Source organism: Gossypium raimondii, chromosome 1 (genome assembly GCF_025698545.1).
Source record: "Gossypium raimondii isolate GPD5lz chromosome 1, ASM2569854v1, whole genome shotgun sequence".
In the NCBI taxonomy this organism is placed as follows: domain Eukaryota; kingdom Viridiplantae; phylum Streptophyta; class Magnoliopsida; order Malvales; family Malvaceae; genus Gossypium; species Gossypium raimondii.
Genome location: NC_068565.1, coordinates 48,954,363 through 49,098,541, shown reverse-complemented (window position 1 = coordinate 49,098,541; position 144,179 = coordinate 48,954,363). Strand labels below are relative to the sequence as shown.

Sequence of the window (144,179 nt, the reverse complement as noted above, 5' to 3'; positions counted from 1 at the left end):
ATTGGCTCATTTGATAGACTAATGAATAAGGGACTAAATTGCAAAATTTGAAAAATTAGGGTAATTGTGTAATTTCAAAAATTAAGGGGTATTAATTGTGAAGTGAACTGAAACTGAAATATGTGCTAATGAATGGATAATTTTATATTTTAGATCAAGAGCCAGTAGACAATCGTGAAAAAGAGAAATTAACAGAATAGTCCCTGAACTACTACAAATTTTACAATTTAATCCAGGTAAGTTCGTATGGTTAAAGTGCAATGATTATATTGAGTTGATGAATGATGTTATGCATTTAATATATTGTTGAAAAGTGGAGTGCTGTTAAGTTTATTGTGTATTTAGCATATTGTTGAAAAAAATGAAATATTGTTAAATTATGAATTGAAATGAATATTCGGGTAAAGTGGAACGCGGGATTGAGTACCATTGTTATGTGGCGAATAGCAAATGATGAATTGACGACAATTTACCCAAGTAAACCGGGGTTCAACATTTGTTGTGAACTTTCGTGTTTACTTTCCGTTTATCTCATGCGAGCTTCTGTTAACTCATATGAGTTTCTGTTTAACCCTAATGGGTTTTCGTTCAGCTCTTTTGAGCTTCAGTTTAACCTTTATGGGTTTTCGTTCAGCTCCGATGAGCTTCCGTTCAACCCTTACAGGTTTTTTTTAGCACTTATGTACTTCTGTGCAGCCTTCGGGCTTCCGAATACGAGGTACTCATATCTCTAAGTCGTTCTCCGATTCGGTAAGGGTTGGTAAGTGAAATTGTAACACCCCTTACCTATATTCGACACTGAAATAGGGTACGAGGCATTACTAGAACACATACACTTGTAAACGTATTGAACCGAGTTATAAAATTTCATCTAAATTAAAACTTTCAAATTATTAACATGCTTTTATAATTGTTCACAATATATCCTCAAAATATTATATTCATAATAAATAGGGCCTACAAGACCCGATACATACGCATGCAATTCAATGCTTGATTTCTTTTTATTCAATTCACAATTTCTCATGCTTACAATTCAAATCCTATCACTAGCAATTTCCATTTAATTCACGTACAATTCAATATTAGTAAGTTCAATAATAATACTTATTTACCATTTAACTCAACATTTATCGATTATACCATTCATTAACACATTTATGAAATTCTCAATTTTGCAATGAAAATATCACTTTATAACAACATCAATTAAACTCATCATCCCCTTTTTCGTCATTTTTCACTTCAAATATGAACTTACTATTTCATTATCTTTCCACACCCGTTTCCTATGCATATCACACAAGACATAAACATATCATTCAACCATAGTCGCAAGCTAATGCATTTAAACATAATTCTTTTTGGAACTAACCACGTGATAAACCATTTCACTAGAGATTACATAATTTAAACCTTACCACCCCTGTCATGATCAGAAGCATATTTCCATTTAGGCACTTACCATCTCAATGCATAACTTATAAGTTTAACGTGGCATAATCCAACCTCAACTTGGCCAAAGCCTAAGCATGTACACCAAATATGTTAACCAAATAAACATATAGCATAAGCATTATAAGCATAGATGAGCATAACATTTGTTCATGTATCAAACTTACCAACATGTGTTAATTCATAAACCATTCATGACATTACTTCAAGCAATATCATATTCCAAATATACTATACACACATACTACGAAACTTTATTTTCCCACATGAGCTTAAACCATGACCAATCATGCGCAAATATAAGCATCATTTCTATTTCATCGTTTAGCAATCATATATTTTCCAATTTTCCTCCTCCTCCTCCCCAATCCACATCCTTAATGTGTATAACACACTTAAATAACATTATCCATATTTTCACTATTTTCTTGTATGTAAATTCAAACTGTCTATCTGAGTCAGAGTCACTAATTTATTTATATCTCGAGCTACCAAGCTCCAAATTAAGATCCGTTAATTTTCCCCAAAACTAGACTCACTTATCTTCTTAACATAAAATTTTCAGAATTTTTGGCTTAGCCAATAAGTAAAGTTTATTCTTTCAAGTTTCCTCTGTTTCACTGCTCGACAGTTCTGACCCTTCTTCACGAAAAATTAATTATTTCATAGTACAGAATTCGGATAATGTTATCATTTGCTTCTTTTGAAAATAGACTCATTCAGGATTCTAAACAAAGTTTATCTCATACTTATTTTTTTACAATTTTTAATGATTTTCCAAAATCAGAACAGGGGATTTCAAAATCATTCTAGCCCTGTCTCACTAAAATTCAAATATCTCATAATATAAAACTCTTTTTCTTGCTCTGTCTATTTTATGTGAAAATAGACTCATTCAGATTTAATTTAATATATTATTCAGACTCTAATTCAATTTCCCCTATTTTTGGTGATTTTTCAAAGTCACACAACTGTTGCTATCTAAACTGTTTTGTTGCTAAATGTACTCTTTCATAATTTCACTTTTTCTCACTTTTCTTTTTCACTGATCAAAGTCAATTTCTCGTCTTGCTTCATTTATAATAACACATTTAACTTGTTTAACACTCACATTATTCAATTTAGTCCAAAAATCACACTTTGGAAAAATTACATTTTACCCCTAAAGTTTCACAAAATTATGATTTTGCCCCTAGGCTCATAAAATAATTTTTATTCAATTTCCTTGCATTTTAGGCCTAGCTGAACCATTTTCATAACCATAACAGTCCACAATTCTCACTTATTAACACACTTTGTGACATATTTTATAACTTTTACAAATTAATCCTTTTAGGCATTTAATCGAAAATCACCTAGTAAAAATTGATTATCACACTCCAAACATTCATATTCTTCCATAAAACATCAAAATATATGCATATCATCCATGGGTAAATTTTTAAACACAAACCCTAGCTCAAAATAATGATAAAAATAGGTAAACCGAGTTACGAGGATTTCAAAAATGTAAAGAACATTAAAAACGGGGCAAAGACGGACTTACTATGAAGCTTGAAAGCTTGAACCAAACCCTAGCCATGGCTTCCATGACATATTCGGCCAGCCCCCATGAGAAGATGATGATTTTTTTGCCTATTTTGTCTTTTTAATTCATTTTAATTACCAAATTACCAAAATGCCCCTAACTTAAAAATTTCATATTTCACTTATCTCATGCCCATTTTGTCCACAATTTAACCAATGGTATAATTACCATTTAAGGGCCTCCAATTTAAAATTTCATGACAATTGGACCCTTATAACATGTAGAACTCAATTTTTTCACTTTTTACAATTTAGTCCTTTTTTACTAAATTGAATGCCCAAACGTCTAAATTTTCGAACAAAATTTTCACAAAATCATTCCGTGAAATTTTAGACCATAAGAATATAATAAATAAATAAATAAATAAATAAATTTTTCCTCGTCGAATTTGTAGTCCTGAAACCACTGTTCCGACTAGGCCCAAAATCGGGCTATTACAGAAATTGTGAAATTAATATTGGAAGAATTATTGTTATTGTTGGTTTTGATCTGAACTAAGTGTATTCTTCGATTGAAGTTGTGATTGACAGGGAAAGTACATTGAATGAATTTATTTTAGTTGATGTGTTATAGTAGGTTTGGTAAGATTTCTATTTAAAGTCATCGAACGTGCATAGCTTCCTTAAGCTTACTTACGTTGTTTAATGTTCTTGTATATTAACGTGAGGATGGTAGCTTTTGCAATGAATACTTAGGTTTATATGGCATGTATAGGGGATTGTTTGGAAATGAAGTACTTAGAAATATGGTTATGAATGATATATGCTTGTATATATGTAAATAGTAGTAGATGTTGATAAATCAATAAGATGGATTAAATAGGTAAGTTTAAGTAATTGAGTATTTGTCATATTATGTCTTGATTAAAACATGATTTTGGCTTGTGTTGATTACTTGTTTGGGATGTATTGATGTATTGAAGTGTTGTGTATAGGTTGATATCAAAATGGGTGAGAAAAGTGGCCTTAAAATGGCATATTTTCGTTCACACAGGCGTGTGTCTTTGCCGTGTGTGACACATGGCCTAACACATGGGTGTGTGGTCCGACCGTGTGCCCTGCATCTTAAAATTTTTAAATAGAATGCCCAAGTTTTTGCACACGGCCTAGCACACGGGCGTGTGGCTTGCCCGTGTGACCCAAGTGAGAGAATTACACGGGCTGGGACACAGTCGTGTACCTCACATAGAATGCCCACATGGCCAAAGGCACGGGCATGTCTCTTGGCTGTGTGAGCCACACAGCTAGGCCACATGGGCGTGTGTCTCCTACACCCAAGGAAATGTTTGAAATTTTGGGAAAAATTCTCTGGGATTTTGGTTTAGTCCAAGCTTGTTTCTAATGCATATTTTGGGCCTCGAGGGCTCATATAAGGGACAATATGATTGAACTGTGTTCGTTTCTGATGTGTATTAAATGTTATGAAAAGTTCATAATTGATCTGAAAAGTCCAGTAATGCTCCGTATCCTTGTTCCGACAACGGATAAGGGTTAGGGGTGTTACACTCTACCTAATTTGATCCATAGGTCGAGGTACCAAATGTCACAACCAACTCGAATAACTTAACAAAACTTCTTGACTGACTAGTTTAAATATTTTGGCTCTATCAAATTACAACATTTAGCTTCAATTATAATCCTCATCATTCGAACTTTACAATTCTTAAAAATTTACTACATTAGCAAAACTGATAGTATTTACAATTCTGACTTAAGCCTATAACACTGATACATTTAATCTAATCTCTGAGGCATCACCTTTAGAAATGCCCCTCTATACGCATTGTATAACTACAACACCTTTCACTCAAAGATGGCAGTGTCTGGCTTAGTCCTATCCCTTAACAAATATGATAATTTGATCCTTCATCCAAAGCAGTACAATAGTAAGTTTAGATGAACTTAGTGAGATCTATGATGCAGTGTAACAACATTCATTCAAATTCTTCAAGAGATAAAATTTTAAAGTAGAGATTTCAAAATCCCTATTTATCCTTGGCCATCCACAAAATTCACCAGCGTGGTCGATGCCTAGCCCTCTTTCCGTAGATTATTGCTGGCGGACTTATTCTCTATCTTAAACGTAAACACATTATTTACGATAATGGTTCTCTATGGTATTGGCCTAATTCTGCCTCATTCTAGTTCCCTTAACTCTCATCGTTATCCCTACACTTGGATATAGAGTTCGTGGCCTTCCACTGGTTGTCCTTCATTTATGCTATCTTAAAATTTGGATCCTTACCCTAATCCGTTCATATAATATGAGAATAAACTTAGTATTTTTCCACTTTAACACTTCCTCCTATCCAAACTCACAATACTAAACATGTTGACAAGCTAATTGAATGAATGTCTTATCAACCTGGTGGGTTCGTTCTTTACAATCTAGCCCGAAGTTGCTAGTTCACTTTGTTCCTAATCTTTTGAAAAATTTGTGTTAAATAGATAGTTTCTATCAATCCTTACCCTTCATTAATTTCTGTTAGAATGTCCGCCCAAAGTAGTCCTTAGCAGACTGTTTCTTCAGAATGCCTCATGTGGTCTATCCGGCGTTACCTAATCCTAATCAAACATTCTTCTTATTTGTAAATTCTTGATAGACTCTACCATTCTGACCATTCGAGTGATTATTTTCTCCAAGTGAACCTCGATAGAATTAGCTATCTTTGGTTGCCCTTTTCCACCCACGAATCCTTAAACTTAGGTTCCACTTAAGCATCTCATTATCACCTCAGTTTTGGTTTATTAGTCAAAATCTACAGACTCATCCTAGCGGCTATTTCATAACTCAGTGTAGTTTTTCCCTCCTAGTTCCTCATCAACATTAAGGATCGCATATTCATGTTTCTTTTTCGTAACAATTTGGTGGATTCTTAAACATGCCGCTTACATGTGATCCCGAATGCGTTGTATTCATCCAATCATACTACTCTCCATGTTGTTCTTCTTTTCTTTATCCGTCAGCTTCCTGGTTCACTATCTTAGCAGACATTTATCTATTATCATAGTTGAGCTATGGTATTACCCATGTAACCCCATGTTTAATGTCCTGACGGACTCCACATGTTGCCATAGCCGAGCTATGGTCTTACACATGTAACCCCATGATTAATATCTTGGCGGACTCCACATGTTGTCATAGTCGAGCTATGGTCTTACACATGTAACCCCATATTTAATGTCTTGGCGGACTCTATTGGTTGCTATAGTCGAGATATGGTCTTACACCTTAAACCTCTTTTAAAGTGTCACCCCGAAGGACCTTACCACCTTTGCAGTGTTGCTCCATAAAGTTGATAGACATTCATCATGGTGTCGCTCTAGCAAGCCAGTTGATAACATTCCACGATGCAACCAAACTCTCTTGAATCCCCTTAACAATCTACCCATTCATCCATTCTGCCACTTATTCCTAACTTCATCTACCCCATCAAGGTAAAATTCCTCTATACTCCATAAACAATACTAACAAGTACTTTCATACATTTCATTTCACTAATATTATCTTAAACAATATGCCATTCATCTTTTTGTCGAGTCACAACCAAATATCTCTAACAATCTGTCTTCAATAGTGTCAAAAATAGTAGTTTCGAGACCACAAATCTGACGAGTGAGTCCATAAATATTATTATTTAATATTTACGAGTCAAATTTAGTATTATATAGAATTTTGATGTAATAATTTTGCTAATTGAATGAATAGTAAAGTATAAGTGGTTTGTCCCTAAAGTCAAATGCTTTTAGACAATGAGGTTTTGAGATCTCATTTCTATAATCGAACCGTAAATATTTTTACTAAATATTTACAGAGTTACTATATAGGTATATTGAAGTTCGGTCTAAAAATTTTAACGTTTAGATAGTTAATTAAAGAAAAATGACTAAATCGTAAAAATGGTACGCTATTAGTTTTAAAAGGTAATTAGACCTTAAGTGGTTATAGTGGACGGTTAAATTGTTAATATTGTGTATTTTATATGTTAAAAATATGTTTAATTATTAATAATTAAAAGTTAAATGATAAAAAAAGAAAAGAAAACATTAGCATATTCATAATCTTTCTTCTTAGGTCGATTTCTCCATTAGAAAAAAACGAAGCTTCAACCATGGTTAAATTCTTTGCATGGTAAGTATTTTTAATCTATTTTAGTAATTTTTATGTTTTGAGATTTTTGTAGCTTAATCTAGCTAACCGAGGGACTATAAAACTGTTAAATGTTTTGATTTATTCCAATTATGAATTTGTGATTTTTTTTTGAAGTTTGATGATAGATTTACAAACTTGGTTGTTAAATATGACTATTTTGAAAAGTGATTTTGGTTAGTTTTAAGTTTAATGAATAAATTGATAAATTATTAAACTTGGCATGAAATTCTTGTGAAATTTTAATAAATATGGGCTGTAACTGCATAAGGGAAAATTTGGCTAGCATGAACTTGGTTTAATTGTGATAGATTTGAAAGTTTCGTGTTTAGTGACTAAATTGAATAAAAGGTAAAATTTTAGGGTAAACGTGTAAAATGTTGATTAAGGGTCAAATATGTGAATCTAAGTGTTTTAAGGTATTTGAATTGGTTAATTGAATGAAATTATTATATTTAGATCAAGAAACGAATAAGTCGATCGATAATCGCGAGAAAGGAAAAGTCATTGAATAGTCGTCATCGAGGTTGATAGCTACTATATTTTTGTAAGTTCATATCTTGTTATTATGTTTAATGATAGCTTAATTCAATTAAGTGTGATTACATAAACATGAATAGTTATGTGATTAATTGAAGTAGTTTTGAAATGAAAAAATAATGGATTGTAATGTAATGTATGGCTTGGTATATGGTTACGTTGAAATAAGTTGCATACAGAATGAATATGTGAGCATAGATTAATGTTTTAAATTGTAAAGGTTATGAAATACAGATTAAAGCTCGTGTGAACTTAGTGAAAAGCTAAGATACAAATGACATGTCATTAGGGCGTTCCAAGTACTAGTTGTCAACGATTAAAGTTCCAGGTACTATGTACCGGTGTTTTAGTTCCAAGCACTATGTGCTAATGATTACAGTTCCATGTACTATGTATCGGTGATGGATACCATACCAATGGCTTGATATCCTGCATGTGTTGTGGATTTTTTAAAGCTTGTGTAAGCAGCATCGTGTATTAGTTAATGTCCCGTTTGTGAGCTTGTGCTAGCATTACCCTCATGCGTATCCAAAGTTAATTTACTATAGTTCTCTGGGAAAAATAGTTGACTATTGAAATGGAAATGAAACAAGATGACATGATGAATTATATTATGTTGATTATAACTTGGCATGTAATTCTTAACATGTTATGTTTTGATGATATGAATTTTTTAGGCCTAAACATTTCATATGGTAGGAATTATGAAACAAGACAAAGGAATGTTAATTCTATGTTATGTATGATTTGTAACTTAAATTGGAAGGTATGTGATGTTTTGTTTTACGAACTTACTAAGCTTTACATAAGCATACTTTATTTGATTCTCTTCTTTGTAGATTGTCAGACTCTTGTTGTTGATTGTAACATCGTTGGAGATTACACTATCCGTCAACTCTTTCGATAGTTATTCGTTTATTTTGGCCCGATTATAAGTGACATGTAAATAGGGTTTTGGTTATGTATGATGTAAGTACTATGGTTATATTTTGTGCCATTTGAAGTATATAATATGTTTATTGATGTAAATCTTAACTAGTATTTTGGTTGGTTGTGGTGTGTGATGGCAAATGCATGTTTTGGTATACATATTTAGGTGACTAGGTGAACTTTGGTTGATAATATGTTAGCAATGTGAGTAATGGTGTAACGTATTTAATTTTTTATTGAGTTCATCGAATGGATGGTATGTATTGCTAATGGTTGATGTTGGAATGATTATATTTTAATGTTTGAATTGTGGTGCTAATGAGGGCATATTGGTTAGGCACTTAGGTTGAATGCTATTTGGTATATTTTGACATGTTTTGATGTATTTTATATAGGTTTAAGGGATGAAAATGGTATGGTTTATGGCCTAAGTGTTTTGGATTGAAATTGTTTGTTTTTTGAGGCACTTTAGGTGCACACGGCCCGTGACACGATATGCCACACAGCCATGTGCCATACACGGTTGCATGATACGGCCGTGTGACCCTGAATTATATGGGCACAATTTGTTACACGATTTGGCCACATGACCATGTCCTTGAGCCATACGGGCTGGGCTTTGTCACACGGTCTGGCCACACGGCCTATGACCCTTGTTTTCACTTTTTACCTGAATTTTTGTAAAAAATTTAGTTTAGTCTAGAATTGTTTCCAGTTTGTTTTAAATGATTCATATGCTCGATTTAGGTTCAGATATGATCAATTAACATGAAAATGATTGTAATTTAATTATGAAATGATTTATTTGGTTATTTATGTTTGGTTAGTGAATAGTGTTAATGTTTTACAGTTGTAATACCTTATAGCTCAGGTCAGGCTACTGGATCAAGTATAGAGTGTTACAATATCATTCAACAACTAAACTAGCAAGAGTATAACTCACAAAAATATGCATACAATGATTATTTAGTTTCCATATCCATACACGACCATGGTTCTAGTCATGACTCAGATTAGACATGAATGTGGTTCAAGCAAACAGTACAACATCATCAATCACCCAGAAGTGGAGTATAGAAACTCACCTTGCTTCATTTATCCTCGACAACTTAGCTTGTCCAAACGCCAGAGTCTCCTTTGTCCTAGTAGCTAAGCATAACAACCGCATACATCAGTTAAATTGAAGTCACACAAACCTTAACCCAAAATGCATACCTATATACAAACCTCTCAAGAATTCTTACTTCTCTTTCCTTTAACCCGCAAGTACAAGAGGCTTAAGAATTACAAGTTTATCGAATTTTTTGCTTTCTTGACTTCGAAACCCATATTTACCACCTCATACAGAGCTTTCTTGAGGGTTTTCTTCTTCTTCGGATCAACCGAAAAGGACGTTGCAGAGGAGAAGGAGATTACCAGCTAAATTTAAGAGAATTATTTCCTCACTAGTCACATATATATACAACCAAGGTTTGCACGGTCTCTTAGTCCATTTTAGCCAATCACTGCTAATTATTCTGTCTACCACTGGGGAGATAGTCAGTTGCAATCTTACTAAACTAGAATTGAGATCCAAATAATTCAACCATTAAAATTTCTAGTTTTCTCCCAGTGGAGCCCAACCCTTCTCCAATCCATTCAATTTAAGCTTAACTTCCTTAAATTTTGGGCCAATAAAGATAACCCACTAACATCTTGATTTCATCGTTCAACCCATCTTCGAAACGAATTCACATCTCTTCTTCAATCGACACAATCTCACAAGCATATTTACTAAGTTGAAAAAACTATAGCTCATATTCAACAACGAATCTATTTCCTTGTTTCAGTTCAAGGAATTCCTTCTTCTTCTGGTTTAAGTATCGTTTATTAACATATTTCTTTCGAAATTCAGTTAAAAAAAGTCCCAACTAACTGTGTCTTTTGGTACTATAGCCGTTAAAGTTGTCTACCAAAACGTAGAACTTTCTTTTAGGGTGACACTTTCAGGAATACTTTATCGCCAACCCGAAATCCGATGCCTTTTCTTTTTAAGTTAGCATACGATTTCTGATGATCTGTCTCAACTTTTAGACAATCACGAATAATACAAACTTTATCTTTTGTTTCCCTAATCAAATCTATTCCAACTAACTTTGTTTCGCTCAATTTTGACCAGTACAGTGGAGTTTTGTATTTATGTCCGTATAAAGCTTCAAACGGTGCCATTTTAACACTGGACTAATAGCTATTATTATAGGCAAACTCAGCCAACGATAGATATTTCTCTAATTATAACCTCACTTGTAACCCCATTAGAGGCCACAAATTCTATGTTACACAACCTTCTAGCCCACAAAAGATTTACCCACATCTAAATCTTCATTGATTTGTCTCCTCCAAATTCTTTTTTCTTTTACTGTCACCTAAGCTTTTACTGATTTTGGAATAGCATAAAATTTATTGTGATAAGCTTAAGGAACTATTCCTCGCTATACTTTGGTAGTGGGCTACTCAAACACATATCTTTTAATTCTTTCTAGCTACTACTATGAGTTTATCGTCAATTTTATTAGACTCGAAGCTTGTGGGTTACTCATAAATTTTAAACAACCCAAGTCTAAAATCACCTAATCTTTCAGAAACAAGTGCATCCTAAGCTTTAGGATTCATCAAGCCCACTTTATTGCCTTGAACAAAACGGTCTTCCTTATTTGAATCTAACACATTGGAAATAGTACCTTAATGATTATTCGTCTTTAATTTCTTGAGGTTTACACTGAGTTTCCAATTCCATCCATAACTCGAACAATATCCCTATTATTGCTAAAAACGGCGACTGGGTGTTATTTTGGAGAAGCCCTTCACAAATTTAAGTATCCATGTGGAATGATGTTTCTATCATTCTTTTTATTTTTTAAACATATAATAACATTTTCCTTCAAAAGTTGACCACTAAAGTACATCTAAATCTCAATTACCATGTTTGTAAATTGTAATTTAACAAATGTAGGGTTTAACTCAAATGGTTCACTAACTTTCTTAAGAAAGTGGATTTTTGCAATGCTCAACTTTTCTTTTGGTACAACAATGTCACAACCTAACGTAGGAAAAAGTGGTGAAATTTGAATTTTAAACTTGTTAAATGTTTTCCCTTAAAAATTATTATGATTTTATGAACTAAAATCGAACTAAATGCTTTCAATTAATACCAAAATGAAAGCAAGTTAAATTCTATAAATGTTGAACTAAAACCAAATAACATGATGATTCAAAATCATTTTCATTTTTTAAAATTTTCACCGTAGTTGCTTGAACTAATAAAACTTAATCTTGAATTCTAAAACTCATACTATTTGAATGAAAACACCATGCATTCCTCTTAAGCGTACTATAATTTCTTACCACCAACCACTAAAATTCAAATTATTGGAAAGAAAAACATTGCCTTGTAAACTAGTTCATATAAAGAAATTGTGACAAATCTTACCATAATCTATAAAATCTAGACAAATGGATTTTTTAACCTATAATTTACTAAATTAAGTTAAAAAATCTTCAAGCCAGCTATGAAATACTCTGTATTCCAGCTCAGCCATTCACTGCCTTGTCTTATATCCCTCAATATATAAACGACTCATTGGCTAATTCATTAAAGCAATATAAACTCTCTTCTTCAACCCCTATCCAATATATAAAGAGTGTAAAGGGAAGAAGGATAGGTCACCAAACAGAAACCTTGGCAGTCAAAGAGACTTAAATATGCATGGATTTCCAATGAACATTCATGTAGTCACTGTACCTTGTCGTGCGATGGCCACACCACTGACTTATTATTTTCTAGGCTATATACGATAACACCATCTTTGAAATTTCATTGAATGCCCAACTCACTAATTTTCTTCAATAACCATAACCTCATTTTTTTAGACTGGTTTTTCTAAAGCCTCCATTGCTAATCCATGCAAGTTTCACATTATTCGTTCATGGTGTCATACAAGTATTTGTGTACTCATTGCACCATTGCGTGTGATGAACACACAACCAACTCAATGTGAACTTGCTAATTGTTCGTAGCCTAGATTACAAGTCAGAGGTGCAGTCGACATGTTGTGGAGTGATGACTATTCATTCCAATGTCAAAAATGGTGTTATCATTTATAGCATGGAGGATAATAAGCCGATGATGTAGCCATCACACAATAAGGTGCAACGACTACTTTTAGATTTCCAAAACGTACCAACAAATAAAGAAGATATTGGTCTAAGAAACCTACCTCATTGAGATGCCAATCGTGGGACAATGAAGTTAAGATAAGCCAGGTCATGAATCAAATGAATTAAGGTAAGGCTTTTGATTAACTTAATGTCAATGAATAGCATGAGCTAAGTTTTTTTGGTGGAAAAGAACATAAAAGAGACATGAAAATGTACTGAATTTTTTAAACAAGTTCTTTTTTGTAGAAATAATAGGTACCCCATCATAGAGAGAGATATGCCACAATTTGTTGTAGCAAATGGAGTTTTTTTTTTACACTTAATAAACTTGTAAAGGATTTAATTGTAAAATAAAGTGCAAGTTTTGAATAGTAGGGACTAAATTGAAAGAATCTCAAAATTAGGGATTTATGATAAAAATTAGATAGTTAAGTTTAAGTTTAGTTGAAATTTGAGTAGAAATGAGGTATGAATTGAGATGGAAAAATAAATGAATTTAGTTAGGGACTAAATTAAAATTGAGATGAAAATAAAATAGAAATTCAAGTATTAGATGAAAAATTAATATTGTATTAATGATTATGAAAATTATCTTAATTTTTCGTAAGTAATATCGCACCCGAGGCATCCACGAAGAAAGGAAAAGAAAAAGTGGACGAGGCGTAGACACGGGAATCACGGTTTGTATTACTATAATTCAAATCTATTTATTATTAATTTTTATATTTTAATTAAAATGCATGGTAGGTAAAATTAGGTAAGCAATTGAAATGATAATAGTGATTTGGATTGAATCAAATTGAATTGAATGAAGAAAATACGTGAGTATTTGAAATGTATATTGATTGAAAAATAATTAGTGATTTGAATTTGATTGGAAAATGAAATAAAAATATGAATTGAATAAAAGTGGATTAAATTATGATTATGTGTGAATATATTAATTTTGTATTGATTGAAAAGTGGTTTGAATTGAATCGAAGTATGACTATATGTGAATATCTGAAATATGTATTGATATTGAATTGTATATTGATTAGAAAGTGGGAAGTGAATTTGAATTGAATTGTGATTGAATCGAAAGTGAATGTGAAATAAAAAATTAATTGAATACCCTATTAACTAGTCGAGCTGAGTCAGATATAGTTGACATGCCATAGGATTGGAAGTGTTCAGGGATACTTCGACCTTGAGTCGATGAGACACTGGGTGTCATACTGTTACTTCGAATAGATTCAATGAGCTACTAGGTACCAACTTACTTCGGCTTGACCGATGAGACACTGGGTGTCAACTATTGCTTCGAACTATCCGATGAGGCACTGGGTGCCATTCTGGTGTGTTTGGTTGGATCCGTGTATCCGCCAAGGTCCGAGTCTTGTTAATGAGGGTAAATAATTGAAATGAGAAAATTTGAATAAGTGTGATTGATTGGGCTATGGAAAGTAATGAGAAAGTAAAATTGTGAATTGATATGTGAATTTGAAATCGAGATATGAGATTTGAAGATATGAACCCAAAGTTCATGATTTGATTAAGAGTAAATTTTTGTTATATGATATTAATGAGTACAAATTGCAATAGAGTTGATATTGAATATAGTGATAAATTGAATGAATTGTATATGAATTGGAATAAACTATTGGAATGAGATGTGAAAAATCCAATGGAATTGAGATAGTGAAATAAGGTTTGAATACAATTAAATACAATATTAGAAATATTGCTTATTGTTATTAATTATCAAGTTGATTTAAATTATGAGAAAATTAATGAATAATTGTAGACATAAATTAAATGTATATAATTTATCGATTAATGTTATAAATTTGAATTATGGTAATACCACTAAGTATATCCATACTCAGCGTATGGTTGTTTCCGTGCGTAGGTTAGTAGAAAACCAGTGTCCGGTCCAGCATCCAGAGCAATCCCGACCTCAGAGAAATTTTAGTGATGTACCTTTCTTTTGATAATGTGGCATGTATCTAGGTGATGTATTGATTAAAGTATGCTATGTATGTTATTTATTTGTGAATTAGTTATAAGTTATCCGATATGTCCGGTAATGCTCCGTAACCCGGTTCCAGCGATGGATACGGGTTGGGGGTGTTACATTATTATTCTTAAATCTTCGTACTATGGTTTTAATTTATTGCTATTTAGACTTGTTAGTGTAGAAATTATTATCGAGTTTAATTCAACCTCCCTTGGGTACGATTCTTGGAATCCTTCCGTATTTCATTGTAATTTTTATATTACAACCTAACCCTTATTCTTACAGACACCACTGATTTTCTATCTTTTCTTTGCAGTATTTTTAGTCCCGATATTTGTGCGTCAGGGCGATAGTCAAAAAACCTCATATTCCTCCCTAGTTGATGATAATAGTACGACTACAAGCCTTGGAGAAAATAAAAGGACTCCAACTTTTTTATGTGGGATCATTGGTACATAAGCGTGATGGATAATAATGAAATAAAATCGAGTAGTGTTGTAGTTAATTTAGGGAATCCAAGACATTTTATGGCATCTCAAGTGTTCCAACTGACTTGGGGTTCCCCCAATATAGGGTTTTCAAAGGTTTTACATCTAACATGAGATTGCGTTATTTCAATTTTAGACCCTTTGGTGGTGCAAATAAATTAATCCTATCTTATGAGAGTATTGGATACCACGATTTTTTCCTTTGAGGGATTCATATAGTTTCGAGTTACACCCTTTGATGCAAGTCTTAAGGCCCAATTTTAGGCCTATGGATGTGATGGGCTTACATTACCTCAAGATCCAATAATAAGGTCAAAGTCTAAGAAAGTCAAACCAAGATTTGATCACATACAATATGTGAGGATGTATCTTTTCGAGGAGAGGGGGATGATACATGTATGGAATAGGTGAAATTCATTAGAATCAATTCAACCAAGCTGCCAATTTTCAAGTTGAAAATATTAGTTCACTTGCAATGAATTTTTGGATGGGGTCCAGACATTTATGAGCTTAGATTTCTACATAGATTTTGAATGTTTCTCCATTAGCTTCAAAACTCTCTTTGAATCACTCAATTTCGAGTTCGATAGCTGAATTTATGATTGTTTTAGTGAAGACTGTGCAAGCAGAATTTATGGATGGTATTATTACGAAAATTACAAGTTTCAAACTTATTATTCGAGTTTAAATCATATTGGGTTCGAATTTCAGGCTTAATTTTTATTATATACGAGCCAAATATTTTTTTAATAAATTTTATTTTATTTTTATTTGAACTTTGGATAATTTTTAAGTATTTTAAGTTATTTAGAGTTTTATGTCATAAATAAATTTTAGTTTAAAACTACTTGTTGTTTAGATTAACTAAAGTTTCAGTATACTTAAAAGATTTATTTAGTTGTACTTAGCTAGCCTATATAAAGGCTTCATCATTTTACACAATTGAATCAATTCATTCATTATTCTCTTTGAGATAATAAAATTCTCTTTAAGTTTTCTTTTTAAGAATTTCTCTTGAGTTTTCTTTTAGAAGAGTTTGAACAATCTTTTCAAATTGTGGAGATCAGCTTCAAGCTTCTTCTTACCAAGTTTTCTTTCTTGGAGGGGTAATTAGAGTCGTTTGAAAGGGGTAGTGGATTCTTCTAGTTTCCAAGGCCCCTTAGGACTTCAATACACCACTTTCCATCTTTTACCTAGAACTTTTTCAGGAAAAAAATATTTTCTAGTCAGTAAACATTTTTTAAATAATCTGAAATTTTACACACTAATTCTTGGCTCTATTTTAGAATATTAAAATATTTACCACAAAAAAGTGATAAAAAAAGTGGAAAAATAGTAAAAAATAATAAATAATTAAATAATTAAAAATTATGTGGGTTGAATTTTGTGTCGAAACTTACCAGATAAAATCTATATTATTTTAGGAGGCTTCATTTTAAATTTTGTGATTTTTTGAAATTAGGAAAACCTCAAATGAAGTTTGTCAAGTTACTTCGCAATTTTTCAAGTTTTCGGGTTTCAACAATTTTCATTGACTCTTAGCCTTAAGTTTTCATTTGTTTTAGTTTTTCATTGTTCTTTTAAACATTGTAACACTTTACTGTTTCTTGTGTTAGTATGTTGAAGCACGTTACACATTCCTTCCTCTGTGCAACACAATTCTTTGGTGTCTTGCTGATTCTGGACTCCCAGTGCCACTAGGTTTGCTTTGCTAGTTTGATTCCAATACATTCTGATTTGTTGATGTAAACACTTTTAAAATACTCAAAATATTTATTCTTAACTCATTTTGAATTTAATTCTATTTCTGAGTGCATAAAGGTGAGGTTTGTTTAATTTTTCTTTTTGAGTGGTGTGTTCTTTTCAAGCTTTCACAATGACTCGTGATATTTGTAGTAGCAAAAGGAGTGAAAATTCGAGTGTGCATACATCAAAGCACGTTGCCTAGCCTTAGCTCGATTGGCACCCTGATCCGGTGCTCTCTATCCTTGACTACTATTACAGTTTTGAAAAAAAACCCTCTAAGGAATCTGATTAACCTTCCGGTTCTATACCTTGATCTTCCCCCAATTCTGTGTCGAAGCTTGTATTTGATCAACCCAGTGAGAACAATCTTTAATATGTGTTCTATCGAGCCACAACCTAAACAAGCTCCCAGCTTTTTCCAACATTGTAACAGCCCGATTTTAAGCCTAGTCGGAACAGTGGTTTCGAGACCACAAATCTGATGAGGAAAAATTTATTTCTTATTATATTTTTATGGTCTACAATTTCACAGAAAGATTTCTTGAAAATTTAGTTCGAAAATTTTGACGTTTGAGCGCTCAATTTAATCAAAAGGGCTAAATTGTAAAAAGTGCAAAAGTTGAGTTCTAGAAGCTAGAGGTGTCAAATTGCTATGAAATTTTAAATTGGATGTCCTTAAATAGTAATTAGACCATTGGTTATGTTATGGACAAAAATGGACAAGAAATAGGTGAAATAGGATATTTTTAAGTTAAGGGTATTTTGGTAATTTGGTAATTAAAACAAATTAAAAAGACAAAATAATGCCAAAATCATCTTCTCCATGAGTGCTGGCTGAATATCATGTGGACTCTATGGCTAGGGTTTTTTCATTCTTTCAAACTTCATGGTAAGTCCGTTCTAGCTCCGTTTCTCTTGTTCTTTATATTTTTAGAATCCCGGTAACTTGCTTAATCTATTTCTATCATTAATTCGAGCTAGAAATTATATTTGAAAAATTACTCATCGATGAAAAGTGTGAATTTTGATGTTTCATGATAGAATATGAAGCTTAGAATTATGTTAAACGATTTTAGCTAAACGATTTTCAGCGAAAACGAGTGAAACGGTATAATTGTTAAAAATTATTATTGTTCATAAGTGCACTTTAGAGCAAGGATTTGATGTTGCTATAGAAGAAAAAATTGTTCAGCATGTCATAAAACATAAGAAAAAAGGAATAAAATTTAATTTCCGAGCCTAGGGGTAAAATCATAATTTTGTGAAACTTTAGGGACAAAAATGTAATTTTTCCAAAATGTGATTTTTGGACTGTATTGAATAATGTGAGTGTAAAATAAGTTAAATATGTTATTATAAGTCAAGAAAGACAAGGAATTGACTTTGATTAGTGAAAAAGAAAAAATGAGAAAAACTGAGAAATTTCTCGATTGAATAGTCGGAATAAAAAGGGATACAAATAAAGTGACAGAAATGATCACATGTGTGACATGGATTGTGTGTAGGTCACTATGTGAAAGTGAAAGTGATAGTCACGTGTGTAGTACTATGTGTAGGCTACTACGTGTACCTGAATGAAAGGTCGCATGTGTAGTACTATGTGCAGGCTACTATGCGTACTGGATAGCTTCGATCACGTGTGTAGTACTATGTGCAGGCTACTACGTGAACCGAAAAGTTTGATCACGTGTGTAGTACAATGTGAATGCTACTACATATATCGAATGATAATAGTTAAATGAGTGGTACTATGTGCAAACCACCGAATGTTCGCTATTATACCGACATGTTTAAAGGGATATGAGAAATTGCAAACCAATAAGAATATGTGATTGAAATGCGATGAGTTGGAAAAGAGTCACTGGAGTGATGAAGTTTTGTACCGTGCTTACAAAATAAATTGTTATAGTGTTATGTGAATGAGTGAATTTGAAACAGAATAGATTTGGACAAAGGATGATGACGTTAGTTTGAAAAATCACAAAAATTATAGGAATTGAGTTAGTGGTTGAGTGAGATATGGAATTAAATCTTAATGAGTCTATTTTTACATAGAAGAAACAGAGAAAAAAAAGATTTATACATTTTGAGATATTTGAATTTTAGTGGGGCAGGGTCAGATTGATTTTGGAATCCCCTGTTCTGAATTTGGAAAATAATTAAAAATTTTACAAAAATAATTATGAGTTATAATTTATATGCTTAGAATTATTAATGAGTCTATTTTCAATGGGAACAAACGAAAATATCATCCAAAATCTGTACAATGAGATAATTCATTTTTAGTGAAGAGAGGTCAGAGATGTTGAGCAGTGAAACAGGGGAATATTTAAAGAATAAATTGTACTAATTGGCCAAGTCAAAAATTTTGAGAATTTTATGGTAAGGATACATTTGAGTATAGTTTTGGGGAAAATTAACGGAGCTTAATTTGGAGCTCTGTAGCTTCAAATAAAAATGATTTAGTGACTCTGACTCAAATAGACAGCTTTGAATTTAAACATAAGTGAATAGTGAAATTATGTATAATGCTAATTAAGCATGTTTTATACATAAAGGATGTGGAATGGAGAGGAGGAGGAGGATAATAAAATGTATGAATGAATTGTGTATAAATGGTCATATGCCCGATTATAATCGGTAAATGTTAAATTGAATGGTAAATATATATTGATATTGAAGGACTATTGCGGTATTGAAAAGCAATTGATCAAATGTTTAAGAAATTTAGTCATGATATTTATATGTGTGAAAATAATGATATATGGATGATTATGTCATTGAGGTTGCATTGATTAATTCGGTTTATGTGATAGAAATGTCAAGAACATTTGTCTTTGATATGTGATGATCATGTAATGCCATAAAATTTGTTTATTTGTATGGTTTAAAATGTATCTATATCTCGTTATATAACTTATTTTGTAATCTATTTGACAAATGATAAAATTAATTCGATTTACTATGTGAGGTGAATTATGATTTGTGAAGCATATCTATATTCAAAGAATAATAGATAAAATATATTTATGTCATGGGTGAACGGTTAAACACTTGGGTTAGTATAAAGTGTATATTTAATAATGTTTGTTGGAAAAGAAATAACGTGTTTTGGTTTATATCGAATAGAGAAATTTTTACTATGTTTGTGGCTAATTTTGTTAGCTTTGTAGGAGATGAATGGATAATGTATATATATGTGACAATTAGCTTACTAGATAGTGAGTAATTGATATATTACCTTAGTTAAAAAGGAAAATTTGACGATATGAGAATATGTAATGATACGGATAAATTTAGGTACTCAGGACGAATTCAACAAGTGAAAATTTATAAATTCATACGATGAGGAAGTGAAAGATTGTGAGTATATTTAGCCAAGAAAACCCTAATTAACGACTAGAGAATAACAACTTGAAAGTTTTAATTTAGATGAAATTTCACAACTTGGTTTACTACGGTTAAAAGTGTATATGTTCTGGTAATACCTCGTACCCTATTCCGGCATCGAATACGGGTAAGGGGTGTTACAAAAATTCACCCAAATGACGCTAATCACAGTATCTACAAACCAGAACCCTAGTTGATCCAACAATTCCTCCAGTAATACCTACTACAATATTCTACCGAGGTCTGGCTCCTTTGGTTCGCTTCAAAGGATTTGGACCGATGGAACCAAACTCTCCCCTATACCGTACTTTATTCCTTTCATTTCTCTTGCGCTCCAAGCTTTAACTCTCTTTCCCTAACTTATTCTTCTCAACCATAATCTTGAAAACCTTTTCCAAGACTCCTAACATTACTCGAGACACCGCATCATCCCCAGTCTCTTGCTCACTTGACTCAACTTGGGTAGCTCGATGCTGAGCCCCAAGGTTCGTTATACTATGATTGTTCATTATTTAGTTTATGATCTTAAGTTTCATCTATAGTTTCAAAAAATTATTCACTAGTAAATTTCAGTTTCTTATCTTACAATTTCAGAAAAATATAATCACTAATTATTTAAGTTATATGTCTATAGCAATACACTCCTAGTGTTTAGGGTTATATGTCTATGGCAACCAGTATCAAAGTCTTGGACTTGTTTTTCTTTAAAGAAAATCATTTTCAAAACTTTTTGTGGCTTGTTTTTTCCAAAATACCCTATGCAGATCCTTTTAAAACTTCAAGTTGATTTTAAGAACCTGAATTTGATACCACTAAGTGTAACCTCTTTTAACTCAACCTAGACTTTATGGCCAGATTATGAAGATTGCATTAGCCACCGAAATAACTAAGCTAACTTACGATACTTTTGACTACCTTAAATCAGCTCATTTTAGAGAAAAAAATTATGGTTGTACTGTGAGTTAGTTTAAAAACCATTCATTTATTAGGTCATCTGTACTTAAGATTCATTTTAGTGTTGAAAATGATGTTTTAGAAATATTGTTTGTTTGTTGCTCTACTTTGTAAAAACTCGATGTTAACTAATGCAACAAAAAAACCATTATTCATGTCCTTTTAGGAATCTAGTTGCCTTAACGATTTTTTTTTTCAAAAATGATTTCTTTACAATGAAGCTAAAATTGGAGAACAATGTCAAATTTTATTTAAGCCAAATATCACGCATTTCCCTATTATTATGCTTAAGTAATCCATGCATGCAAAACTCCCCAAATAAAAAATAATCAAGACACAAACCAAAGACATTAAAAATTACAAACCAAAACCAATAGAGACTTATTAATAATACTTATTTTAAAAAATAGTCTGTTGTCTGAGGCGGCGCTCTGTATGCCGAGGTCGGTCCTAGTTTCAAGGTTTACCTGAAAAGTTAAACATTGTCGGGGAGTGAGCTTATGAAGGTCAATGTGAGTCAAACAAGTTATTTACACAGGTACTGGTTCAATTACAGTAAATTATAGAATCATCAATACAGTAACCATTTCAAACTTAGCAGTTCATTAATAAGTGCCATCAATAAAAGTTCATAGCAATTAACAAATCGATGTATGAGCATGGTATGATGCAAATGATGAAATGCAAATGTTCCTACCCTAACATTCGTTACATACCACAAGTTCCCCAGAACCCATTTACCAAATACCAAATAGTGTAAGCTGAAGCTCGATGTGGATAAACCATCAGTACATTAGTGCAAATAAAGTGCAATATATATGCAGACAAGCTACCAGTACTGTGGACAAGCCACCAGTATCGGTAATGCAGATAAATGGCCAATAGTGAGGACAAGCTACCAATAATGCGATAAAATCGTCAATCTCCTCGGTACTTCCGATGTTGTGCACTGACAATAATAATGCGAACCTTAACTACTACCGATACTCCACGAAACTCCTTCGTAAACCACAATAACCCACCCCATGCATATTGCAAAATGGCATACAATTAGTGAGCAAACCATGCTATCATTTTCAATCTCAGTACAATGGCATGCTTAACATGCGTATCAATAGTCAGTGTCGGTATATGCCTTGCATACTTTTCATTTATAGAAACAGTAGCATGCATACATCCTTTCCATGCAGTCCTTTTTCACATAAGGTATATAATTATAAATACATACAAGCTCAATATCATACATGGCATTTGACATGCACATCAATTAGTGTCTCAAAATTCAGCATGCTATACATGCATACAATTCACATATTTTCAATAGAACTTAGCAAACAAAGATTTGATATACCAAATATAGTATTAACAAATTACAGCACAAAGGCATAAATCACATTGAGCTCATACAGATCACAATCGGTCCCAACAGGGCCTTTAACAATCAGCTTTCAATTAGTGTACGTACCTAGCTCGACACCTCTTTTATTAGCAATTAGGCCATTCAGCCATTCAATAACCAGCAAGAAAATTTTTCATTTAAACATATTTTATACGAATTTTAGACTAATTAAACAAAGGAAAAGACCCACACCTTAATTCACAAGTCCCTAGCACTAATCCGCAAAGTCTGCACTACCACACTAAAACCTTAAACATGTCTAAAACCAAATTATAGCATTTAATGAGTTAAAATAATATTAAAAATAGCCTTGAAATAGCCCCTAAGGGCTTGGCCAAATCAGTGTTACACCAACAAATTTTCAGATCCAAATCGTCACGGTAACTTACATTGATTTGATGCGAAACAAGGGCACGAATGAAATCCGACTTTACTGCTGATTCGACACGTTCAAATAAGTACCTAAGATTGAAAGAATACTTAAATATTAGTAACTGAAAATCACGTTATGGCCTCAGAGCATTCGACCATGGCAACAACTATAAGTGAAATCAAAACAACGCAAGATCTCGCATAGAACTGCGCTTACACCCGATAACTAGATCTGAGATGTCAGATGAATAGGATCATATACAGACTTAATTAAGAATTTTAAGGGTTGTTTTAAATAAAGGAAAAATGAGTAGAACACTATTGCAATGGGAGGAAAAAGAAGAGAAAAATTGTAGCCTATAAGTGGTACACTGATGGGTCGCACACCACCACAAGCGGCAGTAAGAATGTGGTTGATTTGGGGCGGCACAAAAATAGGTTTTGGATCCAAAGGGGATGAATTTTAGAGGCTGGAAACAGTAATAAAATGGTTCTAAAAACAGCAACAAAAATTGACAAGCAACAGAACAAGAATCGAGAAGCAAAAGGAAACAACCAGTACACCACGAGTGGAGAAAATGGGGAGAAAATGGAGGTTTAATGGCAGCAAGGAGAGGCTGATTCAAGTGGCTCAAAGGAGGGTTTTAGGGAAGAAAAGAGGCTATTTGGTGATTAAAAATGCCAGCAATAAGGATGGAGGAATTGTAACCAGGTAATAGAGCAATAAGGCAGTACAACAGTGGTGAAAATCACTCAGCTAGGGACGACACAAGGAAGAAGAAAGGAGAAAAATAGAGAGAAAATCAGAGAGAGAGAGAGGAGAGGAACAGCTAGGGTAAGGAAAGAATTGAGAAAAGAAGAGAAGAATAAAATAAATAACTTATATAGAGAAAGAATAGCAAAATTTCTTTATTTGCTCAAGAAATGATTCAAACTCAAGTCTATAAGCCAATTACACAATCTCATTATTCATTCTTATCCATTAAGCCAATATCTCATCCTTTAAATAATTTTACAACATTTATTTTTACAACAAGGCATGACACTTTTAAGGGTTTGAAGAAAACTATGCAAAATAATAAAAAGGATGCTACGGAGGGGATTTGAACATGAGTTTTAAGAACAATTTCACTATCACTTAACCATCAGATTAAAAACTTATTTTTGTAATAAACTTACGAAGACAACCTTAAAAGTCAGGGACGTGACAACTCTCGATTCACGAACCCACTTCTAAAAACTTGAATTTTGGGATGTGACAATTACCATGTTTGCAAATTGTAATTTAATGACCATAGGGCTTAACTCAAATGGCTCACTAACTTTCATAAGGAAATAGATTTTCGCATTGCTCGAATTTTCTTTTGGTACAACAATATCATAACCTAGCATAGGAAAAAGTGGTGAGATTTGATTTTTAGACTTGTTAAATGTTGTCCTTTAAACATTATTATGATTTTATCAACCAAAAATTGAACTATATGCTTTCAATTAATACCAAAATGAAATCAAGTTAAATTCTATAAAAAGTGAACTAAAACCAAATAACATGTTTATTCGAAATCATTTTGATTTTTTAAAATTTTTAACCCTAGTTGCTTGAACTAATCAAATTAAATCTTGAATTCTAAAACTCATACTATTTGAATGATAACATCATGCATTCCTCTTAAGCCCACCGTACTTTCTTACCACCAACCACAAAATTCAAATTATTAGAAAAAAAATATAACCTTGTAAACTAGTCCATATAAAGAAATGTTATAATAACAACCATTGAATAATGGTGACAAATCCTACCATAATCTAGAAAATCTGGACAAATGGATTTTTTAACCTATAATTGTTGAATTAATTTAAAAAGTATTCAAGCTAGCCATGAAATACTTTGTATTCCAGCTCAGCCATTAAATCCCTTATCTTATCTCCCTCAATATATAAACAATTCTTTAGCAAATTCATCAAAGCAACCTAAACTCTCTTCTTCAACCCTTATGGAATATATAGAGATCTTAAAGGGAAGAAGGATAGGTCGGCAAACAAAAACCATGGAAGTCAAATAGACTTAAAAATGCCTGGGTTTCCAGTGAAAATTCATGTAGTCCTTGTACCTTGTTGGGAGATGGCCACACCATTGGCTTATTATTTTCCAAGCTATATACGATAACACCATCTTTGAAACTACATTGAATGCTCAACTCATTGATTTTCTTCAATAAATAAAACCTCCCTTTTTTAGGCTGATTCTTCTAAAACTTCCATTGATAATCCATGCAAGTTTAACCTTCTTCATTCATGGTGTCACACAAGTATTAGAGTAGTCGTTGCACCATTGTGTGTGATAACCACATCACCAACTCATTGTGAAGCTGCTATAGATGATAAAATCGACCTTGATTCTACGAATATTGGTAAGCTCACTAACTTTCTTCCATAGTCCAAACCTCCTTTTCTTGAGACTAGCTCTTCCACCACGGTCATTTACAATGGAAGCAAGCTTCACCGTCTTTCTTAGATTGGTAACGAAGTGCTAGAAGATCTAGTCTTAAAAAAGGAAGCTAAGCATCTTGAAGAAAGCCAATGAGTTGACCACTCTTTGTAGTGTCAAAGTTGGTTTCATAATCCATGCCCAGATTACAAGTCAGAGGTGAAACCGTCACATGCTATGGAGTAATAAAAGGTGCAATCAAAGGTGCAGTCGTCAGTTGGTTTCAAATTACAATTTTTTGTGGCAACTTAAATCCTTTGTAACATTTCGTGACCTTGTTTTCTAGCCATTATGTATTATTTTAGTGTATTTTCCAGTTTAGTATAGTTTTCGTTGAAAGTAATAAAATAAGAATTTTTGGAGCGTTTTATGTCCTTGTAGGCCAATTCAGGCCTCAGGGAAGACTAACGTGTTGATTAAGTGTGTAGGACATTAATTCAGGGCAAGGAGATAGTGGAACACCTCTGATGTTGCAACACCAAGCTTGGATGCCGCAACACCCACTCCAGACCCTCCAATGAAGTAGTCTGCCATCAATGTCATGACACCAGCCATGTGATGTCACGACACATAGCCTAGACGAGGAAATGAGTATATTGCCCTCAATGTCATGACACTGACCTGAAGATGTCGCAACACCGCTGCGACGAGGCCAATTAATTCACTAAAGGTGTTTTGTCCGCACAAATATAATCGAACATGTTTAGTCAATGTATTAAGCCTAACTCGGTTATTTAAACAGGAACTCTATAAATGGAAATGCTCTAGACATTAAAAGGGACTATTTCCCTTCATTTTAGTTTACTTTTTAGATTACGCTTTACATTCTTAGTAAACTTTCAACATTAATTTAAATTTCAGTTTGCTTATTCGATTGTTCGTGTTTTTCATACGGATAGTAGATTGCTAGGGAAAGGATTCCAACAAAGTCTATAAGCCAATTACATTATATCCTTATACATTCTTAACCATTAAGCCAATAGCTCATCCTTTAAATAATTTTACACCATTTATTTTCACTATTTACGGTTTGAAGCAAGCTTTGCAAAATAATAAAAATGATACGACAGAGGGGATTTGAACTTGAGTTTCAAACATAATTTCACTACCACATAACCATCAGATAAGAAACTTATTTTTTTTAATAGATGTATGAAGATAAATTTAATAGTTAGGGGTGTGACAACTCTCGGTTCACCAACCCAACTCTACTAACCCAGTTTTTGGGATGTGACAGTTACCATGTTTGCAAATTGTAATTTAACAAATATAGGCCTTAACTCAAATGGCTCACTAACTTTCTTAAGAAAGTGGATTTTTGCAATGCTCGACCTTTCTTTTGGTACAACAATTTCATAACCTAGCATAGGAAAAAGTTGAGAGATTTAAGTTTTAGACTTGTTAATTGTTGTCTTTTAAACATTATTATGATTTTATGCATCAAAAATCAAACTAAATACTTTCAATTAATACCAAAACGAAAGCAAGTTAAAGTCCATAAAAATTGAACTAAAATCAAATAACATGTTTATTCAAAATCATTATGATTTTTTTAAAAATTTTTAACCCTAGTTGCTTGAACTAATCAAATTAAATCTAGAGTTCTAAAACTCATACTATTAGAATGAAAACATAATGCATTCCTCTTGAGCGCACTGTAATTTCTTACCACCGACCACAAAATTCAAATTATTCGAAACAAAATAAAGCCTTGTAAACTAGTCTATATAAAGAAATGTTATCATAACAAGCATTGAATAATAGTGACAAATCCTACCATAATCTACAGAATCTGGTCAAATGGACTTTTTAACCTATAATTGCTTAATTAATTTAAAAAATCTTCAAGCTTGCCATGAAATACTTAGTCTTCCAGCTCAGCCATTAAATCCTTTGCCTTATCTCCTTCAATATATAAATGATTCATTGGCAAATTCATTAAATCAACTTAAACTCTCTTCTTCAACCCCTATCAAATATAGAGAGAATGTAAAGGAAAGAAGGATAGGTTGCCAAACAAAAACCATGGAAGTCAAAGAGACTTAAAAATGCCTGGATTTCCAGTGAAAATTCAAGTAGTCATTGTACCTCGTCGGGCGATGGCCACACCATTGGCTCATAATTTTTCAGGCTATATACGATAACACCATATTTAAAACTACATTGAATGCTCAACTCACTGATTTTCTTCAATAACTCAAACCTCCCTTTTTTAGACCGATTCTTCTAAAACTTCCATTAATAATCCATGCAAGTTTAACCTTCTTCATTCATGGTGTCACAGAAGTATTACAGTAGTTGTTGCACCATTACGTGTGATGAGCACATCGCCAACACATTATGGAGTTTCTATAGATGATGAAATCAACCTTTATTCTACGAAGATTGGTAAGCTCACTTACTTCCTTCCATAGTCCAAACCTCCTTTTCTTGAGACTAGCTCTTCCACCACGGCTATTTGCAATGGAAGCAAGCTTCACCATCTTTCTTGGATTGGTAATGAAATGCTAGAAAATCTAGTCTCAAAAAATAAAATTAGGCATCTTGAAGAAAGCCAATGAGTTGATCACTCTCTCTCTCGTCAAAGTTGGTTTCATAATCCATGCCTATCTTTTAAGTCAGAGGTGCAATTGTCACATGCTATGGAGTAATAAAATGTGCAATCAAATGTGCAGTCGTCAGCTGGTTCAAATTACAATTTTTTGTGGCAAATTAAATCCTTTTCAACATTTTTTGACCTTGTTTTCTAGCCATTATGTATTGTTTTAATGTATTTTCCATTTTAGTATGGTTTTCTTTAAAAGTAATAAAATAAGAATTTTTGGAGTGTTTTATGACCTTGTAGGAAAATTCAAGCCTAAGGGAAGACTAAGGTGTTGATTAAGTGTGTAGGACATCAATTCAGGCCAAGGAATCAGTGGAACACCTCTGATGTCGCAACACCAAGCTTGGATGCCGCAACACCCACTCCAGACCCTCTAATGAAGCAGTCTACAATCAATGTCATCACACCAGCCAAGTGATGTCGCGACACCAGCCATGTGGTGTCATGACACCAAACCTGGACGAGGAAATGAATATATTGCCCTCAATGTTGTGACACTGACCTGAAGATGTCGAAACACCACTGCGATGAGGCCAATTAATTTACTAAAGGTGTTTTTGTCTGCTCAAATTTAATCGAACATGATTAGTCAATTATATTAAGCCTAAATCAATCATTTAAAAATGAACTATATAAATGGAAATGCTTTGGACATTAAAAGGGACTATTTCCCTTCATTTCAGTTAACTTTTTAGATTATGTTTTTCATTCTTAGTAAACTTTCAACTTTAATTTCAATTTCAATTTGCTTATTCGATTGTTCGTGTTTTTTGTACGGATCATTGATTACTAGGGAATGGATTCCACCTAAGTCTATAAACCAATTAAACTATATCCTTATACATTCTTAACCATTAAGCCAATAGCTCATCCTTTAAATAATTTTACACCATTTATTTTTACAACAAGGCGTAGCACTTTTTAGGGTTTGAAGCAAACTTTGTAAAATAATAAAAATGATACGAAGGAGGGGATTTGAACTTGAGTTTCAAACATAATTTCACTATCACTTAACCATCAGATCCGAAACTTAAGTTTTTAATAGACGTACGAAGATAAATTTAATAGTTAGGGGCGTGAAAACTCTCGGTTCACCAACCCAATTCTACTAACCCGATTTTTGGGATGTGACAATTACCAGGTTTGCAAATTGTAATTTAATGAATATAGGCCTTAACTCAAATGGCTCACTAACTTTCTTAAGAAAGTGGATTTTTGCAATGCTGGACCTTTCTTTTGGTACAACAATATCATAACCTAGCATAGGAAAAAGTTGTGAGATTTGAGTTTTAAACTTGTTAATTGTTGTCTTTTAAACATTATTATGATTTTATGCATCAAAAATCAAACTAAATACTTTCAATTAATACCAAAACGAAAGCAAGTTAAAGTCCATAAAAATTGAACTAAAAACAAATAACATGTTTATAAAAATCATTTTGATTTTTTTTAAAAATTTTTAACCCTAGTTTCTTGAACTAATCAAATTAAATCTAGAGTTCTAAAACTCATACTATTAGAATGAAAACATAACGAATTCCTCTTGAGTGCACTGTAATTTCTTACCACCAACCATAAAATTCAAATTATTCGAAACAAAATAAAGCCTTGTAAACTAGTTCATATAAAGAAATGTTATCATAACAAGCATTGAGTAATAGTGACAAATCCTACCATAATCTACAGAATCTGGTCAAATGGATTTTTTAACCTATAATTGCTTAATTAATTTAAAAAATCTTCAAGCTAGCCATGAAATACTTAGTCTTCTAGCTCAGCCATTAAATCCTTTGTCTTATCTCCTTCAATATATAAATGATTCATTGGCAAATTCATTAAATCAACCTAAACTCTCTTCTTCAACCCCTATCAAATATAGAAAGAATGTAAAGGGAAGAAGGATAGGTCACCAAACAAAAACCATGGAAGTCAAAGAGATTTAAAAATGCCTACATTTCCAGTGAAAATTCAAGTAGTCATTGTACCTCGTTGGGAGATGGCCACACCATTGGCTCATAACTTTTCAGGCTATATACGATAACACCATCTTTGAAACTGCATTTAATTCTCAACTCATTGATTTTTTTTCAATAACTCAAACCTCTTTTTTTTATACTGATTCTTCTAATACTTCCATTGATAATCCATGCAAATTTAACCTTCTTCATTCATGGTGTCACACAAGTATTAGAGTAGTCAGCTAAATTCGACTAAATCATGGCATGTACCTCTAGACTCAATTTTGAGCTCAATTTAGTCTGAGAATCAGCTAAACCTGTAAAGCTCTGATACCATAAATGTAGCACCCTTAACCTGTATCCGTCACCAAAATAGGTTTCAGAACATTTCCAAGTAATCGTAATCTAATCATTATTTTCAAACATTTCAAAAATAATAAAATGATCCATCATTAACATGTATAGAATCCCTTATTAAGCCTTTGAGAGTTTGAAAACACTTTAGAAATGATTTGAGACTGACTTGAGAACATTTGAATTTTTTTGGAAAAAGTTAGAAAATTTTTAACTGCAGGGTTCACACGGCAGTGTGATCAAGCCGTGTGACTCACACGGCCAAGTCATACGCCCGTGTGTCTGGCTGTGTGAGCATTCGAAGTAGGGAAACACAGCCGTGTTCCAATCCGTGTCTGTGCCCATGTAACTCCCTGACTTGGGTCACACGGCAAGGCCACACACCCGTGTGTCAGGCCGTGTACCCTTCGAAATGGCCTCGCACGCCCGCGTGCTAGCTGTGTGTTTCACACGGCCAAGTAACACGCTGGTGTGTCTGGCCGTGTAGACCTAAAATGTGCCTTTACCAACAAATTTACCAATTCCTAAATTCTTAGGCATTAAACAACTTAAAAACCATTCGTTTAACCTGTCCAAAACACAATCAAACACATTCAAAACATACTAAAACAATCATCCTAGGTGCCTAACCAATGTACCCTCATTGGTACCATATTTATATCATCAAAAAATATCACCAGTGCATCATTCAAATAAAGATTATAAACATGCCAAAATCAATCAATTTCGCCTAACTCATATCTACTTAAAACATTAACATGAATTCACATGCACATACCAAGCTTTGGTTCAATTCACCATACCATACTATGGCTTCAAACACAAACACATGTTTATATATATATCAAACCAACATTACACTTATAACCTCATGTACAATCCATCCATAAAATAACTATCATTTAGACGTCGTAAGTACATGCCGACACAAAAGATAAAAATCACCACATTTGAGTTCGGGGTTGTTATTGGATGCTGAATCGGTGATCAAAAAGTGAAATACCTAATCTGCGCACATAAAAACAAAACCGTACGCTGAGTGAAACTCAGTGGTATTTCTATAATATGAATATTTAAAGACAAGAGATTACAATTGTATAATTGAAATATAACACATATTAGTATTTAAAAATCACAACTACCATATACCAACTCTTTGAATTCATACATAATAGCATATCATTTCACACAATATTCAACTTACACATGTTATCATATTTCATTTGTTTCACAAATAAACCAATTATCATGCTTGCTATATAATTTTTTTTTTTTACATTTTGATTCACATTTCATTTAAACAATGGCATTATCCATTCTATACATGAGTGCATAACTCATGTATCTTATTTTCATTTTCCAAATCACTATCGCATTTTCAATTCACATGCAATATCATCCAATATCAATCATAGTACCGTTTTATTTAATTACCCCTATTAACATGACTCGGACTTGAACGGATACACGGATCCAACCAACACAATAGTTTGGCACCCAGTGCCTCATCGGATAAATCCGAAGTAGTAACTGCGCCCAGCACTATATAAATTTGACACCCAGTGTCTCATCGGTTAAACCGAAGTAAATTGGCACCCAGTGCCTCATCGACTCAAAGTCGAAGAAATCCCTGAACTCTTCCTATCCTATGGCATGCCATCTATATCAGACTCAGCCTGATACAGTTAATAGGGCTTAATTTCACATTTTAGATATAACCAATTTCCAATACTAATTTTTTCATATAATCACATATATACACATGAATTAAATTCAATCTATAATAATCAATATCCAACTTTCACATTAACACATATATTCAGTTCAAATCAATAACCAATACATTCAATATATATGTATTTACCAATTCAATCCATTTTAATAAATTATCAAAATGTCAATTACTCACCTCAACACTTACCACATGCATTAAATTGAATTATAACAATTAACAACTAAGTTCGGATTATAGAAATACAAACAAGGAATTCCGAGCTATTCGACGTCGATTTTATCTTTCCCCTTTTTAGTCGAGGATTCTGGTATGACGTTAGCTACAGAATTAAAACAATTAAAATTCATCAATACAGTAAAATTTCAATTTCATATTGAATATTGAATATTTTAATTTTTACTCAATATTTGTTTAAATTCCAGTTTAGTCCCTAAACCGAGACTAATTTTATTCTTCACATTTAATTCTATATTTTCATACAAATTCCACTTTAAAGTAAATTTAACTCCCTATTTTCACGTAAACCCCTAAATTTCAATTTTTTTACAATTTAGTCCTTATTACTCAAATTTTACAATTTGTTCTACAATATAGTTATTTTCTATTTCTAACTTAAAAATCTATCAATTTAATCCCTAATACTAAAATTATTCAACATTAACAACACTTAAAAACTTAATAATTGCTAAAATTTCAACATAGGTCGGGTAACCCTAGCTACCGAAATTCCAAAAACATAAAAATTACAAGAAAAGGGACTAAATTGACTAACCAATTGAACTTTGAACCTTAGAAGTCCCTAAGGTCGTGCATGACTTTATTTTCTTCTTTCTTTTTCTTTCTTAGTTTGTATGTTCTTTTTTTACCTATTTTATTATTATATAATATATATTTACTTAATACTTAAGATAACATATTATAATATATTTTAACTTTAATATTATAATATATAAAATAAATTTACACCTAATTTACCTAATGTCGTCCCACTAAAGAAACAATGGTTAAATTGCTTCTTTAGCCCCTTTAATTATTTTTAATCTATAATTCAACTTTCACCCTATATGCAATTTAGTCCTTATACCTAATTACTTCTGATTCAAGTAAATTCACTTAATCCAAATCTAATTAACTACACAACTAGCTTCGTAAATATTTTTCTGATTTACGTGAACAGAGGTCCAGGAATACATTTTCCGACACCCCCGACCATCGAGCCGTTACATCGCCAGTTGGTTTCAAATTTCAATTTGTTATGGCAAATTAAATCCTTTTTAACATTTTGTGACCTTCTTTTCTAGCCATTATGTATTGTGATGCTGTCGTTGAAAGCACCAAAAATATCCTATACCTAATAAATAATGAAAAAGAATAGTAAAAGGGAAGTAGGGTCAAATCATCAGGGTCTGGACTTGCAAAATATCTTGTTCCGTGAAATCCTAGGCAGAATCTTGCCCAAGAAAACTTGTGTGCCTGAAAAAAATAAAATAAAAAAACAACATAATTAAATGTTTGGATTTGAAAACGAAAAATAAAATAAAAACAAATTTAAGAATATTGAATCAAAAATTAGAAAAATTAAAAATAGAATTGAGAGAAAGGAAATTCTTATGGGAGATTCCAGCCTCCAGTTGTCTCGTTCCGCCTTGGGTTCAATCCTCGGCTTTTAGATGATCCTTCCCAAACCGAATAAGCCAGTTATAGTGGAAGAGGACGCCTACGACCACCAGCTCCAATGACTTAGACTTACGATGTGGTGGAACCTGACTCTAGCCAACAATCGCTTCTGTGGGATTGTCTTATGCTAGATCAACGCTTCTCAATGGTGAATCCCACGCCATTTTGTCTCTTAGGCTCGCCAACCTCTGACGCAGTAAGCTAACGAACCGACTTGCAACCTTCCCAAAACATACAAAGCACCCGCCTTTGCATACGTTGAAAAGCTTACTTCTTTAGGGACATGGACGGAAGCGTCAACCCCGTAGTGCGGAGAAACGATGAATACTCAGCGAGGAGTCTAAGTACGGATTTTAAGCCTCATGAACCCTTTTGGGGATTTTTGACAACCTTCGGCTAGATGGGTTTAGTGGGTCATGGTTGTGGTAGAAAAGAAAATAAATAAATAAAAAGAAATATTTTATTAAAAAGAAATATGAGAAGAACAAAAGCCTAAACTTTTGGGGAGAGAGTGTTTTCAGAAAAATATCTGGGATCCCCTTTTGAGTCACTTCACCCCTTATTTATAGTGCTAGGGGAGATAGTCTAATCCAACTTAAATTCCTAAAAGATAAATACATTTAATTGAAGATAAATAAAGATAAAATAAAATCCTAAAAATAATCATTAATAATTATCTCAATATTAATTATCCTAATATAATTAAAATAGAGTTTAATAGAATAAAATCTCTTCTTTTTGCATTTCAACCCTTGTGTCCTCCATGCTTGCACTTTTGGCACCAACTTTTCCTTGTGTCGCATATTGGCCCATTTTATCTCTAAATTCACGCTTTTGGCCCTTAATTTTTCTTTTGCCTCAATTTTAGTCCCTATGAGATAAAAGATCATAAATAGCTCAAATTAGCAGGATCATACTCAGAATAAATACATAATTAATACATAAAAATATGTTATTCTATAGTGTTATCATATTGTTTTAGTTTATTTTCCATTTTAGTACAATTTTCGTTGAAATTAATAAAATAGGATTTTTTTGAGTGTTTTATGACCTTGTAGGCCAATTCGGGTCGAAGGGAAGACTAACGTGTTGATTGAGCGTGTAGGACATCAATTCATCCCAAGGAGTCGGTGGAACACCTCCGATGGTGCAACACCAAGCTTGGATGCCACAACACCCACTCCAGACCCTCCAATGAAGCAGTCTGACATCAATGTGATGACACCAGCCATGTGATGTTACGACACCAGCCATATGATGTCAGGACACCCAACCTGGACGAGGAAATTAGTATATTGACCTTAATGACGTGAAACTGACCTAAAGATGTCGCAACACTGCTGCGACGAGGCCAATTAACTCACTAAAGGTGTTTTTGTCTGCCAAAATTTAATCGAACATGTTTAGTCAATTGTATTAAGCCTAACTCAGTTAATTAAACAGGAACTCTATAAATAGAAATGTTCTGGACATTAAAAAGGACTATTTCCCTTCGTTTTAGTTTACTTTTTAGATTACATCTTTCATTCTTAGTAAACTTTCAACTTTACTTTCAGTTTCAGTTTCCTTATTCGATTGTTCTTGTTTTTTGTACGAATCGAGGATTGCAAGGGAAAGGATTCGAACTAAGTCTATAGGCCAATTACAATATATCCTTATTCATTATTAACCATTAAGCCAATAGCTCATCCTTTAAATAATTTTACAACATTTATTTTTACAACAAGGCATAACACTATTTACGGTTTGAAGTAAACTTTGCAAAATAATAAAAATGATGCGACGGAGGGGATTTGAACTTGGGTTTCAACAAAAATTTCACTATCACTTCACAATCAAATCATAAACTTATTTTTTAAATAGACATGCGAAGATAACCTTAAAAGTCGGGGGCGTGACAACTCTCGGTTCACCAACCCAATTCTACAAACCCAATTTTTGGGATGTGAAAATTACCATGTTTGCAAATTGTAATTTAACAAATATACACCATAACTCAAATAGCTCACTAACTTTCTTAAGAAAGTGGATTTTTGCAATGCTCGACCTTTCTTTTGGAAAAGTGGATTTTTGCAATGCTCGACCTTTCTTTTGGTACAACAATGTCATAACCTAGCATAAGAAAACATGGTGAGATTTGAATTTTAGACTTGTTAAATTTTGTCCTTTAAACATTATTATAATTTTATGCACCAAAAATCGAACTAAATCATTTCAATTAATACCAAAACAAGAGCAAGTTATATTCAATAAAATTGAACTAAAACCAAATAACATGTTTGTTCAAAATCATTTTGATTTTCTTTTTAATTTTTAACCCTAGTTGCTTAACCTTATCAAATTAAATCTTAAATTCTAAAACTCATACTATTTGAATGAAAACATAATGCATTCCTCTTGAGCCCATGGTAATTTCTTAGCACCAACCACAAAATTCAAATTATTAAAAATAAAATATAGCCTTGTAAACTTGACCATATAAAGAAATATTATCATAACAAGCATTGAATAATAATGACAAATCCTACCATAATCTACAGAATCTGGTCAAATGGATTTTTTAACCTATAATTGCGGAATTAATTTAAAAAATCTTCAAGCTAGCCATGACATACTTAGTATTCTAGCTCAGCCATTAAATCCCTTGTCTTTTCTACCACAATATATAAACGATCCATTGGCAAATTTATTAAAGCAACCTAAATTCTCTTCTTCAACCTCCATGAAATATAGAGAGGGTGTCAAAAAGACTTAAACAGGCATGGATTTCCAGTGAAAATTCATGTAGTCGTTGTACCTCGTTGGGAGATGACCACACCATTGGCTCATTATTTTCCAGCCTATATACGATAACACCATCTTTGAAACTACATTGAATGCTCAACTCACTAAGTTTATTCAATAACTCAAACCTCTCTTTTTTAAATCGATTCTTCTAAAACCTCCATTGATAATCCATGCAAGTTTCACCTTCTTCATTCATGGTGTCACACAAGTATTAGAGTAGTCGTTGCACCATTGCGTATGATAAGCATATCGCCAACACATTGTAAAGCTTCTATAGATGATAAAATCGACCTTGATTCTACGAAGATTGGTAAGGTCACTAACTTTCTTCCATAGTCCGAATCTCCTTTTCTTGAGACTAGCTCTTCCACTAAGGTCATTTGCAATGGAAGCAAGCTTCACCTTCTTTCTTGGATTTGTAATGAAGTGCTAGAAGATCTAGTCTCAAAAAAGGAAGTTAGGCATCTTGAAGAAAGCCAATGAGTTTACCACTCTTTGCAGTGTCAAAGTTGGTTTCATAATCCTTGCCCAGATTACCAGTCAGAAGTGCAATCATCACATGCTATGGAGTAATAAAAGGTGCAATCAAAGGTGCAGTCGTCCATTGGTTTCAAATTATAATTTTTTGTCGCAAATTAAATCATTTTTAACATTTTGTGACCTTATTTACTAACCATTATGTATTGTTTTAGTGTATTTTCCATTTTAGTATGGTTTTCGTTGAAAGTAATATAATAAGAATTTTTGGAGTCTTTTATGACCTTGTAGGCCAATTCGGGCCTAAGGAAAGACTAACGTGTTGATTAAGTGCGTAGGACATCAATTCAGGCCAATAATCAGTGGAACACCTCTGATGCCGTAACACCAAGCTTGGATGCCGCAACACCCACTCCAAACCCTCTAATGAAGTAGTCTACCATCAATGTCATGACACCAGCCATGTGACGTCGCAACACCAGCCATGTGGTGTCACGACACCAAAATTGGATGAGGAAATGAGTATATCGCCCTCAATGTCGTGACACCGACCTGAAGATGTCGCAACACCACTGCGACGAGGCCAATTAATTCACTTAGGGTGTTTTTGTCCACACAAATTTATCGAACATGTTTAGTAAATTGTATTAAGCCTAACTCGATTATTTAAACTGGAACTTTATTAATGGAAATTCTCTAGACATTAAAAGGGACTGTTTCCCTTTGTTTTAGATTACTTTTTCGAATACGTTTTTCATTCTTAGTAAACTTTCAACTTTAATTTTAGTTCCAATTTTCTTATTCGATTGTTCATGTTTTTTGTACAAATCGTGGATTGTTAGAGAAAGGATTCGAACTAAGTCTATAAGCCAATTACATTATATCCTTATTCATTCTTAACCATTAAGCAAATAGCTCATCCTTTAAATAATTTTACAACATTTATTTTTACAACAAGGAGTTACACATTTTAGGGTTTGAAGCAAACTTTGCAAAATAATAAAAGTGATACGACGGAGGGGATTTGAACTTTGATTTCAAGGACAATTTCAGTATCACTTAACCATCAGATCATAAACTTACTTTTTAATAAACGTACGAAGATAACCTTAAAAGTCGGGGGCATGACAACTCTCAGTTCACCAACCAAATTCTACTAAAACTCAATTTTTGGGATGTGACAATTACCATGTTTGCAAATTGTAACTTAACGAATATTCGCCTTAACTCAAATGGCTCACTAACTTTCTTAAGAAAGTGGATTTTTTTCAATGCTCGACGTTTCTTTTGGTACAACAATGTCATAACCTAGCATAGGAAAAAGTGGTCAGATTTGAGTTTTAGACTTGTTAAATGTTGTCCTTTAAAAATTATTAGGATTTTATACGCAAAAAATCGAACTAAATGCTTTCAATTAATACCAAAACTAATGCAAGTTAAATTCAATAAAAATTGAACTAAAACCAAATAACATGTTTATTCAAAATCATTTTGATTTTCTTTTTAATTTTTAACCCTAGTTGCTAGAACTAATCAAATTAAATCTTGAATTCTAAAACTCATACAATTTGAATGAAAACAAAATGCATTCCTCTTGATCCCACTTTAATTTCTTACCACCACCACAAAATTCAAATTATTCAAACAAAATATAGCCTTGTAAACTTTTCCATATAAAGAAATGTTATCATAACAAGCATTGAATAACAAAGACAAATCCTATCATAATCTACAGAATCGGAAAATGGATTTTTAACCTATAATTGCTAAATTAATTTAAAAATCTTCAAGCTAGCCATGAAATACTTAGTATTCCAAATTCACTATTAAATCCCTTGCCTTTTCGACCACAATATTTAAACAATCCATTGACAAATTCATTAAAGCAACCTAAACTCTCTTCTATGAAATATAGAGAGGGTGTAAAGGGAAGAAGGATAGGTCGCCAAACAAAAACCATGGAAGTCAAGAAGACTTAAACAGGCATGGATTTCCAGTGAAAATTCATGTAGTCGTTGTACCTCGTTGGGAGATGACCATACCATTGTCTCATTTTTACCCAGCCTATATACGATAACACCATCTTTGATGCTACATTGAATGCTCAACTCACTAAGTTTATTCAATAACTCAAACCTCTCTTTTTTAAATCGATTCTTCTAAAACCTCCATTGATAATCCATGCAAGTTTCACCTTCTTCATTCATGGTGTCACACAAGTATTAGAGTAGTCGTTGCACCATTGCGTGTGATGAGCATATCGCCAACACATTGTGAAGCTTCTATAGATGATAAAATCGACCTTGATTCTACGAAGATTGGTAAGGTCACTAACTTTCTTCCATAGTCCGAATCTCCTTTTCTTGAGACTAGCTCTTCCACTAAGGTCATTTACAATGGAAGCAAGCTTCACCTTCTTTCTTGGATTTGTAATGAAGTGCTAGAAGATCTAGTCTCAAAAAAGGAAGTTAGGCATCTTGAAGAAAGCCAATGAGTTTACCACCCTTTGCAGTGTCAAAGTTGGTTTCATAATCCATGGCCAGATTACAAGTCAGAGGTGCAATCGTGACAAGCTATGGAGTAATAAAAGGTGCAATCAAAGGTGCATCGTCAGTTGGTTTCAAATTACAATTTGTTGTGGAAAATTAAATCATTTTTAACATTTCGTGACCATATTTTCTAACCATTATGTATTGTTTTGGTGTATTTTCCATTTTAGTGTGGTTTTCGTTGAAAGTAATATAATAAGAATTTTTGGAGCCTTTTATGACCTTGTAGGCCAATTCGGGCCTAAGGCAAGACTAACGTGTTGATTAAGTGCGTAGGACATCAATCCAAGCCAAGAATCAGTGGAACACCTCCGATGTCGCAACACAACGCTTGGATGCCGCAACACCCACTCCAAACCCTCTAATGAAGTAGTCTACCATCAATGTCATGACACCAGCCATTTGACGTCGCGACACCAGCCATGTGATGTCACGCCACCAAAATTGGACGAGGAAATGACTATATCGCCCTCAATGTCGTGACACCGACCTGAAGATGTCGCAACACCACTGCGATGAGGCCAATTAATTCACTTATGGTGTTTTTGTCCACACAAATTTAATCGAACATGTTTAGTAAATTGTATTAAGCCTAACTCGATTATTTAAACTGGAACTTTATTAATGGAAATTCTCTAGACATTAAAAGGGACTGTTTCCCTTTGTTTTACATTACTTTTTAGAATATGTTTTTCATTCTTAGTAAACTTTCAACTTTAATTTTAGTTCCAATTTTCTTATTCGATTGTTCATGTTTTTTGTACAAATCGTGGATTGCTAGAGAAAGGATTCGAACTAAGTCTATAAGCCAATTACAATATATCCTTATTCATTCTTAACCATTAAGCAAATAGCTCATCCTTTAAATAATTTTACAACATTTATTTTTACAACAAGGAGTGACACATTTTAGGGTTTGAAGCAAACTTTGCCAAATAATAAAAGTGATACGACGGAGGGGATTTGAACTTTGATTTCAAGGACAATTTCAGTATCACTTAACCATCAGATCATAAACTTACTTTTTAATAAACGTACGAAGATAACCTTAAAAGTCGGGGGCATGACAACTCTCAGTTCACCAACCAAATTCTACTAACTCAATTTTTAGGATGTGACAATTACCATGTTTGCAAATTGTAACTTAACGAATATTCGCCTTAACTCAAATGGCTCACTAACTTTATTAAGAAAATGGATTTTTTTCAATGCTCGACGTTTCTTTTGGTACAACAATGTCATAACCTAACATAGGAAAAAGTGGTCAGATTTGAGTTTTAGACTTGTTAAATGTTGTCCTTTAAAAATTATTAGGATTTTATACGCAAAAAATCGAACTAAATGCTTTCAATTAATACCAAAACTAATGCAAGTTAAATTCAATAAAAATTGAACTAAAACCAAATAACATGTTTATTCAAAATCATTTTGATTTTCTTTTTAATTTTTAACCCTAGTTGCTTGAACTAATCAAATTAAATCTTGAATTCTAAAACTCATACAATTTGAATGAAAACAAAATGCATTCCTCTTGATCCCACTTTAATTTCTTACCACCAGCCACAAAATTCAAATTATTCGAAACAAAATATAGCCTTGTAAACTTTTCCATATAAAGAAATGTTATCATAACAAGCATTGAATAACAGTGACAAATCCTATCATAATCTACAGAATCTGGAAAATGGATTTTTTAACCTATAATTGCTAAATTAATTTAAAAAATTTTCAAGCTAGCCATGAAATACTTACTATTCCAGCTTAGCTATTAAATCCATTGCCTTTTCTACCACAATATTTAAACAATCCATTGACAAATTCATTAAAGCAACCTAAACTCTCTTCTATGAAATATAGAGAGGGTGTAAAGGGAAGAAGGATAGGTCGCCAAACAAAAACCATGGAAGTCAAGAAGACTTAAACCAGCATGGAATTTCAGTGAAAATTCATGTAGTCATTGTACCTCGTTGGGAGATGGCCACATCATTGGCTCATTATTTTCCAGCCTATATACGATAACACCATCTTTGAAACTACATTGAATGCTCAACTCACTAAGTTTATTCAATAACTCAAACCTCTCTTTTTTAAATCGATTCTTCTAAAACCTCCATTGATAATCCATGCAAGTTTCACCTTCTTCATTCATGGTGTCACACAAGTATTAGAGTAGTCGTTGCACCATTGCGTGTGATGAGCATATCGCCAACACATTGTGAAGCTTCTATAGATGATAAAGTCGACCTTGATTCTACGAAGATTGGTAAGGTCACTAACTTTCTTCCATAGTCCGAATCTCCTTTTCTTGAGACTAGCTCTTCCACTAGGGTCATTTGCAATGGAAGCAAGCTTCACCTTCTTTCTTGGATTTGTAATGAAGTGCTAGAAGATCTAGTCTCAAAAAAGGAAGTTAGGCATCTTGAAGAAAGCCAATGAGTTTACCACCCTTTGCAGTGTCAAAATTGGTTTCATAATCCATGCCCGGATTACAAGTCAGAGGTGCAATCGTGACATGCTATGGAGTAATAAAAGGTGAAATCAAAGGTGCATCGTCAGTTGGTTTCAAATTACAATTTGTTGTGGAAAATTAAATCCTTTTTAACATTTCGTGACCTTATTTTCTAGCCATTATGTATTGTTTTGGTGTATTTTCCATTTTAGTATTGTTTTCGTTGAAAGTAATATAATAAGAATTTTTGGAGTCTTTTATGACCTTGTAGGCCAATTCGGGCCTAAGGAAAGACTAACGTGTTGATTAAGTGCGTAGGACATCAATTCGTGCCAATAATCGTGGAACACCTCGATGTCAAGAACACCAAGCATGGATGCCGCAACACCCACTCCAAACCCTCTAATGAAGTAGTCTACCATCAATGTCATGACACCAGCCATGTGATGTCGCGACACCAGCCATGTGATGTAGCGACACCAGCCATGTGGTGTCACGACACCAAAATTGGACGAGGAAATAACTATATCGCCCTCAATGTCGTGACACCGACCTGAAGATGTCGCAACACCACTTCGACAAGGCCAATTAATTCACTTAGGGTGTTTTTGTCCACACAAATTTAATCGAACATGTTTAGTAAATTGTATTAAGCCTAACTCGATTATTTAAACTGGAACTTTATTAATGGAAATTCTCTAGACATTAAAAGGGACTGTTTCCCTTTGTTTTAGATTACTTTTTAGAATATGTTTTTCATTCTTAGTAAACTTTCAACTTTAATTTTAGTTCCAATTTTCTTATTCGATTGTTCATGTTTTTTGTACTAATCGTGGATTGCTAGAGAAAGGATTCGAACTAGGTCTATAAGCCAATTACAATATATCCTTATTCATTCTTAACCATTAAGCAAATAGCTCATCCTTTAAATAATTTTACAACATTTATTTTTACAACAAGGAGTGACACATTTTAGGGTTTGAAGCAAACTTTGTAAAATAATAAAAGTGATACGACGGAGGGGATTTGAACTTTGATTTCAAGGACAATTTCAGTATCACTTAACCATCAGATCATAAGCTTACTTTTTAATAAACGTACGAAGATAACCTTAAAAGTCGGGGGCATGACAACTCTCAGTTCACCAACCAAATTCTACTAACTCAATTTTTGGGATGTGACAATTACCATGTTTGCAAATTGTAACTTAACGAATATTCGCCTTAACTCAAATGGCTCACTAACTTTCTTAAGAAAGTGGATTTTTTTCAATGCTCGTCGTTTCTTTTGGTACAACAATGTCATAACCTAGCATAGGAAAAAGTGGTCAGATTTGAGTTTTAGACTTGTTAAATGTTGTCCTTTAAAAATTATTAGGATTTTATACAAAAAATCGAACTAAATGCTTTCAATTAATACCAAAACTAATGCAAGTTAAATTCAATAAAATTGAACTAAAACCAAATAACATGTTTATTCAAAATCATTTTGATTTTCTTTTTCATTTTTAACCCTAGTTGCTTGAACTAATCAAATTAAATCTTGAATTCTAAAACTCATACAATTTGAATGAAAACAAAATGCATTCCTCTTGATCCCACTTTAATTTCTTACCACCAGCCACAAAATTCAAATTATTCGAAACAAAAAATAGCCTTGAAACTTTTCCATATAAAGAAATGTTATCATAACAAGCATTGAATAACAGTGACAAATCCTATCATAATCTACAGAATCTGGAAAATGGATTTTTTAACCTATAATTGCTAAATTAATTTAAAAAATTTTCAAGCTAGCCATGAAATACTTAGTATTCCAGCTCAGCTATTAAATCCATTGCCTTTTCGACCACAATATTTAAACAATTCATTGACAAATTCATTAAAGCAACCTAAACTCTCTTCTATGAAATATAGAGAGGGTGTAAAGGGAAGAAGGATAGGTCGCCAAACAAAAACAATGGAAGTCAAGAAGACTTAAACAAGCATGGATTTTCAGTGAAAATTCATGTAGTCATTGTACCTCGTTGGGAGATGGCCACACCATTGGCTCATTATTTTCCAGCCTATATACGATAACACCATCTTTGAAACTACATTGAATGCTCAACTCACTAAGTTTATTCAATAACTCAAACCTCTCTTTTTTAAATCGATTCTTCTAAAACCTCCATTGATAATCCATGCAAGTTTCACCTTCTTCATTCATGGTGTCACACAAGTATTAGAGTAGTCGTTGCACCATTGCGTGTGATGAGCATATCGCCAACACATTGTGAAGCTTCTATAGATGATAAAATCGACCTTGATTTAACGAAGATTGGTAAGGTCACTAACTTTCTTCCATAGTCCGAATCTCCTTTTCTTGAGACTAGCTCTTCCACTAAGGTCATTTGCAATGGAAGAAAGCTTCACCTTCTTTCTTGGATTTGTAATGAATTGCTAGAAGATCTAGTCTCAAAAAAGGAAGTTAGGCATCTTGAAGAAAGCCAATGAGTTTACCACCCTTTGCAGTGTCAAAGTTGGTTTCATAATCCATGCCCGGATTACAAGTCAGAGGTGCAATCGTGACATGCTATGGAGTAATAAAAGGTGAAATCAAAGGTGCATCGTCAGTTGGTTTCAAATTACAATTTGTTGTGGAAAATTAAATCCTTTTTAACATTCCGTGACCTTATTTTCTAGCCATTATGTATTGTTTTGGTGTATTTTCCATTTTAGTATTGTTTTCGTTGAAAGTAATATAATAAGAATTTTTGGAGTCTTTTATGACCTTGTAGGCCAATTCGGGCCTAAGGAAAGACTAACGTGTTGATTAAGTGCGTAGGACATCAATTCAGGCCAATAATCAGTGGAACACCTCTGATGCCGCAACACCAAGCATGGATGCCGCAACACCCACTCCAAACCCTCTAATGAAGTAGTCTACCATCAATGTCATGACACCAGCCATGTGATGTCGCGACACCAGCCATATGATGTCGCGACACCAGCCATGTGGTGTCACGACACCAAAATTGGACGAGAAAATGACTATATCGCCCTCAATGTCGTGACACCGACCTGAAGATGTCGCAACACCACTGCGACGAGGCCAATTAATTCACTTAGGGTGTTTTTGTCCACACAAATTTAATCGAACATGTTTAGTAAATTGTATTAAGCCTAACTCGATTATTTAAACTGGAACTTTATTAATGGATATTCTCTAGACATTAAAAGGGACTGTTTCCCTTTATTTTAGATTACTTTTTCGAATACGTTTTTCATTCTTAGTAAACTTTCAACTTTAATTTTAGTTCCAATTTTCTTATTCGATTGTTCATGTTTTTTGTACAAATCGTGGATTGTTAGAGAAAGGATTCGAACTAAGTCTATAAGCCAATTACATTATATCCTTATTCATTCTTAACCATTAAGCAAATAGCTCATCCTTTAAATAATTTTACAACATTTATTTTTACAACAAGGAGTGACACATTTTAGGGTTTGAAGCAAACTTTGCAAAATAATAAAAGTGATACGACGGAGGGGATTTGAACTTTGATTTCAAGGACAATTTCAGTATCACTTAACCATCAGATCATAAACTTACTTTTTAATAAACGTACGAAGATAACCTTAAAAGTCGGGGGCATGACAACTCTCACTTCACCAACCAAATTCTACTAACTCAATTTTTGGGATGTGACAATTACCATGTTTGCAAATTGTAACTTAACGAATATTCGCCTTAACTCAAATGGCTCACTAACTTTCTTAAGAAAGTGGATTTTTTTCAATGCTCGACATTTCTTTTGGTACAACAATGTCATAACCTAGCATAGGAAAAAGTGGTCAGATTTGAGTTTTAGACTTGTTAAATGTTGTCCTTTAAAAATTATTAGGATTTTATACGCAAAAAATCGAACTAAATGCTTTCAATTAATACCAAAACTAATGCAAGTTAAATTCAATAAAAATTGAACTAAAACCAAATAACATGTTTATTCAAAATCATTTTGATTTTCTTTTTAATTTTTAACCCTAGTTGCTAGAACTAATCAAATTAAATCTTGAATTCTAAAACTCATACAATTTGAATGAAAACAAAATGCATTCCTCTTGATCCCACTTTAATTTCTTACCACCAGCCACAAAATTCAAATTATTCGAAACAAAATATAGCCTTGTAAACTTTTCCATATAAAGAAATGTTATCATAACAAGCATTGAATAACAGTGACAAATCCTATCATAATCTACAGAATCTGGAAAATGGATTTTTTAACCTATAATTGCTAAATTAATTTAAAAAATCTTCAAGCTAGCCATGAAATACTTAGTATTCCAGCTCAGCTATTAAATCCCTTGCCTTTTCGACCACAATATTTAAACAATCCATTGACAAATTCATTAAAGCAACCTAAACTCTCTTCTATGAAATATAGAGAGGGTGTAAAGGGAAGAAGGATAGGTCGCCAAACAAAAACCATGGAAGTCAAGAAGACTTAAACAGGCATGGATTTCCAGTGAAAATTCATGTAGTCGTTGTACCTCGTTGGGAGATGACCACACCATTGTCTCATTTTTTTCCAGCCTATATACGATAACACCATCTTTGATGCTACATTGAATGCTCAACTCACTAAGTTTATTCAATAACTCAAACCTCTCTTTTTTAAATCGATTCTTCTAAAACCTCCATTGATAATCCATGCAAGTTTCACCTTCTTCATTCATGGTGTCACACAAGTATTAGAGTAGTCGTTGCACCATTGCGTGTGATGAGCATATCGCCAACACATTGTGAAGCTTCTATAGATGATAAAATCGACCTTGATTCTACGAAGATTGGTAAGGTCACTAACTTTCTTCCATAGTCCGAATCTCCTTTTCTTGAGACTAGCTCTTCCACTAAGGTCATTTACAATGGAAGCAAGCTTCACCTTCTTTCTTGGATTTGTAATGAAGTGCTAGAAGATCTAGTCTCAAAAAAGGAAGTTAGGCATCTTGAAGAAAGCCAATGAGTTTACCACCCTTTGCAGTGTCAAAGTTGGTTTCATAATCCATGCCCGGATTACAAGTCCGAGGTGCAATCGTGACATGCTATGGAGTAATAAAAGGTGCAATCAAAGGTGCATCGTCAGTTGGTTTCAAATTACAATTTGCTGCGGAAAATTAAATCCTTTTTAACATTTCGTGACCTTATTTTCTAGCCATTATGTATTGTTTTTGTGTATTTTCCATTTTAGTATGGTTTTCGTTGAAAGTAATATAATAAGAATTTTTTGAGTCTTTTATGACCTTGTTGGTGAATTCGCTCCTAAGGGAAGACTAAGGTGTTGATTAAGTGTGTAGGACATCAATTCAGGCCAAGAAGTCAGTGGAACGCTTTTGATGTCGCAACACCAAGCTTGAATGCTGCAACACCCACTCCAGATCCTCCAATGAAGCAGTCTTTCATCAATGTTACAACACCAGCCATGTGACGTCGCGACACCCAACCTGGACAAGGAAAGGAGTATACTGCCCTCAATGTTTTAACGCCGACCTAAAGATGTCGCTACACTACTACGACGAGGCCGATCTATACACTAAGGGAAATACGTTTATTAATTGTACGATGGATAACGATCAAAACTCACAAAGAACAGAAATTTAAGTTGAAATCAAAGAGATGAATAGTGCTAGCTAAGAAATGAGCTAGAAAATTTTCATTCATCCAACCTACGTTTACATAACTTTGGAGTGCACATTTTTAGTCAAAAGAACCAAGAGATCTTTAACCACTTAACTGTAATCAACTAGCTTAATAACTTGTACAACTAGCTAACTGAAAGTGACTGACAATTGGTTGCATTGGCTAAGCTTTAGGTTCAGTTTGCAACCATTGTAACTCTAATATTCCCTTTACTCTTTCCTCTTGAAACATCTAGTGACCTTGTGTTGTGAGAAGACACCAAGTTTTTATCAAAAATGAACAAACAAGTAGTTGCATAATGCTTGGTTAATGCATTGCAACTTGGTTAATAGCTAAAACATAGTTAACTTGAACCGATCCTACTACCACCTTTTCTCGAGCAAAACATAAAGCAAGTTCTACATGTTTCAGCCTTGCATGCAGCATTGGCTTGGTAGCATGAATAACGATAATAATATTGTCACACCAAAGTGTCAAAACACAAGTCAATTCAACACTTCAGCATTCCAAGGATCAAGATATAACACCCTATTTTTTCAAGCTCAATGTAATGGAGTTGTTTACTAAAAGAAGATAACTAGTTATTGATCTTCCGCCATTAATGTTGCTACTAGTTTGAGTCAAAATATCCAACTATTTTAATCTCCTTGTATGGTTGATGTAACGTGCCCTTCAAATATCTTAGTATTTGCTTAACAGCCTTCCAATGTTTATCTAAAGGTTGATGAATGTATTGTCTAACTCTATAGATGCTAAAATGAATGTATGCTCAAGTCACACAAATGTGTTGTAATGCACAAACCATGCTATGATATCCATTGACATTGTATGTGGTTAACCATCAGCACTCACCAAAAGTAGAAGATATAAGTGTGAAAAAAAGGCTGACATAGAACATTTTCATTTTCTATAAGATTTTAAAGATGTGTCTCTTTTATTCAAAATATGAAAATCACCAAATCACTTAATATCGATCCCAAGAAAATATTGAAGATGCCTCATGTCATTTAATAAAAATTAAATTTTGGGTTTTTTTATCATTGAATCAATCTCATTAGAATTATCCCTTGTGACTAAGATGTCATCAGGTATACCATTAATAAACACTAAACCCAAGTGCTTACACCAAATACATCTTGTGCTTGTTGAACCAGGCCCTTGGGTTTGAAAAAATTTAACCCTTCAACCCGCGCCTAGACGTTACGGTCAAATTTAGGAAGCCACATTAATTCCATCAAAAAAACTTTTTCTACTTAAAATAATTTTTTTTTAAATTGTTCTTTTGAAAACTTAGAATTATTTCAAAATAATTTATTATCATCTAAAAGCATTTAGCAATACATGATTATTTTGGGAAAACTATCTTAATAAATTGGATTATCACTCTTAATCATTTTAAGAAGGAAATTGCAATATCAATTTTAAAACGTTACTTACAACAATCTAAATGTAAATAATTTGTAATCGAATTAAAAGTACTTAAAAACTTTATGTTTGAATTTATTTAAAATCAAGTAAAACCATTTAAGTTCTAAAACAATAACTAAAACATTTAAAAGTTCATCGATTATGCATGCATAGCGTTATTAAATAAAAACATTCCAATATCCAAAAATAAACCCAAAGAGTTTATAAAGTATTTTATTAAAATAAAATCTAAAAGGCTCCTCCAAATGTTGCATCCAATTCCTACGCATGGGTGTTATTTGAAAAGTTTATGAAAAGTAAATAGGTGAGTTAATAAGCTCAATGTGAGTTTTATATCAAGATAAATACCAAATATCACTTAAAACATATCAAAATTATTTTCAAACACATATTAATCAAATATGCAAACTTTTATACATGTGATAATGTCAATGCAAATTTTTCATAAAAACAATTATGCATAATTTTTTAAAACACCCTACCCATCACCACTACACACCAAAAAGAGTTCCTCAGAACTCATCCATCCATAACACACTAGCACATATGTGGACAAAACTACCAAATTTGCAGACAAGCTGCCAATACACATAGTTGAAGACAAGCCACTGAAATCGCAGACGATCTACCAATACATATAGATGTGGATAAACCACTAATTAAATCATCTCGGGTTGCCCGACAACAATGACCCGCCACCCTGGGTTGCCCAGCAACGATGGCTTATCAATATACAGTTAAACTATCACATCTTCCTCCTTATAATCGTCTCAACCCCATGTAATGCATCATGGCATACAAATCTCATTGCAAATCAATAGGCATGATAATCATGCTTTCATGTACATATAAATTTCAATAGTCTTGGTGATTCATGCTGTCCAAAATGAACATCTAGCCATGATATTACACAACATGAGGTTAGAAAAAAAATATCAATTCATAACAATACATATTATATCATAACAATAAGACTCAAGTAAGATTGACTTACCTTATATCCACATAGTCACTCACATGTTATAACAAAAATTATGTTTTTATTTGTAAATAAAATTAGTAAGTCATAATCAAATCATTAAATATTCAACTTGTATAAAATGCACACCTTTAGTAATCCAAATTGTATATCCTAATAGAACTCGTTCACTTCCGATCCAAAAGAATAGGGACTTGATTTGCACCTAACAAAATCATATATGTGGTTAGAATTCTCTTGTCTCCAATAAAAGAATTTTCCAAAAGAAAACATCCACTTACTCATCAACTTATAATACTTACTCCTTAATTCCTAGATGGTCAAAAAGGAACGCTTCTAATGTTGATGATCAGAGTTGGTGTAGGGATCTAGATTGGAGAAAAAGAATGAATAAATTGAATAAAATATTCATAAAAAGAAAATAAGATAGATGGAATTAAAAATAAAAATATGATAAGAATAAAAGATACTTTATTTATCCAAATATTGTCAAAGATGAAAAAATTTGAAGAACACCCCAAGATGAACTTAGAATTCGGCAATAGAAAGAAAATAGGGTGTCTAAGTAATAATCAAAAGAGAAAGGAATAAAAGAGAAGAAAAACTAACAAGGAAACCAGTTTTGGATAGTGGTACAAAAGTGGTGGTACGGTTGTAATGTGGTGGTGGTGTAGTGGTGCTAATGTGGTTGAATGGTGGTGATATAGTCGTTGTATGGTTTGTAGTAGTAAAATGGAGCAAATATAAAAGAAAATCAATGAGGAGCAACCAATAAGGGACAGTACGAAGTGGTGGAAAGGAAAGGGCAAAGATAGGAAAGACGAAACAAAATCAAAACAAATGAAAAATGTGGGGAGAGAGAGATGGATGGTCACAAGGTCAAACTCATCAAACAAGGCATTCAAGAGGGGGACAAAGATGTTAGAGAGAATTAACAACAATTACTTTAGGGTTACCCCTTCCAAATTTTAAAACACGGAGTTACTAAGCAAATTAAAAATAGGAGTTACATGCATAAAGGTTGGACAATTTTGCATGGGAAAAGATGACCAACTTTGTGTATTAAATTTTGAAAAAAAACAATTGATAGCGTTAAGACTTGAATTTAAGCCACTTAGGAGCTACTTAAAGTGCTTAACCACTAAACTACTTCAATTATTTTGTTAAATGCTAACAACATTTATTTTTAAACAAGACGTAACACAAACTAGGATTTTGAAGTAAAATTGCTCAAAATAAAAAATGATATGAGGGAAAGGACTTGCACTCAAATCTTCAAGGACAACTCCACCACTACTTGACCACTAGACTAGATACTGATAATTATCTAATGCACAAAGATAAAATTTAAAAATCGGGGCGTGACCACTCTTGGTTCACTAACCCTAATTTCTACTAACTCGATTTTTGAGATGTGACAAAAAATTTTAAACCCTAGAGGCTAGTGCATGTATACCTCTTTCACTAAGTCACCATTCAAAATAATGTCATTAGCGCATCAAGTAGCCTTATGACCTATTCGTTGAAGATTGCAAGAGTGAGCAACATTCTTACAATGGTGGGATTAAGCAAAAGACTAAAAAAATTTAGAGCCATCAAAGTTCTACTTTATCTTAAACAATCACTTGCAACTGGCAGAGGTCCGCTTTGATGGAAGAGGTACAATACTCCAAGTTTTAGCAGCAACTAGTGCATTAAGCTCATTGTAAATTGCTTGTCTCCATTATTCAGACTTCATAACTTAATAGATAATGGTGGGTTCTTCCTAAGACCAATAAATAGAGGAAAACTCATCAAAAAGGACTTTGGGTTTAAGATACTTACTTTAGCATGTGTAATCATGTGGTAAGAAGGCTTAGGTTGGCTTGAAGGGATGGCTAATGTAATAGGTATTGGGTTGGGTAATGTGGGTGGTGGCAGATTACTTAATGGTGAAGATTAGGTGTTTGAGGGTAATGGATTTATGGAAGAATATGTGGGGTAGAGTTGTAATTGGCAAAAACGTATGTTGTTGGGGAACGTTGGTGTAATGTTATAGGAGATATGATAGGAATAGGAGAAGAAAGTACTAGCAAATTAGCAAGTAAAGGTGTTGATTATGAGATATGAGAGGAAAAAGGAAGCTTTCCTTTTCAAACTTCACATGTCTAGAAATTAATACTCTTCCACTAGCATCTAGGCTTTTGCTTCTATGATGCAATATATTGTATCCAAGGAAGGTTCATGGTGTTGATCGAAACTTCATCCTATGTTTATTAAACTTTCAAATAAGAGGAAAAGATAAGCGTACTTTAAGAAAGGAATAATCTGGTTGTTTAACAAACAACTTCTCATAAAGAGATAACCTACCAAGGACCTTTGTAAGTAGTCAATTGATGACAATGAAGAGAGGAGAAAGGCATCAATCCAAAAATTCAATAGCATCGAGACTTGTACAAACAATGCAGGCCACATTCAACTATATGACGATCTTTGTGCTCTACCAAACTGTTCTGCTCAGATCCGTGATGGCAAGCGACGACTGATCATCATGACTACATTTTAAACCTCTTTTTACTTAGTTTTAGATTGTTTCGTAAGTGACATTCCATTCATTTAGAGTAATTTAACATGTATTTTGCTTTCTTTTTATTTTTGTTAGTTCTTTTTTATTATATTTTACATGTTTTAGCTAGTTTGAATTGAATAAGTGTTTTATGACTTTACGTGCGGTTGGAATATTTTTGAATATTTATAGTGTTCCAATAACTATAAATGAAATGGTGTAATCAAAAGTTATATCACTTTATTTTTTACAAAGAATTATAATTATTCAAATAATATTTTTTGAATAGTTATGTTTAATCAAGAGATATTAAATGAAAAATTATGTCTCTTTTACATATGTGATTAATCGGAAAAGACACTTATTGAAATATGTCTTTCTGAAGAGACATGAAAATTCTTATAAATAGTATTTAGATTTCATTTGGAAAACATACCAAAAATTCTCAAAATTTTTTTCTATCATTCCTCCATGTTCTTCTATTATTAGATTGTTCTATAAAGAATTAATGCAGAAATTCTTTATAAAAATTGATTTTCTTGTTATACATTACTCTGTGCTTATGTAGTATTTTTGTCAATGCAAAACGCAAATAGTCAACACTCGAGTTTCATTTGCTTGAAACTCATTTGCACACCGAGTATAGATGGGAGCGAATAGAACCTTAAAGATAGTGGCTTGATATACGCCTAGGAGCTTTGTCTTATTTCTTCGTTTGCTGTTTGAGTTATTATTCGTGTTCCGTTTGTGTATTTGAGATTTTCTTTACCGAATTTTTGTAATAACACATACAAAACCATTGAAAACATTCAAACATGGAATTTTATCATTTCAATAATTTATCAAATATAATAAAATGATTACATTATGAGCCCAAAAACCTAACATAAATTGTAATTATGTTACTTTCTCTCACCTCTTACCTCTTTTAAGTTGATTGATAGATAGTCAAGATTTTCAAGGGAAACTTCAATGTTTGGTGAGATTTTTCCCTTTTTATCTTTTGTCTTTGAATTTTATGCCTTATGTTTTAATCATGATAGAAACAAGAAATCTTTATTATAATCTTACATGCGGTGATTAGATCATTTTTTTATATTGAGATTAGATGGATTTCTTAAAGTTCATATGTAGGCATTGTATTTTGAAGTTTAAATTCGTTGAATGTGATCTTTATTTGTTCATGTACTAGGTTAATGTATTAGTGAATAAGACTAAGAACAAGCCATGATGAGATTAGAGGAGGAGCAATGTGTGATTTAATCGCTCGAAATTTTTTGTTTTGCTTTTACTTCAGTCATTGTTTATTAGTTTTTTGAGTTTAGTCGTGTTTAATTTCCACCTTGGTTTATTTCATATAGGTCCACTTAATTTGGAGAAGACATATTTTCGAAGTTTCAAGAGGAGCATGGACTATTAGAATTTGTATGACGCAGTAATAAAATAAGGAGATCTGTGGAAGGCCCCGCAGTACCGACTATACTACATAAGTTGAGCCCATATAGAATTGCACTTATATTATTTGACTTTGATTAGAATAGAGCTTTTCAACCTTTAAATAGATGTAGTCGAAACTTCTCTTGTATCATTTGGTTTCCAACATTAGTAAATTTCTTCTCCTCTAACCGTAGTTTTTTCTCAAAAAGTTTTCCACGTAAAATCTATTTGGTCTTATTTTTCTTTTCATATTGTTTTGCAATCGTTCTACCGTTATTATCAACGTTTATTATAACAAAGACAATATTGAATTTAAGTTGGAGATGTAATATAGGATTTGTTGATGCATATTTTATTAGTTTTTTTTTTTTAAGTTTAATCATGTTTAATTGAATGTAGGTCCAACTCGTTAGAAGAGGCTACGTTTTCGACGTTTCAAGAAGACTTCGGGGAAATTTAGTTTAATTTTCTGAGCATTTAAATGAGAGGGCTTTCTTTTCTTTTCGACTCTTGATTGGAACATTGGGTACATTGAGTGTGTGGGTTATGCATATTTTTGCTTGATTCCCATGTTATTCTTTATTTTTAGGTAATTTTTATGTGCTTATTCGTGTGTTTTTCATGAACATTTAGCCTAGTTAATAGTTTTAACGCTTTTACATGATTTTAAAAGGTTTTACTATATCAGCTTGAATGATTGACAATCATCAAAGGAGGATTATATATTGACTTATGTTTTATGTTAGAATTTATCTTATATGATTTGTCTTATGTAATTAATAATAATACAAGCAAGAAATAGGAACTTGATTTTAGAATCTTCTAGCCTATTACCTTGGAGGAGAAATAAAATAAGTATTTAATGTTTAAAGATTTATCATCTCGAAATTAAGTATCGAAATATGATAATTAGGACCGCATTAAACAGATTTCATGGAATATATGTGAGAGCATGAATAAAACGTAATTTCATTATCTGTACTTAGAAAAATCAAAAAAAAAAAAAAGAAATGCACTCGAAAAATAAGTGTGAAAATTCAATTATGAGAATAACTAAGTGCTCAAGGTTACGAGTCTAAATATAAATTTTCATCTTATCAAAGCTCTAAACCTTACATTATATGTCGAAAGACTCATAAATTGTATTAGAATGCATATTGAAACCAGATTAATAGAGAGGTGGAATCAATAGGGGGACACGAGATCATGATTCACCTCTCTTAAATTTTAGTTATTCATTAAGATTGTATTTTAAATTGTTAATTATTTATAAATATTTTTCATAAAAATATTCATTTATTTAAATCTTAATTATCATCAAAGAGTTATAATAGAGTATTAAAATTATAAATATGAAGTTAAGATCTTTACCATTGTATTTAAAATTGGATTGGTAAGTCGAACCGTTTGGAGTTCGGATTGGGAACCAACCGGGGCACCAATATGAAATAAACAGGTTGTGTTAGCTAACTTGCGACAGTCAGATCAATTAAATCAATTCTCTTTTTTTTTAAATATAATTTTTAATAGTTTATTTAATTGAACCAAGTATATTAGTCAGACTAATAAAATTAAGAATCAATGATCAAATCAATTCGACCACCAATTTAATTTCGAAACCTTGAATTTTATTAATTCATTTTGTTAACTGATATTTATTTTAATCATATTTACCGTGTTGTATGTAAATGAATTGGGGGAAAAAGTACTTTTCCATCTTGAGTTCCTAAACACGATTTATTTTTATTTTTTTTTAAATAAGAATTCAGTTGTATAAACTGGCATTTAGCAGATTGTCTTCAAATCTGCATATACTGGTGTTAACTCGCTCCAATGTTGAAACAGGCGATGCGAGCCCGCACGATAACCGAAGGTTGGTGCGGCAGTATCGCTCTACTAATCCTCCCTTTTACCTCTCACCAATAAATACTCGAATCTAGAAGACATCACTCAACAGCCGCGCGACCCCAAAGAAAAAAAATGAGTCGTACAGCAACGACCGACCTGCTTCTCTTTTTTGGGCGACGAAAACCTACCACGAAAAGCAGCAATCCACGCTTCTTACAACCGGGCACTCGCGCCATTGAAACAAGTATTCCCCAGACAAGGGCAGCCGTCATCCAGGGAATTGACATTTTTTTGGAGTATCGCTCTACTAATCCTCCCTTCTACCTCTCACCAATAAATACTCGAATCTAGAAGACATCACTCAACAGCCGCGCGACCCCAAAGAAAAAAAATGAGTCGTACAGCAACGACCGACCTGCTTCTCTTTTTTGGGCGACGAAAACCTACCACGAAAAGCAGCAATCCATGCTTCTTACAACGGGGCACTCGCGCCATTGAAACAAGTATTCCCCAGACAAGGGCAGACGTCATCCAGGGAATTGACATTTTTTTGGAGTATAATAATAATGGGATGTAATGTGAAAATGAAAATATATCAGTGAATCACGCCACTGGTGACCGCGCGACAGACCATGGGGGAGAGTCGATTGAGAACCTCACTTTTAGGATCGTTTATGATTAAGCACTCTCTATATGTATATCGCTATGGTTTGGAAATAAACAAAAGCCATCTCTCATTCGCGCTACTACAAACCAACCTGTTTGTGGCCATTTTGCTTCTATAAAAATAGGGGCTTAAAGAAGAAGCTTGCAGCAAGGTCATTAGTTGAGAGCTTGTAGCTGTTACTTCTCTGAAATTCTCTCTTACTTTCCTTCATTTCTCAAATTCTCTCTTAACTTCCCTATTACTTTGCAGTGTAGTCTAGGGTAGCTCTTTAGCAATGGTTATATTAGGGCTACCAATGATTATATTAGAGAAGAGACTCAGCAAGACAGATATCAACAGGCGATTGGCAGTTCCAATGGAATACTTCAATATGGAACATTTCCCAAAGCCAGGGGCAAGTTTGGAGGGCAACCCTCGGGAGGATTTTGTTGTCAAAGATGAGAAAGGATGTGTTTGGAATCTTAGCTGCTCTATACGTAAACAGCCAAACCATCCAAAGCCTGTTCTCATCAATGAATGGATTCATTTTGTTCAGAGTAAGAAGCTTCGCGAGGGTGACAAGGTGATCATCTATGGAGAGCAAGATGAAACAGGTTTGATGCAGCTTAGGATTAAAGCAGAGAAATGTACCGGTTCTTATGAAGATCCTTGCTTTCCTTTTATGAACCAAAACCCTGACAGAAATAAGGGTTTATCCAGCCACAGCAGTTCCAGTGAATCAACAGCTACCTTCCAGCCTTCTGAGACTGAGGATCATTCGGCAGAGGTCTTAAGCCATGAACTAGGCCAAACCACTGCAACTACAACCCCTGGCATCGACAAGGAGCACATACCAACCACCAACAGCACTTCCCAAGATATTGCAAGATACAAGATGAAGAGGCCTAGACTGAGTTCGAGTTTAGAATTGACTCTGAAACCAACTACAACTGAGTATTATTTGGCAGATGTCCTGAACCATGAACTAGGTCGAACCACTGCAACTACAACCCCCGGCATCGACAAGGAGCACACACCAACCACCAACAGTACTTCCCTAGATATAGCAAGATACAAGATGAAGAGGCCTAGACTGAGTTTGAGTTTAGAATTGACTCTGAAACCAACTACAACTGAGTATCATTTGGCAGATGTCCAGAACCATGAACTAGGTCAAACCACGGCAACTACAACCCCCGGCATCGACAAGGAGCACATACCAACCACCAACAGCACTTCCCAAGATATAGCAAGATACAAGATGAAGAGGCCTAGACTGAGTTCGAGTTTAGAATTGACTCTGAAACCAACTACAACTGAGTATCATTTGGCAGATGTCCTGAACCATGAACTAGGTCGAATCACTGCAACTACAACCCCCAGCATCACCAAGGAGCACATACCAACCAACCACAGCACTTCCCAAGATATAGCAAGACACAAGACAAAAGGGCCTAGACTGAGTCCGAGTGTAGAATTGACTCTGAAACCAGCTACAACTGAGGGTATGACAGCAGGAACTAGCTCCAGCATTGACAAGAACCTAGCACCAACCTTCCACAGCCATTCTCAAGATATAGGGAGCTACAACACTGAAACGCCCAATCTGAGCTTGAATTTGGGATTGACTCTGAAACCAACTTATATGCAAGATACAACCCACAAATAGACTTCCAAGGGTGATCCGTATAGAGCTTCAAGACAAGGTTGGGCATTGCCACACTAAAGAGGAGGAGAACAAAGCTTTAACCAGGAGAGATGAATGAGTACTCATGCTAAGTTCCCTTTTGTTCTCTTCTCCTACGATGTAAATTATAACTACTATTCTACTAAGCTGTAAAATACTTCTAGAATGTAAATTACTACTTGTGCTTGCATTCTCCTAGAATGCAAAATACTACTTGTGCTAAAGTTATTAGTAAGGCTTACCACTTACCTTGTATTGAGATAAAGTTTAGAGAGCTTCTAATGAAGCAGTTCCCTTTTTTCTTTTTCTTTTCCTTTTTCTTTTTTTTTTTTTTGGGAAAAAAGGGGGTAAACTTACTAGGTTTAAGTGATGATGAACATTGGCAACAACTAGATATCAAAATGAGACACAAAGTGGAGTGGTTTTGAGGTTTTCACTCAGTCATTTAGAAGAAGGATGAGATTGACAAAAAATGTTACCCACATGATTTTCAAGATGAAAGAAAGACTAGCAGCACTTTATGGCTATGAATGAATAAGTATACTTGAGATACAAATATTACAACAGTTGTGTGGTTCTATAAGAAACTGTAACTTTAGAAAATAATATATTTTAAACAAAAGAAAAGGAGATGGAGTGCCCATTACTGACAAAATGAATGATAAAAAATAAGCTGACGTGAAGACAGAGACCAAGGCCTACAAATGCTCATTTAAAAAGATGAAACCTATTGAAGATGTCCGAATTAAACAAGGGAGCAAACAGATACAGATAAAACTAAAAATGCAAGGATAGCTTTGTGAAAATAGCAGAGCATCATAAAGACTTTAAGTGCAAAATCAGTTGATAACAAAGAGAATATTAAAATCCAACCAAATGAGAAAATCTTTCAAGAAGTTAGATACCATTAACAACATCAGAAGTTAAAGCTAGATGACATGTAGAACGAAGCATCCATATGAATCAGATTCATAATTACAAACAAAAAAGAAAGCAATTGTACATAATTTATCCACGTAACCCTCCATGAACTATAAGACCAGTAGTTTCACCCCAAAGGAATAGAAACAAAGATAGAAGTAGAATTGTAGACATAACATCAATTGAACAGCAGAAAAAAAAAGTACAACATAACAATAACTGAGGGAAAATGTAACCAATAATCAAAAGCCCCATTAAAAGAACTTGTTATACTGGCTAGTGAGAGAATCCCTGAGATTAGAATAAAGGCCAAACAGTGAGTACTGCCGAAGGTTCTCAACTTCATACCATGAATTCAGGGCAGAAAGGTGCTTATCTGTCCCAGAAAATGCTAGCTGTATCCCAATACTGCAATCAACAGACCCTCCATGGTTTTTGCAGTTGTTTGTATTAATTGCACAATCTTGTTTGTTTAGGCACACAAAATTTGATCTTCCCGAACATTGAGCACAACCATCCCTTTTCCAAAACAAGTTTTGCAGCCTGCCTTTCTTAAACTCAAGCACCTGCATAAACAAAACCATCATCAGTTTCTATAGACTTTTACTGAGGTAAAAAACTAATACCATTAAAAGAAATCCATTCTTCTTATCCCTTACCAGAGTGAAGCTTGTTACAGTGTAGGTGCCGTTTGCAACAAACGCAGGCAGAGACCTTGCAGCATATTTTCGACCAGCAAACGCAACCATATACCCACCAACTACGTCCTGAAAATATCAAAGCTGGCAGACATTATATATCATATTCATGTGACAGAATTACAAGTCTGTGACTTGACAAGGTAAAGGAAGTGCTCCAAATAGATTATTTGGCTTGTTAAGAACAAATTTGACAATTTGGGCACTGTTTGGCTGACACTTTTACTACTTGCTATTCTGGTAGCAAATATGGTTTCTTTTCAATAGCAAAATGTGCAATCAGAACGGTATTGCTTTCATTGTTTTCTCAATTCTAGTCAACTAAGATTTAACTATTATCTCATTTTGCTTTTTTGCAACAAAGCAAACACAAAATTGGACCATAAAGATCGAAGTAAACTTAAAAATTACATTAATTCTAATCCAAGGATCCTCAGATCCAATCATTCCAGAAATTCTAGTAATTGAATATTTCAAATAAATTATTAAACAATGACAGAATAAGAGTAGATAGCTGACCGGAGTAAAAGAGGAGGTGTTAATGGTGAGGAGAGAGATCTCATCAACTTTAGGTCTAAACAGAGCGAGGCGAGAGTTGGCGTTTGACAGAGAGAGCCGGCGATCGCAAGGCGACAACTGAAGTGAGCTGTTGAAGAAGAATGATTGTCTCGATGCGAACGCGATTCCAAAAGTGAACCCATCCGAAATCTGTACTTTCGTGTCCGAACACGGTAAGTACGCGTGGTTCGTGTCGTCGCTTGACTCCACCAACAGTGATGGCGTCGCCGCCGTCATCAGAAAAAGAAGAAAATAAACCGCCGATTTCGCCATAATTTTTAGTAATTTGGTTTTTGGTGGATCTGATGAGTCGTTGAAGTAAAAGCTTTATTTTTTTCCAGAGAAACAACTTGAATGTTAGTTTGGACGTGGCCCGTTTGTTCAGATTAGTTTTGGGCCAAGTATATCAAGCTTATGAGTATTATTGTATTTGGTCAAAATATGCTGTTAGTCCCTCTACTTTGACAAAATTTTAAATTTAATATTTTTACTTAAAATATTAAAAATTAAGTCCTCTTACTTTTCTAATTTAAATATATCAGTCCTACCATTAACATTTTACTATTTTCCATTAAGGTCTGTTACCTTGTCATGTTGATTAGACTATCCTTATAAATGTTGCATATACTTGATGGAAAATAAACATGTTAAGATATAACAAATTTTGATAAAAATTCTAACTAAAATTTGTGAATTGAAAAGTAGTAGGATTGAATTTTTAATGCATCTCAATTTTTTTAAATAAAAGACTAAATTTTTAACCTTTTATTTACTATATCTATATTAATAATATAATAATGCATGAAAAAATAGTAATAGTAGGTAAAAATATAGATTTTTCAAAAGCGGTGAAGTTGTAGGTGGTTAAAAAGAACGTGAGTCATAGTTTCTCTAAATGGAGTTGTTTTTATTTTAAAATTATACACAACAAAAAATATTTTTATAATTTTTTTATTTTAAGATATGTATTGTCAAGTCTTATTGATTAATTTAATATTCAATTAATTCGAATATCATACTTAATCAAGAGTTTTAAGTTAAAAACTTTACTATAATAAAATTTTTAAATGAATTAATATCACCCATTAATGATAAAGATAAGGGTAACTACAAAAATAACTTCCTATATTTGTTTAAGTTTACCTTACCTTATTTTGTAACAATTTAACCATCTTCTAAGAATGGGATGGACATCGAAGATGGCAACCATTAAGTGGCCAAGACACCCGGTGAATATAGCTGCTAGTTTTGCACGAAAACAAGCTCATAATCTCCTAAAACGACGGGTTCTTGATAACAACTGTATAATTTCAAATCTTTTAGAATCAAAGACTTTGACCAAACATACAAACACCGATGGCATGCACCCCATCATTGTCAATACTTTTTTGTGTAAGGGTTACATGATTTACCATTTAAGTCAACCAAACGTTGCTCAAATGTTGACTAAAAGGAACAAGTCAAAATCTTATTGTAATGCCTCAAAACTCGGCCTAAAAGTTTAAACTGAACTTCGGAGGTTACATTGATCACCGAAGTGATCGTAGGAAAAATTTTAGTTTAACCATCTAGAAAACAAACAGTATTTAAGTTATGTAAAACTCTCCATTGTAAAATCCCGATATTACAAAAATTTTTGTCCAAAAAACGCTTACATGCGTAAAACCCAAAACTCATACCACAATATTCAAAATAAAATTAACAGTTCAAACCATTTATTTATAAATGCAGAATTTATAAAAATACTTTTAAAGTTGATTCTAAACATGGCTGTCCAAGACCTCCAACATGCCGAGTCCAGCAACAACATACGAAAATACTTGAAAAAGGGAAACTGAGTGGGGTGAGCTACACGAGCTCAGTGTGAGTTTGAAACAAGAGAAAAATGAAAATTAAGTGCTACAATTAAAAAAATCACAATGGCAATCTGATATCCAAATAATCATCACAACCAAAACAGAACCATCAGTACTGAACACATTGATCTATATACTGTTAATCTCGCAATCAGACAGATAGACAAAATGCGGAACAAATGCATCAACATGAAACCCACCCATTCAGCCAACCACCTCTTCGTCCCCCATTCACACCACAAATGAGCTATAAGAAACTCAACCAGCCCTGCACACCACATAAGACCTCGAAAGGCTCATCCAACCCTACACACCATGCATGTGGAACAAAGCCGCGTAAATAACAGTATGCAGCTGAGCTGCTAGAAGTATCGTAATGTGCGGTAAACCGCTATACAAACATATTGCAGTTGAAACTACCAAATCAAATCAGACTTCCTTCTCTTCATATCCCAAACCCGAAATTATAATGCAAATGCAAGAATGCACACCAAACACTAACAATTACACAGACGCAGAAGCTCGCAATCAGTCAATCAATTATAGAATCGATGTACACAGTTTCCAAATAGTCACACACACACCCACATCACTTAACCACTGAAGCAGATACTCATTTATTAGACAATATCACATTAACGAATCACTTAACTAATACAACGATTACATATAACAGATATGTCCGAGCCAAAACAGAGTCTCAACCACCCTTGCTAAGGCCTAACCGTGGGTCGGAATACACAGGATCACAAACAAGTCAAAAACAAACACAGTACAAAATTGGCGACATAAGGCCACACGACTATGTGCCCCAGCCGTGTGGAAGTGCCCAGGCCGTGTGGGGGTCTACACGCCTATGTGAAGGCCACACACGCTCGTGTGAGCAGCCCGTGTAACTTACTGTCCAAAAGTGCTAAAAATTAAGAGCAGAGGAGACACGGCAGTGTGAAGATCTCACACGCCTGTGTGGGGACACATGCCCATGTGGTCAGGCCGTGTGGTACCAAAAATCATCAAAAACCCTAAATTTCCAAATTCACACGGCCGTGTGACCCGCCCGTGTGGGACACACCCCCGTGTGGTCATGAAACCACACTGAAACAGCCTAAATAACACGTAATTCACCACCAAATCGACCTCTCAATTACCTAAACTCAAAAGTATACCAAAAATTGCAGATTTTCCTATGATTCACCATCAACTCAAAACAAAACAACACCTATAACAAACAATTGCGAAACATGCCGAAATTGTCGAATATCGCAAAGCCCAAGCAGCAATTCGTTAAAGGAACAAAAAGGTTTCGACCACACACCTGAATTCACAATTCCAAGTACCAATGAATATCAAAATGCTCCTTAACACAATTTCTCCCCACTCGATTCCTTCAATTACCCGAACACCAAAAAAAACGAAGTCCAACGGAACCCAACAATTTCAAACAAAATTAAAAAGAGAAACAAATAGAAGTGATGGCTAGGAGAAATCAATGGCAGAGGAATGCAAAAATATCTATTTGTGAAATCTCAAAAGAATAGCCAAGAAGAAAAGAAAAAAAATTGATATGAAGAAAACTGAGAGGAAAGAAAAAAACGTGAAAACAAATTTTTTTTGGGGGATTTTTCCCTTTTACTTCCAAAAAATAAAATAAAATAAAATAATAAATAAATACTTAAAACTTAAAAACAACAAAAACAAAACAAATTCCCTTGAACACGCACGAGAATTTGAACCTAAGACCCTAAGCCAAACTAACACACAACCAATCACCAGACCAACAAGCTTATTCTAACATTAAAACACAGAAACTAACCCAATTGCTCGATCAAACCACTGACCCTACCTACAAATCTCAAATCTTCTGGCCCCAAAAACCGGGGTGTTACACTTACTTTCGTCATGCCGCATGGAAACTTAACAAAAAAGAATCCTTTTCCTAAACAATTTGGAATAAGTAAAAAAGAATCCTTTTGCTAAACAATTTGGAATAAGTATTCAACTTGGTCTCAAAGGAATCAGAAAAATGAACTTTTAGAAGCAAGTTTCTTGAAAAGTACATCTTTACCTTTGTGCAGGATACAGAGAAAAAGAATATCTTGACACCAATTCATATGAGAAACGTTAATGTTATATTTCCATTTTCCAGCAAACTTGAGACAAACACAAGTCTTTTTCGCCAAACTGATCGAAACAAGTGAAAAAAAAAGCTCAAATGGGTTCCTCTTTGTTAAACCCAGTTCACATAACAAAAATACAAATGAAAAAGAACCAAGTTAATCACTTCCCTAGAATTTACAGTAACTTCCTATGCAGTGACTTCAGTTAACTGAACTTCATCCAAGTGTGGCGCAGAAGATGTCTTGGGTAGTGGTTGTAACAACTCGGAATAGTGGAATTCGATCTGTAGTCGGCGATGTAGCGGTGTTGACGCCATTAAACCCTTCTTGATATCTGCTTGCAACTCCCTAATAGGTATAGCAGCCAAAAAGCTCTTTATGTATTCCTTGCAGGATTCCTTGCCTCGGCAAACAACCTCCTCATTGCCCTCAGTCTTGATCGGCTCCTCAGGTTTGGTAACTACAGCTCCTGCAATGGAACCATCCTGAACCTGTACATTTTTTGGTTCAGCAGCTGCCGTTGGTACCAGCTGATTGCCATTTGATTTATCATCTGACGGTTGAGAAACATTCGGTTGTAGCTTGTGGATTATTGTATCACAGTCAAATTTCAAGATGTAAGCCTGATTGCATCCCTCGTAAAGTCTCTCTCCTAATGTGTCGATGATATAATAAGCTTCTGGTTCAACCTTCAGGATAAAAAAATGGTCATTCCAACTAACAATGAAAACCTGAGGTTCAGGACTGTTCAGACATTCTGCACGACTAATCTCGTCCCAGATGTTATCGAATGACATTGCACCATGCAAAAAGTCAAATTGTCCCTCATCCATCCCCTCAGGATGGAAAAACCCGATAAAGGACTTCCTTGGCACTGCAGAAAGAGGACGTATTTTAGCTTGCAGAACTGTCTCGAGATCGAAGTGTTTGTCAGGGAACCGTTCCCTATAGATTTCGTTTTCACAGAGGTACCTCCATTCCAATGAGCCTTCTCTTATCAAACTATCAAATTGAGACTTAATGGGCATCAAATCACAGTTTTTCTGAAACCAATCAGCGATAACAGCAACAAGGGCTGTACATGCACTTTCACCAGCAGCTCGCTCACTCCTTTGATCAATAGAAGCAAAGAAGACATGGGATTGAAGCTTCAAGAGTCCATCACGGCTTACCACTTCTTTCTGTTCCCAACTGCCAACCGCAAAATTGTCCTCCCCAAATTCAGAAACTGATGTACGGTTTACAGATGAATCTTCATCAGTTTTGTGCCACTGCCAAGACCAATGACAGCTACATTCAGAACTTAAAATACTTGACGAAATTCAGGATTAATAATTTAAATGATGATCAGACAGTTTAAATGCGAATTGAACTAAAATATCAATGAATTATTCTTACCCCAAGCGATTCATCAGAACTAAGCTGACGGCGGTCAAAATCAATGTCATCTCCACCTTCTTCTCCATAGGCTTTCTTTAACAGTGGTTCCCCTTTCACTTTAGGAGACCTGAAAGTCAGCTTCCTTTTTCTCCAAGGCAAAATGCTGCGCTTCGAAGTCAGCAGAAGAGATGGCTCTGACATCGATGCAGCAGAATCCTCAAAGTTTGAGCAGCCGGCATCTGATTTCCGATTGCTGTAGTACACCCAATCCTCACTGATCCCCACGCTGGAGTAAAATGATCCCCCGGCATAATTCGCATGTGCCAGAGTACCATAACTAAATGACTTCCTAATAGTGGAGTCATCCTTTACCTCGTCCGATTCTCCTTCCTCAAAATCATCTAGTGAATCGGTGTCCAGTGGATACTCACCATCATCACTCCGAGCAGAACACCTTCCTTCACTACCTTCATCCTCTCGACAAGCTTTTTTCGCTCTCCTAGTAGAAACGTACTCGGTAAAGATTTTCACTTTTCTAAGACCAGCTTTAATCGCAGAAAGCTCATCCTTTTCCATTGTGACACTTTCTCCAGACTGAAGAGGTGATGCAATAGGCACTACAGCTCTCTGTTCCGGCTCACTGGTTTCTTGAGTAGTTCTTAGTTCCAACAGGCTAAGTGATATCTACAGGATGAATAACAACTTAATAATTATAACATGAAAAAAAAAACATATAGCTCCGGATGAAGGACAAAAAAAAGAAACTTTCGCAAGAGGCACATACGCAGAGTTGGGGACTTGGCTCAGCGGCACCAGTGGAGAGTGTGAGCGGTATTTTTATCTCAAACTCTTTATGTTCAGCCACAGATGCATATTCAGCAAGATTCAACGATGCCGTCCCAACAACAGTAGCCTTGTTCTTTGGTCCCTGGTTCAGCCCCTGTATCGAGAAAGATAACCTCTTGAAACGGACAACAGTACGATGATAAAAGAAAAACATAACCTTCCATAATTTAGACCAATCAAAAAGATCAGACAGAAGAATTAGTAAGTCAAACAAGAAAAACAATGATGGTAACAGCTGTTTCTGATGTTTCCTATGGAATAAAATTAGCAATATTTCAGAACATGTCCAACTGTCCTATAGTCAACAGTCATAAGGAAACAAAACAATTAGATGAATAGCAAAACTGGTTCGAAACTAAATTCTATTCTATGGATTTGTATAAAAACAAGGATCAGATCAAAAAATTCTTCATTTCAATTTCAGACCAATTGAACAACCAAAATAACATACCAAACAAAATCAAAGAGTAATAAATTGAATACCCAGAAGGCCAAAAACACTTTAACTCTTCAAAGAAACATGTTCTTGTGAGACTTACATTCAAGACAGAGAAAGCGATCTCCCAAGGATGAAAGACATTGTCTTTATAAGCCGATAAGCTACAAGGGGTTTGAAACTCTTCATCCCATATAATGACGCCGTTCTGACCAACGCCGCCGTCGACTTCTTTAGTGAAATTCCTCTTAACCGTTCGCCTTAAAGAACCAAGGGAAGCCTTTGGACCTTTCCATCGAATCTCCACCGTTAATTTCTCCGGCTTCTCCTCACCTTCCCTTTTCAGATCCCACCCTTCTAACCTCCTTACCATTAACTTCACCTCGTACTTTTTCGAAACCAGAGGCGGCCATGGTCGCCACCTCATCATCTTCACCACCATTTCCCAAACCCAAAATCCAACAACAACAAAGAAACAACCTTAAATTCGTGGAATTGTAAATTTTCTCGAAAACCCAGAAATTATATATGTTATCTTTCTGGGTTTTTGAAATGTAGACCCGAAACTACCCAAAAAAAAACAATCTTGAGGTTCTTGAATCAAAATAGAGAAGGAAAAGAAAGAAAGGTAGTTAAAAGAGAGATTAAAAAATGGCGAGTTTAATAGTTAAAAGGGAAAATGGTTTGATTTTGAAAGGAAAAGGGATTACTCTCTTGGGGACAGACTACAGAGACAGAAGGGAAAGGGTCCCTATTTATAATAATAAAAATGAAGGGAGAGAGTGGACATTGATGAAGGAAGAAGGTTGAATGAACTTAGGCTCGGGGTCGGGGGTTAATAGGGTAACTAGGGTTAAAACTTAAAAGTGGGGGAGGCCAACAAAGACAAAAGGGTTAAACTTTAAGTAAGCAGAGAGAGAGAGAGTATGATATCGGCGGGGGCCGGATGTAACCGCGTAATAACGATATCGTTTTTGTTTTTTTGTTTTTTTTTTTCTACAAAAAGAAAAAATTAGAAATGCATACTATTGGTAACATTCACCGTCAACCTTTGAGTCCACTCACAAACGCACACTTTGATCCCTCTTATTTATTAAGGTCAATCGGTCCGATAAAGCTAATTTATTAAGGTACATCTACTTAAATTTTGGTTAAATTGTAATTACTTCATTAAATTGTATTTTCACCTAGATAATTATTATAAATTTTAAAGGATTAAAATGTATAGAATTTAAATACTTTAGGATTCTTTTATTCTAGATGTGAATTAATCTCAACCATTGATATAATTCGATCTATAAAGTTGAATCTAGGAGAGTTTAACTATAAATAGAACTTTGAAATCATGGCATTTTAGTTCTTTGGTTTTGAGTTGTTGCTTTCGTTATATTTTTTGGTGCCTTAGAGAATTTTCATAAGAATTTTCATATTTCAAGAGTTAGATTAGTTGTGTGATTTGCCAAACTAAAGTTCAAACATCGTAACATTAGCCCTTATAGCCCCATCAATATTCAACAAAAAACAACCTAGCGGAGGAGGCTTCCAAGCGATTCAATGGGGACCCTGATGGATACGTGAAACCAGGGATAGTCACGCTCGTTCAATATCCCAAATGAAATTTCATGCATATGCTAGCACTTGTTGCAGTGAACTCGATATTCCTTAAAAATTTTGCTTGTTCTGACACTTCCATAAACCCCATAAGATAAATGTAAACATCATATCCCATAGAAAGGGATAAGAAAGAAATTTGATTGCATGTTATTAACCCCCAAGGGCATGCATACCTCCCTTGCAAAGGGGCACTTGCGTAAGATATGATACATAGATTCTAAAACCAAACCACATTCTGCATAAGGGGCGTTCTAAGTAATATGCTTACGATACAAGAACTTATTAGAGTCGAAACAATCCAACAATGCCTACTAAACAATCCTTGAGTCGAAGATATAAATTATAAAGTAATTTTATTTTTGAGACTAATGAAATTTTTTTTTTTTCAAAAAACAATTATTTGATTACTTCATCAAAATTCTATTACTCGATGTAACAAGGTGCTTGAAGAAGCACATGACCTGGAAATGCAAGATATAACATATTATAATGATTATTAAAGAAAAAGAAAAAGAAAATAAGAGTCTGAACATCCTTTAAAATATCATGATAAAACACATGTATATGACCTACTCATGAATTTTGAAAATCATATTCAAAAATAAAGATCATAAGTGTACTACCTGTCAAAGAAATATTAAAAAATTCACAAGCAAATTTAAGATTTTAAAATATCTTTATTTATTATTATTTTTATTTCACTTGAATAACATAATAATCCAGATATATATAATAGAATATATCAAATATTAACCCGAGTGAACCAAGATTTTGAAAGTAATATGTAATCAATAAAAGCATTCAAAATTGTGGGGGGAGTAGTGGCTAGATATGTACCCACTCTTGAAATTACATAATAGTGTTCATTAAGTCAATGCTAAAGCTTATCCAACCAAATCCTGTATCTTACAAACCAATGCTTATTAGCCATTCATTTTCTTCTCTTCTTTAAAAGACATAGTTTTTTTTAATATTTTTCATTTTTCAAAAAAATTAGTGAAATCGCCCAAATCCAACTTTAGATTATGACCTCTAATGGGGGGGCAAGCCATTTGGCTATACAGCTTGGCTTTTGAAAACGCCTTAGAAGTTGGGCAGTGATTTGATGGTTGGGGTTACAAATTTTAAATCACAAATTGATGTGTAATATGTAGGGTTCATTTTCAAAATTAGTTATAATTAAACACCTATGCTTAGATTTTCCTTAATTCCTATATTCCGAATTTTGAATAAAATGTGTTATTTAATTGAATAATATGTCTCATCAATATTTTATTAGTGGATTAATGAAAATTTTAATGATAGTGACTAATTATAACAATTATTTTAATTAAGTGACTAAATTGAGAAAAAGAAATTAAGGTAGCTAAAATAGGAGAACTTAAATGTAGTTTACCTTAAATTTTGATATGTCAATAATTTGTGTTATAGTTATTTTAAAGGCTTAAATAATATTTAAATTTTAGTGAATTTACTTTAACTTGAAATAGTAAGTCTCTTTACTTTCTCGATTTAAAAATCTTAATCCTCTTATCAAAATTTGTAATTATAAAAAAAAGTAGAATAACTTTTTAGCAGTCAATATTTGTATTTTTTGTCAATTCGGTCATTTCTCTTTAAAAGTACATAAAAATTATAAAATTAAAAAATTATATTTTCAATAAAAATTCAAAAAAATTAAATTTTAACTTTTAAATTCCAAAATTTATGAAAAAATTAAAATAAAAATATATAAAACTTTCAAATTTTCAAAAGTTGTGTTATTTGCTTAATAAGATCTCTGCAAAGATTATAATATTTTCATTCAATACATATAGAATTGAATTTCAACAACTATTTTCAATTTAATTTAAAAATTATATTAAAATCCAATTTAACATTGACTGAAGGTATAACTCAAACTTTGAAGAAAAATATTACCATTTAAGAAGTATATAACAATCAAAATAAAAAAGTTATTCCACCTTTGTATAATGCAAAATTAGATAAAGGATTTAGATTTTTAAATACAATAAGGACTAAATTGTAAAATTTAAAAGAATGCAACTGTGATTCAGAGATGTAAAGCCTGTTAACTAATTTCCTGACTTGATTTATTCATTTATGTTGTGGTTGATAGTCACAATGGAGTTATGGTTTATGGTAATGAATAGTATTTTGGTGGTGGAGTCCAACATGATCCTATTGGACCGAGTTATGGATTTAGGTATCACTTAGATGAAAATTGAAAACGTTTTGGGAAGCCATGACAGCTTAGATGAAAGAACTGGTAGGCAAATTAGATGATAGTCACCGCTGACCGTTCACTTTCATCCTCCATACGGCCATTGCTTGTTTACTTAATTACCAGGCTTGCTGCTTTACTTTCAACTTCGGCTTATTCCTGTTTTCTTTTTTTGTTGTTGGATTTCTACTCTCAACAAAATGGGTTTTTTTTGTTGGATTTCTATTTTCTAGTTTTTGGAAAGCATTGATTTTTTTTAGCACATGCAGAGCATTATTCTTGGTTCTTGTATTTGGCAGTAGGGATAAATTAACTTAGTAGTTGGCAGTAGCCATGTTATTAGGTATTCTTTGAATTTAAGAACTATACTTCGATGTTTTAGGAACAAAGCTTCTTAAGGGTGCCTTTTCCTGGTAATTGGTGTGCTTAGTGAGATTGGTTCTGGCTTGGGATATATATGATCAAGGTGATTATTATATCAATTATTATTTGGGAACATCTTTCTTTGTTATATGTATCACATAGAAAGTCTTAAAGGACGACTGTTGGGTTCGTCTTTAAATCTACTAGGGACAAGTTTTAGACTTTAAAGGATGATTTTAATTGTTCCCAAAGCTACTAAAATCCTGCTGAGGACCTTAATGTGATTTTATTTCACTGTTTCTAATTATTATATTTTTCATGCAATGGCTTCTGTAAAAGTAAAACGTTGGTAATGACAATATATCACAAAGAAAAAGAGAAATAAAAATAAAGAACACGCAGATTTTTACGTGGAAACTTTTTTGGAAAAAAAAACCACGGGCAAAGGAGAAGAAAATTCACTATGTCAAATTCGAATGATTACGAGAGGAGTTTCGACTACATCTATTTATAAGTTGAAAAACCTAATTCTAATCAAAGTCAAATATATTATGTTTTTTTTTTTGAATAAATTGACTAGGATATTATTAATAGAATAGAAACACCAATACTACAGCCCAAAACAATGCCTCAGATGTGCTGGGCTGGACTGAAAAATAAAACATGGGTTGCACATTAAATTGAGAAGCCCACTGAAAGTCAATCTAATGAAATAAACAGAAATTTAATCCTAAAGAAAATAATAGAAAAAGAACCGACAGTCATTTTCCAGTCAAATCAAAACAGCCTAAACGCCATTACTATTTCCAACTCTTCATTTCAAAAACGTCAGGTCTGTTCAGAGGATAGCAACTTCCATGAAATTTTCTTTATTTTCTATCTTTGCTGTTTCATTTCGCCTTCAACAACTCTCTTCAGTTTGGATTTTGTGGCCATCTTACTTCTGGAGCAGTTTCGTTCAGCGTCTCCCTCACCAGGTACATCTCTCCCCCTTTTTTTTAACGTGTCTTTTGCTAGATTATGAGCTTGAAGATTCTCTGTTCTTTGGATGAACATAAAAACAATTTCATGAAAGCGAGATTTGTTGCTCTGGATATCTTTAATAATCGCTCTAATGATCGATTTATCCCTAAATGTCGTTTGGCATTTGTTGATAACTGTTTTCGAATCCCCCATAATCGTAACTGAGTCTAAACCCATGTTGATGCCTAACTTGGTTGCCTTTAAACATGCATATGCTTATGCAACAAACGGACATGAAACGTTGGAATGAAGAGTCGACTTTGAAACTTTAATCACACCATTCTGATCCCGATCTACTATTCCTGACGCCGATCTGAAATTACTGGTATCAAAGGCTGCATTGAACTGTATCGTCTCCCTTATTGTCTCTCTGTCTTGTCCTTGAGTTCTAATGCGCGTAAGGGTAAGCTTTTTTCCTCGCACTCCTTCAAGTTCCATTAATTAGCTCTGTATTTTATGGGAGAGATCCCTTCTTGATGTGAATTTCCTCTCATGGACCATCTGATTCCGCGAGCCCCAAATAACCCATAAGGCGCAGCAGAATAATCGGATCTGCTCCTTTGTACCCTTGCCAAAGACCCAGGTGAGCCATGTCCATACATTTTGATTTGCATATTCTGTTAACCACATCATATTAAGACTAATCTATACATCAATGCTTGTAGGACATTGCCGAAACACGTGGTAGTTGTCTTCTTCTTCAGAGTAGCATCGGAGACAACTAGCATTTGTGATCACTCTTTTGTATCTAAGATTAGCTAGTGAAGAGATATAGTTCCAGGAAATCTGCCATATAAGTATTAAATTTTTTTATGGTAGTTGTAAATTCCATAATTTCTTGTAGAATTCTTTAGTTTCGGCCTGTAATAAATAATTGTTAGGATCCAAGCTAGCCTCTTGTAATAGTTTGTAGGCGCTTCGAACTGAAAACTCGCCAGAGTGTTCACCTTTCCACACTTGCATGTCCTCACAATCTGTTCTCGCAAGAGGAATCTGTAATATTTTTTGAGTGGTATCTATTTGGAAGGTAGTTGTAATTGTCTCCGTTTTCCACATCTTAGTTGTGCTGTCAACTAGGTCTGATACTAAATATAACTCACCATTGCCTCCTCTGTTATGCCATGTCTCAGGTTCAATCCCTGGTATCCATCGGTCAGTCCAAATAGATATTGCATTTCCTCTCCCAACTCTCCAGTTTAGTCCTTTAAGAAGGAGTCCTTTCGCTGCCCAAATGCTCCTTCAGGTAAGAGATAGTAAGTTTTCCAACTATGCATTTAGAAAACTAGAACGTGGATAATATTTGGCTTTAAGAACTCTGGCTAAAGGAGAATTTGGATAATCAATCACCAACCCTGTTTGGCTAACAACACAATATTAAACTGGCTAAGATTTTGAAAACCCATCCCCCCGTTTTCTTTCAAAAAGCAAAGGTTTTTCCAAGAACACCAGTGAATACCCCCTTTTCCACGACCCTTTTGCCACCAATATTTTGCAACAATACCCTCCATTTCTTCACATAGAGGCTTTGGGAGTAAAAAGCAAGCCATTGAATATGTCGGTATGACTTGTAGGACAGCCTTTATAAATACATTTTTTCCACATTGCGATAAAAATCGAATACTCTAATTTTTAATACACTGTTTCAATCTATCTTTTAAAGCTTGAAAAGATTGTTTCTTTTTTCGACCAACCATGTTTGGCAAACCTAGATATCGTTTTAGCTCATTTGAACTCCGAACTCCCAACAAATTGACAACTAATTATCTTTCTTCCTCTAGCGTGTTTTTACTAAAGAAAACAGTTGATTTACCGAAATTCACACAGTGACCCGAACATCATTTATACTCACTTAGGATCTCATTAAATGTTAAAGCTCCTTTTCTTGATGCTTCTCTGAATAAGATGCAGTCATCTGCGAATAGTAAATGTGTTACCTGTGGATCGTTTTTGCTTGCCTTGACTCCTTTTAATATTCCTTCTTTTGTAGCTATTCTCATGAGGCTAGATAATCCCTCTCCACATATTAAAAAAAGAACCGAACTCAATGGGTCACCTTATCGAATCCCCCTTATTGGACGAAAAGTTTCTCCGATACTTTCGTTGAGCACAACTTGATAAGAAACAGTAGACATGCAGTTCATAATAGAAACAACCCATTTTTGAGCAAAACTCATCCGCAACATTATCTCCTTGATAAATCTCCATTCGACCTTGTCATAAGCTTTACTCATGTCCAGTTTAACTGCTATATAACCCTTCTTCCCATTCTCTTCTGTTTAAGTGTATGGAATAATTCATAGGCTAGCAGTACATTATCTGAGATTAATCTTCCTGGCACAAAGGCACTTTGCGCGCTGTCAATGCATTTATCAATAACACCTCTAAATCTGTTTGCTATAGCTTTAGCCATGATTTTATAAATAACATTGCATAAACTAATAGGCCTAAAATGTGTCATATTAGAAGGATTAATAATTTTTGGGATAAGAACAATATGTGTTGAATTAATTGAACTGACATCCATTTCTCCATTCAAGAGGTGTAAACAAAAAGCAACAACCTCCTATCCAATAAAGTGCCAACATTTCTGATAAAAAAGAGCAGGAAACCTATCTTCGCTAGGTGCCTTCGTGGGTTGCATTTCAAGCAATGCCTCTCTAACCTCTTCTTTTATATATTGCTCTGTAAGCTTTCTGTTATCTTCCTCAGAAACACACTGATCAATTCCTGAAAGCAAATGATCATAGTTCTCTTGATTCCCTAAAGTGAATAAATTCTGAAAATAGGATTGTGCAATACTTTCCATTTCGTAAAGGTCGTTCGTTTCCCATCCGCTATTGTTTTGTAGTTTGTTTATCATATTCTTCCTCATTCTCTGCTTTGCTTGGCTATGGAAAAAAGCTATATTTCTATCACTTAGTTTCATCCAGTTCAGTCAGCCCTTTGTTCCCAGTATCTTTCATCTTTTTCGATTTCAAAGTTTAGCTGAATCTTCGTATCAATCATCTCAGCCAAGCTGATATCATCCATTTCGGCTTCAATCAGTTTTGATAACTTTGCTGTCAAAAATTCATTTTTCCCCTATCTATTTTTTGTGCTTGTCTCGCCCAATTTTCTAGGCCTTTTTTTAAAATTTCCAATTTCTTCAGAAAATCTCCGGATGCCAGCCTCCATATGTGTTTAGCTTCGTCAACGAAGGAGTCATTCAAAACCCACCAGGCTTCAAATTTGGAATGACTTACTGACCTCCGTTCATCTTCCTTATTTGTGTTAATTAAAAAGAGACAATGATCAGAAAAAGAGTGCACCAGATGCTGAACTTTTACCTCAGGAAACATAGAAATCCAATTCTCATTTGCAACACCCTTGTCCAGACGTTTTTGTATGTTTGTTTCTAGTAAATTACCTCTCTCCCAAGTAAACATTTGCCAGAATATCCCATATCAGTCAAATGGTAAAATTCTAAAGCTTCACGGAACATCTCCATTCTTCTTTCATCTCTAAGCAAGCCTCCCTTTTTTTCAAAACCATACATAATTTCATTGAAGTCTCCACATACAAATCAAGGAATATCTTCATCCTCGTGGAGATTTTTCAAGACTGCCCGCCCATGAATCTTCTCTATCTTGCGCATATGGTGTTCCATAAAAACCGGTAAATCGCCATTTGACATCTCTTTCATCATTAGCCACCACCACGTCTGTAATGGCCCAAATTCAAGGTTATCAGAATAGTGGTTTCGTAACCACAAATCCGATTTAAAGAGAAATTTATTTTAATATTTTTGCATGAATATTGGTATGATAGGAAAATAGTATGAAAATATTGATAGAAAAATTTTACCGATTTAGTGGTTAGTTAGAAAAAGAAATTATAGAAGAAATTGGGTAAAAATAAGGTATCGAGATTTCGACCTCGTAAAACCGAGTCAAAAATATTTTTATAAATATTTATGAAGTGTTAGTAATATGGTATTAAAATTTCGTTAGAAAATTTTAATGTTTGGGTAGTCAATTAAGTGAAAAGGACTAAATTGAAAAAGGTGTAAAAGTTACTAGAAGGATTAAATAGCTCAATTGTTAAATGTGGAGGGACATAAATTACAAATAACCCCAAAAGAAGATATTTTGGGCGGCATACGCTGAGAAAAATAGTAGAATTGAAGAATTAAGGGTAAAATTGGAATATTGCAAAATTTGCTTTAAAAGGTAGGACTAAAGTGGAATTATCTAGATTCCTCTTTATTTTTCTGCATTCCCATCAGCCAAAAACGTCCTAAGGGGTTCTTCAAGCTGGTTTTTGATAATTTTTGCCCCAAGTGAGTTAATCCTTGCCTTTTTCTTGTAATTTTTGTGTTTCTAAGACTTTTACAACTAGGTCCTATTATTAAATTCATTAGTTTTTGATTTTATGGGTGAAGTTGAAAGTTGCTATATGTGCTGGGATTTTATGATGAAATAGCATGAAATTGAAGCTTTAACTTATTTATGAGATGATTTTATTAGGTAATTTCAATAGAAATTGTTTTATAGGACCTAATTGTGAAAAAGTTTGGAATTAAAGTCTAGTACTAAAATTTTGATTTCCAAAGCTTATAAAGTAGTTTAAAGTGATGGGATAAAGTGTTAATTGAGAAAAACCAGCTCAATTGAGAGGTTAATTGAGCAGGGATGAAATTATCATTTATTGAAAGTTTAGGGAAAAATGGTAATTAACATCATACACTAAAACAGTTTTGGACAGCAGCAGTAGTCCAACTTTAAAAATTCACCAAAAATTTTAGAGATCGAATTATAGGATGAATAAAATATGAAATTGAAGCTTGTTGAGTCTAGTTTCTCATAGAAGAAATGGTTTAATCAATGGAATTGGAAATCATGAGATATAATAGATTTTGTGAGACAAGGTCAGAATGAATTCGGGTTCCCCTGTTCTGACTTTGGAAAATCATTAAAAATTGTACAAAAATGAATATGAGTTATAATTTATATGCTTAGAATACTTAATTAGTCTATTTTCATATGAAACAAATGGAAACATCATCCGAATTCTTTACAATGAGATAATTAATTTTTAGTGAAGAGGGGTCGGAACTATCAACAAGTGAAACAGGGGAAACTTTAAAGAATAAACTGTACTTATTGGCTAGGCCAAAAATTCTGAAAATTTTATGGTAAGAAGATAAGCGAGTCTAGTTTCAGGAAAAATTAACGGATCTTAATTTAGAGTTTCGTAGCTTAAGATATAAATAATTTAGTGACTGTGACTCAGTAAGACAGCTTTGAATGCACTATAAATAATAATGGAATTTTAGAGAATGTTACATATGAACATGAAATGTATTAGATTAATGATCAAATTTATTTATTTAGATCCAGAAAATTCAAATACGAATCTAGATCGAGGAAAAGAAAAAGTTCGGGATTAGTAGATTTTTGCTTACGAACAAGTATCGAGGTAAGTTCGTGTGACTTGAATTAAATTCTTAAATGCTTGAAATGTTTGTTATTGATGTGAATATGATTTGGATGTTTATTGTATGATAATTGATGAAGTATTGATATTCTTGATGAAAAGAAAAATAAATCCGGTTGAATGAAAGGAAAATTGATGGATCTCGAAAAGGAATTAACGGTAAAAGGATCTAGCAGGACGGGTGATCCTATCTGATATAGCCCTCCGAAGAATATGTGGAAAATGGATTTAGCCGGACGGATAATTGAATTAGGGTTTGAATTTAGCTTTGGTAGTAATTGGATCAAGCTCATTAGAGTAATTGTCGTTGCGGATTTAGCTTTGGACCGGTAATCCCGACAATACTCTATGAGTTTATATTCTGAGGATTTAGCCGGACCGGTAATCCCATTGTAAGGATGAGGTTCATGAGTGTGCTCTCTGAAATGGAAATGTGCGCACATGAATATGAATTGACGGACCCTGAATTTGTACACTTATGTGTACCCCTGAAAATCCATCGAAATTCCAAGTAGTTCAACGGGAAAAAAATGGAAAAATAACAAGGGAATGGAAATCATGGAATTGATGAGCTCATCAATCATGGTATAAATTATTGATACATGGAAATTATTGGACTAATTTGAATGTTGAGTTTGTGCATGATAGGGGAATAATGTATGGAATGGGTGTATGAATGTTTATTACATTGTATGGAAAATATTAGGTAAGTATAATTCTTGTTACATGAGCTTATTAAGCACAAAGTGCTTACCCTGTTTCTTTTTCCCCTGTTTGTAGAGTTAAGAGCTCGGAAGTCAGATTTGGTCGGAGACACATCACACTATCAACCTCAAGATCTTGGTACATAAAGAAACTTTATTTTGGAAATCAATGGCATGTATAAGCTAGTAAAGTAGATGTAAATGTGGAATGAATGTATGGTTAGCCATTAATATGGCTAACAAATTTTGGTTTTGGCATGTGATGAGATTATCTTATGAATACAATAAATCTATCTTGAAAATATGTTGAAATGGATTGGTTGTGTTGGCTTGGTCTCGGTTTAAAATTTGCAGGGAGGATTAGATATTTATAAGGGGTTATATTGAGTTTTTTTTTTTTAAAATCAGTAAAATCTGGTAATACCTCGTATCCTATTCCGGCGACGGATACGGGTAAGGGGTGTTACAACGTCAACGTGTCTTTTAGAAAAATTCTGAAGCGTAACGTTGATATCATTTCGCCATTCCAAACACAAACCTCCTCTAGTGCCCTCCGAATCAACGTCAATGCCATTCACAAAACTACAACTACGTCGAACTCTTTCCACCTAGTTTCTACAAAGCTTAGTCTCCATAAAGAAGACAATTTAGGGATTATAAGTCCTCAGCGAGTGCTAAAGTCTTCGAACTGTCTGTGGATTTCCCAATCCACGGACATTCCAACTTAGAGTTTTCATTGCGCCCGGTCGACTTGCCATTTGGCAGTCGCCGATGATAAGTGATTAAGATCCACCATTCTCCTACTTTTTGCCATAATATTACCCATCTCTTCTCTTCATGTTAAATCTTCAATTTCCCCTCTAGATCTCTTCTTCCCCTCCTCCCCTACAAGAGCTACATCTTCTAGGTCATGGTCCATCACATTTGAGGCATGATTCTCCTTTCCTTGGCCTACATATGATGAACCTCCTTCCAAATTAAAACCAAGAACTGGATCGACAGGCTTCCCATATTTTAATTTCTAACCCATCTTCTGTTGGCCCATTCTGAAATCTCTATTTTCTTCCCCAATTCCTCCCCTATCACTATCATCTTCCTCACGTAACCAGATACTATTCATGGATAACGCCCTTCGATATTGTGCTCTTATAAATAAGTCTCAACCCATTTTCGCAATTTCCACTCCAAGATTCATTTTCGCTTCACAAAATGAATCATTATGGCTCAATCTTCCACAGTAAAAGCAGAAAAGTGATCATCGTTCATATTTGAAAGTAACATATGAACGTCTCCCACCAAATAAAATTTGTTTCTTTCTTTTCAAAGGAAGCCTTATATCAATTTGGGCCTTAATTCGCATAAAATTTCTATTTTCTTTCCTCAGATATGAGACATCATATTCCATAAAACTCCCCAAGAAATTACCCAATTGCATTGCCAGGTTTTCGGAAAACAGACCAATAGGCACATCATGAATCTGAACCCAAAAAGGCGTCAAAACTAGAGGGACCTGTAACGGATCCTCCCCCAATTGCAATTTGTAGAGTATCAGCAGATGATTATTAAAAGTCCAAGGGGAACCCTTTAAAACCCTATTCGTATCCATAGCGTGAAAGAATTGAAACAAATACCTTTTTTCCCTCAGATCTCGAATTCGAACTCCCCGAACCAGATGCCACAAATTCGCCATTGTGCTTTTCGTAGCTTCTACTAAAATCAAAACCCATCTTTCATGTAAGATTGTAAGAAGCCTCTTATATTATTTATGTAAGTTTGCAATTTAGTGAAAGTCTTTCTTTCAAGTTAATAGTACATATTTGAAAATCAAAAGTCAACTTAGTACTTTTTTTTGGGCACTTGACTAATAAGGTTAAAATATATTGACGTGATATTGACAATCGATAGCAAGATAACAATTTTATAGTTTCCCTAACAATTAAGCAATTTCAATTATCTCAATAATTACAATAGCAATACAAGTTTAATAGTTTAATTGAATAGCATTATGTTAACCAAATTAATCTGTGTATTAAGTTATTTCTTTTGCCCAAGTAACTCTAGTAGGGAAAACCTTTAAACACACAAGTGTCCAATCGAACTACCATAATCAATTATTAAGGAATGACACAAGTAGTAACAATGGCAATACTCTCGTACACAATAAACGTAATTTTACAAAGCCAACCAAAACATTAAATGTGCGAAATGTAGCAAAAACAATACTTCTAGATGCTCAATGTTGTTCATGCAATATACAATGAAAATAATGAGACCTTTACATTCTACAACATGTCAATTATATCCGACGAATTCTAACTAAATTTATTGAGCATTTTACTTATTAGCAATTAAGCAATTTGACGATAGAATTCCAATGTAAGCAATTAAGTTAAACTAACTAACACAAGGTAAATTTTAAATGAAAAGAATCACAAAACCGAATTTTTTAAGCATTTGATGCTTAGGAACGTTCATTTATTTCGTACAATGTAGTTAAGATTTTAGTGAAAAAATTAGTTAAAATTTTAGAATTAAAATTACTCTAAGATTTTAGTTAAACTTTTAGAAAAACTCAAGAAAAAAATTAAATATATATTTTAAAGAAATCTAAATTTAAAAACTTAAATTAAAAGTTGACTCGAGTTAATCAAGCATTGACCAGAGTTTCAATGATTTTGACCAACATCGAATGATGTTGATTGAGCATTAACTAGACATTGACCACATTTCAATCACTGTTAACTGTTAATAGATCAAAGTCTTGTCAATGCTTGATCAATGTCAATCAATACATGTCAAAGTTAATCAAATTATAGCCAATTCCAGATTACTTTTATTTTTTAATTTTTAAGTTTTTTAGAATATATATTTTATTTTTTGAAAATTCTTAAAATTTTAACAATTTTTTAGTTTTGATTTTTAGAATATATATTTGTAATTTTCTAAAATTTTAATTATTTTTATATTTTAGATATTTATAAAATATATATTTTATTAAATCTTAAAATGTTTAAATATTTTTAAATTCTTAAATATTTAAATATTTAAATATAAAATAGGGTTTTAAAGCAAATGTGTAATGGCCCAAATTCAATTCTATCGGAATAGTGGTTTCGTAACCACAAATCCGATTTAAAGAGAAATTTATTTTAATATTTTTGCATGAATATTGATATGATAGGAAAATCGTATGAAAATATCGATAGAAAAATTTTACCGATTTAGTGGTTAATTAGAAAAAGAAATTATTGAAGAAATTGGGTAAAAATAAGGTATCGAGACCTCGATCTCGTAAAATCGAGTCAAAAACATTTTTATAAATATTTATGAAGTGTTAGTAATATGGTATTAAAATTTCGTTAGAAAATTTTAATGTTTGGGTAGTCAAATAAGTAAAAAGGACTAAATTGAAAAAGGTGTAAAAGTTACTAGAGGGATTAAATAGCTCAATTGTGAAATGAGGAGGGACATAAATTGCAAATAACCCCAAAAGGAGATATTTTGGGCGGCATACGCTGAGAAAAATCAGGAGAATTGAAGAAATAAGGGTAAAATTGGAATATTACAAAATTTGCTTTAAAAGTTAGGACTAAAGTGGAATTATCTAGATTTCTCTTTATTTTTCTGCACTCTCATCAGCCAAAAACGTCCTAAGGGTTTCTTCAAGCTGGTTTTCATAATTTTTGCACCAAGTGAGTTAATTCTTGCCTTTTCTTGTAATTTTGTGTTTCTAAGACTTTTACAACTAGGTCCTATTACTAAATTCATTAGTTTTTGATTTTATGAATGATATTGAAAGTTGATATGAATATGTGCTGGAATTTTATGAGGAAATAGGATGAAATTGATGCTTTAATTTGTTTATGAGATGATTTTATTAGGTAATTCCAATAGAAATTGATTTGTAGGACCTAATTGTGAAAAAGTTTGGAATTAAAGTTTAGTGCTGAAATTCTGATTTCCAAAGGTTATAAGGTAGTTTAAAGTGATATAATAAAGTGTTGATTGAGAAAAATCAGCTCAATTGAGAGGTTAATTGAGCAGGGACAAAACTATCATTGTTGAAAGTTTAAGGGAAAAATGGTAATTAACACCATGCACTAAAACAGTTTTGGACAGCAGCAGTACTCTGACTTTGAAAAATCACCAAAAATTGTAGAGATCGAATTAGAGGGTGAATAAAATATGAAATTAAAGCAATGGAATTGTAAATCATGAGATATAATAGATTTTGTGAGACAAGGTCAGAATGAATTCGGGTTCCCCTGTTCTGACTTTGGAAAATCATTAAAAATTGTACAAAAATGATTATGAGTTATAATTTATATGTTTAGAATCCTTAATGAGTCTATTTTCTGAAGAAATAAAGGGAAGCATCATCCTAATTCTGTACTGTGAGATAATTAATTTTTAGTGAAGAGGGGTCAGAACTGTCATACAGTGAAACAGGGGAAACTTTAAAGAATAAACTGTATTTATTGGATAAACCAAAAATTCTGAAATTTTTATGGTAAGAAGATATGTGAGTCTAGTTTCAGGGAAAATTAACGGATCTTAATTTGGAGTTCCGTACCTCAAGATATAAATAATTTAGTGACTGTGACTCAGTGAGGCAGCTTTGACTGCACTATAAATAATAATGGAATTTTAGAGAAAGCTACATATGAACATGAAATGTATTAGATTAATGATTAAATTTATTTATTTAGATCTGGAAAATTCAAATACGAAGCAAGATCGAGGAAAAGAAAAAGTTCGGGATTAGTAGATTTTTGCTTACGAACAAGTATCGAGGTAAGTTCGTGTAACTTGAATTATATTCTTAAATGCTTGAAATGTTTGTTATTGTTGTGAATATGAGTTGTATGTTTACTGTATGATAATTGATGAAGTATTGATATACTTGATGAAAAGAGGAAATAAATCCGGTTGAATGAAAGGAAAATTCGATGGATCTCGAAAAGGAATTGACGGTAAAAGGATCTAGCCGGACGGGTGATCCTATCTGATATAGCCCTCCAAAGAATATGTGGAAAATGGATTTAGCCGGACGAGTAATCCGAATTAGGGTCTCAATTTAGCTTTGACTGTAATTCAGATCCAAGCTCATTAGAGTAATTGTCGTTGTGATTTAGCTTTGACCGGTAATCCCGACAATACTCTGTGAGTTTATATTACATGGGATTTAGCCTGGACTGGTAATCCCGTTGTAAGGATGAGGTTCGCGGGAGTGTGCTCTCTGAAATGGAAATGTGCGCACATGAATATGAATTGACGGACCCGGATTTGTACACTTAGGTGTACCCCTGAATATCCATCGAAATTCCAAGTAGTTCGACGGGATAAATACGGAAAAATAACAAGGAAATGGAAATCATGGAATTGATGAGCTCATCAATCATTTATCTTTGTAATGAATTTGTATGAGGTTGAGTTTGTATGTGATAGGTATATGTTTATGTGAATTGAATGTGTGCTTGTGTTATTAAATGATGGATGTATAAGTATGGTAAGTATAATTCCTGTTGCATGAACTTACTAAGCACAAAGTGCTTACCCTGTTTCTTTTTCCCCTGTTTGTAGAGTTAAGAGCTCGGAGGTCGGATTTGGTCGGAGACACATCACACTATCAATCTCGAGATCTCGGTACATAAAGGAACTTTATTTTGGAAATCAATGGCATGTATAAGCTAGTAAATTAGATGTTAATGTGAAATGAATGTATAGTTAGCCATTGGTATGGCTAACAAATTTTGGTTTTGGTATGTGATGAAATTATCTTATGAATATGATAAATCTATCTTGAAAAAAAAAATTCGGTAAAATCTGGTAATGCCTCATACTCTATTTCGGCGACGAATACGGGTAGGGGGTATTACAAAATGAATGCCACATCATGTAAACGTCATCTGACGCATTTTGATAGACCATGTGTCCTCTTTTTAACACCATTTACTTCAAGAGCTAAATCACTAGGGATAAAAATGGCATAATTGGTTAAATCGTAATTAAATTATTAGTAAATTTATTTTTTGTTCATTCAATTTTAAAAAATTATAAAAGATCATTAAATTTTCAAAAATTCACATTTAAGTCATTGAATTATTTGAAAATTTTTATTGAAGTCACTAGGCTATTATCATTTTTTAAAGTCTAGCTAGCAAGCTCCAAGCAACAATTTCAACAATCAGTACGATGGATCAGTACCCATCAATGAGAGGAAAAACATAACTTAAATCCAAATTGATCAATGTCGAATATCAAAGAAGAAAGTTGTTTGGATTTTGACTCGCAAATTCTTGACGTTCATAAAAAAAACTGGATTGTAGAAAAGAAAATGAATGAGAGCTTCGGGTTGGTACAAATGGTGCGAACAAAAAAGGCTATACAACAACAATTTTAACAACCTAATGACTTAGATGAAAACTTTTGAATAGTTTAGTGATATTTTTGTAACTTTTTGAAGTTAAGTGGCCAAAACATAAATTTACTAATAGTTTAGTGACCAAGGATGCAATTTACTCTTAATTATAATCCAAACCCGAGAACCCGCTACGTTTCAATCGGGTTTTCTCTCTCGCCTACAATCCCAAAACCTGGTGTGTTTTTTAGGGTCTTATTTCCGGTCGAGTCCACTGCCGCTTTCCCTTCAAAGCCGACTCCTCACTCTCGCTCTCGTTCTCAGCTTCATACGCAACCAGTAAGCTACCGATCTCTCATAATCTTATTCTTTAAAATTTCAGCTTCTTTTTCCTTTTTCTTTTTAAATTATTTTTTCATTTGATCTTCATGGTTTTTTATTTGGGTTCTTAATTCTCATTTATACTAATGCATTTTCTTTGTTGGTTTTTGTTTGGATTTTGAGGAAAGTCCTAAAAGAGAAGATCTTTTGAACATGGTGGGGTGGCAGAGACATTTACAATGTGCACTTCGTCAAGTTGGGAGAAGATTAGAACATAATTATACTCATTCTACCAACTATTCTTCTGTTTCTCGCTTAAACTCCCCTGTTTTACCTCGTTAGTTTCTCTCTTTATCCCTCTTTTCTTTTTATTGGATGATCATAAAGTTAAATTTGGGATTGATACTGAGAAAAAAAAACACGGGTATTCTTTGTTTTATGTCGAAAAGCTGAATTTTTAACTCACTTGGCTGTTAATACTTAATATATTCAGCTTCTTTAATGCTTAAGGTTCCTCTCTTATACTTCAGTTACTTTTATTTATTGTCTTTCTATTGCAAATGTATTTGTAATGTTTATGCAGGTGAACTGCCTAGTTATCAGAAATTGTGGAAATCTCCTGCTAGTATGTCACCGCCTTTATATCGATATTTCCAGCAGTTGGTAATGCCTACTTGTTCTTTTCACTTTGATATGATTTTGATTACCGTTGTTGTGAAATAACCTGCATTTGATAATGCCCTTGTTTTGTGGTGGTTTCAACTTATTGAAGATCAATAGGATGCTTCTAACTAATGAAATAACAAATTTTCAACAATGTTATAAGAGGTCCCTAAACGAATCATCTATATTTTGTTTGTCCCACATGGTTGTATTGTTGTGTGCTCTTATAATATTTATTCCAGCTGGTCGCATAAGATTAAAGTTATTTAAGCAGCACTTTTCTCTGTATATCATTAACTGATCGGATCGAAAGGAGTTTATCTATCCAATAGCTTCGTTTTCTATTCTGAAATATTTGGAATTCATTGCAAACTTTTTAAAATTTCCCTTATTCTTTGTATTTTATGTTTTTGTTTCTCCTTGCTTTAAGTTGTCTTATGTTTTACTTGCATAGGGAATTTCCACTTCAAGGAAGTTACTAGCAGGTTCATCTGAAGAGACACCAATTGCATCACCATTAACCCCTGTTTTGGCAATAGATAGTGGAAAGACTGAAGAGAAGAAAGTTGTTCCCAATCGCACAAAAGTTCAAGCAGTGTTAAAGAAAATAAAACAGGTTACCTCAATAACGATTACCCAAAAATTCTAATTTTGAACTTTTTTCTTATTTCGATATTTGAAGGCAGTCTCACTTGAAGGTAAGAAAAGGGTCAGGTGATTTATGTGATGAAAATACAAAGAGACAGTAAAGTTTTGTCATTTCCATGACCAATGATCCTCTAACCTGTAATAGTTGCCAATTTTCAGTAACAACATGAAAATTTTTCCTGGCTTTGGATTTTTAATAAATGGAGCGTACTTTTCATGCTATGCCCTTTCACATGAGACTTTTGCATTTGGGAAACCACTTTCGTGAGTTATGCTTTAGAGCACACTTGAGCTGAAACAGACTTGTCACTGACTTCTGTTTTTGGTATTGTGCTTGAGAACTTATCATAGAACATCGAGGCAACTACTTGATAATTAAATGTCTTTACCAAAACTGATGGAGGCCGAATTGGAGCTATGCAAGAAATAAAAACAGAGAAACTGTTATTGCATCTTTAATATGGGTCCTTAAATTACCTTTATGATGCTACATTGACATGCTTCTGGTGTTGCTTATCTGGTAGGATTAACTTACGTGCTAACTTGACTTGTCACTGACTTCTGTTTTTGTTGTTGTGCTTGAGAACTTAGCATAGAACGTTGAGGCAACTACTTGATAATTAAATGTCTTTAGCGAAACTGATGGAGGCTGAATCGAAGCTATGCAAGAAATAAAAGCAAAGAAACTGTTATTGCATCTTTAATATGGATCCTTAAGCTACCTTTATGATGCGTGTTGCTTATCTGGTAGGATTAACTTATGTGCTAACTTGCTTGTTTTAGAGTCCTAAGAAGGTCAACTTGGTTGCTGCATTAGTTCGTGGTATGCGTGTTGAGGATGCTTTATTACAGTTGCAAGTGACGGTAAAGCGTGCTGCTAAAACTGTCTATCAGGTAATTCAACCGCTCTGCCCTATTGATGAAATATAGTTCTTTTTGAAGTAATTGTGTCGCTTTTGGTCGAAGTGTCTGGTCTGGAATCTAGCCAAACTCGTCCTAGTAAGCCACTATAGCTATTGGCCACCGAAGGAAACCCAGGAAAAGAAACCTAAATTTGTACCAGTCCAACTATACAACTTGGAAAGCATTAATGGAAAAGAAAGATACAGTTTATAATTATAAAAACTTGCAATGCAGGTTATTCATTCGGCTCGAGCAAATGCTACCCATAATCATGGATTGGACCCAGACCGTCTGCTAGTTGGTAAGCAGTGAAAATGAACTTCGTTATATCACTTGGGAGTACTTGTCTTGTATTCATTCTGCATTTTTTTTCCTTTTATTTTAAACAGCTGAGGCATTTGTCGGGAAGGGATTATTTTTGAAAAGAGTTTCATATCATGGTAAAGGGCGATCCGGAATTAAAGAGAGACCCGAGTGCCGACTAACTGTTGTAGTGAGGGAAATGACCCCTGAAGAGGAGGCTGAGTTAGCCCGACTGAGGGTAAGCAAATTTCGCAAGCTTACTAAGCGCGAAAAACGACTTGTACCTCATAAACTTATCGAAACCACTCCTATTTGGAACCGCAAAGGCAGGACTCAGGAACCAAATGGTATGGCTGCATGAGATTTCTCACCTCCGTAAAAGCTAGAAAGTTTTGAAGTGCTAAAAAGTTTGTAGTCTTTAATTATTTTTTCTTGGTACATTACAAATTGGAGTAGAGATGATGTTGCTAGGGTTTGAACCGTACACCTCGAGGTGCCAACAGAGACTTTTTAATCACTTGGTCCTTTGAATTGGCACATATGGGTGCTTTAATATAGTTTTCAGTGGCTGGAAATGGATTTTAAAATGTAGAATTTCTATTTCATCTTTGTCCTTTATCCTTTATTTCTTGAAAAAGAAGAAAAAGAGAGAATATAGGAAGAATAAATTTTTGAATTGATGTATCTGTCGAATTTTGCATTTTTTATAAAGTGAGCATACGAATATTGTATCTTAGAGCGTAATATTACAAGGATGCATGATTTATGAGAAAAGAGGTAAAATGGTAAACGTATTATAGAGGCTATTGTATTAGAAGTTAATAAATTAAGATTGTATTTTGTTCTCTACTTAAAAAATAGATAAATCAATCTCTATACATTTATATTAATCTTTTCTATTAAAATTTGTATTTATTTGTATTGCTAAAAACTGGCGTGGTTGATGGTTTAATTATAAAATAACACATGTCGGCATGGTTGATGGAATAATTAGGAAGTAACACATGGTGTGTTATATGTACTTCATGCTGACGTAGATGATCAGTTTTTAACAATCGAAATGGATGTATTTTTTAACAGAATGGCCAGTTTTTTGTTTTATCTAATGTATAAAGAGTATTTTGCCCATTTTTTAGTAAAATGGATAAAATATAGTTCAACTTGTAATACAACTCACTTTTTTTTGTTGAAAGTGATGTTTCGTTAAGAAAAAGCCAGTTCTACCGCATGTAAATATCATTCATATTTTGATTATTAATTCATTTTTTTGCATATGGATATTTTAATGGTTAAATTCTATCATTAGATTCTATGCTTTGCATAATTGTGGATTTAGTATTTATATTTTAATTTGTGAGTAATATGTAAAAATAACAAACAAACACAAGATTACATATGTGATAATATGTTTGACACATCAAATTTTAAAAATAACATAACTTAAATTTAATAGCCATCATTTGGTTAATACTAAAATTTTCAAATTCTAAAAGTACATGGGCTAAAATGACCAAATCAAAATACATGTACTAAATTCACATCTTACACAAAGTACAGGGCCTCATAGCAGAATTTAACCTATTTTAAGTGTATTTGTTGGTTGATTATGATTGTAGTTAATATAGACATTACTTATTGTAACAAAAAAAATACAGAAATTAATTATAATTACGATTCTAATGTTACTAATAACTAATGAAAAAAAATAAGTAATGAAAATACAAAGGGTAAACTACATCTCAAGTCATTAAATTATTAAAAAGTTTACGTTTTAGCCATTCAACTTTAAATTCTTATATCTAAGTTGATATGATAATTTCATAAAAATTTGAATTGTAAAAGAGAAGAGAACGGATAAGATTCGATTAGTGCAAAGAATATGAATAAAGAAAACCATTGAATAACGATTTTAATAGTTCAGCGACTTAAATAAAATTTTTTAAATAATTTGATAATTTTTTATAATTTTTAAAAGTTGACGACGCTTCCAGTTATCTCTGTACTTTTTTTTAAAACATAAATGAAGAACAAGGAGGTCTCGACCAAAAAAATAAAAAAACAAGAAGAAGAAGGAGGAGGACGGTTATCTCTCTACTTCTTTTAGAAGTAGAATCTAAACGAAAAATGTACAAGACGAAGAAGCTATGCGCTCCTCTCTCCACCATTTTTCGCGGAGTTCTTCCAACAACACGCCGTTTGTCTCCTTACTTTTCAAATTCACGAATTCCATCTTTATCCTCTCACCTCCAATCTTCTTCTAGGGTTCCTCCACGCTACGCCCTCCATTTTCTCCCAAATTCAAACTTTTCCTTTCAAAATTTATGCTCTCAATCCGCCGCAAAGCTCGATTCTTCAACAAAAAGGTGTTGGAACTGCGTCGCCGACAAGACTGGAACGACGCCGTTCCTCTATTGTGATTCCTGCAGGAGCATTCAGCCCGTTGATTCATCCATCGATTACTTTCAGATTTTCGGGCTGTAAGTGTTCTTTCTTTCTTTTTTTTCCGCTAGTATAAAATTTTAATTTACTTTTTTGTTCCGTAATTGTTTTTTTTTAAAAATTAACAGAGAAAAGAAGTATGAAATTGAGGTTGACGGTTTAGAAGGGAAGTACAAGGATTGGCAGAAGAAATTGCATCCTGACCTTGTTCATTCAAAATCCGAGGTTTGTTCATTCCAGATGAATAATTCGGCTTTGAATACATTTTTTTAGGATTATAATTATTTTCTGTATTTTTTAGAAAGAGAGAGGATATGCTGCTGAACAATCTGCTCGTGTTATCGATGCATATCGCACGCTTAGCAAGCCGTTGTCTAGGGCAATATACATCGTAAGTGTTGCTTTAAATCCTAATTAACGCGCAGTTATTTGGTTTCTGAAGTTCTATTAACACTCCTAATCCTGTTATTTTCATTTACATGAAGTGCTTGTTTTATATAGAAATGTAATCAAGATGTTTTAGAGTGAATAGTATTAGTGTTACTGAGAAAAGCTGTAGAATACGACCTTAGATCGAATAGCCTTATTGTTGAATCTTTATATTTTTATAAATTTAATAAGTTGGTTGATCTGAGTGCGTATGTTTCATGGCCCAACCAGTTTGAATTATGCTAAAAGGAAGTAATTTTTATTGATTTGGCTCTCTTTGGAACCCTTTTCTCTAAATTTTTTTTCCCATATTTGAATTTTTTGTGAACTTGAGATTTGGCATTTTCATTAACAGTTGAGGCTTGAAGGAGTAGATGTTGATGAAGAACAGACGGTTTCTGATCCAGAGTTGCTCACTGAGGTAATTAAAGCTTCTTCGGAAATTATTTTATTCCGTCTTTCTTAGATGCTTAGCTTTCCCTTGTGGTTTAGAAAACTAATGTATATTTTGGAGTTCTATATATACAGATTATGGAAATCAGGGAAGCTGTAGAAGAGGCTCCGGATTCACAAGCTCTAAATCAGATTCAATCTAAGGTATGATAAAGAGTTCTCAAGCTTCATGCATGTCATATGGAATAGTTTAGCTGCATCAGCATTAGATAATCATGATGTTTCTCTCTAGCTATCACTTGGGTTGTTCATTTTTAAGCAAGATTGATTGCAGTTACCTAAATGGCAATTATTAATAATCTGTATGTTCTTAAACTATAATACTTTTGGACTACTAGAGGAAGAATGGGAGATAACAGCTAATTCAAAAATCTTGAATGCTATACGATAAACTCATTGGTTCTTTAGATTTCCTGCATAGGACTTCTGCCTACAACTGTCCCAAAACATGCTCAAATCTTTGGAGTTCTTTTCCAATATGAGTTTTGCTTTCTGCATATAACCAAATATTTGATCCGACCTTCGTTTTCTTCCTGTGAGGGGGGAAAAAGAGCAAAGTGTGCAAAGTTGGTGCCTGGCATAGGAATGCTGCTTAAAAGTGCAAAACCTTACCTTTTACAATTTTCGTTTGCTTAAACTCTATGCATCAAGCTTGGCGTTCAAACATTTTCTGTCCCATTCAAGTGCTACTTCATTGGAAATTTGTATACTGAAACAATTGTTAGCAAACTTGTGGATTTATTTCTTTTTTGGTCTTTTCAGATGGAGGAGAAACTGCAAGAATCATCTAACTCCTTTGTGAATGCATACCAAAGCAGGAATTTTGATGAAGCTGTGGCTTGTATCCAGAGGATGACTTACTATCAGCGTGCGAGTGAAGAAATTTTGAAGAAGCTTTGATAGAGGTAATTGATTCTTTTTCTCCCTTGTTTTTATGATTTGCTACATGCAGAGGTTATTGTCTACTCCGAAATTTATATGTTGTCTGCTTAGATGGATACATTAAAGAAATCTCGGTCTGGGACAAAATGTCTCTTTCTTCAGGTTTTGGGTCTGATCTTCCATATTAAATGACCGAGTATTAAGTGATCATGAGATCCATGACTGAGTTATCCCTTTGAGCTTTGGTTATAAATCTGATATATGGTTGGAAATTTTGGCTCTTATCTTTGTAAACCACCATGTTCCAAGTTGTTCTGGTAACACTTCTAAGTCATTTCATGTTAATTTCAGGTTCATACTGCTCTAGCAATGTTATTATAGGGTCAACAACTTTAAAGATTGAGGAGATGACAACAGATGTGAGTACATTTTATTTTAGTTGTAGCCACAACTTGGTTTCAATATGCTCCACCTCTGCTTCTGTTCATGTTTGCTAGTTGATATGCATCTTTGTAATAGGAAGAAGGAAAAAAAAAAAGGACTCAGTTGGCACACTTTGCCACTGGCTATAGGGTCTCATCATAGTTTAAGTTCAAAAGATTCAATCACTAATCCATTAGCACTCATCTTGCCTGAAGTAGATTGCTTATAGAACCATGTGCTGATAACTAGGCTCATGCCGCTCATCATAAACAAGAGTATTATCAGCATTTAGAATTAGTTTCTACACTGGAAATTTCCAACTCTTTTACACAAGGATAGCTGTCATTGGCCTGGCATTCATATGTTTTGCTTCTCACTTCTAATGGTTCAGTTTGATAATTGATTATTTATCATTGATGGATTTTTTCAGGTATGATTTGATTGAACATCTGGTTGATGACTCCTTGATGCTATGTAAGTTAAACACATATGCACACGAAGAAAATAAAATATAAAGGCCAGGTCATGGTTGATTGATTGCTATTATAGTGGATAGTTGATTAGGTTCTTGGTATTTGTTTGGCCTAGCAAATACCCAAGTGCTGATAAGTGCTTGTGACAGTAACGGATAATTTCTTGGAATATTTTAATGGCTTCATCTACTTTGCTTAGAACACTAAAAATGTCATTACTCCCTTTGCAATTTTACTGAGCTCCTTAATGAATATGTTTTACAAGTTGATGCGTGCCTAATGTCTACTTTATCGTCTTAATTGTGTTTGTTTCTTTTAGTTTTTAATTAGTTGCTAGCGTATGGCTGAGTAAACGCTGTCATTTTAAGTAAAGGCATGCAATTGAACACTTTACATGCTTCAGATATATGCTTTGGGCAAACATGACTGCCACCATGGCCATTATTGCAGCATTATGAGTCTTCTAGCAACCGATGACCTTTGATGAGAAGCTCAAAATAGTGTGTCCAATGACAAATGTGTATATATATTTCTATTATTATTAAAGCCAAGAATCAGTTTTAAGCTTTCCTGATTCTTATGATTTAGTCATAGTGATACTTTTCGAAGTTAATTCAATTGGATAATACCGTTAAATCATAGATCTGGATATCTATAATTCAATAATTTATATGCAACGCACTAATAAAAATCAACAACTAATAATTTATATGCAACAAACAAAATTGTAATTTAAGTATGTGTGTATGGAGAAGTTCAAACTTTAATAAATTAAAGTATAAAGAGATGACTTTTAATTATTGGTTGGTATTAGTATTATTATTAATGTCGTATTTATTTTCATATTTAAAAGAGTTGAAGAGATGTTGTGGTTAATTTTAAGCAATAAAATACCTAGACATACTATGTGTACATTAGTGACTTGTGGCTGTTGACTAATCGAGAAAATAATTAAAATGTAAAAAATAATAAAATTATTACAAAATTATAATAATTAATAATAAAATATCTTATTTCATTTCCCCTCTTCTGTTTTCTCAGGAAAAGCACCCAAACTCTTAATCTTCTTATCTAAGTAAAGAATTTCTTCTTCGATCGATTACTCTTCTTCACCACTAACCGAAGCCAAGATTTGTTCTAATTCCAAGAGAGTTTTCAAGTAGCCAATCATGAAGGGTAAGGTTTTACAGTTCCAGTGGCTAAACCACTGATTGATGCCGTCGCTGCCTTTACCATCGCCGTCGGATTTCGGCGTCTTCTCCGGTGAATAGCACCCTCTTACGATTCCTCGAAGCTCAAAGCCGGAAACCTTTTGAGTTCCTATTTGCCACCATTTAGACTGCCGCCATCCGGCGAGCTTCCATGTTTTTTGCTTATCTGCCGCCATTTACATCGACTTTCATCAACTCGACTCAAATAACTCGTTGTCAGGGGAAATTGCTCCAAATGTGCTGCAATTTTTATTTTTGAATTTAAAGCTGACTTTGGTTTTGATGATAGTGGCATGAGAAGATGAATTAATACTAGCCAATTTCTTAGCTTTTTCCGAAAAATGGGTATCGAATTGGGAACATCAATTCCTTTAAAAGAATCGTTTCAGGTATCAAAGCCATAAGAACGATGGACTTGAATACTGGCCCAAGTCTTGTAGAGAAACGATGGACTTAGCAAAAAAAAATTGTTTTAATTTAATTTTTTATAATTTTCAAATTTTAACATATATTTTTTTAGTTTTTAAATTTTTACTACTTTTTAAATTTTTTATAATTGTTCAATTTTTCTAAATGTTTAATATTTTTACAGTTTTTTTATTATAATTTTACGATTTTTAATAATTGTTCAATTTTTTATAATGTTTAATAAATTTTACAATTTTTCTGCAATTTTGCGCTCTTTTTTACAACTTTATTGTAATTTTTTTTTTATTTTTTAGAATTTTTACAAATTTTTGTAATTTTTAAAATAAAATTTACATTTCCTTAATGATTTTTGACTGATGAACGCCCAGTCAACGGCCACATCAGCAGTCAACAGCCACATTAGCGGTGTAAATGTGGCGTGTTCTGATTGGATGATGATTTTTTCCCGCATTCAATGGAACAAAAGTTCAAGTATCAAAATGGGACAAAAAGAAGTTTAAATACCAATGTGAAAAAATGAGTATAGTTCATGGGCCAAAAGTGAATAAATCCAGAAAAATTCATTTACAAATTTGAAAATCGGGTCAATTGGTCAAAACAAAACCGGAGAATAGCAAGTAGCAAGTAAGAAATTGTTGGGCCAATGCCTTTATCCAAAATCTCAACCATTCAGGCTCTTCAATGGTCCGGACCATATTATTTTTTGGGCCGGTCATCACCACATGCCACAGGGAGGATAACAGTATCGCTTTCCTTGCCGCAAAGGAAACGTAACAGCGAAATATATAATAGTAAGGTCTAGAAACAGCAACGCACAATAGAGAAAAAAAGAAAATGGGTTGGGTGTGGAAAGACGAACCAAATGACGCCGTCGAATCCACTGCTCGCGACGGCGATCATTGCTCTACCAGAAAGGTGATCCAATCGAAGTGCAAGACCGAAGAAGTCGAGCCCGGAAAGTTCGTTCGAAAGTGCGAGAAAACTGAAGAAGTTCTTAGAGAATGCTTTGGAAGGTAAAACCAATCCCAGCGTTTAACTTATCCTTTTTCTATTTGATTGTTATTGCAAATTTTTTAATGTAAAATTCTCAATCTGTTGTAATCATCAGAAAATAACCCTAATTTTACGTTAATTAATTGAATTACGTGAACTTGATATGCACAATTATTGTAATTATATGAGGTTACGTTTGAGATCTTGGATTTTAAAAACTAGCGAAGTAGTGCGATAAATATTCCAAATATTTGTGTTCTATTTCATTGTAAATTTGTTGGCCTAGAGAAAGATGATGATTTGCTTATAGGTTATGATTATAGCATTTGCTATCATTCCAGCTTTTTTATCCACGGAAGAGGGAAGAAAAAGGGCAGTGATAGAAAACAATGAAAAGTTAAGTATATAAGACATGTCTAGAAGGAATTATAATGATGGGTTGATTACCATATTATGTTAAGTTGATGGTACATTTTTATGTCAAGCAGCTATTCCTAGTTCAATATGAAATTGAAAATTACTTTGATTAACAAGTTCAAGCTGTTTTTATTCTTAACTGGTTTCTATGGTCATGTTTGTTGTTCCAACTTTGGAGTTAGGACTCTGTAAATTCTAGTTAACTTTTGTCTAACAATTGCTTTACATATACCTAAGAGATCATCTATCAGAGAATGACCTCTCAACCAGTTTTTTCATCTGTTGAAGAGATGGAGGAAAAAGAAGAGGGGGAGCAGCATGGAAATTTTAACTGTGTTTAGTTAATTGACACCTTTAATGCATGTGTGCCCATTCATCTCCACCTAATTAATGATGCTTCGAAGTAGATGAAATGCAAATATCTGGTTTCTTGTTTGGTTTATTTAACTTATTTTGTGATGACAGTAGATGCTATTAGTTCGTGTCCACTACATTCTTTCTTTGCAAAGCTTAATTGTTCTTTGTGGAGACTGCTGCAAAACTTAAGTGGAAATGGCTAATATCATTTTCTTTTTCTGTAGTAACGGTTAATATCCCTTTTAACTACTCCATTCTGTCGTTTATGTTATACAGGAACTTAGAATATTCACTGCAACTCTTCCATTTCCATTTTGGATTGATCACCGAATGTGATTTCTTACTACATTTTTGTGTATTTCTGTATTAGGCCGGTCGAAGTGCTGCAATCAACCAAAGAGTATACTGAAGATGATGTCACAGAACAAATGCTAAAAGGGAGTTTCTCATCTGGATCACACGTAGAAGGTTCGTTTGATTTTCCTGGGCTACGTAGTGACATGGAGGCAATTGAACGCCAGTTCTTTGGTGGGATAAACCGTTTCTTTGATGCTGCTGAGGAGATGAAAAATAATTTCTTCGACATATTCGGAGATGTTTATGGCAGAGGATCTTCATCAGCACCATCTATAAGGCGAGGATTACCCATTGAAGATCACAAACAGAAGGAAGATTCTCCTAAACCAACTGAATCTGGGCATATTGATTTGTCGGGTTTAGCTAAAGATATTTGAAGTGGTTTCATATTTGTTGTCTTCAAAATTTCTTCATTAGAAGTAGCATAAAGAAGTGGATTTTGATGTTTTCTTATGTAGATATGGATTGGTTACAGAGGGAGTTAGCTCTGTATGCATTTGCCTCATTCCCCTTATAAATATGCATACTTTTGAGCTTTATCATCAATGGATTAACCAACTCTGTATTTTCCCTCCACCTAAGCTGCTGGTAAGTGGTAATTTCATTCACAGGCAAAACTAGATCTGTTCATGGGCTGGACAGGCCCGTCTAAATAGTGAGAAGATTTGGATAAAAATATAGGCTCGAAAAATGAGTTTAGGCAAAAAAATAATATCTACTTAAAAAATGGGCCAGGCCTTGGGTAAGACATTTTTTGTTTTGAGTTTAGATCGGCTCGAATTCACAAAAGGACAAAAAATATTTGTTGTTTTTTTTGTTGTTTCAATGCTATTTTCTTCTTGTTTTAATGTTATTCTCAATTTATTAGGAAATATTTATTTAAATATTTTTTTTGTATATTTGATGTGTTATATATATTTAAAAATTATATAAAAAAATTTAATACGGACGAATTAAGTTCGAGTTTTAACATTTTTATTTAAGTTGGACTTGGGTAAGATGTTAAGCCTATTTTTTGAGTTGGCCCAGATTAGCCCAAGCTTAACAAATTGACCTAAGATTTTGGTTGAACTTGGCCTGGCCCGGCCAATGAAGACTTGTAGGCAAAACCATTAGTTGATTAAACCCATATACAATTTCTAACGAGAAAAAACCAACTCTGCATTTTTCTCTTCATCTAAGATGGTACATTTGTCGGGGCCTTGTTGTGAAAATCAGCTGTTTAGTAGCTTATATGCAATATTAACCCACATCAACTTATATGCAGGTAATAAATTAGTAAAAATCTTATCAACTAATTTTTCAATTTTGGTAAAGGAATAACTTATAATATGCATTTTAGTTGATTTTAATTATAAAATTATATGTAAATTGTAAAACTAATTTAATATTAAAAAGTTTTAAAAGGCCTTACAAGTTAGATTGGCCACAAGTACAATTTTTTTATCTGATCTAATTGCATATGTAAAATTTTTGTACGAAACAAATATTATATTAAAATCAATAGTATTACATAAAATTATTTTATATTATATTATAGAAGAAAATTTTAAGTTACATGCATGAAAAAATAAAATGCAAAATTTGTCTTTAACGTTACAAACTTACAATGGTTTAACTTTTTAACGCAATGAAAAACATTAATACACCAATTAATGTAATTATATCCATTTAATTGAATGAAAAGGTAAGAAAGATACTAAATTGTTGGGTTGAATTTGAATTATGCAATGAACACAAACGAAAATCGAGAAAATTGGATATAAATATTTACATGGAAAATCCTTTTTGAAGAGGATAAATAACCACGAGCAAATAAAACTTCACTAAAACGACAAAAAACTGAAAAGGGGAGTACAAAACAAATAAATCTTAAACCCGAAATACAAAGATTCCCTGAAATTGTCACAAACTCTCTTAATTTTGCTGTTATTCTCAACTATCTAGGGTTGCTAAAAGGCCTATTTGTAGGCTAAATTTTGTGTACAAATATTACGAACATATCTCTAGAACAATCAGAGTTAGAATGAGAAAATATAATAGAGTTTAACTAGGAGAAAAAACTCGGTTGAGTAGGGAACACGTTGTCACGTCATGACGTCGTGACGTTGTAATCGCGTTGTCAGGGCAATGACTCTTCTTCGTCACGATGTCAACTCTATTTCGTCTGAAATACGAGGCACACTTCACAAATCTCTACATTGACTCATATTTTCGAAATGCTTTCTTTGTCGAGCCCCACCAAGGGCCTAACTCTATCTCTGTTGAATGCTTATAAAGTCCAAACAATGCCTGAACTTGGAAATTGGAAGACTCTTCGTCATCATGTCTGTTGGATTATTCTCTACGCCAATTTTGAGAATCTGAACATCTCCTTGCGTGATCACCTCTCGAATAAAGTGGTACCGAATATCTATATGCTTTTTTCTTTTCTGATGCATCGATCTTTCGTGAGATGTATGACACTTTGACTATCGCAGTATACGATAGTTTTATCGTTTTTATCAACTAGCCCCTTCAAATAGACCTTTCAACCAAATGATTCTTTCATAGCTTCTGTGATTGCCATGTAGACCTGTTCATGGGCCGGGCAGCCCGGCCCGGCCCGACGACCCGCTCGAAATATGGGAGGGTTTGGGTAAAAATATAGGCCAGAAATATGGGCTTGGGTAAAAATTTAGGCCCATTTAAAAAACGGGCCGGGCCTCGGGCAAAATTTTTTTGGCCCGGGCCTGGCCCGACCCGAAAATATATTAAATATGTATTTATTTTTTAGTTTTAAAATATAATAGTTTTTCATTTACTTTCATTTCCTTGACATTGATAGAGACAAAATCCCTAACCCTATCTATTGTGCTGTGCGGCTGTGCCTTCCTCCCTTTTTTTCCCATGTCCAAAATCGACAGAGTCTTCCAGTACCGATCCACCTCCACCGTCAAGACCTCCACCGATCCACCTCCGGTCGGTTTGTTTATTCCCGAATCGCCAAGTAGAAGCAAGCATACAAGAACGAGGAGTTTGGTACAAGTACGGGTTTGCTCAACTTCTTTGGATTCCTCGTTTTCATTCTCTTTATTAAAAACAACTGTTCTTTCAATGAATTTATGCATCAAAACAGCAATAACATAAATACCAAATGTAAAATAAAACGCATTAAAGCATCAAAAAGCTTACCTGAAATGCAGACTGAAATCAAGAGTAGATAATGCTAAGTTCCCACTTTCTGCAGATTACCCACTCTTTTACCTCTCAAGATGATTCGCTTAATTTTAGTTACAAAACATACAGGCATGATGTGTTTTGTTTACTTAATTTTTGTTTTATGCATGTATTTAGTGGTTGATACTATGAAAATATTAGAGGGTAGAGTCAGTAGTGATTCATGCTAATGGAGGATATTTAATACAATTCTTCCTTTTTCTTAGAAACAGATTACCCACTATTTTAGCTCTCAAGATGATTTGCTTAATTTTAGTTACAAAACATACAGGCATGATGTGTTTTGTTTACTTAATTTTTGTTTTATGCATGTATTTAGTGGTTGATACTATGAAAATATTAGAGGGTAGAGTCAGTAGTGATTCATGTCAATGGAGGATATTAATACAATTCTTACTTTTTCTTAGAAACAGTTTGAATTAAAAATGGAAATCTAATCTAACATTCTTACTTCATTTCTAATTGCAGTTTTCTTTCAACTTCTTTCTACTGAAGTTACACACACTTCATTTGGGGCATCCTTTTGCTGAATGTTAACCAATGTTGACTATTCTAGAACTATACCACATCGACATATAAGAATGTTAAATTAGATAAAGTAAGTTTTGAGAAATTAATTACAGATTGAATTCACGTTAGAGGTTAGCTTTTGGCCTCTTGAATTGCGAATTGGGTTTAGTTTATTCCTTTAAATAGGGTAACATATGCAGATAACATGTGCCAATGCTCTGCATGTATTTTGTGTACAATATTCTGGTTGAAATTAAGAATTCTGTTTGTTTCTGTCTAAGTTTATAGAAGTGTATAATAAAAGTGTTTTTGAAATATATATATATATATATATATATATATATATTCCCTTCCATTTCATCATTAATCTATAATAAAAGTTTATATGAAATTTGTCAATTAGCTTTACATTAATCTATGATTCAATCAAATAATTAAGTGGTAAATGTTTGTTTATATGTTTATATCTGGAAATAAAGTTCTCGAATTTTGAAATTGCATGGGATTGAATTTAATGAATTTATTATAATGTTTACTAAGATCACAAGCTTAGTTTATTCATTTAATCTCATCTTCTTCTTCTTTTTTGCTTTGTTTTATTGCAGAAACAATCGACATTGAAATCGATTTGACTTACCTTAGCTTCCTTTCCTATAAGCTTTCATTTACATTTTCTTTTTACAATTTAATTTAATTTGATTTTCCTTTATTTTACTTTGTACAACATTTTCAGGTTAGCAGATTTTCCCGTAAGCTAAACTTGCTTATCTACTAGTAGGAAAATAATGGGATTGAGAAATAAAGATGCTTCTATTTAAGATTTTGGATTGGATTTATGCGTTTGAATTTCATTAATTTCTTTTTGGTACATATGTAATTTAGCTTATAGAATAAGTATGACTATCTCAGTCAATTTTTAAACACAAAAGATGTTTCTAGTTTAGGTTTATATTATATATTTAATAATTTTCCTATTGTTTATATATAAATTTGAAATCTAATAAATGTTTTTGTTCCATTCAATTCTTATTCATTTTTGTTCCATACAATTAATACAATTAACAATTAATACAATTAATAATTTGATAAATTTACTAATCAAATGTTAAATTTTATTACAACAATTAATACAATTAACAATTAATAATTTGATAATTTTACTAACAATTAATTTTAATAACAATTAGTTTTAATTTTATTAAAAAAATAATTTTAATTTTAATGCAAAACGGGCCGAGCTCGGGCCCTATTTTTTTCCCGGGCTGGGCCTGGGCAAAATCTCAAGACCATATTTCGGGCCGGGCCGGGCCCGGGCCTGGTAAACGGGCTGAAATTTTTTATGGGCCCGGCCCGAACCCGGCCCGGCCCGGCCCATGGACACCTCTATTGCCATGTACTCAGCTTCGTTAATTGATAAAGCCATATTGGCTTGAAGGGTGGCTTTCCAACTAATAGTGCAATTTTCGAAGTTGAATAGATAACCTGTAAGAGATTTTCTTTTGTCTAGGTCTCTGACATAATTTGAATCTACATAGTTGACTAGACCTTCTGAACATCTTTCGAATTCCAAACAAGTATTAGAAGTCCCTCTTTAAATATATTAGAATCCACTTAACAGCTTGCTAGTTTAATTTGTCAGATTTGGCCATATATCTACTTACTACACTAAAAACATGTGAAATATCAGGACGAGTACAAACCATTGCATACATTAGGCTTTTGATTGTACTAGAATAAGGAACTGAGGACATGTACCTTTCTTTGTCTTCAATTTATGGTGAATCTAAAGTCAAAAGTTTGAAATGGGCAGCTAAAAGAATACTAACTGATTTACAATCTTGCATTCCAAACAGCTCGAGAATCCTTTCAATGTATTTTTATTGTAACAAAAATAGCTTTACGGAGTGTTAATCTCTCGAAATTTCCATCCCTAAAATCTTATTGGTTGCACTAAGATCCTTAGCCGTTCAATTTTGGATGGATCCTTAGCCGCAATTAACATATCATTAACATAAAATAGCAAATAAATAAATGAACCATCATCTAAACGTTGTAAATAACACAACTATCGTACTTATTTCGAACAAAACCAATACCTAACGTGAAAGAATCAAACTTCTTGTACCACAGTCGTGGAGACAGCTTCAGGCAGTATAATGATTTCTAAATAAGATACACACGATCTTCCTTACCTTCAAGCCTGAAACCTTCAAGTTGCTGCATGTAAATGTCGTCGTCTAAATCCCCGTGAAGGAATGAAGTTTTCACATCTAATTGCTAACTCGAGATTGTTTGATTCAACAAGATCTAACAATATTCGAATGGACGTATGCTTCACAATCAAAGAAAAAATATCATGAAAATCAAGTCCCTCCAATTGACTGTAGCCCTTTGCGACCAACCCCGCCTTATATCTTGTGTCACCTTCACCCTAACCTTCCTTCTTTTTGAACATCCACTTGTAACCAACTATTTTCTTCCTGGTGAGTGGTTTAACAAGTTGTTGTGTTTTATTCTCATTAAGAGACTCCATTTCTTCTTCCATGGAAACAAGCCACTTGCTAAAATCAGAAGCTCGAAATACCTTTAAATAATTCGAAAGGTTAGCTAAATCGATGCTCTCAGCAACACTTAGAGCATATGCCACGAGATTTCCTTCACAGTATTTTTGCGGTGGTTTGATCTTTCTCATTTTTCTATCTAGGGCTAGCTTATATTTTTGAAAGGTCTTTGGTTGGGATGGGGAAGCCTTAGAAACCTTCTGCTATATCGAGGAAACGTAGGTTTCTTAATTTTTGCCTGACGACACGACGTGGTGATTCTCCTCATCGGGACATCACCCCTTTTCATTATGTCATTGCAACATTGTGCTCCGTCACGTCATGACGTCACCGCTTATTTTTGTTTTTGACTCTACCTTACTTGAAACACTCGACCTTTCGATGTTGTTTTGACCCGGTGACCCCATTTTAGATAAAATTATCATTGTTTCATCAAATGTTAAAATATATCTGCTACCTCATTTGGAGACGACTGGAGCCGAACCTTATAAATCAGAATGAATGTAATCTAGGGTCCCTTTATTCCTGTACACTGCTGAATCGAAACTGACTCGGGTCTGCTTCCTATAAATGCAATGTTCGTAGAAATTTAACTTTTCAACTCCAGTGCCTCTAAAAAGACCTCTTTTTCTCAAAATGGTCATACATTTTTCACTCATATGACTAAGTCGCATGTGCCACAACTGGGTTGATTTAGAATCTGGAATGAGCGAATTTTATCACGTCACTACGACGTTAGGAAAGTCCTCATCAGGACGTGGTGACGATTTTATCCTTTCTTTCGTAATTGCAACCAAACTAGACACTGTTGCACCTTGTAGAATGTATAGGCTACCAACTTTCTGCTCTCTCATCAACACTAGAGCTCTACGACATACTTTTAGTCTGTTTTACTCAATGACGATTTTGCACCCATTCGAATCTAGAGTACCCAAAGAGACGAGATTCTTATTTAAATCAGGCATATGCCTGACATCTAATAACGTTCCAACTATCTCGTTATGCAACCTAATCTGAATGGTACCAATGTCGGTTATCTTGCAGGGTAAGTTATTTTCCATAAGCACAACTCTATGTTCAATTGAGTTGTATGTGGAAAACTAATCCCTGTTGGGACACATATAGTAGGAACACCCCGAATCCAAAATCCACAATAATGTAAACTTAGACCTTTCTGTCGTTGACACCAGAAAAAAAATTATCACCTTTGTCATTGGCTACACTAGCATCGTCTACATTAGCTTTTTGCTTGCCTCTCTCGTCATTTTTGGTTGCCCTCTTAATTTTATTCCAAAGTTTATAACATTTTGTTTTGATGTGGTCCTTCTGCCATATTTTTTGTCGCGATTCCTTGACTTAGATCTTGCCCTTGATCTTCTCTAAATCGAATCCTTAGATTGTTATCTTCCTCTAGCAACCAAAACCGAGGCTTCCCCATCTGACTTGTTCTTTGAGCCTAACTCATTGTTGAGTTTATCCTTACTCAAAAGATTTCCCTTCACGTCCTTAAATGAGAGTCTCTCTCTACTGTAAATCAAGGTTTCCCTGAAATTTTTGTATAAATAGGACAAAAAACAAAGTAATAACATAGCATGATCTTTGTCGCCTATGTTGGCTTTAACATTTTTCAGGTCATTTAGGTGAGTTACAAATTCACTGATGTGAGCCCTAATAGACTCACATTCTGTCATGTGAAACGTATATAATCGTTGTTTCAATACAAAGCGATTTGTGAGGGACTTTTTCATATACAGGGCTTTCAATTTTTTCCATAGGGTTGTTGTTGTCTTTTCCGAAAGTACTGTAACAGCTCGTTTTCAGTGAAATCAGAACAATGGTATCGGGACCACAAATCCGAGTTAGAAAAAAATTTTATTTTAATAATATTACATGGTCTGCATTATGATAGGGAAGATGTATGAAAATTTTGATAAGAGAATTTTACCGATTTTATATTTAATTAGGAGGAAATGACCAAATTGCATAAAATACAAAAGTTGAATTCTAGTAGCTATATGTAGTAAATAACTATAGAATTCAAAATTTGAGGTCCTTATATGGCAATTAGACCATTAAATGTAGTTAGTAGAATTACTTGTATTTGTTCTGTAAACTCCAGTAATGTTCTATAACTTTGTTCCAAAGACGAAAATGGGTTAGGGATGTTACAAGTACCTCCTACAATACATTTTTAGTAAGGCACCCTGATACTAATTTCTTGGGTCAAACCCGAATTATGCAACGAACACGAATGAAAATCGAGAAAATTGGACACAAATATTTACGTGGGAAAACTCCTTTAAAGAGGATAAAAAACCACGAGTAAAGAAAACTTCACTTAAATGACAAAAACCCAAAAAGGGGAGTATAAGATGAAGAAACAAATAAAACCCTGAACCAAAAATACAAAGATTCCCCGAAATTCCCATAGACTCTTAATTTTGTTGTTGTTATTCTCAACTATCTAGGGTTGCTAAGAGGCCTATTTATAGGCTAAATTTCGTATAGAAATATTACTAAAACATCCCTGGAATAATCAGAGTTAGATTGAGAAAATATAACGGAGTTTAACTAAGAGAAGAAACCCGATTGAGTGGGGAACATGTCATCACTTCGTGACGTCACTATCAGTTCATCGAGACGTCCATCTTCACATCATTGCGACAAGGCGTTACTTCTTGTCAGGACATCGTAATCGTATTGTCGGTATGACGACTCATCCTCGTCACGACGTCAACTCTATTTCGTTTGAAATGCGAGGCACACTTCACAAAAATTAATAAAATTAATGAGATTTTAACTACAATTGTTGCCAAATTTAGCATACAAAATTACTTTTATAAAATGAAATCAAATTTTAAATAAACTTTAAAGGGGGCAAAAGAAATTAAAAACTAAAACAACTTTGGGGCAAACTATAATTTACTGTATTTTTATATATTTATATTAAGGACATAAATAAAATTTAAAAAAAATTAAAAGATCTAAAATATAATTTTAAAAATTCGAAGGGTCTGCATCCGCTTAATTCTCTTTTTAAGTACAAAGACAAACTAGATAGAGAGATTAAGTTTTCAATTTTTTAAAGTAGACAAATGCAATTAAATTGTCAAGTTATTGTCCTTGTCTTTGTTATTTAGGCCTTGCATGTTAGTGTGATTAGATTTAATGTACAAATTAATTTAGTAACTCAAAATAGATGATTGACTCTTAATTCAGTTAGCATCGACATTATTGTCAGTATAAGAATATATGGGTTCGAGTGCGCTGAAGCGTATTATCCTCTTATTTAAGTGTCAGGGATGGGCTATAAATAGTTCTAAATATTGTATAAAAAAAAACAGATATATTTTAAATCATAATGCTACACTCATACAAAAGGAAATAAATAAATAAAAATCTCAAAATATTAAAATTTAATGATGTGGAGTGTAATATGATCATGTCTTTGTCAAATTAAAATGTTGTATTTATGCAAGGTTAGTGTGAAGTCACTTTCGATTTATTAACATAATAATGAAACACGCAAATTATTATGAGCTTTTAATTGAAATCAAGGATTGGACAACCATGTATGTCTTGATTCCTTCTCAAAATAAAACACTGCTAATAATCTCCTCATAATTAGGGATTATAAATGATTCGGTTGATTATAAGTAGCCTATCACCATCCCTTAATTTGGATCATTGGTTAGGGTTTTCTTTTTCTTCTTTATTGGGATCCAGTTTCTCTGGAATTATGGAAATCACTTGCTTTAAGTATGAGAAAATAATATACTAACAAAATATCTCTTTGAAAAAGAAATGTAAATTTTTCTTAAAAAATAAATATTTAAAAGATACATCGCGTTACAAAATAATCGGATGAAAGAATAAGCTAAAAAGAAAATACAGATAACAAAAAGGTAAAAGCTAATGAGGTCATAGCTCAATGTCCAGCTTGAGAAGCTTAGATTCAAGTCACATTTTATGTAAATATGTGAATTAGTTTGAACTGAGTTATTAATGCAATTTAGTACTTATAATGGTTGATTTTATTGGCACTATTGTGACTTTAAAAATAAGTATCCTATAAGTTATACAAAATAAATGAAGACATAATTGCATATAGAGAATGTTAGACTTTGTGCCCTAAGTGCTGTAATTTTATTATATTCTATGTAAATTACTTTGAACATTTAAAGTGATTATTCACCAGAAGATATGCATGCTATTTAATAATCTCTATGCTAGTATGTTCCCAGTAGCTTGCATGTAAAGCAAACGGTATAAACAAACCAATTCACTGATTATCTATGTTTAACTGTGGGAAAGTGTTATAACAAAAGAGTTTGTATGCGAAAGACAACTTTCCATGGTTGGTAATCTAAACATTCCTATAGTTTATGGAATTACAATGAGCAAAAAACTCATATAAGAGCTATTATATTGTCTAAAGCCCCCACGGGAGATAGTTGTTCCTTGTTATCCAAGTAGGGGCAACTTCTAAGTAGAGACATAAATTCATTAGCCTAGATTGATAATATATTGGACTAGACCCAAATTGAATGATCTTGAATCCATTTGTTGATCAATTCACTTGTGATGTTTATTGTGTGTCTAACCTTTATCTTAATTACGTATGTGATTACGTATATATAACTTGATATTTTTATGTATTATGAACCAAAACATCCTCAAAATAGTAGGTATGTTTGCACGTTGAATATGCAACTTATGCATGGTGTAGATTTATTTATAGATATGAAATCATAACTCTTATCAAGAGCCAATGATATCCTCTTAAAAGCATTATATGGTTAATGTAAATGGAACTTGGCTAAGGGTTTTGTCATAATGTCTTAAATCATTTAGTGGGTGAATGATCATTTACTTCATAGTATATATAAGTGAACTTTAAGAAGAAGAAGAAGAAAACAAGCAAAGTTGGTAAATGAATAAATTCTAAAGGGATCATAAGTTACACACATATGACAATATCAAATTGACAAAGTGTTGCTGGCTAACTTTTGTAATGGAATATAATTAGGAGTTCAGTCTTAGATCTTTAATCTACAACATCTAGGCTACTAACATTTTAATTAATGGATGTAAAGTTGGAACTCAATTACATAAATTGTAATCCAATTTACACATGTTAATTCGATCACTCCACTCGCTTAATATAACTACTGACAAATTATGTTTAACACAAAATTTGCATTGAACCGTAAACTATTGAAAATTAAAAATTTAGTTCAAATGGTAAAATTGAGATGTTAAATGTGTATTTTTTAGTTTTATAACAAAATATAAAAAGACAAAAGCATTCTCATTGTAATATTTATTATTTACAAAAATATTTTTTAATAATTTTCTAACTCAATTGATAGAATTAGTGATGAAATCAATTATATACTTAAATAATATGTGTTTAGATTTATTTATCAAAAAATAAGAAACGAATCATTTTTTCATAAATTTAATATCATCTTAATGTAATTTTGGCCTCAAATTATGGTGGGGATTAGAGATCTCGAAATGACATGTCAGACATCGATTTGACAGGATAAAAATTTTTGTTATTTCGAATTTTAAAGATGTTCAAAAAAATATAAGTTATTATTCAAAAATAATATCTTAATAAATAATTGAAGGTCATGTTATTTTAATAAATAATAAAATAGTAAAAAAGCGAGAAGCCGTTGATTTTGTTTATTTTCTTGTCTTACGATTAAATAAATAGACATTATCGAAAAATTGCATTGGATTCTCAAAAAGATGATAAAAACAAATTTTTAAGTAAATCCAGAGACACGGACAAAACCCTTCACATGCAAATTGCAAACACACATATAGCGCGTGGGCTACACGCGTTATAAACCCACACCTGAAGGCCGACTCCCCCTCTTTCAGCCCGACTGCAACTCACCACCTGCAAACTCCTACACATTAAAATATAGAGAGAAAGAGATTTAAAAAATTAAAATTGAGTTTTTGGTTGAAATGCACATGTTAAAATTTTAATTTTTTTAAATTTTATTTTAGCTTTTAATTTTTAATTCAATTATATCTATTACTAATTTGATTATGTTTGTAAATTTTTAAAACAAAAAAAAAATCAAAAATGAAAACTTTATTAATGGGAGAGGCTATGATTGAGATTTGGGAGCGACCACCATCATTTAATCCTACGGCTAAGATTAATCCTTTACCTTAAAAAAAAAGATTTAAAGAAGCTGTCCGTCTCTCCAAACAAACAAACAAATCTTCATCTTACCATGCACGTTCTGTGACAGCTGTTACCTTAGGTGCATCAACGTGAGACCAATCATGTTCCTCGGTCTTGCCACGTCATCTTTCAGATTATTGTGGGTCATGCCCCGGCTGTTACCTTGGTGTCCCGGACCCCCCCTCGCTCTTTTACTTTTAGTTGCACACCTCTCCCACCATTCCTCCATTTCAACTTACATCGTGAAGTTGAAGGGGGGAGGGGTGTTCTGTAATTGTTTTGGGAACTTTCCATGTTGTTCAACAGTGCATTGTGTTTATTTATTTATTTTCAATTATTGGGTTGGTAGTGAAATGACATTTTTGGGCCTTAAATCCAATTTAAGCAATGAATTTTTGTTTCTATTTGGACTAAAATGCCTTTGCTTAAGGCAGTAATTAAGGACAAATTTAGGTGTTAAAATGATATCAATACCCACTTAATTAATAAAGATTAAGATAGGATTCTAACATTTCAAGTTGTGGTTGGTGAGTTAGGTCATTAGGCTTAGATCTTGCTCAACCCATCACCTTCATTTTATTTCAAAATTCTCTACATTTTCATTTTTCTTTCTCTATGTATCTTCTTAGTCTTTATACCTCTTACAAAAACTCATGATTTAGTCCTTATACTTTAAAATTACAAATCCTATTCTAATCATAAATACAAATAGTGTTTTCTGTCAAATTTTGTTAATTTGGATATTTATTTTTAAGTACAGTTTTATCAACATGTTAAGTTAATCGAGATTGAATTGGGGTAAATAAAAGAGTAAGATGAATTCAATTTTAACTTTTTATATATAAAGATTAGATCCCAAATTTTGTCAAAATACAAAGACTTAACAATATATTTTAACTTTTTTATAAAATAATAAAATATTGATTTTTTTATCCACTTGAATGTCAACGCTCTTTACTTAGATAAAAGGTTAAAATCATTTTTTGAGGTCTGAACTTTTTTTTTTGTCCAAGTTAGTCCTTGAACATTGCAATTGTTTCCGTATTGAGGTTTGAACTTTTTATGTCCAAGTTAGTCCCTAAGCTTAACAATTATTACCACAGTGGAGCCTAAACTTTTTTTTTATCCTAGTTAGTCCTTGGTATTTCTTTGAAAACCCTAAAGTTCAAGCTCCAATGTGGAAATAATTGCCGAGTTCAATGACACTTGGACAAAAAAAATTCAAGCCCCAGTACGAGAACAATTGTCTAGTTCAGGTCCCAATATGGGAGCAATTGTAAAGTTTAAGGACTAACTTTAACAAAAAAAAAGTTTAGACCCCAACAAGGGCGAACGCAAAGAGGGGCAGGACCCTCAAAAATAGAAAATTAAATTTTATCCCCTTAAAATCATTAAATTATAAATTTATATATGGTAAAATTACACTTTAACTCTCAAAATGAAAAAAATTGATTAGTCCTTTCAAAAAAATATGAAAGTATAAACTAATACATGATAAAATCATATTTTAATCTCTCAAAATTTTATAATTCAGTCTTGGTCACTCCTAAATAGTTTTCTAAATTCCCCTTAAACCACGATGTAAGAGTTATTGTCAAATTCAAACACCAAATAGTGATTTAACACTCGAATAATCATAGAATGGGGGCAAAAAAGAAATTGTCCAAAACTAAAGACCGGACATTCATTGATTAGCACCATGCACCATTGGCATTAACACATGTTAGATTGTTGCCTGAAACTTCCCACATCTCCAACACCCTTTTCTCACAATAAAACTTGACTTGTCATTTTCTAACCCATACTTCCAATCTGATTTCAGACCTTCATTTATGGAGCTCCTTTTTTGACCACTTCTATTTACATTTAATATCCTTCATTCTGACGATGAATAATAATTATATTATGGAAGTATGATAAATTAAAATTTTAAATTATGAATAGTTTTTAAATTAATGATTATTGTTTGTCGTAGTTATTTTTTACTTTTGATAATTTAGTGTGTGATTTTTTTTAATATACAGATCAATGATGACATCAATTCAGACAGAGGCTTAAATCTAAGTAATTTTATGTTACATCGATTATGTTGGTATGTTGGCTAACATCTGATTTGTCATTCTCCTATTAGAAAGAGACATGAATTACGTGAAATCACAGTTTCATACAATCATTTCTCCTTCAATTTAGTTTCATATCAATATCAATATCGTATATGTTATGTTTTAATTATGTTAAATATATTTATAATATATAATAAATATATAAATAGGTTGATTAATTGATGTAACTGAGCGAATCAACCATTGTAAAGTCGGTTCAGTTAGATTGAATAAGACGAGCATATCGTAAGAGGATGATGGTAAAGAATACTATTAAAATTTTAAATGGTATGTAATTATTTTGTTTATTGATAATATTTATAAAAGAGTAATGTATTAAATATTAAGTTGATTAAATAATTGAAAAATAGTGACAAAATGAAATGTGGTGTCCCAAATTTAGACAAATAATAGACCCAACATTTGGAAATTACCAGTTGTGAAACACAACAAAGACTTCATTTTTATGGACATTAACAACTGATTTTATTCCCTCCATTATGATTTGTAATTTTCGGAAAAGGGCAAGTTAAAATCTTTGAATTGGGAGCAAGAAGCCATCCAAATCCATGGCAATACAGTCATTTCATCAACCTTTCTATCCAGTTCATTGAAAAACTCGTCCTTTAAACTCAAAAAATATACACAAACAAAACACACAGTCTCTCTCTCTCTCTCTCTCTCTCTCTCAACACTACGTAAGCCACTTTGTATGAATTAAGCCTCTTGAACCAAAACCCAGTTTGGATTTCTAGCTTTTAGTTCCAGATTTTGTCACTTCTTTGTTAATCCTTCAAGTTCCTTTCTTTTATTGTTTACTTGTTTTCAAATTCAGTGCTTTCTTCGTTTAGTCTTTGAAGCTTTGCGTTTCAGTTCTCTTAAGTCCAAACTCTTGTAAGAAAGGTAATAAAAATTACTCTTAATTTTTGTTTCTCTTCTTTTTGAGTTTATGGCATTTCTGTCTGGTTATGTTCATTAAGGTTTAATTTTTGATGTCAGGGTTGTCTTATGCTTTTTTTTTTTTTTTTGGCTTGGAGAGTTTTAATTGTAGAATTTTTAGTTGGATCTTTGTTCAATTCTGAGATGATTCTCATATCAAGTTTTTTATTCAATTTGATCAGAGTTTGTAGTGTTTTTTTAGTAGAGAATGTGAAAAGGGAACATGCTATTTAGATTCAGTACAATGATCACTCATTTAAAGCTAGATCTTGGTTGAATCCTGTAGTTCCATAATCTAATTGAGCAATGCCATTGATTTAAGATTCTTGCGAGAAAACCCTTCAAGTTTTTTGATGTTTTTAAGTTGATGCCGATGGTTATCACTTGTAATTTTGCAGGACATGGAGTCTGAAAATTGGGTTACAGTGGAGGAAGAGATAATTGTGAGTGAAAAAACAGATATTGAAGAATCTGCTACAGAAGAAAAGAAAAAGGAACATGATGATGTTGATGCTGACATTAATGGTGAAGGGGATTCAAATTCGAAGCAGCAAGAAACAAAATCTGAAGGCAAGACAAGTAAAGCTCCTGCAAATGTTTCCAAAACTCAATTGTCAAGAACCTTAAAGGTGCCATATGTTTCATACATTCAAGCTGTTCTATTTATATTGATCACTTGCATAATTTCTTGTTTGTGTATGTGCCTATTTCTATGTATAGGAGTCTGGTAATGCAAAGAACAATAAGGTGACAAACGATAAACCTAATCTGAGAAATGCAGTTCTGATTTCTCGTAACCAGAGGCCTGTTCTGTCTCAAAGTCTTTCATTTCCTGCAAGAAGAATCCATGGGGATGGTCTTGTGAAGAGCACTGATCTCAAACATTCCCAAGAGAAAAGCTCAAAAACTCATGCCCCTTCTTCCAATGGATCAGCTCGTTTGAGTCATCCCAACAGGCGCGGATCCATCCATGTTGATACAAAGCCGGCAAATGCAAATGGTGGTGGAGTTTCTTCTAGAAGGACCACTATAGCATCTTTGCCTAGCAATAAGCCGGCAAAGTCTGGTCCTGGAAATACGGCTGCTAAGCCCTCTTCATCATCCGAGTAAGTGCCTTAGTGACCTATCATCACTCAGCTGCACACTGTTAATATCTTATACTGTTAATGCATTTATATTCAAAGCCAATAGATCTCAACAAATCCTGTATGATTTCCAGATCAGCTGATTCAAAGCCAATAGCAGCTACAATGCAGAGCAAAGAGGACGATGATGCCCATTCCACTACTTCGTACTGTCATTACTTTTAGTTTTAACTTCCATTTGCTATGCAACTTGTTTTATTAATCATTATCGTTTAATCAATATTTCTGTGTGATTATTAGCAGTGCCACCTCTCGTAGCACTAGGAGGAGTAGTGGGTCAGGATTCACCTTCAGGTTGGAGGAACGTGCTGAAAAGAGGAAGGAGGTTGGGAATATACATCAATTCATTGTTTGCCGATAGCCCTCAACTACATTAAGTTTATAGTAACCCTTTCGTGATTTTTTTCTCCAGTTTCTTTCAAAGCTAGAAGAGAAGATCCATGCTAAGGAAGTCGAAAAGAATAACCTGCAGGCAAAATCAAAGGTCTTGGCAATGACTTTTCAATATAACCATTACACGAACGAACATATTTCTCTATGTTCCCTACTTTTCTGCTTCATTTCATTAATTTTGTGGTTTGTTGCGTTGTGCAGGAGAACCAGGAGGCGGAAATCAAGCAATTAAGGAAGAGCTTGACTTTTAAAGCTACACCAATGCCGAATTTCTACAAGGAACCTCCTCCAAAAGTTGAACTTAAGAAGGTAATTTGATGGTTTTCTTTTTTCTTTATTACTATTTCATCCTGGCTTGTATTCTTTTATCAGATTTATGCTCTTTGATACCACACCCGCCTTAGAATGTTTTGGATATGCCTATTATTGGACCGTGTTTAATCATTGTCCATATGGTGTGATAATGGTAACTGTGATATCTATAGTATGAATATTGAATTGTCTTACTGGGACACCATGAACGATTGGGAACTACAGCCTTCTCGATCGTTAATTGATTTTCTGCTTGTCCTTGACATATCAGTAAAACGATGCATTTTCACAGCAAACTAGAGAGCTTTATCTGATATCTATTGTAATTGTCACAGATACCAACTACGCGTGCAATATCCCCAAAGCTCGGAAGGAACAAGAGTAATGTTGCTGCAACAAACAACCGTTCGGAAGTTGATGGTTCTGTTGTTCGCCCGTCCTTGAACCAAGAGCGGAACGGTTCAACCAAAAGAACCCAAACCAACGGTAATGAAGAAAATGTTGCTTCCAAGAAGACTGTAAAGAAACCCCAGCCTAAGGTTCAACCTAAGGAGACCACCAAAGCTGAAGAAAAGCCCGGAAAGTCAAAACCGAAAACAAAGAAGGCGGAGAACCCTGTTCAGGATGCTTGTGTCGGGAAGCCTGAAGAAAACCCGAACAAACCAATCAACCTTCCTCAATCCAAGGATGCCATAACTGTATCGGGCGAAATAAACCCTGCTCAGAATGGTGGACCAATTCCAAGTTTGGCCAACTCCGATACGATGCCCCGTCAAGTCACTGTCGGAGGTTGAAGATTGTGATTCTCAAGCCTTGTGTTAATAGCTTCATTTTTTACTTATTAATCTCAAGTTTCATGTTGTTGTGAATAGTATTTCTAAGTTGATTATGACATATTTTTTTGGAGGGTTATTATCATACACATTATAAGTTATATATGCATCAACAGGTAATTGCAAATCATATTTCCTTCATTAAATTCTACTGCAAGTGTTTGCTACTGTTCTCTTTCTATTTGGATTGTTAGGCAATCTGTCAGCGACATGAACATAGCCGGTAACCGATATCTAACACACGAGTCAAATGAATTAAGCTTCAGGTTTATTGTATAACTTGTAATTGTTATCTTCAGTTAGCCATAGGCATAGGGGGAAATTCAGGATCCTCGTAATATTTTCCTTCCAGGATAAGACAATGCACAAGTTGGTGCCTGAGATAGAGACAACTTGTGCAAATTTTAATGGAAATTCAGCTCCTTTAAAGAATTACCAGTTCAATAATTTCTTTATATATGTGTGTAAAAATCAAGGAGAATGCTTGCTGGAGAATGAGTTATTGAATTATAGGTCCCTTCCAACTACAACTTTGATCGCAATCTATCCACTGCTACTGTCTTTGTCTTCATCTTTTTTATGCTTACTGTAACTATCAGTTACAGCTAATTTAGAAATTCGTGTATCACATCGTGTTCAACTAAAGATTTAAAATTTTTTATCATACATTCAATTATATTATTATTTTTCATCGGAACATTTAACCTTTAATTTTTAACATTTTATTTTAACTTGAACATTATTTTTGTCTAAATTAATACCCTTGGATTATATCAAACAATTTAATTCCTTTTATAACACTATTAAAAATATTATTTAAAAAATAGTAAGTTCATCTTTTCAATTTAAAATTTAATTAATTGATAAAACTTAGGGTGTTTGAGTATCTTTCTTAAATTTAAATTTAAGGATTTTTATCAAATTTTAAGAGTTTAGGGTTTACTTTCAAATTAACAAGAATTAAATTATTTCGATTTTTTAGAGGGACATGAAAATTTTATTAAAATAAGCCATATAAAAGGAAGAGCTTAAACCTGTGTGATCCCACCAGCAGCCTCATTTCTCTTCAAGATGATATGTACACTTTACCTACATGAAACATAATATGCAATGATGAAAATCTCAAAATATGGTATTAGGAAAATTTATCGTCTGTATATCTAATACTTATATTAAGTATTTTATTAAGTTGGTGTCATCCTTAATTGAATTATCAACTCAGTTATGAAATTATAAAACATTTATTCTTTTAAATTATAATTAAGATTATTATGGTGACACTTTTGTTTTTTATACTTTTCTTTTATGATTTTTAAATAAAAATATTAAAAACTATAAATCTAAAGATTAAAATATGTGCTTGAAAAACTTTATTGCACTCAAAAGATGGAAGCTTGAAGGATTCCAAAAATGGATCAATTTTCAATAAACCAAAAAATTAAAATAAATATGCTTGGGAAATTTTATGGGATCTAAAAAGTGAAAGCCTTTTAAAACTCGAAAAATAGAAGATACTTAAAATGAAAGCCTCAAGAAGCCAAATATTGAGGAGACTCAAAAAAAATAAATTTTATGAAACAAAAAATCAAGGAGGATCCATAGTGGGTACCACAGAATATACAAAAGAATGTATGAATAATATGAATGAATGGTCTGGCAGAAAAAAAAATCCAAAAGAATAAAAAAAAATCATAAAAAATGAAAGAACATTTGCTCAAAGATTATTGCAATAATGAATTTCATTAAAATAATAATGTTTAGACGTGAGCCTATTTCACAAAGAAATTCTTATTGCTTCTAGGCTGAAAGCAACAAGTGTGTTCTAAACATTACTCTAACAGACTCTAAATACTTCAGGGGTTTCCTCAGCAGTCTCATTATTTAGAACACCTCTAAAGTGAATATCTAACAAGGACCCTTTTAATTGTGTCGCATATATTGCATCGATGTGCAAATTTCTCACCACTTCTTCATACATTGCAGTCCCTCCATCCTCAATCATGATTGGGTAGCGGATTTCCTACGCTAGACGAGTCACCAAACTTGACAATACCCATGTTGATAAGTCTTTCAACTTGCTTCTTGAAGGCAGTGCAATTCTCAATCGAGTGTCCCGTAATTCCCGCATGGTATTCACATTGTGCGTTCGCATCATACCATTCAGGATACGGAGGTTGTAGAGGCTTCACATGAAAAGGGGAAACAACATGTGCATCAAACAAATTTTGATACAGGTCCCTATACGGTATTGGGATTGGTGTAAACTGAAACTTCTCAGTCTTTATACCGGAATCATGTCTTGATGAATTTTGTTGATTACCAACCACCTTTCTTGGATGACTCACTGTAACTGATTTAGAGTAACACGTGTTGTTCACCTCATTTTCTCTTCTTCTTGAGATTGACCTCTTGTTACTCTCCTCTGCATCGATTTTCCCGCTCCTTATAGCATTTTCGATCATTTCACCGTTCATAACTATGTCAGAAAAGCTTTTTGTAGCACTTCCTAACATATGTGTGATGAATGGAACTTTCAATGTATTTATAAAGAGTATTGTCACTTCTCTTTCCAAAAGTTGTGGCTGAACTTGGACGGCGACTTCCCTCCATCTCTGTGCGTACTACCTAAAGCTTTCACTCGGCTTCTTCTCCATGTTTTGAAGGGTAATTCTATCAGGAGCCATGTCTGTCACATGACTATATTGTTTCATGAATGCTTGTGCCAAGTCCCTCCATGAACCAATCGTGGTACGGCTTAGCTGATTGTACCACTTAAATGCTGCCCCTGCTAAGCTATCTTGGAAACAGTGTATTAATAGCTGGTCATTGTTAACGTATCCAGCCATTCGCCTGCAGAACATGGTAATATGAGCCTCTGGGCAAGTCGTCCTATTGTACTTCTCGAATTCTGGAATCTTAAACTTATGAGGAGTACCAAATCAGGAACTAAGCTCAGCTCTTTAACGTCAATCTCACGACAGCTTTCAGTGACTTCCATCACCCTGAATTTCTCCTCGAGCCATTTGCACCTTTCCTCTAGCTGCTTTGGTAACTCCTCCTTTATTCTTTTCTTTTCAGCCACTTCATCGAAGTCAGGAATGGCAGAGTTAACAGGGTAGTTTTCGGGGTTAGAGCCCAATCTAGCTTGAAAGTTCGAAGCATTGGCCTGGGACTGCTGAGGCCTGATTGTGACAGTGGGTTTGTGTGGATATTCAGCTTGAGTTTGAACATGTGGAGGAGTAAACCCTGGAGGATAGAGTGGTTCATCGACATCAGCCATGGGACCCTTTCCTTTATCACTTCCCTTAGTTATCAGTTGGGTTAATTTTGCCACTATATCTTCTTGGGATTCTCGCATCTTCTCAGACATCTCTTGTTTCATCTTGTCTAACCGCTCCTGCATTTGTAGCTGAAGCCAGTCTTGCATCTCCTTCTGGTACTGTTCGAGCTTTTCTAATCTCTGATCCATATCTTTTGTCTTTGCTCGAGTGCCGTATCGGTGTCGGGTTGGTTGGTTGGTTTCCAGGTTAACTGAGCAATGATTTTAACTTATTAGGATTTAATAAAGGTCTTTAATGCATATGATGCGATGCTAATGCATATGATGTGATGCATGAGGTGAATGCAAAAAAGGCGTTAATTATAATTCAATTCCACTCAGAAAACTTTACTAGAGAAAAAATTTCTTTACATAAAATGGCTATAAATAAGGCCTTGCCCTAATACTTAGAAATTTAATCTCCCTAAGTAATGATGCCAACTTCTGCCCCTGATCTGATTCCGATTCGTACTTCACACTTAGTATATTAGCCTGTATTGCCAAAGTCTGCAGGTGCTCAGCTACCCCTTGAATCTAAACCACAGCTTCTCCCATAATGTGATCCCTTCTTACAACTTGATCCTGGAAATAGTGAAGCTGTTCACTTTGATGATCTTCGTTTGCTTCCAGATGCTCAATCCTGGCTTCATAGTTCTACGATGCTATCTCTAATTCCTCTATAGTTTTCTTCATTTGCTCGATCCTGCTTAAACTTACTTGCAGTTCCGCCACTGAATTTTGATTTCGGTATTGATAAACAATCTTCTCAAGTTCGGCCACTCTAGCCCTTAGTTTATCTCTTTCATTCTGGCTTTCTGACAAACTCCTCTCAAATGACTTATTTTGCTTTTGAGCCTCCTTTTCCCACCTATCAGCCTTGGCCTTTTCTTCTTGAACCTCTTGACGCCACTGTTCTGAGGTTTTTTCCAACCCAACAGTTCTCACTGACAAATGTAATCTCTTATAATCTGTCTTCAAGCTGTTCAGGTCTTCCTCGACTTTGCGCTTCCCTTTTCTCAGGCCTTCGGTTTCCAGTTTCTGAACATCTATGTCCAGCCTTAAATTCATCTTCTCCTCTTCCATTTGCTCTATCTTCTACTCAAGCTCAGAATTCCTTCTTTCAAAATCTTGCTTTATAATTTCTAGCTCAGAAGAGATCATATGTACATGCTTTTCCACAAATTGACTATCTACTTGACCTGGTACAGGTATGTTATCATTGATCCTTCTATTAAGCCACTCGACATATTCAGGCGTCGTTGATAGACTTACTGCCAACCTCTTCAATCGGCGAGTCTGCCTCCAAGCATTAGTCATTTCTCGTATCTTCTTCTTGTAACCATCACACTTATACGAGAATTCACACTGAGCTAATCCATGGGTTGTTGGTACGAATTGCCTTGACCTATATTGTCTCAGTACCAATAACGATGCATAGCCAATAGCCCCCCAAATCCCAAGTAAAGGGACCCAGTCAAAATCTCCACACCTATATAAGATCTCATCTGACAGCATCCAAGGAGCTCTCCATTCAATATCCCCCTCTTGAAGATTCTGAAGAGTTGCCATCCATTTTTCCTCTGAGATACCATCCTACCTGGGTAATGCCACTATTTCCTTCAAGGGCGAATAATTTTCAGAAAAAACCCGATAGGAAACCTTATCCACCTTCCAAAAGTGACAGTGAAACCATGCTAAAAGGAGTTGCGTGCATCCAATGAATCTACCCTCACCTACTCTTCGACATTCATTCAGAGATCTGAAGGTTTCTGCCAGAATTGCTGGAACCGGTGTAACCCCCTTGTCAAGACGGTCAAAAAGGTCAATGACTGCTTCATCAATATGTCCCAAAGCTTTAGGAAAGACAACCAAACCGTAAATACCCAAGGCAAAGACATCAACCCTCTTCCTCGTATCCGGGTGCGCTAGAATTAAATCTTTCAGGTTCCTCTAAGGAATGCACTTACTATCTCCCTTTTGCTTGATTCGTGCTGCGACCCATTGCTCACTCATCCCCTTAATATTCATCAATTTCTTCAAAAAGGTTGGAACATTAGCAACTCTTGAATAGGCTTTGTCCACTTGAATTTTTGAACACGAAGCAATGCCGTGTATTCCTCCACCGTAAGCACTAAGTCAACTTTTCCAAAGGTAAAGCAACTATAAGCAGGATTCCAAAATTGGGCTAAGGCACGAAATAAGTGCTTATCCACCTTTAAGTCGAGCAAGTAAGGTAGGTCTCCATAGCTAGAGTAGAAGAGCTGCTTAATCTCATCATTCCACCGGTCCCAAGTTTCCTTTAGTTCCTGCAAGTTATTCTGAGTCACGCTAACACGAGCGAAGTCCCATAACTCTGACACATATCCCTCGGCCAAACTATCGCATTTCTCTTGCTGCATTGTCTCAGACCAAGTTTGGACAGCCACATTATCTTTCACCTTATCAAGAAACCCTTTTTCCATGATAAGCTTTCTATTTAGCAACCGAATATGAACTAACGCCCTTTTAGGATGAAATGCTATGCAATAATGATGTCATGCAATCAAAACAAAAGAAACCCAAGTCAGTATCACATATAGAGATATAATCAAATACAAACATGAAATAGCAAGAAACACTTAATCAGGAATCCACTAGGGTTTTGGGATAGTTCTACCTAGGTCAAGTTCCTAAAGCTCACTATATGAGGCTTGGTTTCTAGAGTAAGGGTACCCGAACCAGCAGATTCCTCGATTCTCACCCATTATAGGCTCATGTGGATCGAGTTCGGTTCAGGGGGACACATTTCCCTATGACTGCACGGAGATGAAAATCTCACGAAGACATGGGTACGGATGTATCCTGGAAGCAGTCCACTACCCTGCACGGAGGTGAAGACCTCACGAAGGACTAGTTTCTCGCTCCCACTTAAAGGGTAAAATGTAAAATGCAAATGCAAAGTTGCCAACATCAAAATGAAAAAAACGATGAATGCGAAGGGAACTCGTGAATTTTTAAAACTTTTAATTTTCGACACAAAGACAAACATAATCAGTTTATGGCTCGACTCTCAAAGTCCCCAGCGGAGTCGCCAAGCTGTCGAAACAGCTTTTTGAAAACAAAAATTTAGTTGTCGACTTAAAAACAAAAACTGGAGTCGCCACCGATCCTTTATTAAGGTGTGATCAGCTCACCTTAAAAATTATTTTGGTCTACGAATTTTGAGAAAACGAGTTCGGGAGTCAGTTACGTATGAGGAAGGGTTAGCACCCTCGTAACGCCCAAAATCGGTACCAAATTGACTATTTGATGTCTTGGTGTCGAAAGTTAAAAAAGATTTTAAAATAAGCTTGAATGATGAAATTTGAAAAAGGATAATCAATTGTTCAAGTTATGTAAAGAATCGAGTCCCAATACGTTAGGGTACAATTCCTCATAATCCCCGAACTTTGAATATCACTTTTATTTTATGTAAAAATCTTCATTTTGAGAAAGTAACATGCCACACCCAATGCGTTAGGACACAGCAAGTTAAGTTCCCAAAAATGATTTTTATACTCATGCATTTTGAATAAAGAATATCATCGGTTATTTAAGATTAACAAAGAAAATCAGAACCCAATACGTTAGGGCTCAATTTCCCTCAAAAATCCCAAACTTCGAATATTGCTTTTATTCAAAAAAAACCGTTAAATCAAGAAAATAACCTTGATGTATAGTTAAAACCAAAATGTATTTTCTAAAAGGGTATGTTAAAGTTAATGTACAATATGAAACAAAAACTTTAATGTAAAACATATATGAGTATGTATTTACAAAATATATATACAAGTACAATATACAAGCTTTGCGACTATGTGTACACACATATTTAACACGCATAAATATAAGTATACATGAAAAGGTAAGTGAAAAAATATACAGCAAACCTATAACAATTCCTAAAAATCTACATGTATATATGTAATGACAATAAAATAAGAGTATAAAAACATGCAGATGTGTATACATTTTCAAAAATAATGGGGGCCGATTTAAAATAAAATTAAAAAAACCAACTTGAATGCGCTCGTAACATTGGAGGACCAAAAAGGAAAATTATCCCCTCATTCCAAAATGCTGCGCAGTGAGGGACCAAATTGAAACAAAAATCAAATCTGTAGTCTAATTTTAAAAAAAAAGTAAAACGGGTTTGATTGGAGTGCGCTGCAAAAGGGAGGGACCTATAGCGCAAATCTCCCATCTAAAGGAAAAGCGCGGATCCTGGGACCGGGTCGGGTCGACGCGCGGATCCCCCCCAAAACGGCGCCGTTTGTCTTTCTATTTAAAACAGTTTTTTCTTTCTAAAATCATTTGAAACCAAAAGTAAAAATAAATAAATAAATAAAAAGAACCCCCAAGTGCTTTCTACTAGGGTTTTAAACCCATTTTCTTTTGCACCGCCGCCGCAACATGTCTCCACCGAATTCTCACCGAAGGCGTTAATCGGAGGTGCGACGCGATGGGCCCTCAACTGCTTTTGAGCAGATTCAAAGCGGAGGTAACCCCTTTTCTCCTTTCTTTGTTATTTAAAAACGAAATAAAATAAAAAAGAAATATATGTAAATAAAATACGAGGGACACTGCCAAGAAAACCAAAAAATCACCTTAGAAAAATTGATATTTTGTTCTCTTATCGATTTCCTCTCCCCTCTTTACAAAATAAAAGTGGCTTTATAGAGCCCCAAAAACTGATTTCATTTTTTGTTTTACACTATATTTTCTCTGCTGGACTCTTTGAGTCCGTGTTTGCAGGTGTACGTGAGGGAACGGCGCATGTGGAAGAGGCCGGCTCCGAGTCTTGCGACGCTTGGAGAGGTCTTTGGAGGCGAAATTGCTTTGTTAGAATTTAGTCGATGGGTTTGTTGGGTTTGGGCTTAGGGTTTGTTTTGTTTTAGGTTATTGGGTTGTTGTAATTGGGTTTTAAAAATGTAGATGGTTTATTTATTTTTGGGTTTTAGATTGGGCCTGGGGAAAAATTGGTTACTACAAACAGTCTTGACCTTCTTAGTTGACTTACTAATTGAAATACCAAGTCTACCTATGGTTTTTTCTGATATGAACATGTTTGATGCCCTTGTATAAAAAAAACACTCTTATTCTGACCTGCGATGTTGATGTCCATATACATCAGCCATTTCTGCTTGTGATCCCTCTTTGCTTTCGCAGAATTGAGTATCATTGATCCAAGCTTCAAAGTCTCACTTTCTGGCTTCGCTTCCACTCCTTTACTGATCACGGAAGTCTTGGATTGTTCTGGATAATCTCGCATCCTATGCAGACCACAACACAATAAGCACTTCATTGACTTCTTCTCATTCTAATTGTCCCTCTTGGATTTGAACCCACGCACAACCAAACCAAGTCTCATGGGAGATTTTTCTGGCTCATCGTCCTATTTGATGACAAAAAACACGGATTGCTTCGCACAATTCCTTATCATATACGAACCTTCACAAAAGAATCATTTCAATAACCCATTCTTCTTTTCCCACGACTTTTTGGGTTTCCTTTTCCCATTTTGTAGTTTCTCATTACCAATATGGCCACCATTATCGTTGTTAAAATCAACCTGTCCATTTTCATCTTCCCCATCACTGCCCTTCTCTTTGGACTTGGAAGGCTCGAACTTGTATTTCCTCAGAACAAGCTTGATTAAGAACTTTGCCACGACTATGACTTTTAAAAGTTTTTGGACCCCTCGACATTTCAATTCCTACTTAACCCACGACTTCAAACCATCCATAAAAAAGAAGAATGCCTCTTTCTCACTCAGATCCATGATTTGGAGCATCAGTTTACTAAACTCCTTCACATACTTCCGAATTGTGCCTTTTTTGTGAAAATCGACACAACTTAGCCCAAGCCTTCTTCTCGGCATATTGGGGGTAAAACTTCTCATTAAACTCATTCTGGAACTCCACCTAAGTCCTAATCGTAACCTGACCACACTTTTTATCTGTGGACCTACGTCTCCACCAAAGAAGAGCAAAATCAGTAAAATATCGAGCATTAGTATTTACCTTAGCATCATCATCCTTGATGCCCACGACATGAAAGTATTGCTCCACCTCCCACAAGAAGTTGTCCACTTACCTTCCGAACCTTGCCTCCTTGATACCAACTGTCACGGGGTTAGACCTTTTATCTAGCAATCAGCACAGCCTTAGGCGATTTCTTCACTTCAAATGTGCCTAAGTCAGCCTAACTCTCGTAAATGTGAGAATTCTAGTAGAATTTCTCTAATGCACTAAAACATAACGGGAGCAAACTCAAACGAAAGAGTAACGAAGAACAGAAAAGCCAAAGGAAAATAGCATGCCAAGTGTTTAAATAAATACTCTCAAATATATTCACAACTATGAATGGAATGAAGTGATTACAATGAAGGGTGAGGTCTCTATTTATAGTTGAGCTCCCCCAAATCCAATGGTACGGATTGAGTTACATTGACGATCAATATTAGAGTTTATCTACAATTGAAAGTCTTAAGGATTTAAACTTTATAAATCTTATCCCTTTAGGATTTACACTATTTACCCTGGTAACTCTAATTTTACTAGAGTGTTTCACTAGGCCATCATGGCTTTAAGTAGAGGGCTTCTCCACGAGTTCCACAAATCGGACCAGTTCATGTGGGTCAAATGAGCCCCATTTAGTAAGTTGACCTCTATGTTATTTTTTAAATAATTTTAAGTTTTTTTTATCATTCTGAATATGTAATTAGGGTCAAATTAACAGAAAAGATGAAAATTGAGGACTCGATTGTTATTATATCAACTAAAAAAGTGTCATTTAACGGTTAGGTGACAAAAAAATAATTTCAAAAACTTTAGTGACCAAATTGTAACTTTTTTTTAGTTAAGTGACCAAAATGAAAGCTAACCAATGTAGTTTACCCTTTATACATAGATATCTAAACTTGACTACTTATACTTAGTATCAAAATTTTATTTTAGACCTAATTGATACCTGAACTTGGAAACCCTAAACCAACTTAGTATTTTTTTAGGTACCTGACTAAGGTTTCAAAAGTGTTTTTTCCACCGGAGAAGTAATGAAAAACACTTGGCTTTTGGAGACAAAATTGTAATAGTAAGTGTTTTTCCACCCAAATACAAAAGTTGAATCTAGGTGTTTTTGGCTTTTGGATTTTGGCTTTTGGCTTTTGTGTTTGGAAGCAAAAAGTATCAAAATACTCTAAATTATATTAACTATTTAAATATAAAAAATTAATTTGATTTATATTTTATGTATCATTATATTAAATTATTTAAATGCCATTTATTATTATATTTAAGATTTTAAAATATTTTATATATCATTAATTTTACAAATAATTTTTATTAATGATTTAAAAGCATTTAATTTTTTTACTTCATGTATCATTATATTAAATTATTTAAGCATCATATAACTTTCCACTCTCATGTCCAAAAATATATTTTAACCTTCAACCACAATTTTTTGTAAGAAAATACTCAAAATTAACAAACCACAATTTTTAACCGCATTTTTTTCCCGCACTTTTCAAAATACTTTCTTCTAAAAGCATTTTTTAACCACAAAAGCAATGAAGAATTAAGTCTAACACTATTAAAATATAATGACATGACATTGACGACCAATAGCATAGTAACATGTGGTAGCCTCACATTTTTTAATAAACAAGTGATCTAATTGATTTTTCTTATAGAAAAAAAAAGGAAATTTTTTATATCAGGTTGTGCTTGACATATTTATAATTTTTTTATTTTTGTCACATGTCGAAATGTGAGGTTGTCACGTGTCACCATACATTATGTTAGCATATTTTAACAATATTAATCAAATACCTAAAAAAAAGTAGGATGTTAATATGTCAGTACATAGATAAAGGGCGAGTTCGACTTAATACACCAAATTTCTTTAATTTTAAAAAAAATCATTTAGATGATATCAAAAACCTGGTTTTCACATCGTCAAGTGTTAATGTTTGAAACGGAACTCCAACCCAAACATTTGGGTGGCGCAGTTGTCATTTGCCTAACGAAGCTAATGCAAAAGCAAAGACACATAAAAATTTCAGAACCCTATGCCAAAGGGGTCCCCAATGTCATAGTCCACTTCTTACATGTTAAAACAGAACCATGTTTTTATGACATCAAAATCAGTTAATAAAATCCCAATTTAAAACAATATTTAGTCCAAATATTTCTTCTTCTTCTTTTTAACAGTTATTTAATTCTAGGTGAATCATCTTCCCTCTGAGAAGGACTTCTCCAAAACCCGGTGCCATAAAACCTTTGCCACATTTCTTTTTCCAGTTCATTCACAGCCTTTTCAGTTTCTTCAGAACCATTCACAATTGGGAAAATTTCCTCCACTGGGCGAATCTGGAGACCCTCACATCCACGGTGGTCCCACGGCTGAATCAACCCTTTTTTCACCAACTTACGCCGCTGCCTCTGACGAATAGCACGGCGGCATAACCCTGCAGGGATCTTGTACATTGCCAAAACTAGAAAGTTGGCTATCCCGAAAGGGGCACAGCAACAAATAGCCGTACACTCAGCTGTGGCACCCCCACAAATCTCCCCGAAACTGGCACTGTCCATTGACCGGCTCCTTCTGCTATTGTTGTTGCTGACACAGCCGTCGCAGTCGACGATGTTAGAGGAAGAAAGGGAACGGCTTGGCAGCCGTGATCGCCTCCGTGGTTCGGTGGTTTGGTTCATTCGGATTACAGGGCTAGACATATTAATCAAATTATTAAAAAAAATGGTGGAATTGTGTTGGATTTATATGTTTGTTGTGACATGTTTCAGTTACGATTTTGTGCTGTCTTTCTTGCAATAGTGGAACAGAAATAAAATGTTAAAAAAAAAGGTAAATTCTAATAATTAGAACCAAAAGGGACGTTTTTAATTTCTTAATTCAACCAAAATCTCTAATTTAGATGATTAATGGTGTTGTGGGCTGTCATATCAATATGTTCATTAGTATTCCGTTACCAACAATAAATTCATACCACCAACTTTAACTGCATACCGCAAATCTTAAGGTGAGTTTGGATAGGCGGTGCATTTACCTGCGGTTAGTGTAAAAATAGCGGTGGCGGTGAGACTAGACACTGTAGCGATACTGTAGCGTGAGACAAAAAGTAAACTAAACGCACCGCACCGCACCCAATCACCCATCCAAACCCACCCTTAGTTTGGTTCAATGAATTGTTCTATTAATATTTTTAATTCATTCAAACTAGAGGTGTTCATGGGTAGGCGGCCTGACTCGACGGCCGCCCAAAATATTGGAGGGTTTAGGTAAAATATAGGCCGAAATATGGGCTTGGGCAAAAAAGCGGGCAGGGCTCGGGCACCACTTTTTGGCCGGCTGCCCCCCTTACCGAATAATAAATTTTTTATTTTTATTTTTATTTTAACTTTAAAATACTTTTAAAATACTTTTTTTAATTTTTTAATTTTAAATTTTTTAAAATACTTTTTAAATTTTTTAATTTTAAAATTTTTTAAAATACTTTTTTAATTTTTATTTTAATTTTAAAATAATTTTTGGTATTTATTTAAAAAAGGCGGGCAGGCCCGGCTTATGAATTTTTCTGGGCCTGCACAGGCAAAATTCTAGGCCCATATTTCGGGCCCGGGCCTAGGACTCGGGCCGAATTTTTTTCTGGGCCCGGCCCGGCCCAGCCCATGAACACCTCTAATTCAAACCATACATCCTATATACTAACATTTTATAAACTCTATCTATCAAATTTGCATATGTTTAAAAATATCATAGAACACATATAATTTGAAACTAATTAATAATATGTGCAATATTAAACGCATAACTATATCATGGTGATGTCATTAATCTCGAGTTAAAATCAAGTTAACTTGTGATGACGACTCAATCAACAATATTATTAATATATTCGATTGATGAAGGTAATAAAATGTGTATATTAAAATAATGCTTTGGTTAAATGGTAAATTTAATGTTTTTCTAAGCATTTAACATAAGTTAAAATCCTTTATACAAAAGAATATTTTTGGTCGATTGATTGACTTGTGGTACCAACTCAATTAAGGACTTAAATAATAATATAGATAATAAGTATTACCAGATTTATTAGAAATCTAAAATATCGATAAAAAATTATATAATAAATATTTTTATTAAAAATAAAAATGCTCGCTATTAATTAGACATGTTCATAGCCCGGGTCGGGTCAAGTTTAGGCCTTGTCAAAATTTTAGACTCGTTTGTTAGGTCTTACCTAAAAAATAGGTCTAAAATTTTGTACAACCCCAGCCTAGATAAAAATACTAATACATAAGTCTAGCCCGGCCCGTCCAAATTGAAAATAAATATTTTCCACCAAATTAAAAAATATGTATATTTAAATAATATAAGTGTAACTTAATAAGCAAATATTTTTAAATTAATAACAAAATTAACAATAAAATAAGAATTATACAATATCTAAACAAAAATAATAAAATAATAGTAATATAATAATGAAATGACAATAAAACAATAAAAAATAACAAGAGAATAGAAATTTTTTTATTTTTTTATTAATTCGAGTCAAACCGAGCCCAAGTACAAAACCCTTACTTGAGGCCTATTTTTTTACCCGAGTCTTTTGGTCGGGCTGGACAGGTGTGGTATTAATATTTGTTGATTTGTAAGTAAAGAAAATTATATTAGTAATATAACTACTGAGATGATGCTGGCTGAATTCAAGATTTAATATAAAATAAATAAAAATAGATTAAAAAATTATTTTCAAATTAACAGTAATCTCCAATTAATTCTCTGAATAATCCCCGGTCCATATAAAATTATATATATCATTATAAATAAATAACACAGAGAAGGTGAAGGAAATGTAGAAGAGAAAATACTAACGTTGGTTTCACAATCATTTATCAAAAAAGCAACATATTGAATGTTAGAAAAAACGATAATAGCTTAATAGATTAACCGCGAATTTCTTCAATTTCATAAGCGAAATAGAAATTTTTAAAAAAAATCAATATAACTCATTTCTTTCTTTAATTAATTTAATATAATTAAAAAATCAAATCTAAAATCTCAATCATCAATGGATCAGATCAGTTTCGTAAAAACTTCAATCATATTAAACAAGAAAGAAAGTACAACAAATAATACATAATAGATTTTTTTTTTTAAAAAGGAGACGAAAAGGAATCAAGAAGTGAAGAAGAAGACAGGGTGAAGGAAGAGATGAAGAAGCTTGAAGCAGGCGCAGGAGAAGGAGAGGAACACCACCCCGTAGACGATCCTCAGCCCCATTTGATTTGAAACTTTTTTTCCCTTTTCTATGTGGGATTTGATCTTAGATCTCCTTCTTCTTTGTTGGGCTATTTAAGATTGAGGGGAAAGAAGAAGAAAGGCAAAGCAAGTGGATTGGATAAGATATGATAGTAACTGCTTTTTTTTTTTGAAAGAATTGCTTCGAAATAACGTTACTCCAAAATTGGAATACGTGCGTTCAACTTATAAGCGACGTGTGGGCAATGAGTACAGCGTATCGATGAGTTTTTTCAAAAAAATTTCCGCCTCCAATTGGTACATATCGACTTTGATTTTTTGAATTTTCCTTTTCCATTTTATCCATTTTTTTTATTTTTTTATTTTCACATATATAATATCTATCTATATTATATTTATATATTATTTTTGGGAAATTTTGTTTTCATATGCGATTTTAACTTTAAAATATTATAATTACACTTAAAGTATGAGCGTTCGATTGAATCGAGTGAAAAATTTTCGAGTTCATAAGTATTATTTTATCATCCTAACTCAATTTAAAAAAATTTCGAATCGAGTCGAGTGAAATGAAATTCTAGTTGAGTCAAACCAAGTGAAAAAGTTAAACATGTCAAATAAAAATATTGTTACAGTATAACTAATTCCATGTTAAAGCCCATAAATTTGAAACCATATATGTTTGAAAATTTTTCAAAGCAAAAAAAAAATATATATATATATATATATATACTTTTGAGTATTGATAAATTTGAATCATTAATTAGGTCCCAAAATTATTATTTTAGAAAAATGTAAATTTTAACTTTTATATATTTTTAAAAAATTTTAAAATTTTTAAAAGAATTTTATAAAATGTAAATTTTGAATTTTTTTGTAATTTTTATCGAGATAGTGACCAATTTGCTTATTTTCAAAGTTGACAGGGACCAAAAGGGTATTTACACCAATCTATTATTCAAATTATTCGAGTTATTTGAATTTTGAAATTCAACTCGACTCGAACTCGAATCGAGTTATTCGATTTGGCTCGAATAATTCGAATAACTCAAATAACTTGATTTGATTAACTCAAAATTTAATGTTTTCAAATTGAATAGAGTTTTGCTCACCCTTAACCCAAGGTCATTAAATTATTAGTAAGTTTATGTTTTGATCAATCAACTTCAAAAAGTTATAAAATGGTTGTTAAACTATTCAAATGTTTTTCATTTAAGTTACCAGGTTGTTAAGTTTCTTTTACAAAAAAGTCCAACTAACGAGCTCCAAGCAATGATTTAACGACTGATATGATGGATCAGTACCCATCAACGAGTAAAAGAATATAACTTAGATCCAAGTCGATTTGATGGTCAATTTCGGAGATCGAAGAAAAAAATGTTTAAATTTTGGTTCACAGATTTGTGACGTTTAAAGTTGTTTCATTGAAATTTTTTAATTGTAAAAGAGAAGAGAAATGAGATCTTTTGATTGAACAATGAATGTAATACATATACAACAAGGATTTTGTAATTTTTTTAAAAATTAAGTGACCAAAACGTAAATTTACTAATAGTTTAATAACCTAGGATGTAGTTTATCTTTTTAATGTTAAAATTTTACCATTTCAACCAAAACCATATTTAGTTATTATATTATTACATAAATTATTTATCTTGAGTGTGTCATAATCTAGTTTTTTTAAAATAAATATGAATATAATATTTTAAGATTAACTTCATATATCAAAGGGATAAATATCAAACTTATATATAAATTTTGGTCGAATGTGTACTTTGACACATGAATTTTGATTTGGTGTAATTATATACATGAAACTCTAATTTTGATTCAATTATAAAATTATATCAATAATTATTTTAGTAATTTGTAACAATTAAATTAAATCACCATTTAGTATATAAAATTAAATCAACAATGTTATTGTGATAGCTCACATGAAAGTCCACATGTACTTCAATGTTACCATAAATAGTTAGAATGATAAATATAAAGGATACAGCACACAACAATATTGATAAATAAAGGAATAATATTTAACGCATTGTTGGTGCATGAGCCTTATGCACTATCACTAAATAATAATACGGTATCTCATCATTATATAAAATAAAAATAATGGAGGACTTATAAATAAATACTAATAATTTTATTTAAAGATAATAGATTATAAATATGATTAATAAATACTAATAGCTTTCAAGTCTAGGGTTTAGGTTATATGATTTAAAATTGAGTCTTGGTTTTAAGGTTTATGGTCTCGAGTTTAGAATTTCAAGGGTGGGAGTTAAAATTTAAGACTTTAAATATTTATTTACAATTAATTATTATTTAATTATGTTTAAATAAAGTTATTAGTATTTATTTACATGTCCTATCTTTTTTTTTAGTTAGTATTTATTTTATTTTATTTATGCATCGACGGTGCATTCTCCCATCAACAAATGTCAAGTCTTATATAATTAGAAGTGATTTGAAGATAAAGGTGTTGTTTGATAATGTGAAAAATTTAGTGTTGAATTTTCAGTACTGAATTTATATAAAAAATTGTTTGGTATATTAATAAAATTAAGTATTGAATTTAATTATGTTGTTTGATAAAATTATATTGTTTTTTAAATTATTTATTTATTAAATTTAATCTTATTGATATTCTTTTTGTATATCTTTTATAAAAATTAAATATAATAATCATTTTATAAAAAGAAAAGAAAAGAGATAGATTATTCAAAATAATATCAATATGATTTAAGCGAAAATATCAAAATAAAAGAACAAGAATGAAAAGGAAAGGCAGAGGAAGTGGATAGGATAGGATATGATCGGGCAGGTTGAAAATTTTTTAAGGGAATGTTTGGCCTCTAAACTTGGTAACTTTTTTAAAATTAGCTCCTAAACTTTTTTCTTGGATCACATTAGTCCCTAAAGTTAGCATCCATTTCACCAATCGGTCCCTATGATTAACACTGTTAGTTTTTTTAAGGCTTAATATATAGATTGGCCCCTAAACTTGACAACTTTTCTCACATTGGCCCCTAAACTTTTTTTTGGATCATATTGATCCCCAAGGCTGGCATCCGTTACACAGATTGGTCCCTACACTAACATAGTTTTTTTTGAAGAATTTGTTGACGTGGACAAGTATAGAGGCGACACATGGAAAAATAAGGGGATGGCACATGGATTCATTTTTAATCATTCCTACAAAAATTTTAAAAAATCTTAAAAATCTTAAAAAAAAAATTAGAATTTTTTAATATTTTAAGAGATATTATAAATTATAAACATTCAAAAATTAATATATAAAAAATTAAGTTAAAATTTAACATTTAAAGCTCACTCTTTAAATATTTAAGTTTAAAAATAAATAAAATAAAATCTAAAAATATATGACAAATAAAATAAAAAAATAAAAAATAGTCAATTTTTTTAGAATTTTACAAAAAATGAAAAAAACCAAAAATAAAGAAAATTTGATGAAGCGTGAAGTTAATCGAGCTTGACTAGCATTGGCCGATGCTGACGAAGGGTTGACCAACATCAACCGGTCAATTTTTGTTTATTTAATGTTTAAAATTTTTTAATTTTTTTAATTTCTTGTAATTTACTAAAAATTTAACCAAATTTATTATTATTTATTTTTTGAACATATTTTATTTTTTTTGAAATTTTAACTAAATTTTTTGTTTTATTTTCAATTTATATATTCTATTTTTTTATTTTTAATTTATATATGTTCTTTTTTAAAGTTTTATAATTTATATATTTCTTATTTTTTAACAATTTTTAAAAAATTTCAAAAATTTAAGGTTTTTTAAAAGAATTTATGAACAATTAAAGATGAGTTCACATGTCGCCCCCTTATTTATCCACGTGTCAATATCATGATTGTCCATATCAACAAATTCTTAAAAAACAAATGGTGTTGGTGTAGGGACCAATCTATGTAACAGATACCAACCTACCTTAGAAACCAATATGATCTAAAAAAGTTTAGGGATCAATATAAAAAGATTGTCAAGTTTAGGGATCAATTTATATATTAAACCTTGTTTAAAATAATAAATTTGTAAATTTGGAATACGTGTTTAACAAACACCTTTAAGCTATTGGAATGTTACTGTGGGGCTTTGCTTGATTTGACTGTATGATTTGACTGGACCGGTGGTGGATTAAATTATTAATTTTTTTATTCAATTAAATAAGTTAATAAAAAATTTAAAATAATAATACGGAACCTACCATTTTAAGTGATGTTGATATAAGAGAGGAAATACTGAGGAGAATGTGGTGGAGCAAGAAAAGCCAGAGAAAGTAGGTAAGGTAAGGAGGTAAAGTGGGTTGAGTGCCGAGAGCATTTAAGGTTTGATTCCTTTTTAATCGTTTTACAGGATATTTATACAGAAGGAGATTTTCTGCTCAATGAGGCCGCGTCATCGGCAAATTTGAGACATGATGATCGTGCAGTCAGCCAGGTACTAAGGTTATTATACATGGGTTGTCTTCATTCATGTACTTTTCTTGCATTCTCTTGGTTAAGTTGGCTAAGGTAGTACGAGGTTGTTACGTTCAGTGGTCTCTTGATGATCTCCTCTTTAAAGGTGGATGTGCACCCACTCAAAACGGTGGCCTAGAGGATGAGGTGCTCGGATGGTTGGATGGTCACCCAGTTATTAGTTGGACGATAGAGGACTATCCGAGTGCTTAGATAGAGAATACACCAAGTGTTGTATGTCGAGAGGTACGCAAAGGATCATCCATGAAAGTCTCTCAAATGTCTTTCCATGTTATCATGAATCACGTTGAGTGACGTATAACAATTGAAATATTTTTAATAAAAAGGTAAAGACCATTAGATTTGAAAGTTCACTTAAAAAGCTTCATGATATTATAATTTCACAATATTTTAGCTAGCAATTCAAAAAATAATGGGATAAATATCTAACTTATACATTGACTTTGGTCTAATGTATAATTTGATGTATGAACATTGATTTAATACAATTATACGTATGAAACTTGAATTGTGGTTCATATATATAAATGAAACTTTGATTTTAATTCAATTGTACACATTTAAATAAACAAATACATATATTTATTTTTGTATTAGATTAATATAATTGTTTGTGTATGAAATATATCAACGTCAAATGGTACTAATTCGATAACGTTGTTAGTGATTTGTGAAAATTGAATCAAATTAAAATTTCATATATAAAGTTGCATAAAATCAAAGTTCATGTATGACATTACATATTAAATCAAACTTTATATATAATTTTGATATTTTTCTTAAATATTTTGACGAAAGGTTATTTTCTTTCAATAAAAATCTACTCTACTGCAAGTGAAGAACTAATATAACCCAAGTTGCGATCTTTAGCATTAGTAATTAATATCGAAAGGCTCTATCTTAAATATGATTGTCAATAAAAGTAACATGGAGCTTCTTGTATTAAGAGTAATATTATATTTTGCTTTATTTACTTAAAAAATAGCCCAAATGGTCTATGTATGTTAGATTAAAGAGCAAACAGGTCATTTTGTTAAAAATTACATTCGTTTCTACTATTAAAAATTGATCCGACGTACGAGGTACACATGACATCACTTTTTGGTTATTCTATCAACCACACAAGCTTTTAACAATACAAATGGATGAATTTTTAACAAAAAAAAACAAATTTGCTCTCTAATCTAATGTATAAAGACTAATTTATCGATATGTTAAGTAGAGTAAAATGCAATTTGACCCTTAATACAAGTTTAATTTCTTTTAAGGTAAAAAATCAACATCATATGCCAAAGGATTCACTAACTTCAGTTTACTAATTATCCACCATGTACATGGTTAAATTCATCACATACGACACATCATTGTCAATTTCTTAAGGTAAAAAAAGAAAATGGAGTTGAACCCCATTTTGCAATCTCAAGCTTCTTTTTCTTTTTCATTCTTGGAAATGTTGGTAGTATTACACTATTACTATTATCTTTTAAGCTTAACAATGAAGTTGCATTTTACGCAATGAAAGGTAAGCCAAGAACCGATACCCGAAAATCATTGCAACCAATGCACCCACTTCCTTCAACCCACTGTCTGTTTTAATCCCATTTACTGTTGGCATAATGTCTTGGTATTGTACCTTGAGAAGAAGCTTGTATGTGTGATAATTGAATGACATGTATCTGATCCATGATATGAACACTGGTACTTTCTGCAACATTGAACATAATATAAGTATAGGCAGGCGGCTAATCGATGGTATTGTTCGGTTTGAAACGAAAGTAGCTTATACCTTTACAAAATATCCACCGGCCAACATGAAGGTCATCACAGTTACTGAAGCTAAAGTAGTAGCTCTCTTTAAGTCCATTAGTGTAGCACCAATGGCTAGTCCAAGACCCTGCAAAAGCCACCCAATGTCATCCCTTGAAGTTTAAATGATATGTTATGGTTTCATTCGGTTGCAAATGGACGTACCTGGGCCGCAACGATGCAGAGGAAAACTGTAAGCATACTGAGGAAGAAATGACTAGCACTTAGTCTTAGTCCTGCCATGAAATAAACTACTAGAAGGAATAGTACTGGTAATATCAGATCAAGTGGTAGGTCACTTGTAGTTCTAGCTAAAAAATACGCACTCAATCGATACATGTCGGCGGCTCGCTCTTTGCCTAGCATTGCTCTTTCTTGTGGAAATGTAAAGATTGCAGTGAAAACAGGAAAGAAACCCCAGAAAACAGCAATGAAGAACAACAACCCTGCCTGATCTTGACGGCCTCGAATCGTTTTACTATCTGATTGCCACCATAGTAATCCCAAGATGATTGCTGTTGAAAGAACTTGTGTGATCCTTAACCAACTAAAGTAATCATGCTTTCGTTCTTTGATCCCTCTACAGAACAAGATACAATATTGTTGCCACCAACTCGCACCCCATTGTCGCTTCGAAGATGACACTTTTGATTTCAGTTCTTCGTCTAGTGGAAGAGGAGCCAAAAGTTTCTTCTTTTCAGTATCTGCAACTCTTGATTCATAAGCCTCCACTAAATACTGCTTTCAAGTGAATGAATATATATATATATGTTAGGCAGATTAGTACGTTAGTGTATTTACATACACTACAAAAATGCAGTCCATTTACCTGTGATGAGTCATAGAGCTCCTCTTGTACTGTAAAAAGATGAGTCAAAATCGAACATTACCTCGTGTACAACTGCCGGTGGAGGCTTCCCATTTCCGGTTTCAGTTTCCGAATTCTCCATTTGAACTTTGTCCTCAAGCTCTGATGGCACAGAAATATCCGTCAAGTTCCCATTCGCAAGGTCAAGTAGAAACTCTGCAGGGTTCATTGCAATTAGAGGCGAACACCCGATGGACGAGAAATAAAAAATAGCTTCTGATGCTTTCCCAAAGTAGAGTAAACTGCCTTTTCCAAGAAGAATCAATTTGTCGAATTTGTGGAACAATCGACTCGATGGTTGATGAATTGTTGTTATGACTGTCTTCCCAACCTCAGCAATGTCTTGTAATGTTTGAATAGTTCTTAAAGCAGTTGTTGAATCCAAACCAGAGGTTGGTTCATCAAGAAACAAAAGGGAAGGATTGATTATGATTTCATTACCAATGCAAACTCTTTTCCTTTCCCCACCCGACACTCCTCGAACGAACGATCCACCGATCATAGTGTCTTGACATCTGCATATCATATTACTTCAGTAACAAGCTAAGTTGACATGAAAACAGAATTCGAGTTTTACCTCTCCAAGCCTAATTCATAAATCACATCGACGGCTCGTTTTTCCTTCTGTTGCCTCGTTAATACTTTTGGAAGTCGTAACCGTGCGGCATACGTCAACGTTTCTTTCACCGTAAGATGCGGAAACAAGACGTCGTCTTGAGTTACGAATCCTATCCTGTATGATTAATGTTAGGCCTCTCTAGTTTAGCAGTTTTCGTGACTCCTAAGTTTGAGATTGTTATCTGTTACCTGCTTTTAAGGAACTTGGAATAAGGTTGATCATTATACGTAATCGAACCGCTGACGGTGGATTGAATTAACCGACCGCCGAGCAGATTAAGAAGAGTGGTCTTCCCACTTCCAGAAGGTCCCATAAGTGCAAGAACTTCACCAGGATTCACAGCACCAGTGATCCCATTCAATATATCCCTCTCTTCACAACTTGTCATCCCTTTAATAATCACTTTATAAGTCACATCTGTGAACTGCACTTACAAGACATGAAACAAAACCTGGATTCAGCATATCATAATCATTCCCCCCTACGTTCACTAAAACATTATTACAATTTTTCCCCATCAAAAGAAATTTGAACATAAATTCATACCCTTCTTTCCTTTGTGCTTGTAACTTTACATGTCCTCATTTGGCCAAATGAGCTAAAGACATAGTAAATAAACATGACTTTCTAAAACCCTAAATCCCATGTCTTTATAAAATATATGTTTGGTTTCATTTGTTGGAAAGAAGGGGGGAGAGTCTTGTCCATGCAAAGATGAGACTAAACTCCGTACAAGACAGAACCTGACAATGTTAGCCATGTTCGTTGATCTTTACACAATTCTCCATCTCTTGCCTGTCCAAATACATATGGTACCCAAAATTAATCCATGCACCATTAACAAGCACACACGTTTTTTTTTTTTTTTTTTGCTTTTCAAGACCTGAAGATTGTTGTTTGCAGATATAACTAAATGATGATGATGAACCAAAGAACAAAACATCACTCATTAGTTGTTTACCTTAAGATATATTGGCAAAGTGGGTTCTGTCTGAAATTTCATCTTACAGGTTCTAGCTTCAACATCTTCAGCTGCAAATGAATATTTTAACTACTAATTGTTTTAACTGTATCTATATCCATAAGATTAAAAACACATAACATCATTTTTTTTTTTGTTTCGCTTTATTATTTATAACATGAATGAGAAACCAGATTGAGGCACCAAAAATAACAAACAAAAATATGTTCTTACCATTATTATTAGTAACTCTGCTCATACTAGAAGAAGATTTTTGCAGAAAGGGTAAAACAGAGAAAGTGAATATTAAAGAACAAATGGTCTAGTAGCAGTAACCATTTTTCCTCCATACAAAATATACTACTTTTTTCTGGTCACACTTCATCAGTCAAGCCACTTGTTCATTTTAGTCCAAAACTATCAATTCATGGGTATTATTTCTCTAAAAGTGATCAATTTAATGATATGACATTTTGGAATTTTTCCTTGGTAAGAGGTTTACCATAATGTAGCACACTAATTCCTTTGAAGCTTAAAATGTTTAAGAATATGAATTAAGAAGGTAGAAATTGCCATCAAAGAAGCAATATTTCAAAGACATGGGGTCCATTTGTTCCATCAGATGGTTAATGTAATGGCATCCACAATGAATATTTCAACCTTAGGTTATGAATGTCCCCCATTGATGATGAGTTTGATGTGACTCAAATTAAGCCTTGAATCCTCTGATTTAGAGTTACTTTCAAGGTTGTTAATAATTGATTTTAGGGTTTGGGATGTAAGGGTCTGGTGGACATCCTTCCTGTACTTTATTTTATTCCTAATCTTCACTGTTTCCAATTTTATCTACAAATAAATGGTATCATCCTAGTTCACTTGCCAAGTCTTTTAGTATGTATAACATAATAATTCATTTAAAAATATTAAAATATGTTAGAAGTTTTATAGTGTCTGTAAATTTGTACTTTTATTTCTATAAATTTAGTTTCTCTATTTTCAGATTTCAACTATTATTACTGTTAAGATTATTTTGTTAAATTCAGATTCATTATAACGCCATTCTTTTAATTACATTCTACCAATTGAATTTTTTTTTCAAAATGTCACACCAACAACTTTTTAAAAAATTATCAGCAATTGAATTTGAATTTTGAAACCTATAACTTTTTTTAACCTAAACCCTACCCCATACCACCCTGAATCCTAGGCCTTATATCCTAAAGCTTAGCCCCTGGATGTTAGATTTTAGCAAAAATATACTTTTATATTACTGTTTTAACCCACAAAACACACACAATGAGAGGTGGCATGTTTGAAATTAATTATAAAAAACAAAAAACAAAATTCTTTTGAGCTGTGATGGTTGATAAAAAAAAAAAAAGACAAATACATCAATTCTTTTAGTTACTCTTTTTCATATGTATAATTAAGAAAATGTATGGTTCAAGTGGAATGATCATGACTCTTTTAAAAGATTTATATACAATATTTATATTTTAGTTTATACATTGCTGGAAAATCAAATAATATTATTTATTTAAGTAAAATATCATAATCATTAATAATATTACTATACCATTTTTGAAACAAATTATCATTATTAATGATAAAAATTCAAGTGGCTTAAAAAATAGTTGGTGACCTATAATTTGGCCAAATTTTTCTACTGTAACAAAAACCAATCATTTTTCTTGGACACACCCTGCCAATCATTGCTCTCTTCTATCCATATCTCTATGACTACAAAGATTTTTGTGAGGTAAAATTTTGTAAAAATTATATTATTTTTGGAAGTCAAAATATTATTTTATTATATATTAATTTTATTTGTTTTGGGGCATTTCATTTGATTCATATCACGTAAAATTTTCTTTTAAAAAATTTAATAAATTTAAACCCTATTCAAAGCAGTGGCTTTTGCATGAAAAAAGCACAGTTTTGAAAAACTTACGTATGTCGTCGTCGCTAAAGGGTTTAGAATCGGCGATCTCATCCGGCGGCACGGTGAAGCCAGTAAACGAAAAAGACAACCCCAAACTAGCACTAGAGGCGCGGCTGAGAGCTGCTCCGCTGCTCAGTTCCTCCAAGTCCAGCTTCATTTGAGCACTCCTTGACTTCCTAATGTAGGTGTTATTATTCTCACCGCTGCTCCGCCTCGGCGATGCACCCATCATCACCCTCTTGCTTGACTTCCTCGACAGTGTCCCTCCGCTTTCGGAGGTTCCCGGTGGTGTCTGCTGATCGCTTTGTCGAGGTGACTTGAAAGCCGCCGCCAGTGTCTCCACCAGTTGGTCCGATTTGGTTCTTGCCAAAGTGGTTGAACTTGAATGACTACCTTTCTCCATGAAACAAACTGCATGGACATAACCCCAAACATTAGTTTCTTCAAAAAATTAAAATAAAAAATGTTAATTTAGATAAAATGTGATCCAAAGAACCATGAAACTAAGTTTTGTTTGGTTGATGAGAAAAATGCAAAGAAAAAAAAACAGTTTCATGGAATCAACAATGTTAAGATCAATATACATACCTTGTTTTTCTATGAACCAAAAGGGAATTCAAAATCTGAAGAAAAAAATGCTTTAAGAAAAAGAGTAAAGAAATTATATCAGTTTTTGCCTTTGTATGGTGGCTTTAAAGTGCTTCAACTGTAACGATCCTCAGCACCACTAGTATGTATATATATATAAGGTGCATTTAAAGAAGAGAGATGTTTGAATTACCGAAACAGCCTCTGAATTCTTGGGAATTTACAAATAAACGCCATCCAGATAATCCCATAATACTGTGATAATAACGGGAGTTTGATTAATAAAAGATAGGAGATACGATGGATCTGCCAAACACCCATCACACTCAATGCGTACCACCATCCTTATCCTACACGTGTTCGGAGATATTCACGGTTATGTTGGATGATACTGTTCATCCCAATTTGTATTTATAACATATTCTAATGATTTCGAATATATTTATTCAATATGAAATCAAACATAAGAGTAAGTATTTGACCAAGTAGAGTCAATTTGAGTCGAAAAATTTTGAGTTAGTCGAGTTGACAAATTCTATTTTAGCAACTAAATTTAATTTGAATTTTTTCAAATCGAATCGAGTTAACGAATCCTATTATTTCTATTCAATGTTGCGCTTAAAGTTCAGGGTTCGAGTTCAAGGTTCGGGATTTTGGGTTTTGGTTTGAGATTTAGGGTAAAATAATTACCAAAATTATGTGTCAATGACAGGAGAAAATTGCACAAAAATAGAAAAAAAAGATATTAACTTACGAAAAAAACAAAATAATTAAAATTTGTTAAAAAAGAAAGAAAGAAAATATGTTTGTTATCTTTAAAATTTAATGACGTGGCATTATTTTATTAGTGCCTAAAACTATACTTTTAGGATGATCCTAATATAATTTATTCTTAAATTAATTAATAATACTTTGAATACAAAAATTGATAAACATATAAATATTTTTAAAAATTAAATGAATATAATTAATTATGTAAATATAGAATAAAGTGAAACATGAGATAAATATAACGTGACAATTAATATCTAAATTACATAATAATAATAATATAAAAATGTGATATAAATTGATATACAAATAACATAAAAACAATTCTTGCTTAATTGTAAGATTTACTAATTAATAACATTAAAAGTTAAAAGTAAAACTTTCTTTTACATGTAATTTTGAGGATTTAAATTCTAAGTCATCAAAATTATATCCTAATTAAAACTAAGTACTTTTATACGTATTAAAGAATAAGAGCTTATATGAGTAAAAAAATTTATAAGGACTTTCTTTAGGTAAAATAAGTCCTCTAAAGTTTTTTAAAAAATTAATTAAGTCCCTTTGAAATTTTTTGCATCTAATTGAACCCCTGAACTAATAAAATTGATCAAATGTACCCTTTAACTGACGTTGACAGTTAGTATTTAATGTCAATGTTGATGTGGCCATTAACAAGCACCATGTTAACATCAGTGAAAAATAAAATAAAATTATTTTTAAAATAAGTACACAATATTTAAATTAAACACTTATTATCTAGATTCATTTTAGAATTATAAAAAATAAACAATTTATAAAAATTATAAAAAATATTTATTAAAACTATAAAAATATTAGGAAAATTTGTTTGATAAAAATTATTTAAAATTGAGTAAAACCCATAAAATTTTATATATTTTATATAAATTATTTAATTAATATAACTTGCACAAATTATAAAAATGAGAGGCAAAAATATAACAAAAGAATTGCTAATTTTGGTTTATGATATAAGTTATTGATGTCCGTTTTCTAATTTAAAATATAAAAATAATAAATCATTCTTTATAAATTTTATAAAACTGTATGACTTTCAATTAATTTCTAATAATTTTTTATAATTTTGTTATTTTTATAATTTCAAAATCTATCGGGATAAATGGGTGTCTAGGTTCATTTTGTACTTATTTTAAAAGTAATTTTAAAATATTTTTTTTATTTTTTGCGAACGTGACAATGTTACGTCAACAATCGACGCTGATGTGGCATCTGTTAATGGCCACGACAGTATTACCGTCAAATACTAAATGTTTAGTCAATTTAATTAGTTCAAGACTTAAATTAAGTACAAAAAAAAATTCAAAAGGGCTCAAATAATATTTTTTTTTAAATCGAGAGCTTATGATATTATTAAGACTTTTTTTCTCCTTTTATCTCTTAGTTTTTTTTTTTTTTTTACGTTGGCAGTAAATGATTTAATTACCTCTATCACACCCAAAAATTTCATGACTGTTGTCATAAAATTGAAGCATTCAAAAGTCTAACTATGGCTTCTCGGGATAGCTTTAATAGTATTGTCTAGGTTGGGGTGGTCGCCGCCTAATCAAAGATGTCGTAATGTGCGGTCAAAAGCTTATGATGTGGTTTGTTTGTTTGATGGGGAGGGCTTGCATGTCTAAAATTTCAGATATGAGGCCATCCTTAAATTCTAGATTACCTCTTCATCGGGTAAGAACTTGGGAGCTTTCCATATACAAATGATTTTTTATTTTTGAATTTCAATATTTTTTTAAGTTTTAGGAAAGTTTATGAGAGAATTCTGCGAAGCATTGTCCGTTGGGAGTCATCAGAATCTTTATTAGGTTCGGTATTGGACTTAGGGTGTCTGTACTCAATTTTATCCGTAAATTTTGTCTCTCGACCCCACCGAAAATCTTGAGAGGTTAATGATATGAGAATGCCTTCATCCACTAAGAAAATATGAGAATTTTGCTTTTAATGGAAATATTTGATTATATGAACCATGCTCTTATATGGTAGTAGTTTTTACTCTATGAACCCTTCAAGACTCTCGACAAAATCAAGAGACGAAACTCGAGGATAAAATCAAGAACAAACATCTTAGGTGAAATACCAAACTTGTTGAGAAGTTCATTAGCTCTTGACGAACAACACTCCATAAATTTCTCTCAATATAATTTTAATTTCTCCTGAACAAGAATAAATGAGCATAATTATAAACAAATTAATAAATGCAATTAATACATTCCATTGTATAAATGAATAAAGTGATAATTGCAATATATCTAATAAATAAATTTAGGCTAAAAACCATAGTTTAAATTAAAATTAATTTATTGGCTCTCCCTTTCTTTCTTTAATGTAAACTAAAGATAATGTCCGAATGTGTACATATATGCGATGGTGACAACACCTTGAAAATTATAATTATATACTGGTTTTTTC

General features: G+C 33.2%; 8 protein-coding genes and 2 long non-coding RNA genes across 23 annotated transcripts; 5 read left to right on the top strand and 5 right to left on the bottom strand.

The window, feature by feature from the left end:
• Positions 1-21,663: 21,663 nt before the first annotated feature.
• LOC128043110 (uncharacterized) lies at positions 21,664-24,193 on the bottom strand. Its single transcript, XR_008198838.1, has 2 exons — positions 23,225-24,193; positions 21,664-21,903 (listed from the first exon to the last, which is right to left on the bottom strand). It is a non-coding gene; the product is annotated as an uncharacterized LOC128043110 (long non-coding RNA).
• A 35,286-nt stretch (positions 24,194-59,479) lies between these two features.
• Positions 59,480-61,108, bottom strand: LOC105786280 (uncharacterized). Its single transcript, XM_012612653.2, has 3 exons — positions 60,677-61,108; positions 60,119-60,226; positions 59,480-60,025 (listed from the first exon to the last, which is right to left on the bottom strand). The coding sequence occupies exons 1-3, from the start codon at positions 60,986-60,988 to the stop codon at positions 59,714-59,716; spliced, it is 732 nt and encodes a 243-aa protein (XP_012468107.1). The 5' UTR covers positions 60,989-61,108; the 3' UTR covers positions 59,480-59,713.
• Positions 61,109-64,681: 3,573 nt separating this feature from the next.
• On the bottom strand, positions 64,682-68,206 carry LOC105786279 (uncharacterized). Its single transcript, XM_012612652.2, has 4 exons — positions 67,454-68,206; positions 66,853-67,008; positions 66,087-66,752; positions 64,682-65,959 (listed from the first exon to the last, which is right to left on the bottom strand). Exons 1-4 carry the CDS (start codon positions 67,790-67,792, stop codon positions 64,877-64,879), a joined length of 2,244 nt encoding a protein of 747 aa, XP_012468106.1. The 5' UTR covers positions 67,793-68,206; the 3' UTR covers positions 64,682-64,876.
• A 4,109-nt stretch (positions 68,207-72,315) lies between these two features.
• Positions 72,316-79,057, top strand: LOC128043108 (uncharacterized). 4 transcript variants are annotated; one of them, XR_008198833.1, is made up of 6 exons: positions 72,316-72,528; positions 72,827-73,157; positions 73,240-73,604; positions 73,705-73,817; positions 77,947-78,031; positions 78,830-79,057. It is a non-coding gene; the product is annotated as an uncharacterized LOC128043108 (long non-coding RNA). The 4 variants fall into 4 exon arrangements; XR_008198834.1 differs by having other exon boundaries at positions 72,317-72,528; positions 73,240-73,601; positions 73,705-73,827; XR_008198831.1 differs by having other exon boundaries at positions 72,318-72,528; positions 73,240-73,601.
• Positions 79,058-85,320: 6,263 nt separating this feature from the next.
• On the top strand, positions 85,321-88,628 carry LOC128043105 (uncharacterized). 2 transcript variants are annotated; one of them, XM_052635166.1, is made up of 7 exons: positions 85,321-85,453; positions 85,624-85,772; positions 86,019-86,098; positions 86,553-86,714; positions 87,530-87,640; positions 87,884-87,950; positions 88,039-88,628. In XM_052635166.1, exons 2-7 carry the CDS (start codon positions 85,649-85,651, stop codon positions 88,311-88,313), a joined length of 819 nt encoding a protein of 272 aa, XP_052491126.1. In that variant the 5' UTR covers positions 85,321-85,453; positions 85,624-85,648; the 3' UTR covers positions 88,314-88,628. The 2 variants fall into 2 exon arrangements, with proteins under 2 accessions (XP_052491126.1, XP_052491122.1); XM_052635162.1 differs by having other exon boundaries at positions 85,324-85,453; positions 85,619-85,772.
• A 1,339-nt stretch (positions 88,629-89,967) lies between these two features.
• Positions 89,968-94,548, top strand: LOC105786278 (iron-sulfur cluster co-chaperone protein HscB homolog). Of its 3 annotated transcripts, none has more exons than XM_052635151.1 (9): positions 89,968-90,429; positions 90,520-90,616; positions 90,693-90,782; positions 91,176-91,241; positions 91,349-91,417; positions 92,036-92,178; positions 92,507-92,574; positions 93,009-93,052; positions 94,093-94,548. In XM_052635151.1, exons 1-6 carry the CDS (start codon positions 90,077-90,079, stop codon positions 92,171-92,173), a joined length of 813 nt encoding a protein of 270 aa, XP_052491111.1. In that variant the 5' UTR covers positions 89,968-90,076; the 3' UTR covers positions 92,174-92,178; positions 92,507-92,574; positions 93,009-93,052; positions 94,093-94,548. The 3 variants fall into 3 exon arrangements, with proteins under 3 accessions (XP_052491111.1, XP_052491119.1, XP_012468104.1); XM_052635159.1 differs by lacking the exon at positions 94,093-94,548 and adding an exon at positions 93,455-93,710; XM_012612650.2 differs by lacking the exon at positions 94,093-94,548 and having other exon boundaries at positions 93,009-93,318.
• Positions 94,549-95,488: 940 nt separating this feature from the next.
• Positions 95,489-97,391, top strand: LOC105786277 (fra a 1-associated protein). Its single transcript, XM_012612649.2, has 2 exons — positions 95,489-95,704; positions 96,829-97,391. The coding sequence occupies exons 1-2, from the start codon at positions 95,526-95,528 to the stop codon at positions 97,190-97,192; spliced, it is 543 nt and encodes a 180-aa protein (XP_012468103.1). The 5' UTR covers positions 95,489-95,525; the 3' UTR covers positions 97,193-97,391.
• A 14,667-nt stretch (positions 97,392-112,058) lies between these two features.
• Positions 112,059-115,186, top strand: LOC105786275 (protein WVD2-like 4). Of its 2 annotated transcripts, none has more exons than XM_012612647.2 (8): positions 112,059-112,321; positions 112,756-112,986; positions 113,078-113,463; positions 113,577-113,648; positions 113,743-113,827; positions 113,915-113,986; positions 114,097-114,204; positions 114,543-115,186. In XM_012612647.2, exons 2-8 carry the CDS (start codon positions 112,759-112,761, stop codon positions 114,999-115,001), a joined length of 1,410 nt encoding a protein of 469 aa, XP_012468101.1. In that variant the 5' UTR covers positions 112,059-112,321; positions 112,756-112,758; the 3' UTR covers positions 115,002-115,186. The 2 variants fall into 2 exon arrangements, with proteins under 2 accessions (XP_012468101.1, XP_012468102.1); XM_012612648.2 differs by having other exon boundaries at positions 112,061-112,321; positions 113,746-113,827.
• An 11,407-nt stretch (positions 115,187-126,593) lies between these two features.
• Positions 126,594-127,115, bottom strand: LOC105786274 (uncharacterized). The gene has a single exon (XM_012612646.2). It carries the CDS (start codon positions 127,113-127,115, stop codon positions 126,594-126,596), a length of 522 nt encoding a protein of 173 aa, XP_012468100.1.
• Positions 127,116-135,466: 8,351 nt separating this feature from the next.
• Positions 135,467-141,114, bottom strand: LOC105786272 (ABC transporter G family member 22). 7 transcript variants are annotated; one of them, XM_012612641.2, is made up of 10 exons: positions 140,964-141,114; positions 140,385-140,786; positions 138,434-138,504; positions 137,661-137,896; positions 137,431-137,586; positions 137,100-137,368; positions 136,876-137,009; positions 136,151-136,723; positions 135,966-136,073; positions 135,467-135,884 (listed from the first exon to the last, which is right to left on the bottom strand). In XM_012612641.2, the coding sequence occupies exons 2-10, from the start codon at positions 140,776-140,778 to the stop codon at positions 135,669-135,671; spliced, it is 2,157 nt and encodes a 718-aa protein (XP_012468095.1). In that variant the 5' UTR covers positions 140,779-140,786; positions 140,964-141,114; the 3' UTR covers positions 135,467-135,668. The 7 variants fall into 7 exon arrangements, with proteins under 7 accessions (XP_012468095.1, XP_052491075.1, XP_012468094.1 ...); XM_052635115.1 differs by having other exon boundaries at positions 137,295-137,368; XM_012612640.2 differs by having other exon boundaries at positions 136,876-137,368.
• Positions 141,115-144,179: the final 3,065 nt, after the last annotated feature.

Bases quoted from the DNA above. Each gene is read 5' to 3' on its own strand.
- LOC105786280 (XM_012612653.2), bottom strand. From the start codon at position 60,988: ATGGCGAAATCGGCGGTTTATTTTCTTCTTTTTCTGATGACGGCGGCG. The intron at 60,227-60,676 runs GTCAGCTATCTA...TGATATTTTCAG, and splicing joins ACACCTCCTCTTTTACTCCG to GACGTAGTTGGTGGGTATAT. The intron at 60,026-60,118 runs GTAAGGGATAAG...TTGTTTATGCAG, and splicing joins CTGTAACAAGCTTCACTCTG to GTGCTTGAGTTTAAGAAAGG.
- LOC105786279 (XM_012612652.2), bottom strand. From the start codon at position 67,792: ATGGTGGTGAAGATGATGAGGTGGCGACCATGGCCGCCTCTGGTTTCG. The intron at 67,009-67,453 runs GTAAGTCTCACA...TTCTCGATACAG, and splicing joins TCGCTTTCTCTGTCTTGAAT to GGGCTGAACCAGGGACCAAA. The intron at 65,960-66,086 runs GTAAGAATAATT...TGGTCTTGGCAG, and splicing joins GTTCTGATGAATCGCTTGGG to TGGCACAAAACTGATGAAGA.
- LOC128043105 (XM_052635166.1), top strand. From the start codon at position 85,649: ATGGTGGGGTGGCAGAGACATTTACAATGTGCACTTCGTCAAGTTGGG. The intron at 85,773-86,018 runs GTTAGTTTCTCT...ATGTTTATGCAG, and splicing joins AAACTCCCCTGTTTTACCTC to GTGAACTGCCTAGTTATCAG. The intron at 86,099-86,552 runs GTAATGCCTACT...TTACTTGCATAG, and splicing joins ATCGATATTTCCAGCAGTTG to GGAATTTCCACTTCAAGGAA.
- LOC105786278 (XM_052635151.1), top strand. From the start codon at position 90,077: ATGTACAAGACGAAGAAGCTATGCGCTCCTCTCTCCACCATTTTTCGC. The intron at 90,430-90,519 runs GTAAGTGTTCTT...AAAAATTAACAG, and splicing joins TACTTTCAGATTTTCGGGCT to AGAAAAGAAGTATGAAATTG. The intron at 91,418-92,035 runs GTATGATAAAGA...TGGTCTTTTCAG, and splicing joins TAAATCAGATTCAATCTAAG to ATGGAGGAGAAACTGCAAGA.
- LOC105786277 (XM_012612649.2), top strand. From the start codon at position 95,526: ATGGGTTGGGTGTGGAAAGACGAACCAAATGACGCCGTCGAATCCACT. The intron at 95,705-96,828 runs GTAAAACCAATC...TTTCTGTATTAG, and splicing joins CTTAGAGAATGCTTTGGAAG to GCCGGTCGAAGTGCTGCAAT.
- LOC105786275 (XM_012612647.2), top strand. From the start codon at position 112,759: ATGGAGTCTGAAAATTGGGTTACAGTGGAGGAAGAGATAATTGTGAGT. The intron at 113,464-113,576 runs GTAAGTGCCTTA...TATGATTTCCAG, and splicing joins AAGCCCTCTTCATCATCCGA to ATCAGCTGATTCAAAGCCAA. The intron at 113,828-113,914 runs GTTGGGAATATA...TTTTTTCTCCAG, and splicing joins GTGCTGAAAAGAGGAAGGAG to TTTCTTTCAAAGCTAGAAGA.
- LOC105786274 (XM_012612646.2), bottom strand. From the start codon at position 127,115: ATGTCTAGCCCTGTAATCCGAATGAACCAAACCACCGAACCACGGAGG.
- LOC105786272 (XM_012612640.2), bottom strand. From the start codon at position 140,778: ATGGAGAAAGGTAGTCATTCAAGTTCAACCACTTTGGCAAGAACCAAA. The intron at 136,074-136,150 runs GTACGTCCATTT...TGGCTTTTGCAG, and splicing joins TCTGCATCGTTGCGGCCCAG to GGTCTTGGACTAGCCATTGG. The intron at 135,885-135,965 runs GTATAAGCTACT...TCAATGTTGCAG, and splicing joins CCGGTGGATATTTTGTAAAG to AAAGTACCAGTGTTCATATC.